The sequence below is a fragment of the Phyllobates terribilis genome, unplaced genomic scaffold (assembly GCF_046119375.1).
Source record: "Phyllobates terribilis strain yellow unplaced genomic scaffold, ASM4611937v1 Scaffold_4__5_contigs__length_816908805, whole genome shotgun sequence".
In the NCBI taxonomy this organism is placed as follows: domain Eukaryota; kingdom Metazoa; phylum Chordata; class Amphibia; order Anura; family Dendrobatidae; genus Phyllobates; species Phyllobates terribilis.
The window spans coordinates 448,100,542-448,244,720 of NW_027362764.1; positions in this window are offsets into that span (position 1 = coordinate 448,100,542).

Here is a 144,179-nt window from a genome sequence, read left to right on the forward strand (position 1 = left end):
GTATAGATGGACTAATACAACAAGTCCCACACACAGCTAGAAGCCCAATATTTTTTCAGAGGTAGATGCAGAAAAAAATATATTCAGTTTGCAACCTGATGGAGGTCTGTATAGATGGATTAATAGAACAAGTCCCACACACAGCTAGAAGCCCAATATTTTTTCAGAGGTAGATGCAGAAAAAAATATATTCAGTTTGCAACCTGATGGAGGTCAGTATAGATGGACTAATACAAGTCCCACACACAGCTAGAAGCCCAATATTTTTTCAGAGGTAGATGCAGAAAAAAATATATTCAGTTTGCAACCTGATGGAGGTCTGTATAGATGGATTAATAGAACAAGTCCCACACACAGCTAGAAGCCCAATATTTTTTCAGAGGTAGATGCAGAAAAAAATATATTCAGTTTGCAACCTGATGGAGGTCAGTATAGATGGACTAATACAACAAGTCCCACACACAGCTAGAAGCCCAATATTTTTTCAGAGGTAGATGCAGAAAAAAATATATTCAGTTTGCAACCTGATGGAGGTCTGTATAGATGGATTAATAGAACAAGTCCCACACACAGCTAGAAGCCCAATATTTCTTCAGAGGTAGATGCAGAAAAAAAATATATTCAGTTTGCAACCTGATGGAGGTCAGTATAGATGGACTAATACAACAAGTCCCACACACAGCTAGAAGCCCAATATTTTTTCAGAGGTAGATGCAGAAAAAAATATATTCAGTTTGCAACCTGATGGAGGTCTGTATAGATGGATTAATAGAACAAGTCCCACACACAGCTAGAAGCCCAATATTTTTTCAGAGGTAGATGCAGAAAAAAATATATTCAGTTTGCAACCTGATGGAGGTCAGTATAGATGGACTAATACAACAAGTCTCACACACAGCTAGAAGCCCAATATTTTTTCAGAGGTAGATGCAGAAAAAAATATATTCAGTTTGCAACCTGATGGAGGTCTGTATAGATGGATTAATAGAACAAGTCCCACACACAGCTAGAAGCCCAATATTTTTTCAGAGGTAGATGAAGAAAAAAATATATGCAGATTTCAACCTGATGGAGGTCAGTATAGATGGACTAATACAACAAGTCCCACACACAGCTAGAAGCCCAATATTTTTTCAGAGCTAGATGCAGAAAAAAATTATATTCAATTTGCAACCTGATGGAGGTCAGTATAGATGGACTAATAGAATGATGCTATGCCCAAAAGATTTTACTTCACTAGGTGCAGTAAAAAAATTGGTATTCTATACACAGGTGGTATATCTTGCAACACAGATAGGCTACTCCACTGACTAACACACTCTGCAATAGGCCAAAAAGGATTAGTTTTGCTAGATTCAGCCAAATGCTGTGAAAAAAACTTGCACAGCACTGGCACAGACCTGCCTGGCAAAAACTGATAGGAACTGATGTAACCTAGTCCTGAAAAGGACTCCAATTACAATTAGTCTTTACTCCCACAATCTATCTATTTAAGAGCACAGACCTGCCTGATAAAAGTCGTAGGAAATGCTGTAACCTAGTCCTTAAAAGGACTGAAATCACAACTATTCCCTACTCCCAAGCTATCTGTAGATTTGTGCGAAAATTGGCTTGAAATTAACAAGGTATAGCGCACACAGCAACAGCGGTGCCGTCTAACACGCAGCTGCAGCAGTGAGAAAATGGTGGCAACGGGGAAAATGGCTTGGTCTTATAGGGCAAGGACATGTGACATACACTGCCAATGACACATGCCCTTGCTTGTGTGAAAAAAAGCACTTCGCTCCGTGTGTGCGCTGCTGATAGGCTGACAGATTGCACCTCCCCACTGTAAATGCGGGAAAGAGAAAAAAAAAATGGAGATCTTCATTTTTCCTGCAGAGATCCATCCCCTGCCACTCCCCCCACCCCGCTGTACACTCAAACTGCGTATTAACATTAATTTTCATCATTACTGAGAAAAAATCCAGTTATGATTTTGGTGCACGAACAGTTATCGAACATAACCTCGAACAGCCGAATTTTTCTCAAATTGTTCGTGTTCACCGAACGGCTCGAACACCACCCAAAACAGCTCGAATTTGAGATTGGCGAACAGTTCGAGTAGAATAACGCTCATCTCTAGTGAGCACAACCACCATCTGTGGACGTCGGGCCCTCATACCACCCTCATGGAATTGGTTTCTAACCGTTTGTGCAGACACATGCACATTTGTGGCCTGCTGGAGGTCATTTTGCAGGGCTCTGGCAGTGCTACTCCTGTTCCTCCTTGCACAAAGGCGGAGGTAACGGTCCTGCTGCTGGGTTGTTGCCCTCCTATGGCTCCCTCCACATCTCCTGGTATCTGCTCCATGCTCTGGACACTGTGCTGGCAGACACAGCTAACCTTCTTGCCACAGTTCGCACTGATGTGCCATCCTGGATGAACTGCAGTACCTGAGCAACTTTTGTAGGTTGTACTGTAGAAACCGCCTCATGATACTGTACCTCTAGGAGTGAGAGCAATGGCAAAATGAAAATGTGACCAAAACAACAGCCAAAAAGCATGAGAACAGAGAAATGGTCTGTGGTCACCACCTGCTGAACCATTCCTTTATAGGGGGTAACTTGCTAATTGCCGATCATTTCTACCAGTTGTCTGTTCCATTTGCTCAACAGCAGAAGAAATTGATTCACAATCAGTGTTGCCTCATAACTGGACAGGTAGATTTCACAGAAGTGTTATTGACTTGGAGTTACATTGTGCTGTTTAATTGTTCCCTTTATTTTTTTGAGCAGTGTATATATATTTATATACTGTACATATATATATATATATATGTATATTTATATATAAATATATATAGATGACCGGAAATGAGTACCTCTGTCAGAAGCCTTTATATACTGCACAAGCGCAACACGCCTGCGCAGTCTGGCTCCAGACAGATGAGCGCATGGAGCAGTTACAGGTAAGAGCAGTGTGTATGGCGCCATAGATAGAAGTATGCGTAGACACTAAACTCATACCGCGATCTCCGGCGCCATACTTACATACTTACTTGACCGGGAAGAGCGTTACCTCGGTGCCTCTCTTCTCGCCATAGACCAGGGCAGGAGTGAGTCGTCGGATATTGGCGCATGCGCAGAGAGCTTTCCGGAGCCATTTTACTGAAGTCATATTTGCAGTGTGTCTTCAGCAAAATGGTGTCAGGAGTCAGTATAGGCATGCGCGTATTCCGACACAGCACTCCTCCCCCGGCCTCCAGTAGAACGGTACGCAGTGCTGGAGCACAGGGAACAAAGGTGAGTATAAGTGTTTATGTTTTTGTATGTGTGCAGCGTGATAGGGATGAGGGGTGCCATACATACCAGGATGGGGGGTGAGGGGACCATGCATAATTGGAATGGGGGATGAGGGGTGCCATCCATACCAGGATTGGGAGGTGAGGGGACCATGCATACCAGGATTAGGGAGTGAGAGGTGCCATATATACCAGGATTGTGGGGTGAGGGGTTCCATACATACCAGGATATTGATGAGGGTGTACCATGCATAACAGGATTGGGGGGTGAGGGGACCATGCATACCTGGATTGGGGGGTGTGGAGTGCCATTCATACCAGCATGGGGATGAGGGGTACCATACATACAAGGATTGATGAGTGAGGGGTGCCATGCATACCAGGATTAGGGGGTGAGGGGTGCCATGCATACCAGGAATGGGGGGTGAGGGGTGCCATGAATAAAGATTGGGTGGTGAGGGTTGCCATGCATACCAGAATTTGGGGGTGAGGGGTGCCATGTATAACAGGATTGGGATGAGGGGGTAGCTTGCATACCAGGAATGGGGGGTGAAGGGACCATGCATGCCAGGATTGAGGTGTGAGGGAACTATGCATACCAGGATTTGGGGGTGAGTGGTGCCATGCATATCAGGATTGGGGGATGAGGGTACCATACATACCAGGATTGGGGGGTGAGGGGACCATACACATCAGGATTGGGGGATGAGGTGTGCGATGAATACAAGTATAGGGGGGATGAGGGGGTACCATGCATTCCAGGATTAAGGGGTAAGAGGACCATGCATACCAGGATTCAGGGTGAGGGGTGCCATGTATATTAGTATTGGGGGGTGAGGGTAACATACATACCAGGATTGGGGGCTGAGAGGTACATTGCACACCAGGATTGGGGGTGAGGGGACCATGCATATCAGAATAGGGATGAGGGGGTACCATGCATATCAGTATTGAGGGAAGAGGGGACCATGTATACCAGGATTGGGGGGGTGAGGGGGCCATGCATACCAGGATTGGGGAGTGAGAGATGCCATGCATATCAGGATTGGGGGGTGAGAATACCATAGATACCAGGATTGGGGGTTGAGGGGACCATACATACCAGGATTGGGGGATGAGGGGTGCCATGAATACAATGATAGAGGGGTGAGGGGACCATGAACATCAGGAAAGGGATGAGGGGGTACCATGCATGCAAGGATTGAGGGGTAAGGGGACCATGCATGCCAGGATTGGGGGGTTAGGGGTGCCATGCACATCAGGATTGGGGGGTGAGGGTAACATACATACCAGGATTGGGGGGTGAGGGAACCATACATACCAGGATTGGGGGATGAGGGGTACCATGCATACTAGGATAGGGATGAGGGGGTACAATGCATGCCAGAATTGGAGGGTGAGGGGACCATGCATATCAGGATAAGGATAAAGGGATACCATTAGTGTTGAGCATTCTGATACTGAAATATCGGGTATCGGCCGTTATTCGCGGTATCGGAATTCCGATACTTAATTCTGATACTTTTGCAATATCGTATACCGGAATCGGAAGTTCCCATAATGCAATGAGCCAGTTTCATTTTATTGAGCCAATGAGGATCCTAAGAAGTGTGGGCACATCCTGTTAGGCATGTAGGCTTCTTAACTAATGGCATGGCTGTGATTGGCTGCTGAAATGATGTCATGATGCACTATAAAAGCCACCGCCGCCATTTTCAGCTCACTCTGCTGTAAATTCAGTTAGGGATAGGACGCTGCTGTTCTGAGGGACAGTTTTAGCTACCTATTTGGTCTATTCTGCTTTACCCAAGCTACTTTATAAATCGCTGTGCCTTGCAGCGCTAGTGCACAGTTCTCTGTGCTGTTCACCACTGTCTGCAAGGTCTCTGTGTGTGAGTGCAGCTCACCCTGTAGTGTGTGCTTCAACCACGTCTGGTTGTAGTGCACTCAGTGTGGGTCACTGCCTCATACATTGTCCTTTTTTGCCAATTCATAATTTTTCCTGATATCTCCTATTAGTGTGGTGGTTCCATCCGTATTCAGCTAAATTGGTTCAAACACACTATTTAGGAGTAGAAAGAGAATTTTTTTTTTGTCTTGCAGCGCTAGTGCACAGTGCTCTGCATCTGCACTGTTCACCGCTGTCTGCAAGGTCTGTGTGTGTGAGTTCAGCTCACCCTGTAGTGTGTGCTTCAGCCACGTCTGGTTGTAGTGCATTTACTGTGTGTCACTGCCTCATACATTGTCCTTTTTTGCCAATTCATAATTTTTCCTGATTTCTCCTATTAGTGTGGTGGTTCCATCCGTATTCAGCTACATTGGTTCCAAACACACTATATAGGAGTAGTTAGAGGAGCCTTTCTGCAGCATTGTGCCCTGCAGCCCCAGCCAGATTAGTATTAGCCTATTTTTTGTAGCCTCATCTATTGCATTGTAGGTTACCTTCCTACATTGTAATAGCTACAAAAAGTTTGTGATACTATCGGTATTACATCTTTGGGCACATCCAGTGTCTTTTTGTGACAAAAAAACCTAAATAAAGTTCACCAAACACTCCACTTTACAGTTGTGTAGGCCACATTAGCTCATATTAAAGTCTAGTCCACACTTTTTAAAATTAGTGTTTCTTATACCTGTTAGCAGCTGTTCAGGAATAAGCACACTAAGCCCTTAGTACTTTTCTGCCTATCTTTATCAGTCTACCAAGATGAAGAAGGCAGGGAGTAAGGCATGTGGTCATGGTCATGGGCGTGGGCGTGAACTTTCTGCAGGGAGAGGACGTGAGGATTCTGTGCCTGCAGGGAGAGGATGTGGGGATTCTGTGCCTGCTGCGGGCACCAGTGACTCAGCATCCCCCAGTTTTACCAGGGAACAGTCCTTTATGCGCAGCTTTGTAGGAGCTAGCCGTACCCCACTGCTGCAGGAGGACCAAATTGAAGCCGTTGTCGGATGGATGGCAGCTAACGCATCGACTTCAATTAGTTCCAGATCCTCTCAGGTCCTGAGCACTGAAGAGCACCCATCGGTCTCTTCACCACCTGCCAAATTGCCCAGGCAGTCAGAGAGCCCTGGACAGGAGCCATCTCTACTTCTGTTCTCTGAATCTCTTGGCTTGGAAAGGGGGCCAGCCAAGCAGAATTCGAGAATTTGAAGAAGAGGTAGTATGCAGTGATGCGCAACCGTTTTGTCTCTCTGAATCTGAAGAGGCGGGTGGGCCAGTGCCTTTGGTCAGCAGCACACCTCAGTACGCATCTGATGATAAGACTCAGGTGCCACTTTCGGGTGCGTACTGTGCTGTCGAGACTACCCAGTAGAAGCTGTTGTTTGAAGAGGGTGGTGTAGATGATGAGGTCCTTGACCCATCATGGCGTGAGGGACAGGAAGGTGATGGGAGCAGCTCTGAGGAAGAGATTCCCCGAACAGCCCAAAAAGGAGGGAGAGGAAGGGGGCAGACTTGGTTGCCTGTAGCCTCCACTTCGGCACCCATTAGGAGCATGGCTCTTCCAAAATCCAAACCAGGCGCTCCCAAGACTTGCAGTGCCTGGTCCCTTTTTTGACACAGTTGCAGATGACATTTGCTTTGTCAAATGCAAGCTGTGTAATCAGAATGTGAAAAGAGGGAAAAGTGTCAGCAACCTCAATACCACAAATATGTGGAAACATGTGCGGACAAAGCACGTGGTGGAGTTACAAAAACACACTGAAGACCTAGGCCAACCTACAGCGCCACCTACCACCTCTTCAGCTCGTGTTGTAGCCTCTTCCTCCAGCTCACACACAGCTGGTTCGACTTCCTCACAGGATCGCCATGGAATAATCTCTGGCACTGTTGTACAGAGACACAGTGTAATTCCACCCACAGCACCACTTTCCAAGTCATCCTCACACTCCCAGGCCAGTCTACAGCCATCGTTAGCACAGGCATGGGAGAAAAGGCGCCCATACTCGGCAAACCACCCCCGAGCACAGGCTCTGAATGCTGGCATTGCTAAACTACTGGCCCATGAAATGCTATCATTCAGGCTGGTGGAAACTGACACATTCCGTAACTTTATGGCATTGGCAGTCCCACAATACAACATGCCCAGCCGCTTTTATTTCAGCAGGCAAGCCGTCCCTGCCCTGCAACATCATGTCGAGGGAAAAATTAAACATGCGCTACAAAACGCCATCAGTAGCAAGGTCCACCTGACCACCGATGCGTGGACCAGTAAGCATGGACAGGGACGATACCTTTCCCTCACTGCCCATTGGGTAAATGTTGTGGAGCCGGGTACAGATCTTGAGAGTGACGCTGTACGTGTTCTGCCAACTACAAGGATTGTAGGAATCCAGTCTGTACACATTGACTCCTCCTCATACTCCAGTTCCTCTGAATCAGCGCTGCAGGAGCCGTCACGGTCTACCTCCACATCGACCCGTGAACGGTTACCTGTTATGATGACCGATATGAGCACAGCCGTGGCCAAACATCAACAGGCCGTATTAAAATTAATTTCTTTGGGGAATCGAAGCCACACAGTGCAGGAGCTCTGGAATGCCATCAAGCAGAAGAGCGACGTGTGGTTTGTGCCAGCGGATCTCCAGCCAGGCATGGTAGTGTGTGACAATGGCCGAAATCTGGTGGCAGCTCAGGGCCTAGATAACCTCACTCACATCCCATGTCTGGCACATGTGCTCAACTTGGTTGTGCAGAGTTTCTTGAGGGACTATCCGGATCTTGATGCACTGCTTCACAAGGTCCGCATAGAGTGCGCTCACTTGCAGCGTTCCAGCAGCGCAAGATCATGCATTGCAGCTCTGCAGTGCCGATTACGTCTTCCGGAACATCACATCATATGTGACCTACCCACCAAGTGGAATTCAACGTTACATATGTTGGAGAGGTTGTGTGAGCAGCAGGCAGCAATAATGGAGTACCAGCTGCATCAGGCGCAAACAAGTCGCAGTGCGCGCTGTTCACACTTCACCACCACTGAGTGGGCCTCTATGAAGGACATTTGCCACGTTTTGCGTGCCTTCGATTATTCCACGCGGATGGCGAGCGCAGATGATGCACTAGTCAGCATGACTATCCCCCTTATCTGCCTGCTTGAAAAAACACTGCAAGCACTAAGGGACGAGGTTTTGGAAGAGGTGGAGGATGAGGAGTCACAAATGCCATCTGCTTCTCTACAGTCAGCGCAATGTGGTTCCTCACAAAGGCCTAGGCAGGGGACACTTTGTGAGGAGGATGAGGAGGAGTCAATGGATGAGGAAGACATCTGTCCAGAGGAGGGAGATACACAATGCTCTAGTAGTCAGTATCTAGAGCGAGGGTGGGGTGATGCAGAGCAGGCAGAGATCACGCCTCAAGCAGGGGACCGCATTTCTTGGCCAGTTGGCAGTCTTCAGCACATGGTTGATTACATGCTGCAGTGCCAGAGAAACGACCGCCGCATCGCCCACATTCTCAACACGGCTGATTATTGGGTGTCCACCCTCCTAGGTCCTCGCTACCGGGACAACTTACAAAGCCTCATAACACCATTGAACCGGGAGCGTAAATTGCGGGCGTACCAAGCCGCACTGCTGCATTCCATCATGTTCTCCATTCCAACCGAGAGCAGTGCTGCTAGTGCTTTACAAAGCAGCTCAGTGCGTCGAGGCAGTGGAGGAAGCTCTGCACAAAGAAGCAGCAAAAGCAGCGCCTCAGCACAAGGCAAGACCAGTATGGCCGAAATGGGGCAAAGTTTTGTGTCCCCGCCGCCACAAATGTCTACACCATCACAGACGGCTCCAGTCAGCAGGAGGCAACTTTTCTGTCAGATGGTGACAGACTACATGTCTTGCCCTCTTAGTGTACTCCCAGACGGCTCTTCTCCATTCAAGTTTTCAGTCTGTAAGCTGGATACATGGCCAGAGCTTAGTCAGTATGCATTGGAGGTGCTAGCTTGCCCTGCTGCTAGTGTATTATCGGAACCCGTCTTTAGTGCCGCAGGTGGTGTACTAACAGACCGTCGCATGCGACTATCCTCCGATAACGTTGACCGGCTTACTTTTCTCAAAATGAACAAGGCCTGAATCTCTCATGAATTTGCAAGTCCTCTTCCAGAATAAATAATTGGTTGGCAACAGTATCCAGGTCTCCTGTTGTGTTCATGTTTCTACCACCTGAACTGTAATCCCTGAGCTCCAACACCGCCAGTTGGCACTCAGAAGTGCCGTCTGCACAGTCAACACTTGCTGCCGTGTTATTGGGGTTCAGTAACGTCAGCTGTTCCCCTGCTATGCGGTTGGCAATTTCTCCTGCTCTGTCCACATTCTCACTACTACAGATTTTAAAGTTGCTCCAATTACACCTCTGGCTCCTCTGTTTTCAGTATTATCCCTGAGCTCCAACACCGCCAGTTGGCGCTCGGAAGTGCCGTCTGCACAGTAAACACTTGCTGCCATGTTATTGGGGTTCAGTAACGTCAGCTGTTCCCCTGCTGTGCGGACGGCAATTTCTCCTGCTCTGTCCTCATTCACACTACTACAGATTTTAAAGTTGCTCCAATTACACCTCTGGCTCCTCTGTTTTCAGTATTATCCGTGAGCTCCAACACCGCCAGTTGGCGCTCAGAAGTGCCGTCTGCACAGTCAACACTTGCTGCCGTGTTATTGGGGTTCAGTAACGTCAGCTGTTTCCCTGCTGTGCGGACGGCAATTTCTCCTGCTCTGTCCACATTCTCACTACTACAGATTTTAAAGTTGCTTCAATTACACATCTGACTCCTCTGTTTTCAGTATTATCCCTGAGCTCCAACACCGCCAGTTGGCGCTCAGAAGTGCCGTCTGCACAGTCAACACTTGCTGCCATGTTATTGGGGTTCAGTATCGTCAGCTGTTGCCCTGCTGTGTGTCCGGCAAATTCTCCTGCTTTGTCCACATCCACTGTACTACTGATTTAAAACTTGCTCCAATTACACCTCTGGCTCCTCTGTTTTTAGTTTTTACCCTGGGCTCCAATACCGCTAGTTGCTGCTCAGAAGTGCCGTCTGCACAGTCAACGCTTGCTCCAGTGTTATTGGGGTTCAGTAACGTCAGCTGATCCCCAGCTGTGTGTCCGGCAATTTCTCCTGTTCTGTCCACATTCACACTACTACCGATTTTAAAGTTGCTCCAATTACGCCTCTGGCTCCACTCTGTTTTTAGTATTTACCCTGGGTTCCAGCAACTCCAGCTGTTTCCCAGCAGTGTCTTTGGCACGGGTACTCCCTCCTGCCCTGCCTGGTTCCAGCACGCCAGCTGTTTCTGGGTAGTGTCAACGTCACTTTGCCTCCAATGCGTTGTCCGGTCGTGCTGCGGTCGGGTTAGCCGACTCTATGGTGCCTGCAGTTTAGGTGACTCCTTTGTGGGCTGCGGGATCTGGCAATGAAGGCTGGTTCCATAGTGCCAATAGGACAAGCACCCCCTGTAGGACTGTGGGTTTTGGTAACTGCGGCCGGCTCCAGCCTTGAAACTTTTTTTTACATGGGTACCTTCTGCTACCCATCCGGGTTCCAGTACCGTCAGCTGGTTCTCGGTAGTGCCTCCTGCTTAGTAACCGAGTTCCAGTACCGTCAGCTGGTCCTCGGTAGTTCCATTGGCTCTTGTACCTTCTGCTACCCTTCCGGGTTCCAGTACCGTCAGCTGGTCCTTGGTAGTTCCTCAGCCTTCTTGTACCTTCTGCTACATTTCCAAGTTCAAGCTTTTTGAAATGGTTCTTGGTAATCACTCTGGATCTCCCTGATGAGGACCCTGAAGACGAGGACCCTGAAGACCACCCCGAAGAAGACGAGGACCCCGAAGACGAGGACCCTGAACACGAGGACCCTGAAGACCAACCCGAAGAAGACGAGGACCCCGAAGATGAGGACCCTGAACACGAGGACCCTGAAGACCAACCGGAAGAAGACGAGGACCCCGAAGACGAGGACCCTGAAGACGAGGACCCTGAAGATGAGGACCCTGAAGACAAACCCGAAGAAGACGAGGACCCCGAAGACGAGGACCCTGAAGATGAGGACCCTGACGACCACCCCGAAGAAGACGAGGACCCTGAAGATGATGACCCTGAACACGAGGACCCTGAAGACCACCCCGAAGAAGACGAGGACCCCGAAGACGACGACCCTGAAGACGAGGACCCCGAAGATGACGACCCTGAAGACAACACACCGAAGAAGACCAAGAAGATGACCCTGAAGAAGTTGACCAAGAGGACAAAGAAGAGAAGAAAAACACCAAGATACAGAAGAACAAGAGACAGAAAACCAAGAAGCAGAAGTACAAGAAGCTGCAGAACAAAAAGCGGAAGAACATTAAGCATAAGACTAAAAATCAGAGCAAAAGATAATATCTAAATTATAAGCAGAAGATAACTAATCAGTGTATGGGGGTGAGTCCGTTCCTCCTCGTGGTGCCCCTGGAAAAGACCTGCTGCTGCAGGCCAAACTGAACGCGGACAAATCCTGTTGCAAATCTTTTGTGACGGGCAGAACGAAAGGTGTAATGTTCAAACTTTTATAGATAACAACTACAGGAATGCCTGTCACAAATAAGAATATGATGAAGAAGAAGAATATGAAGAAGATGAAGAAGTAGAATATGAAGAAGAATAATAGTTGAATAAGAAGAATATGAAGAATGTTAAAAAAAAGAATAATACGAAGAAGGTGAAGAAGAAGTTGATGAAAAAGATGCTGATGCTGAGGATGATGAAGGAGAAAGTGTGGGAGAAGTAAAAAAGAAGGTGAAGAGCATGGAAGTAGTGAAACATAAATATCTGACAAAATATAAAAATACTTAACATAGTCAATATTTCCGTAACTCAGAACGTCTTAAAAAAAAATATTAATTCTTGCTATTCCATTTGATTGGGCTAAACCTCTATGCCTTTATTGTCTCCCCCACCTCCCCCAATACATTCTACGTTATTCTTAGTTGTTTTCCTTCATGTAGAATTAACCTACAAGGAAAGAAAGGGTTTATTTTCATTCCGATATTTCTGTTCCATTGACTTGCATTGGTTTCCGGTTTCGGAATCGGCGATATCCGATACTTTTGGGGTATCGGTCCAATCCAATCCGATCCGATATTTCCCGATATCGGAAGGTATCGCTCAACATTAGATACCATTAATACCAGGATTGGGGGGTGAGGGGACCATGCATATAAGAATAGGGATGAGGGCGGACCATGCATACCAGGATTAGCGGATGGAGGGACCATGTATACCAGGATAGGGATGAGGGGGTACCATGCATACAAGGATTAGGGGGTGAGGGAACCATGCATACCAGGATTGGGGGGTGAGGGGTGCCATGCATACCAGGATTGGGGGATGAGGGGTGTCATGCATTCCAGGACTAGGAGGTGAGAGGTGCCATGCTTACCAGGATAGGGATGAAGGGGTACCATGTATACCAGGATTGGGGGGTGAGGGGAACATGCATACCAGGATTTGGGGTTGAGGGGTGCCATGCATACCAGGATAGAGATGAGTGGGTACCATGCATACAAGGATTGGGGGGTGAGGGGACCATGCATACCAGTATAGGGATGAGGGGGTACCATGCAAACCAGGATTGGGGTGAGGGGTACCATACATACCAGGATTGGGTGGTGAGCGTTGCCATGCTTACCAGGATTGGGGGTGACAGCTGCCATGCTTTCCAGTATAGGGATGAGGGGGTACCATGCATACCAGGATTGGGGGGAGAGGGGACCATGCATAACAGTAAGGGTGAGATGAGGGGTGCCATGCATACCAGGGCTGGGGGGTGAGGGGTGCCATGCATACCAGGATTGGGGGGTGAGTGGACCATGCATACCAGGATTGGGGGGTGAGGGGTGCCATGCATATCAGGAGGGGGTGAGGGTAACATACGTACCATGATTGGGGGGTGAGGGGACCATGCACACCAGGATTGGGGGGTGAGGGGCAACATGCATAACAGGATTGGGGGGTGAGGGACAATGCATACCAGGATAGGGATGAAGGGGTACCATGTATACCAAGATTGGGGGCTGAGGGGACCATGCACACCAGGATTGGGATGAGGGCGTACCATGCATACCAGGATTAGGGGGTGAGGGGACCATGCATACCAGGATAGGGATGAGAGGGCACCATGCATACCAGTATTGGGGGGTGGAGGGTGCCATGCATAACAGCATCGGGGAGTGAGGGGTGCCATGCTTACCAAGATATGGATGAAGGGGTAACATGCATACCAGGATTGGGGGGTGAGGGGACCATGCAAAACAGGATTGGGGGGTGAGGGGTACCAAGCATGCCAGCATTGGGGGGTGAGGGGACCATGTATACCAGGATAGGGATGAGGGGGTACCATGCATACCAGGATTGGGGGGTGAGGGGACCATGCAAACCAGAATAGGGATGAGGAGGTACTATGCATACCAGGATTGGGGGGTAAGGGGACATAGCATATCAGAATAGGGATGAGGGTGTACCAAGCATACCAGGATTGGGGGATGAGGGGACCATGTATACCAGGAATGAGGGGTGAGGGGACCATGCATACCAAGATTGGGGTTGAGGGTGCCATGCATACCAGCATTGGAGATGAGTCGGTACCATGCATACCAGGATTGGGGGGTGAGGGGACCATGCATACCAGTATAGGGATGAGGGAGTACCATGCATACCTGGATTTGGGTGAAGGGACCATGAATACCAGAAGAGGGAAGAGGGGGTACCATGCATACCAGGATTGGGGGGTGAGGGGACCATGCATACCAGGATTGAGGGTGAGGGGTCTATACATACCAGGATTGGGGGATGAGGGGTACCATGCATACCAGGATTGGGTGTTGAGGGGTGCCATGCATACCAGGAATGGGGGGTGAGGGGTCCATACATATCAGGATTGGGGGATGAGGGGTGTCATGAATTCAAGGCTGGGGGGTGAGGAGGACCATGCATTCAAGGATAGGGATGAAGGGGTACCATGCATGACAGGATTAAAGGGTATGGTGACCATGCATACCAGGAATGGGGGTGAGGGGTGCCATGCATATCTGGATTGGGGGGTGAGGGTAACATGCATACCAGGATTGGGGGGTGAGGGGACCATACACACCAGGATTGGGGGGTGAGTGGTATCATGCATACCAGGGTTGGGGGGTGAGGAGACCATGCATACCAGGATAGGTATGAGGGGGTATCTTGCATACCAGGATTGGGGGGTGAGGGGACCATGCATCCCAGGATAGGGATGAGGGGGTACCATGCATACTAGGTTTGGGGAGTGAGGGGACCATGCATACCATGATTGCGGGGTGAGGGATAACGTGCATAACAGGAATGGGGGGTGTGGGGTGCCATGCATACCAAGATAGGGATGAAGGTGTACCATGCATACCAGGATTTTGGGGGTGAGGGGACCATGCAAACCAGAATAGGGATGAGGGGGTACCATGCATACCAGGATTGGGGAGTAAGGGGACCTAGCATATCAGAATAGAGATGAGGGATACCATGCATACCAGGATTGGGGGATGAGGGGGCCATTTATACCAGGATCGAGCTGAGTGGGTACCATGCATACCAGGATTGGAGGGAGAGGGGACAATGAATGCCAGATTAGGGAAGAGGGGGTGCCATGCATACCAGTATTAGGGGGTGAGGGGACCATGCATACCAAGATAGGGATGAGTGGGCATCATGCATACCAGGATTGGGGGTGAGCGGACCATGCGTACCAGGATTGGGGGGAGAGGAGTGTCATGCATACCAGGAATGGGGGGTGAGGGATGCCATTCATACCAGTATTGGGTATAAGGGGTACCATACATACCTGGATTGGGGGGTGAGTGGTGCCATGCATAACAGGATTGGGGGGTGAGGGGTCCATACATACCAGGATTGGGGTATGACTGGTGCCATCTATACAAGGATAGGGGGTGAGGGGACCATGCATACAAGGATAGGGATGAGGGGGTACCATGCATGACAGGATTAAAGGGTAAGGTGACCATGAGTACCAGGAATGGGGGTGAGGGGTGACATGCATATCAGGATTGGGGGGTGAGGGTAACATACATACCAGGATTGGGAGGTGAGGGGACCATACACACCAGGATTGCGGGGTGAGGGTTACCATGCATACCAGGATTGGGGGGTAAGGGGACCATGCATACCAGGATAGGGATGAGGGGGTACCATGCATACCAGGATTAGGTGGTTAGGGGACCATGCAAACCAGGATAGGGATGAGGGGGCACCATGCATACCAGGATTTGGGGGTGAGAGGACCATGCATTTCAGGATTGGGGTGTGAGTGGTGCCATGCGTTACAGGAATGGGGGGTGAGGGGTGCCATGCATACCAATATTGGCGATAATGGGTACCATACATACCAGGATTGGGGGGAGAGGGTTGCCATGCATAGAAGCATCAGGTGTTGAGGGGTGCCATGCATACCAAGATAGGGATGAAGGGGTACCATGCATAAAAGTGTTGGAGGGTGAGGGGAACATGCAAAACAGAATTGGGGGGTGAGGGTTTCCAAGCATGCCTGGATTTGGGGGGTGAGGGGACCATGTATACCAGGATAGGGATGAGGGGGTAAAATGCATACCAGGATTTTAGGGTGAGGGGACCATTCAAACCAGAATAGGTATGAGGGGGTACCATGCATACCAGGATTGGGGGGTAAGGGGACCTAGCATATCAGAACAGGGATGAGGGGGTACCATGCATACAAGGATTGGGGGATGGGGGGACCATGTATACCAGGATTTAGGGGTGAAGGGACCATGCATACCAAGATTGTGGGGTGAGGGTACCATACATACCAGGATTGAGATGTGACGGGACCAAACATACCAGGATTGGGGAATGAGCGGTGCCAGGAATACTAGAATGGGGGGGTGAAGGGACCATGCATACAAGGATAGGGTTGAGGGGGTAGGCTGCATGCCAGGATTAAGGGTTAAGGTGAACATGCACACTAGGATTGGGGGTGAGGGGTGCCATGTATATCAGGATTGTGGGTGAGGGTAACATACATACCAGGATTAGGGGGTGAGGGGACCATAAATACTAGGATAGGAATGAGGGGGTACCATGCATACCAGGATTGGGGGGTGAGGGGACCATGCATACTAGGAATGGGGTTGAGGGGTGCCATGCATATCAGGATTGGGGGGTGAGGGTAACATACATTCCAGGATTAGGGGGTGAGGGGACCATACACTCCAGAATTGGTGGGTGAGGGGAACCATGCATACCAGGATTGGGGGGTGAGGGAACCATGCATACCAGGAGAGGGATGAGGGGGTACCATGCATACCAGGATTGGGGGGTGAGGGGACCTTGCATACCAGGATAGGAATGAGGGGGTACCATGCATACCAGGATGGGGGGGTGAATGGACCATGCATTCCAGGATTGGGGGTGAGGGGTGCCATGCATAACAGGAATGGGGCGTGAGGGGTGCCATGCATACCAACATTGGTGATAATGGGTACCATACATACCAGGATTGGGGGGTGAGGGGTGACATGCATATCAGCATTGGGGTTTGAGGGGTGCCCTGTATACCAAGATAGGGATGAAGGGGTAACATGCATACCAGTATTGAGGGGTGAGGGGACCATGGAAAACAGAATTGGTGGGTGAGGGGTACCATGCATGCCAAGATTGGGGGGTGAGGGGACCATGTATACCAGGATAGGGATGAGGGGGTACCATACATATCAGGATAGGGGGGTGAGGGGGCCATGCAAACCAGAATAGGGATGAGGGAGTACCATGCATTCAAGGATTGGGCGGTAAGGGGACCTAGCATATCAAATTAGGGATGAGGGGGTACTACGCTTAACAGGATTGTGGGATGAGGGGACCATGTACACAAGGATTGAGGGGTGAGGTGACCATGCATACCAAGATTGGGGGTGAGGGTACCATCCATACTAGGATTGAGATGTGAGGGGACCATACATATCAGGATTGGGGGATGAGGGGTGCCATGAATACTAGGATAGGGGGTGTGAGGGGACCATGCATACCAGGATAGGGATGAGGGGATACCATGCATGCCAGGATTAAAGGATAAGGTGACCATGCACACTAGGATTGGGGGTGAGGGGTGCCATGCATATCAGGATTAGGATGTGAGGGGACCATACATACTAGGATAGGAATGAGGGGGTACCATGCATACCAGGATTGGGGGGTGAGCGGACCATGAATATCAGAATAGGGATGAGGGGGTAAGATGCATACCAGGATTGGGGGATGAGGGGACCATGTATTACGGGATAGGGATGAGGGGCTTCCATGCATACCAGGATTGGGGAGTGAGGGGACCATGCATACCAGAATAGGGATGAGTGGGTACCATGCATACCAGGATTGAAGGGGTAGTGGATAATGCATACCAGAATAGGGATGAGGGGGTACATAGTTACATATGCATAGTTAGTAAAGCCGAATAAAGACTTGCGTCCATCAAGTTCGACCTGTTAGTTCTGTAATTGCTAAAGTTGATCCAGAGGAGGGCAAAAACCCCAAATGATTTAGCCAATCTTCACCTGAGGAAAAATTCCCTCCCAACTCTGAAACCAGCAGTCAGAATAAATCCCTGTATCAACCTACTATTTTATTCTATTTTTAAGTATATGCAGAAATCTGCCTGGTATCTAGAAAAGCATCCAGTCCCCGCTTGAACTGGTTTAGTGAATCCGACATTACCGTCTCCTCACTCAGTGAATTCCATATTCTCACTGCTCTTACCGTAAAGAACCCCTTCCTATGCTGGTGCTGAAACCTTTTCTCTTCCAGTCTTAGTGAATGCCCTCATGTTACCGTAATATCCCGCCTTTTGAACAAATCCCGGGCAAGGTCTCTATACTGTCCCCTAACATATTTGTACACATTTATTATGTCCCCCCTCAACCTTCTCTTTTCCAGGCTGAATAGTCCTAGTTTTGCCAACCTCTCTGGGTATTGCAGTCCCTCCATTCCCCTTATTAATTTTGTTGCCCTCCTTTGTACCTTTTCAAGCTCATTTATATCCTTTCTATATATTGGGGCCCATAACTGAGCACAGTATTCCAAGTGTGGTCTGACCAGTGCTTTGTACAGTGGAAGAACAATGTTCTCATCCTATGCAGCTATACCTCTTCTGATACATCCCATTACCCTGTTTGCCCTTACAGCAGCGGCCTGACTTTGGGCACTCCAATTTAGTTTGCTATCAATCAAGATGCCCAAGTCCTTCTCCATCTCTGAATTCCCCAATGATTTCCCATTCAGTGAGTACTGGTGACTTCCATTTTTCCTTCCCATATGTATGACCTTACATTTCTCCTCGTTAAACCTCATTTGCCATTTAATGCTCCACCTATCCAGCTTATCCAAATCCCTCTGTAGGTCTTCACTATCCTCTTTTGTATTAATTGTTTTACATAACTTTGTGTCATCTGCAAATATTGATATTTTACTATTTATCCCGTTGACTATGTCGTTAATAAAAATATTAAATAACATTGGGCCTAGTACAGACCCCTGTGGTACCCCACTAGTGACGCTTACCCAATCTGAGTATATTCCATTTATAACCACCCTCTGCCTTCTATCCTTTAGCCAGTTAGCTACCCACTTGCAGACATTTTCCCCCAGCCCCATCATTCTCATTTTGCATACCAACCTATTATGTGGCACGCTATCGAACGCTTTTGAGAAATCGAGATACACGACATCCACTGGTTCCCCCTGATCTACTCGAGAGCTAACCTCCTCGTAGAAGTCAATCAGGTTTGTTTGGCAGGAGCGATTCCTCATGAATCCATGTTGGTTCGGGGTTAATAGATTATTAGCATCAAGATGCTCCATGATTGCCTCATTAATAAAGCCTTCAAAAATTTTGCCCACAACGGACGTCAGACTCACCATGCATATCAGGATTAGGGGGTGAGGGGACCATGTATACAGGGATAGGGATGAGGGGCTACCATGCATAGAAGGATTGGGGAGTAAGGGGTGCCATACATACCAGGATTGGGTGGTGAGGGGTGCCATGCACATCAGGACTGGGGGGTGAGTGGTGACAAGCATAATAGGACTGGGGCGTGAAGGGTGCCATGATTACCAGGATAGGGATGAAGAGATACCATGCATACTAGGATTGGGGGGTGAGGGAACCATACATACCCAGATTGGGAGGTGAGGTGTGCCATGCATACCAGAAAAGGGATGAGGGGGTACCATTAATACCAGGATTGGGGGGTGAGGGGACCATGCATTCCAGGATAGGGATGAGGGGATACCATGCATACCAGGATTAGGGTGTGAGGGGACCATGCGTACCAGGATAGGGATGAGGGGCACCATGCATAAAAGGATTGGGGGGTGAGGGGACGATGCATACCAGGATTGGGTGGTGAGGGGTGAAATGCATACCTGGAATGAGGGGTGAGGTATGCCATTCATACCAGCATTGGGGATTAGGGGTACCATACATACCAGGATTGGGGTGTAAGGGTGCCACGCATACCAGGATTGGGAGGTGAGGGGTGCCATGTGTATCATGATTAGGATGAGGGGGTACCATGCATAGCAGCATTGAGGGGTGAGGAGACCATGCATACCAGGATTGGGGGGTGATTGGTGCCGTGCATGACAGGAATGGAGGGTGAGGGGTGCCATGTATACCAACATTGGCGATAATGGGTACCATACATACCAGGATTGGGGGGTGAGTGGTGCCATGCATAGCAGCATCGAGGGTAGAGGGGAGCCATGCAAACCAAGATAGGGATGAAGGGGTACCATGCATACCAGGATCGGACTGTGAGGGGACCATGCAAAACAGAATTGGCGGGTGAGGGGTACCATGCATACCAGGATTTTGGGGTGAGGGGACCATGCAAACCAGAATAGGGATGAGGGGGTATCATGCATACCAGGATTGGGGGATGAGGGGACCATGCATACCAGGAATTAGGGGAGAAGGGACCATGAATACCAAAATTGGGTGGTGAGGGTACCATACATACCAGTATTGAGATGTGAGGGGACCATACATACCAGGATTGGGGAATGAGGGGTGCAATGAATACTAGGATAGGGGGGGTGAGGGGACCATGCATACCAGGATAGTGATGAGGGGGTACCATGCATGCCAGGATTAAGGGGTAAGGTGACCATGCATACTAGGATTGGGGGTGAGGTGTGCCATGCATATCAGGATTTGGGGGTGAGGGTAACATCCACACCAGGAATAAGGGGTGAGGGGACCATACACACCAGGATTGGGGGGTGAGGGGTACCATGCATACCAGGATTTGGGGGTGAGGGGACCATGCATACCAGGATAGGGATGAGGGGGTACCATGCATACCAGGATTTGGGGGTGAGGGGACCATGCATACCAGGATAGGGATGAGGGGGTAACTTGCATACAAGGATTAGGGGGTGAGGGGAGCATGCATACCAGGATAGGGATGAGGGGGTACCATGCATACCAGGATTAGGGGGTGAGTGGACCATGCATACTAGGATTGGGGGGTGAGGGGTGCCATGCATAACAGGAATGGGGCGTGAGGGGTGCCATGCATACCAACATTGGCGATAATAGGAACCATGCATACCAGGATTGGGTGGTGAGGGGTGACATGCATATCAGCATCGGGGGATGAGGGGTGCAATCCATACCAAGATAGGGATGAAGGGGTACCATGCATACCAGGATTGAGGGGTGAGGAGACCATGCAAAACAGAATTGGGGGGTGAGGGGTACCATGCATGCCAGGATTGGGGGGTGAGGCGACCATGTATACCAGTATAGGGATGAGGGGGTACCATGCATACTGGGATTGGGGGGTAAGGGGACCTAGCATATCAAAAGAGGGATGAGGGGGTACTATGCTTAACAGGACTTGGGGATGAGGGGACAATGTATACCACGATTAAGGGGTGAGGGGACCATGCATACCAAGATTGGGGGTGAGGGTACCATACATATCAGGTTTGTGATGTGAGGGGACCATACATATCAGGATTGGGGGATGAAGGGTGCCATGAATACTTGGATGGGGGGATGAGGGGACCATGCATACCAGGATAGAGATGAGGGGATACCGTGCATGCCAGGATAAAGGGTTAACCATGCATACTAGGAAAGGGATGAGGGGATACCGTGCATGCCAGGATAAGGTGACCATGAATACTAGGATTGGGGGTGAGGGGTGCCATGCATATCAGGATTTGGGGGTGAGGGTAACATACTTACCAGGATTAGGTGGTGAGGGGACCATACATACTAGGATAGAAATGAGTGGTTACAAGGCATACCAGGATTAGGGGGTGAGGGGACCATGCATATCAGAATAGGAATGGGGGGTACCATGCATACCAGGATTGGGGGATGAGGGGACCATGTATACAGGGATAGGGATGAGGGGCTACCATGCATACCAGGATTGGGGAGTGAGGGGTCCATGCATACCAGAATAGGGATAAATGGGTACCATGCATACCAGGATTGACGTGGTAGTGGACAATGCATACCAGAATAGGGATGGGGGGTACAATGCATACCAGGATTGGGGGATGAGGGGACCATGTATAGAGGGATAGGGATGAGGGGCTACCATGCATAGCAGGATTGGGAAGTGAGGGGTGCCATACATACCAGGATTGGGTGGTGAGGGGTGCCATGCATATCAGGTGGGGGGTAAGGTGTGACATGCATAATAGGACTGGGGCGCGAGGGCTGCCATGCATAACAGGATAGGGATGAAGAGAAACCATGCACACCAGGATTGGGGGGTGGGGGGACCATACATACCAGGATTGGGAGGTGAGTTGTGCCATGCATACCAGAAAAGGGATGAGGGGTTACCATGCATACCAGAATTGGGGGGGTGAGGAGACCATGCATACCAGAATAGGGATGAGTTGGTACCATGCATACCAGGATTGAGGCATTAGTGGACCATGCATACCAGAATAGAGATGAGGGGATACCATGCATACCAGTATTAGGGGGTGAGGGGACCATGCATATCAGGATAGGGATGAGGGGGCACCATGCATACCAGGATTGGGGGGTGAGGGGATCATGCATACCAGGATTGGGTGGTGTGGGGTGAAATGCATATCAGGAATGAGGGGTGAGTGGTGCCATTCATAACAGCAATGGGGATTAGGGGTACCATACATACCAGGATTGGGGTGTAAGGGTGCCATGCATACCAGGATTGGGGTGTGAGGGGTGCCATGCATATCATGATTGGGACGAGGGTATACCATGCATAGCAGCATTAAGGGGTGAGGAGAACATGCATACCAGGATAGCAATGAAGGGTTACCATCCATACCAGGACTGGGGGGTAAGGGAACCATGCAAACCAGGATTGGGAGGGTGAGGGGTGCCATGCATTCCACAACTGGGGGTGAGGAGTACCATGCATACCAGCATTGGGGATAAGGGGTACCATACATACCAGGATTGGGGAATGAGGGGAACATGCATACCAGAATAGGGATGAGTGGGTACCATGCATACCAGGATTGGGAGGTGAGGGGACCATGCATACTAGGATAGGAATGAAGGTGTACCATGCAAACCAGAAATTGGGGTGTGAGAGGACCATGCAAACCAGGATTGGGGGTTGAGGGGTGCCATGCATACCAGGATTGTGGGGTGAGGGGAGCCATGCATACCAGGACTGGGGGGTGAGGTGTGCCATGCATACCAGCATTGGAGATGAGGGGTACCATACATACCAGGATTTGAGGGTGAGGGAACCATGCAAACCAGAATAGGGATTAAGGGGTACCATGCATACCAGGATTGGAGGGTGAGGAAACCATGCACACCAGAATATGGATGATGGGGTACCATGCATACCAGGATTGGGGGGTGAAGAGTGCCATGCATACCACGACTGAGGGGTGAGGGGTACCATGCATACCAGCATTGGGGATGAGGGGTACCAGACATACCAGGATTGGGGGATGAGGGGACCATGCATACCAGAAGAGGGATGAGGGGGTACCATGCATACCAGGATTGGGGCATGAAGGAACCATGCATACCAGGATAGGGTGGTGAGGGGTGCATGCATATCAGGATTGGGGGGTGAGGGTACTATACATACCAGGATTGGGGGTTAAGGGGACCATACATAACAGGGTGAGGGAACCATGCATACCAGCATTGGGGATGATGGTATTTTACATACCAGGATGAGGGGTTGTTAGGTACCATGCATACTAGGATTGGGTGGTGAGTGGTACCATGCATACGAGGATAGAGATAAGAGGGTACCATGCTAACCAGGATTGGGAGGTGAGGGGCCATGCATACCAGGTTAGGGATGAGTGGGTACCATGCATACCAGGATTGGGGGGTGAGGGGACCATGCATACCAGGATTGGGGGGTGAGGGGACCATGCATACCATCATTGGGGATGAGGGGTACCATACATACCAGGATTGGGTGGTGAGCGTTGCCATGCTTACCAGGATTTGGGGGTGACAGCTGCCATGCTTTCCAGGATAGGGATGAGGGGGTACCATGCATACCAGGATTGGGGGGTGAGGGGACCATGCATACCAGTAAGGGTGGGATGAGGGGTGCCATGCATACCAGGGCTGGGGGGTGAGGGGTGCCATGCATACCAGGATTGGGGGGTGAGTGGACCATGCATACCAGGATTGGGGGGTGAGGGGTGCCATGCATATCAGGATTGGGGGGTGAGGGTACTATACATACCAGGATTGGGGGTTAAGGGGACCATACATAACAGGATTGGAGGGTGAGGGGACCATGCATACCAGCATTGGGGATGATGGTATTTTACATACCAGGATGAGGGGTTGTGAGGTACCATGCATACTAAGATTGGGTGGTGAGTGGTACCATGCATACCAGGATAGAGATAAGAGGGTACCATGCTAACCAGGATTGGGAGGTGAGGGGCCATGCATACCAGGTTAGGGATGAGTGGGTACCATGCATACCAGGATTGGGGGGTGAGGGGACCATGCATACCAAGATTGGGGAGAGAGGGGACCATGCATACCATCATTGGGGATGAGGGGTACCATACATACCAGGATTGGGTAGTGAGTGTTGCCATGCTTACCAGGATTTGGGGGTGACAGCTGCCATGCTTTCCAGGATAGGGATGAGGGGGTACCATGCATACCAGGATTGGGGGGTGAGGGGACCATGCATACCAGGATTGGGGGGTGAGGGGTGCCATGCATATCAGGGCTGGGGGGTGAGGGGTGCCATGCATACCAGGATTGGGGGATGAGGGGACCATGTATACCAGGATTGGTGGGTGAGTGTACCATGCATACCAGGATTGGGGGGTGAGGGTTGCCATGCGTATCAGGATTGGATGGTGAGGGTACCATATATACCAGGATAGGGGGTTCAGGGGACCCTACATACAAGGATTGGTGAAGAGGGGTGCCATGAATACAAGGATAGGGGGGTGAGGGAACCATGCATACCATGATAGGGATGAGGGGGTACCATGCATACCAGGATTGGGGGTGAGGAAACCATGCATACCAGGATACAGATGAAGGGGTACCAAGTAGTGATCAGCAAATGTGCTCGCCACTACTCGGTACTCACCCGAGCATCATGGTGCTCGACAAGCTCAGCGCTCAGCGAGTATTTCCAGGTTGCTCGGGCCGGAACTCGGGTCCCCTCCCTGCATGTTTGGCGCTCTTTAGAGAGCCAATGAACATGCAGGGACTGCCTGCCATGCACTGGAATGCCGTAGCCATGTTAGTTGTGGGCATTACAGTGATTGGCTGGCCGCACAGCGTCATCAGGTCTATTTCTGACCTGGCTCCGCCATGCTCGTCACAGTCACTCAGGATCAGACAGTGTAGGGAGTGCTGCTGCTGTGTCAGGGAGAGATTTGATCATGTATTAGGTAGTGTAGGGAGAAAAGCCGTACATTACACATATCCATCTTAACAAACAGTCCTTCTGAGGACTTATCCATCTGCAGAGATATCAGGCAGGCAGGGTGTATAGGCAGGATATATAGCAGACTGCAGTGCATATAGCACAAGAGTCTGCATTCCAGTTCTGTCGGCTTCTGCTGTTAGATATTTCTGGAAATAGGCCCAGGTCTCTGGGGCCAGGAATTATTTTTTTTGCATCTTAATCCTCATTATTTGCTTAAAAAACAATCCAAAGAACATGGTTTTTCTGCGCCATTTGCTTTTTGGCACTGCAAAATACAGCCAGGTTTTTTCCATATTACAGTGCTAAAAATCCATCTATTAAAAACTGTGTTTTCTCCGTCACACGGATCACATATACGTTTTCAGAAAATACTGCCATTTCTGGCCTCCTTTAATAAAAAAAATTCAGTGTGTCAGCAAAGTTTTTGACCCTTTTTTGCTGTTCAAAACAGTTACCTATTGGCCAGGTATTTAAAACTGTGTTTTCTCCGTCACTCGGATCCCATATACGTTTTCAGAAAATACTGCCATTTCTGGCCTCCATTAAAAAATGTTTTCAGTGTGTCAGCAAAGTTTTTGACACTGGTTTGCTGATCAAAACAGTTACCTACAGGACAGGTATTTAAAACTGTGTTTTTTCCGTCACACGGATTACATATACGTTTTCAGAAAATACTGCCACTTCTGGCCTCCATTGAAAAAAATTTTCAGTGTGTCAGTGAAGCAATTGACACCAGATTGCTGTTCAAATAGTTACCTACAGGCCAGGTATTTAAAACTCTGTTTTCTCCGTCACACGGATCACATATACGTTGTCAGAAAATACTGCCATTTCTGGTTTTCATTAAAAATTTCTTTCAGTGTGTCAGTGAAGCAATTCACAGCAGTTTGCTGGTCAAACTATTAACCTACAGGCCAGGTATTTAAAACTCTGTTTTCTCAGTCACACGGATCACATATAAATTCGCTCCAAACTCAGTCATTTGTAGTGAGCATGGAAGATACTCTCCTTCATTTAAAATGGGCAAGGCATGTGGCAAGGGACGGGGAACTGGGCATGATGGTAATGGTGCATGCAGAGGCTGAGGGCAAGGCTGTGGGCAAGCCAAAATTGTGCCACAACAAACACCCACATCTTCTCGCCTGACCTTCCTGTCCCAATTTCTAGGGGACCACAGAACACCGCTATTGAACCCAGAGCAGTGTCAAAAGGTTGTTGGTTGGATAGCGGATAATGCTTCCAGTCATTTAGCCACCACCACCACCACCCTTTCTTTCACACGGTCAAGTCTCAGTAGCTGTGAGTCTGGACCGCATATTCCTCACCCTGATCCTCCTTCCTCCCACCATGCCGAGTACTCAGAGATAACTGATCCCACACTAAGACACTCTGAAGAGCTGTTCACTTTTCCATTTATAGATTGGGGCCTCTCGCCCGGTCCACTTGAAGCGGGGCAAGAGGAGATCGCATGCAGCGATGCCCAAATATTTGAGCAGCCACGGTCACACGAAGGCGACAGTGGGAAAGGGTCACAAGAGGTGGACGATGATGAGACACAATTGCCAGAAAGTCAGGAGGAGGACCAGGGTGCGGAAGTGGAAGACGAGGTGGTGGATGATAAAGTAACTGACCCAACCTGGCAGGAGGACATGCAGAGCGAGGACAGCAGCACACAGGGGGAGGGAGGCAGAGCACCCCAACAGGCAGGAAGAAGCAGTGTGGTAGCCACAGATAGAAGGCAGGCAACCATTTCCCGTAACATCAACACAAAGGAAGTTGCCAGTACAACTGTTAGGTCTTCCCGAGTCTGGTTGTTTTTAACGATTCTGCCAATAACCCCAAAAAGGCCATTTGCACCACCTGCCAGGGCAGCATCAGCAGGGGTGGCAAAATGACCAGCCTGACCACCACCAGCATGATCAGGCACATGGCAGCAAAGCACCTGACTTTGTGGTCCGAACCCCAGTGTCCAGGAACAGTGTCTGCGGGTGGCACCATTGCTTCTTCTGCTGTTGTGCCTGCAAGCTAATCCCCTGTCCATGGTGCATGCGAAGATGCCTCCTGCCCTGCACCTGTTGTTGCACACTCTCAAGTAGCAGCATCAGGAAGCATGTCCTTGTCCTTGTCCCAGCGCAGCATTCAGTTGTCCATACCCCAGTCCTTAGAACGCAAGCGCAAATATGCAGCCAACACACCACAGGCCACACTACTAAATTCTCACATTTCACGACTGCTTGCACTCGTAATGTTGCCTTTTAGGCTCGTGGAGACGGAAGCATTCCACAACATGATGGCGGCGGCCGTCCCTTGGTACTCAGTCCCCAGCCACCACTATTTCTCCCGGTGTGCCGTCCCCGCATTACACAAGCACGTGTCCCAAAACATTAGCCGTGCTCTCAACAACGCAGGTACCGGTATAGTCCACCTAACCACAGACATGAGAACAAGTGGTGTGGGCAGGGACGGTATATCTCGCTGACGGCACCCTAGGTTAACATAGTGGAAGCCGGGACCCTGTCTGACCTTGGGACAGAACACGTCCTCCCGACGCCAAGGATTGCAGGCCCTAGCTCAATCAGGGTTGCCCCCAATGTCTACAGCTCCTGCACCTCATCCTCCTCAGCCTCCCCCTCCTCTTCAGCCTCCATCTCTGAAATGACCACATCAGACACAAGCTGGAAGCACTGCAGCACTGCCTCGGCCAAGCGGCAACAGGCTGTGCTGAAGCTAATATGCTTAAGTGAAAAACCGCACAATGCTGAAGAGTTGTGGACAGCTCTGAAAGAGCAGGCAGATCTGTGGCTCACACGGCTGAACCTACAGCTAGGCATGGTCGTGTATGATAATGGCCGGAACCTGGTGGCGGCTCTGAGGCGAGGCGAGCTCACACACCTACCATGCCTGGCCCATGTGCTTAACCTCGTGGTTCAATGGTTTCTCAAATCCTACCCGGAGCTGCTGGATCTACTTGTTAAAGTATGCCGGCTGTGTGCCCATTTTAGAAAGTCAGCTACAGCTTCCGCCGCCCTTGCAGTGTTTCAGCAGCCTTTGCAGCTTCCGGCTCACAGACTGGTGTGTGATGTCCACATGCATTGGAACTCTACACTGCTGATGTTGGGAAGGATTTGTGAGCAGAAGAGGGCAGTTGTTGAGTACCAGCATAAACATGGCCGTCGGTATTCAGTTCAGACTCCACACATAAGACCTCAGGAGTGGACTTGGATGTCAGACATATGTACCATCCTCCAAAACTTTGGGTGACAATGAGGAAGAGGAGGAGGTGGAAGGACAGGAGCTAGTTTCATGCACTATAGACGGTACTACCTGCACAGCTGTCATGCTGTCTGTTCAGCATGGATGGCCAGAGGACAGAGAGGAGGAGGAGGAGGAGGAGAGCATGGTCAGTCATCCTCTCGGTGAGGACACGGAAGTCTTGCCTGTTAGTAGTCTGGCATGCATGGCCGAGTTTATGTTACACTGCCTTTCCCATGACCATCGCATTCTCAAAATTTTGGGTGACAGTCATTACTGGTTGGTGACACTTCTAGAACCATGCTACAAGGAGAACTTTATATCTCTTATTCCTGAGGTGGACAGGTCTACAAAAATAGGGCAGTACCAGAAGGCCCTTTTTGCGCAGCTATTAAAAAAATGCCCATCTGAAAGCACTGATAGCAGAGGGCGCACTTCGTTGGACAACCAAGGAGTACAGGTGAGTGAGACACAACTTCAATCCAGCAGAGGCAGGGGAACACTGTCAAAGTTCTGGGAGAGTTTTCTCAGACCCTCCCATCGCACAGGCCCTGAGGCGTGGGGTACTCTCACAAGGAGTGCAAAGTTTGGAAAGATGCTAAGGGAGTACCTTGCTGACTGTACCAACGTCCTCCGTGATTCTGCTGTGCCTTAAAATTATTGGGTATCCAAGCTGGATATGTGGAATGAACTGGCTCTCTATGCCTTGGAAGTCCTGGCCTGCCTTGCCGCCAGCGTTTTATCAGAGCAGGTTTATAGTGCCGCTGGTGGAATTATAACTGATAAGCGCATCCGCCTGTCAACTGAAAATGCTGACTGGATGACTCTTATAAAGATGAACAAGGGCTGGATTGGGCCAGACTTCTCAACACGACCGAATGATAGCAGTGTAACATAAACTCCAATCCAGTGTTTTTTCTTGGGAGGTGTATTCCCATGCACCTTTTCACACCCACACCTGAGTATATGCTTCCTGATTTTGGCTATTTGCTCTTGTCCTCCTTCTTTTCCTCATTTTCCACCACCATATTACCAGGGTGACCGTGGTCCGTGATGCAAAACCCACCTAATTTTTTTAAAGGGTGTTTATGATGCCCGTAAAAAATTTTTTTTATATAGTATGTTCATGTATACACCCCAGGGGTAAATGCACTTAGTGCATGGGTATTACAAGTATAGGAGGCCCACTCCTTTCTAATGGGAAAAAAAATTTATGAAGCCCTCCTCCACGTCTCTTCCAAGGGGCATTGAAGTGCCTCCAAATTTTTGGCAGCCCTTGAATTCACTGCATAAGCCAACAATATGGGAGACTCTCTCCTTTCTAATGGGAACATGTCATTAGTGTGGCCCTGCTCTGTGTGTCTTTAAATTCTTAGTGGGGTTTTTTCTAAAATTGTCAGCCGTTGGACTCACTGCATACTCTATAACTGTGTAGCAGACCCTCTCCTTTCTAATGGGAACATGTCATATCTTGTTACTGTGGCCCTGCTCCATGTGTCTTTAAATTCTTATTGGGGTTTATCCTAAAATTGTCAGCCATTGGACTCACTGCATACCCTATAACTGTATAGCAGACTCTCTCCTTTCTAATGGGAACATGTTGTACCTTGTTACTGTGGCCCTGCTCTGTCTGTCTTTAAAATCTTATTGGGGTTTTTCCTATAATTGTCAGCTGTTGGACTCACTGTATACCCTATAACTGTATAGCAGACCCTCTCCTTTCTAATGGGAACATGTCGTACCTTGTTACTGTGGCCCTGCTCTATGTGTCTTTAAATTCTTAGTGGTGTTTTTACTAAAGTTGGTCAGCCATTGGACTCACTGCATACCCTATAACTGTATAGTAGACCCTCTCCTTTCTAATGGGAACATGTCGTACCTTGTTACTGTGGCCCTGCTCCATGTGTCTTTAAATTCTTGGTGGTATTTTTACTACAATTGTTCAGCCGTTGGACTCACTGCATACCCTATAACTAAAGACAAGCAAAATACCCAAATAACTGGAAGTAAATGGAAAAATCGCCAGTGCATAAAAATAATAAAGGGTATTTAGTTAACATATTTTGATCAAAATAATGTAAAAGCCATCCCGCCACCTCACGTCAACCCTTATGGAACAGCCCTAACTCTAATATTAAAACCTTACCATTTGTCAAGTGACATACATATGGAAGAGGACAGAGATACTGTACCCCTAGTAGAAGCATGGACCTGAGAGGCAGAATAAACCTTTCAGCTCAGACAAATGGCGGCCACACCCTTATATGCACTGAAGCACACTAAACTACAAAGAAAAAACCTGGGAGTCTGAACTGAAACGTAAATTGATGTGCATGCAAAATGTAAATGCATGTTCACACAAGGCCACTAGACAAAGAAAAACCAAAGACAAGCAAAATACTCAAATAACTGGAAGTAAATGGATAAATCACCAGTGCATAAAAATAATGATAAATAATAAAGGGTATTTAGTTAACATAATTTTGATCAAAATAATGTAAAAGCCATCCCACCACATCATGGCAACCCTTATGGGACAGTCCTAACTCTAATATTGACTAACTGAAAAGATGGTAGCAAATTGCAAGCTTTCGAGACTACTCAGGTCTCTTCATCAGGCATAGTATACCACAAAATCTGAAGAGTCACATATTTATACACAATAAGACACAGAAAAAATGCAATAGGTAAGACTGGTGATGAAAAGCAGAGTTATTATGGAAGAGATAAACAGTTCTGGCTATAAATATTTTAACAGTTTATAGATAAGGAGTGTGAAGGTTTTATTGTCCTGTCATTAGGTCCAGTGTTATGATGGTCTCATGTCTGAGGGGCACATTCCTTAGTTGATGTAGAATGACATAAATCCATGCAACACATTCATTCCTGCTCTGAAAGTGTTAAAGGCCATCATCGGTTTATATTCTGAGATTCTTCTTTCTCTTTGAGATTTGAAGTTACTTTTTAATACAAGTAATTTCATGTCTTTTATGCTGTGATCAGGGGAACAAAAATGCTTGGCCACAGGTAGATCTATTCTTTTTTCTTTTATTGTGTGGCGATGATGATTCATCCTTGTTCTACGTTTTTGCCCTGTCTCCCCTACATAAAGACCCCCAGCTGGACATTTGGTGCATATAATTAAGTACACCACATTAGTTGAGGTGCAGCTGAAAGTACCTGGGATCTTATAGTCCTGATGTGAATTGGGAATCTTTATATTGTATGTGGTCGTTATAAACGGACAGGTTTTACATTTTTTCTGGTTGCAAGGAAAGGTACCTGTAGCTGGTGGAGATGACAGGGAGCTTCTGACAATGATGCTTCTTAGATTTGGGGGCTGCCTGAAACACAGAAGTGGGGGGTCTGGAAATATGGATTGTAATCGGGCATCTTTTTGTAGTAAGGGTTGTAGTTTCGGTGCAGCTCTCCTTAGTGCCTCCAGATTTGGATTGTAGGTTACTACTAGAGGCACCCGGTTGTTTTCTTGTTTGGTTTTGTAATGTGGGAGATGATTCCTTGATATTCTGGTGGCTCTTATAATCTGGTTCTCAATTGATCTTGGATGGTAGCCCTGTTTCAAAAAGGTCTTTCTGAGTCCATCAAGGTGTTTGTCTCTATCCATCTGGTTGGAACATATCCGATTGTATCTGATGGCTTGGCTGTAAACAATAGAGTTTTTTATGTGTTTTGGATGGAAACTGTCCCATTTAAGGTATGTAGGATGGTCGATTGGTTTCCATTACAAGGATGTCTCTGTTTCATTGTTCTGTAGCTTGATGATGGTGTACAAAAAGTTAATTTCAGTACAGGAGTAGTTGAGTGTTAGGTTGATGGTGGGATGAAATCAATTAAAGTGTTCATGGAACATCTTCAGCTGTTGCTCAGACCACATCCTGATGATTAAAATATTGTCATTAAAAGGTATCAACCACTGAGGACTTTCAAATCTTAATATTTTTCTATCTACTGGCTAACACGGTACAAGAATATATATATTTTCGAGCATCTCGAGCAGTTAGATGCTTGGGCGAGCACTGAGCAGTAGCGAGCGTGCTCGCTCATCATTAATTTTGATCAAAATAATGTAAAAGCCATCCTTCCACATCAGGGCAACCTTTATGGGACAGTCCCTAACTCTAACATTAAAACCTTACCATTTGTCAAGAGACATACATATGTATAAGAGCAGAGAGACTGAACCCCTAGTAGAAGCCTGGACCTGAGAGGCAGAATGAACCTTTCAGCTCAGACAAAGGGCGGCCACACCATTATATGCACTGAAGCACACTAATCGACAAAAAAAAACCTTGGAGTCTGAACTGAAATGTAAATTGATGTGCATGCAAAATGTAAATGCATGTTCACACAAGGCCACTAGACAGAGAAAACCAAAGACAAGCAAAATACCAAAATAACTGGAAGTAAATGGATAAATTGCCAGTGCATAAAAATAATGATAAATAATAAAGGGTATTTAGTTAACATAATTTTGATCAAAATAATGTAAAAGCATCCCGCCTATTTTTATGCACTGGCAATTTATCCATTTACTTTCAGTTATATGGGTATTTTGCTTGTCTTTGGTTTTTCCCTGTCTAGTGGTAATGTGTGAACATGCATTAACATTTTGCATGCATATCAATTTACGTTTCAGCTCAGACTCCCAGTTTTTTCTGTATACCCTATAACTGTATAGCAGACCCTTTCCTTTCTAATGGGAACATGTCGTACCTTGTTACTGTGGCCCTGCTCCATGTGTCTCTAAATTCTTAGTCGGGTTTTTCCTAAAACTGTCAGTCGTTGGACTCCCTGCATACCCTATAACTGTATAGAAGAATCTCTCCTTTCTAATGGGATCATGTTGTACCTTGTTACTGTGGCCCTGCTCTGTGTGTCTTTAAATTCTTAGTGGGGGTTTTCCTAAATTTGTTCAGCCCTTGCATTCACTGCATACCCTATAACTGTATAGCAGACCCTCTCCTTTCTAATGGGAACATGTCGTACTTCTTACTGTGACCCTGCTCCATGTGTTTTTAAATTCTCATTGGGGTTTTTCCTAAAATTGGTAAGCCGATGGACTAACTGCCTACCCAATAACTGTATAGCAGACTCTCTCCTTTCTAATGGAAACATGTCGTACCTTGTTACCGTGGCCCTGCTCCATGTGTCTTTAAATTCTTAGTGGTGTTTTTCCTAAAATTGGTCAGCCATTGGACTCACTGCATACCCTATAACTGTATAGCAGACCCTCTCCTTTCTAATGGGAACATGTCGTACTTGTTACTGTGGCCCTACTCTATGTGTCTTTAAATTCTTAGTGGGGTTTTTCCTAAAATTGGTAGGCCGTTGGACTAACTGCATACCCTATAAGTGTATAGCAGACTCTCTTCTTTCTAATGGGAACATGTCGTACCTTGTTACTGTGGCCCTGCTCCCTGTGTCTTTAAATTCTTAGTGGTGTTTTTCCTAAAATCGGTCAGCCGTTGGACTCACTGCATACCCTATAACTGTATAGCAGACCCTCTCCTTTCTAATGGGAACATGTCATATTTGTTACTGTGACCCTACTCTATGTGTCTTTAATTCTTAGTGGTGTTTTTACTACAAATTGTCAGCTGTTGGACTCACTGCATACCCTATAACTGTATAGCAGACGCTCTCCTTTCTAATGGGAACATGTCGTACCTTGTTACTGTGGCCCTGCTCTGTGTGTCTTTAAATTCTTAGTGGGGTTTTTCCTAAAATTGTTCAGCCATTGGACTCACTGCATACCCCATAACTGGATAGCAGACTCTCTCCTTTATAATGGGAACATGTCGTATCTTGTTACTGTGGCCCTGCTCTGTGTGTCTTTAAATTCTTAGTGGGGTTTTTCCTAAAATTGTCAGCTGTTGGACTCACTGCATACCCTATACCTCTATAGCAGACTCTCCTTTCTAATGGGAACATGTCGTATCTTGTTCCTGTGGCCCTACTCTATGTGTCTTTAAATTCTTAGTGGGGTTTTTCCTAAAATTGTCAGCCGTTGGACTCACTGCATACCCCATAACTGGATAGCAGACTCTATCCTTTCTAATGGGAACATGTCGTATCTTGTTACTGTGGCCCTGCTCTGTGTGTCTTTAAATTCTTAGTGGGGTTTTTCCTAAAACTGTCAGCTGTTGGACTCACTGCATACCCTATAACTGTATAGCAGACGCTCTCCTTTCTAATGGGAACATGTCGTACCTTGTTACTGTGGCCCTACTCTATGTGTCTTTAAATTCTTAGTGGGGTTTTTCCTAAAACTGTCAGCTGTTGGACTCACTGCATACCCTATACCTCTATAGCAGACTCTCCTTTCTAATGGGAACATGTCGTACCTTGTTACTCTGGCCCTGCTCTGTGTGTCTTTAAATTCTTAGTGGGGTTTTTCCTAAAATTGTCAGCCGTTGGACTCACTGCATACCCCATAACTGGATAGCAGACTCTATCCTTTCTAATGGGAACATGTCGTATCTTGTTACTGTGGCCCTGCTCTGTGTGTCTTTAAATTCTTAGTGGGGTTTTTCCTAAAACTGTTAGCTGTTGGACTCACTGCATACCCTATACCTCTATAGCAGACTCTACTTTCCAATGGGAACATGTCGTACTTGTTACTGTGGCCCTGCTCCATGTGTCTTTAAAATTCTTAGTGGAGTTTTTCCTAAAATTGTCAGCCGTTGGACTCACTGCATACCCTATAACTGTATAGCAGACTCCCTCCTTTCTTATGGGAACATGTCGTACTTGTTACTGTGGCCCTGCTGTGTGTGTCTTTTAGTTCTTATTGGGGTTTTTCCTAAAATTGTCAGCCGTTGGACTCACTGCATACCCCATAACTGTGTAACAGACTCTCTCCTTTCTAATGGGAACATGTCATACTTGTTACTGTGGCCCTGCTCCATGTGTCTTTTACTTCTTATTGGGGTTTTTCCTAAAATTGGTAAGCCGTTGGACGCACTGCATACCCTATAACTGTATAACAGACTCTCTCCTTTCTAATTGGAACATGTCACAACTTGTTACTGTGGCCCTGCTCCATGTGTCTTTAAATTCTTAGTGGGTTTTTTCCTAAAATTGGTCAGCCGTTAGACACACTGCATACCCTATGACTGTACAGCAGACCCTCTCTTTTCTAATGGGAACATGTCGTACTTGTTACTGTGGCCCTGCTCGTTTTTTCTTTAAATTCTTACTGACGTTTTTCCTAAAATTATCAGCCGTTGGACTCACTGCATACCCTAAAACTGTATAGCAGACCCTCTCCTTTCTAATTGGAACATGTCGTACCTTGTTACTGTGGCCCTGCTCTGCGTGTCTTTAAATTCTTAGTGCGGTTTTTCCTAAAACTGTCAGCTGTTGGACTCACTGTATACCGTATAACTGTATAGCAGACTCTCTCCTTTCTAATGGGAACATGTGATACCTTGTTACTGTGGCCCTTCTCCATGTGTCTTTAAATTCTTAGTGGAGTTTTTCCTTAAATTGTCAGCCGTTGGACTCAATGCATACCCTATAACTGTATAGAAGACTCTCTCCTTTCTAATGGGAACATGTCGTACTTATTACTGTGGCCCTGCTCCATGTGTCTTTTAGTTCTTATTGGGGTTTTTCCTAAAATTGGTAAGCCTTTGGACCCACTTCATACCCTATAACTGTATAGCAGACTCTCTCCTTTCTAATGGTAACATGTCGTAACTTGTTACTGTGGCCCTGCTCCATTTGTCTTTAATTTCTTAGTGGGGTTTTTCCTAAAATTGTTCAGCCATTGGACACACTGCATACCCTATGACTGTATAGCAGACCCTCTCCTTTCTAATGGGAACATGTCGTACTTGTTACTGTGGTCCTGCTCTATGTGTCTTTAAATTCTTAGTGGGGTTTTTCCTAAAATTGTCAGCTGTTGGACTCACTGCATACCCTATACCTCTATAGCAGACTCTCCTTTCCAATGGGAACATGTCGTACTTGTTACTGTGGCCCTGCTCCATTTGTCTTTAAATTCTTATTGGGGATTTTCCTAAAATTGTCAGCCGCTGGACTCACTGTATACCCAATAACTGTATGGCAGTCCCTCTCCTTTCTAATGGGAACATGTCGCACCTTGTTACTGTGGCTCTGCTCCATGTGTCTTTAAATTCTTAGTGGGTTGTTTCCTAACAATGTCAGCTGTTGGACTCACTGCATACCCTATACCTCTATAGCAGACTCTCCTTTCCAATGGGAACATGTCGCACTTGTTACTGTGGCCCTGCTCAATGTGTTTTTAATTTCTTATTGGGGTTTTTCCTAAAATTGTCAGCCGTTGGACTCACTGCATACCCAATAACTGTATAGCAGACTCTCTCCTTTCTAAGGGGAACATGTCGAACCTTGTTACTGTGGCCCTGCTCTGTGTGTCTTTAAATTCTTATTGGGGTTTTTCCTAAAACTGTCAGTCATTGGACTCACTGCATACACTATAACTGTATAGCAGACCCTCTCCTTTCTAATGGTATCATGTCATACCTTGCTACTGTGGCCCTGCTCTATGTGTCTTTAAATTCTTAGTGGGGTTTTTCCATCATTTTGGCATCCCTTGCAGTCACAGCATGGGCATTACCACTATAGGAGACCCGCTCCTTTATAATGTGAACATTTTTTTTTACTGAGACCCTCCTCTATGTTCCTTCAAAAGGGTATTGGGTTGTGTCCAAATTTTTGGCAGCCCTTGCAGTCACTGGATACGCAATAACAGTATAGGAGACCCACTTGTTAATAAATGGAACAACAAATCATAGCTGGCTGATTGCTCTCTAACAATAGCTAGGGCCGACTACTGGCCTTTTAAGAATAGTAAGGGCTGTCTGATGTCCCTATAAAAATAGGCTTTATGACTTTCAGAGTCCCTCCATCATAAATAAAACAGGATGTGTCTGATGATGTGTCACACACCACATTGCCAGATAAGGTTGTAAAATGTTAAAATGACATTTCCCGGTGAATGCATTTGTCTTGAAAAAAACGTAAAAAAATAACAAACAAAACGATCTTCCTTTAGTATAAAAAACAGCATCACCAATTTAGCAACAATGTAATCACATTGTTCAGCTCATGCACCTCCTCCTACATCTCCGAAATGACCACATCAGTCACAAGCTGACATCACTGCAGCACTGCCTTTGCCAAACGGCAACAGTCTGTGCTCAAGAAAACATGCTTAATGCTTAATTGACAAACCGTCCAGCGTTGCAGAGTTGTTGAAAGCTCTAACACAGCAGCCTGATCTGTGGCTCTCACCGCTGAACATACAGACAGGCATGGTCGTGTGTGACAATTGGCGGAACCTGGTGACGGAGGAATGACAGCTGGGGTAGATACGGTTTCCCTCTATGCCAGTCCTTTCACCGAGGTAAAGAATATGGCTGTGGTGAAATACAACTCCCACTGAGAAGCTGTTTCAGATTGGAAAACATTGTGCCCACTAGAGGATTTGATTCTGAGGGCTAACCTTTCTCCCCCGCTCAAGAGCCCCATAGCAGCTGCAAAGTTAGCGCTATCATGAACTCTCCTGAGCTAGAAGCCAAAGCACACCAGAGGATTCTCTGTTGGGACCATCCAACCCTGCCAAGAATCAGTCCTGGCTAAGAAAAGACACTCTATGGCTGCGGAGGAGGAAACACATGCAAACACAGGGAGAACATACAAAGTCCTTGCAGATGTTGTCCTTGCTGGGATTTGAACCCAGGATCCCAGTGCTGCAAGTCTTCTGTGCTAGCCACTGATCTAACAGGCTGGAGAAACTTGTAACTACTGCTTCTCTATCTTCAGCTCCTTTGTGAGAAAATGTATTTTGGCAGCCACTCAGTCTACCAAATAAAATTCATGAGAAGGAAATTGGGGATGGCTTCGCTACTGGTACTGGGGGCAGTGCTAATACCATGGCAACGTACCATAATTTGCTGGAAATATTCCAGGGTGGTAGGAGGCAAGCAAATTCCCACAGAAAAGTACCAGCAGTAATATTCAGGGACCAGCACTTGTAGAAGACGGAGACAGCACCGGGAGAAATAGTGACGACTGGGGACAGAGTATGGACATGAATCATGAGGCATGTGATTGTGAAAAGCTTCCGCCTCCACAAGCCTAAAAGGCCACAATTCAAGTGAAAGCTGATTTACAGGACTTCCTGTGAGAAAAGACACACAGGGTAGATAGGGTTTCCCTCTATGCCAGTCCTTTCACCGAGCTAAATACAACTCTCAGCCAAAAAAGTTGTGGACTGGCTCCATACCGTCCCAGGCCACATTCACCTGTCCATGTGTTTGTGGTTAGGTAGTTCTTCCCAGTAAGTGCATTGGGGGGGGCACGGGTAATGTTGTGGGACCTGTGCTTGTAGAAAGCGGAGGCGATACCGGGAAATATAGTGGCGGCTGGGGACCGAGTATGGACACCCGGCCACCACTGGTATGTGGTTGTGAAGAGGTTCCGCCTCCACAAGCTTAAAAGGCCACATTTCAAGTGCAATCAGCTGCCCAGAAATCTGTCAGTTTAGTGTTGCGGCCTGTGGGTGGGTGGGTGGCTGGCTGCATACTTGCGCTTGTATTCCAAGTAACAGAAAACTAAGCAGATTGTGGCCTCTATCATCATCATGGCCTCACCTCGGCTCTATGAACTCTCCTGAAGGAGAAGCCAGGGCCCGCTACAGAGGAATCTCTGGTTCTCTGGTGGGCCCATCCAACCCTCCCGAAATGCAGCCCTGACTAAGAAAAGTGTTGGCGAAGGTTCACGGACACTCTATGGCTGCTTTTTTAATGTGGATTGGCCATGCTTATGCATGTTATTTCTCAAATGGCATTAGAGATCAGGCCATTGCCCAACTCTGTATTCACGAAATTAAATGTGCAAAGAAAGATGTGTGTCTGTCAAAGCACCACCGACAAGGGCGAATGGATGTTGGACGGGCTGCCATTGCTTCTGCAACAAGCTGCATTACAGCACTTCCTGTGAGAAATGACATGCAGGGTAGATAGGGTTTCCCTCTATGCCAGTCCTTTCACTGAGCTAAATACAACTGTCAGCAAAAAAAGTTGTGGACTGGCTCCGAACCGTCCCTGGCCACATTCAACTGTCCACGTGTTTGTGGTTAGGCGGTCCTTTCCAGGAAGTGCACTTGGGAGGGCACGGGTAATGTTGTGGGACCTGTGATTGTGGAAGATGGAGGCGATACCGGGAAATATAGTGGCGGCTGGGGACCGATTATGGACACCCGGCTGCCACCGGCATGAGGTTGTGAAAAGCTTCCGCCTCCACGAGCCTAAAAGGCCACATTTCAAGTGCAAGCAGTTGTCAAAAATTTGGCAGTATAGTATTGCAGCCTGTGGGTGGGTGGCTGGCTGCCTGCATACTTGCGCTTGCATTCCAAGTAATGGGTTAAGGACAACTGAACGCTGCAGTGGGACAAGGACGTGGACGGTCATTGTTGTAAGTCTGCAACGACAGGTTCATGGCGGGAGGCATCTTCACATGCGCCAAGGATCACTTATGATGGGCACACTTTTAGGCAGTGACCTTGGAGACAGAGATGCTTCCTGGGGTCTTCCCCATGCTGTTCCCATGACTTTTCAGCACTGTATGCATGTGTCTGATGATGTGTCACACACCACACGGCTAGATAAGGTTGTAAAATGTTACATTTTCTGGTTTCCTGGTGAATGCATTTGTCTTGGTTGAAAGCAATGCATAAGTGCAAAAACGCATCAGAAACACTACGTGTGAACATAGCCCACGGTGTGGAGGAGTATTTTTTTGGGGGGTTATTTATTTTGCCTTATATACAAGTCATTACCCTGGAAAGGATGTTCCAGGAAAATCCATTTTGGTTTCATTTTTGTATGTTTTATTGTGAGTCCGTAAAAGTGGTGTAAAACTCTGACAACGTTGTTAACAGCAGTGATCTGGGAGTAAGAGATGCTACCAGGGGTCTTCCCCAGCTGTCCCCATGTCATTTGAGCACTGTTCCCATCGGTTTGGGCAATTTTTAGGGACTCTGCAGACCTCCAGGGGGGAGCCGCCTGAAAAATGCTCGAGTTTCCCATAGACTTACATTGGGCTCGTTGCTCGGGTCGAGCACCCGAGTATTCCAATTTGGTCGACCCGAGCAACGAGTACCCGAGCATTTTATTGCTCGCTCATCACTACTCTTCTGCAATATTTTAGATTCCCACATCCTTGATAATGGCAACAGCTGTGAGATAGAGGGATTGATCATATATGAGTTGGAGGCAACATTAAGAAGAAATTATCCCAAACTGAATGTAAGTGGATCCCTACATTGCAGACGTCTCCACATGGCCTAATTGAACAACTTAGTTTTGCTTGTTTCCTGTAATTATATTCCTGGATCATGTTTGTCTGCTATTTATCTTTCAATATATGGTTTAATTCTGAGTGCTCACCACTGAGCAGCACCGTGGCTCAATCGTTAGCATTGCAGCACTGGTACCCTTGGTTCAAATCCCACCAAGGACAGCATCTGCAAGGAGTTTGTATGTTCTCCCCATGTTGTTGTGGGTTTCCTCTGGATTCTCTAGTTTCTTCCCACACGCCAAAGACATACTGATAGGGAATTTAGATTGTGAGCCCCGATGGGGACAGTGCCAATAATGTCTGTAAAGCGCTGTGGAACTAATGGAGCTATATAAGTGAGTAAAATAAATTAATTCTTTCAATTTGTTTACTGAGTCTATTATATTGTATACATCTTTAGGGATTCACTCTTTCGGGTAGGTGTTAGGTAGCGTTACATAGTTACTTAGTTACATACTTACATAGGTTAAAAAAAGACCTAGGTTCATCAAATTCCACCTTCGTCTACCAATTGTACATTTTTTCACTAATTTAGCTATAACCCACAATGTTATGTGTATCAAGGAAATCATCCAGTCCCTTTTTAAAAGTTGTTATAGTTTCTGCCATTAATACTGTGGCACCCCAGGAGTCTGGCTGCCACAGTGGCATTGCCTGTCTCACAAGAGGTGATGCCATGCCTGGAAGCAAGCAGGGGTCCCCTAGTCAGGTATACTAACATGCAACACGTTCCTGGCTCCAGACCAGCAAGGGGAGCTCCTCCCCTTAGCAACTGGGATCTGGAGGTGGGTTTAGTTAGACATAGTAAGAGGAGTTGAAGTCAGGACGTTGAAGAGGAAAGACCTAGGGAGTGGAGCTGTGCGGCAGTTCACCCCTGAGGATAGGAGCATGGAAGGACTGGACACCGGAGTCCAAGGTTGTGGGGCACCGAAGGCCCAGCAACAGAAACCGGAGGGCAGGAGACTGCAGGTCTCCTGGCCCCACCAGACACCCGGAGGCTCAACAGCACCGCAGGGCCCAGCACTGCCACGTGGGAGCGAACCATCAGCGAGGCCCGAGCTGCCTGCCATACGGGTGAGCACAAAGACGTTGTACTCAGGGCCAGAGAGATTAGTGCAAAATGGAAGGCCTACAACTCCACCTGGTGAGGTCGATTCCTTACTTGCTTCCAGGCTGCCCGAACTTCCACTTCCAGCCAGCACCCGTGTCCCGGTCTGCCTAATCACCGCAAGTAAACATAAAAGGAAACTGCCATTGAGTTGTGGACTGATTATTAACTGCGCCATCACACCTGCACTACAACGCCCAGCATCACCTATAACATCTACAACATATCTACACTGCCCTGGAGCTAAGCTCTGCCTGTGGGGAGCTGAACCAACTCTGCTGCATCCACATCGGCTCCAGAGGAATTGCTCTGCAGCGGCAGCTACCTATAGCTGCATACCACAGGTGGCATCACAAATTGCATACATTAAAACTATCAAATACCCCTTTTTACTGACCGCCCTGGGTCACGGACCGGGTCACCGCCACTGTGACATCTCCCCTAGCAATGACCGGCCCGGCACCGAGTACCCCACGGCCCAGGGGGCACGTCAACTTGGCGTCATGAACAGGATTCACGAAACCCGGTATAACCGGGTCCTGTGTGCCATAGACTTTACTAAACATTTTTATCACGTGGTTTGCCGCCCGCCGAGGGGAAGAAAGAGGACCCGATCTGGAACCGCCGGGTAAGAGATCCTTCCGCCTGCAGAGCAGCATACTGGTACGTCAGCAGACGCCCAGACCCTGGCTGAGGTTCACTAGGGGGGAGGAAGATGCCCAGCATCAGAGAGGATTCAGCCGCGGGTACTCAGGGGAGTCGCACACCCTGAACGACTTTGAGGAGAGACTGCGCAGTTTGTTTAAAGTATACCCCCTGTCTGAGGAGCAAAACGTCAGCATCCTCATAAGCCACCTAATCGGTGCAGCCCAGAGAGAGGTGAAGTCCTGGCCTGGCAGGGACAAAAGCACTGTCAAGGAAATACTGGCCCAGTTGAAGGATACCTTTGCCACCCGCACCGCAGCAGAAATAAAGATGAAGTTCTACGGGTGCAAATGTAGCACCCTGAGGATTCGGCTGCTACAGGGGTATTGCACCTCGACCCAGAGGTGTGATATTCCACTCCCGGGTAAGGATGGAGTGTGGAACTGAGCTCGGTAGGCTGCATGCACTACATACATCCCATTTCCGAGGAGCAGACCGACGGTACTCCCACTTAGAAATGTGCAGGTACGACCGAGTCTGTTCCTGGCTGGAGTGGGAGGGGGGTGGTACATCCCAAGTAGTGTAGGGGCAGATAGGGGGAGCAGCCTGGGTAAAGATATGAGCTCATTGGGTGCTGGTCACCTGAGCTCACACATAGAGGGTGTATATAAGGTGGGCACCATTAAAGAACAGGGTCAGTCAGCCACAGTCAGTCAGTCTGTGAGTCTTTGCAGAGAAGTCAGAGGAAGAGGAGCAGAGAAGCCCCAGAGAGAGAGAGGAGAAAGCCAGAAAGACCCAGAGGGGGAAACAGAAAAGGAACTCTGAGAACCCAAAGTCCATCAGCGGGTGAAGAGTTGGCATCAGGGTACCGGAACCCAAGCTGGTGGGGGCAAAAACACACCCCAGCCAGAGACCGGAGGCCGTGGGCAGCGTCTGCCACGGCCACCCACCACATCCACGCCGAAGGCATACCACGTGGAGGGTCAGGGAACCCAAGGCCAAGGGTCTCCCAACAGAAGGCCCGAGGGAGCTGGACCTGGGTGGATCACTAGTGGGGACGGCCAGAGAAAGGACAGAAGGAGAGCTCAGGGTCACGCTCCGGACTCGCTTGGGGGTTGGCTGGATCCAGGACCTGGTGGATGCAGCACGGCTCGGGAGGTCACTTGAAGCTGGAGTGACCGGAACATCAGCAGTGAGTAAATACCCTTAACTGCATAACCCGACTCTGTCTTCCTTTAACATCTATGCTGCACCACCACAACCCCCATCCTCTGCACCTGACCCCCTGAGGCTATACCCCACCCGTTGGGGGTTATACCATCAAAAGCTGCACCTACACCATCAGCCTCAGCGGACCCTGCTGCAGCGGCGGCCATAGTGACCGCAATACAACGGGTGGCGTAGTCGACATTAAGAACTTATTAACATCTGTAGGACTGCCACATACAACTGAGTTTGACACCCTGGGCACGGACCGGGTCACAGCCACTCGGAAGACTACAACTCCCATCTGATCCGGCTCCGGATATTCCCCCTAAAGAATATGGCCCAGGGGGCGCGTCAACTTTGGCGTAGTCGGCAGGATTACGTGCCCGCAACAACCGGGTACTGCGTGCCTGAAGAAAAGAATGAGTTTACCTCAAAAAGAAGTCTCCTGCCGGTTCCGGAGGGTCCCCGCCATCGGACCCCATCACCAGTCGATTCCAGCCGGTTGTCCGCCATTAACCGCGTTTTCCCGCCATCTGCAGAGTTTCCCGCCACTGGGAAGCGATTCCCGCCATTTCCAAAGGTTTCCCGCCTTGGAAGAGCGGACGCCATTATGGGCGTGCCAGAGGGTGGCGAGAGGCCACCTCCCATCGTGGGCCAGGACCGAAAATGGCGCCAAAAGTGGAAACCGCCCCCACCAACAGAGACTGTGATGCTAGAGGTGTCTGTCAGCGTGAAAGAACCGCCCCTGGAGCTGACAGTCACCAAGTGGCCCCGGGACCGCCCTCGAAGTGGGAGGAGACGAAAGGAGAGAGAAAAGATGGGTGCCGCCTGGAGCGGTCTAGAGCGAGCGCACCCGGAGGCAAGAAGCCTGGAGAAGAGTATCGGAGGAGCTTACCCGGAGATGGTGAGAAAGCAGAGCAGCACCGGCCCGTTGGCCAGGAGCCTGCTAGAAACCGAGGAGGGAGAGCAGAGCAGCACCGGCCCGCTGGCCAGGAGCCTGCTGGAGACGACTGTAGGAGAGCAGAGCCCCACCGACCCGTTGGTCAGGAGCCTGCTGGAAACAACGACCCCACTAGGACTAGTGGAGGTCCTAGCACAGCTCCCCCGAGACCGGGAGTGTGCACAGACCGCTCTGGAGGGCCTCGCAAGGAGGATGGCCCGGGTGCAGCGAGAGACGTTGGCGGAGTGGAGCCGTGAGATGGCCCAGCAGACCGAGACCTGTCAGCGGAGCACGCCACCCGAGACGAGGAGACAGACCGCCTCTGAGGATGGCGCGGGAGGATTGAAGGCCGGAGACGGCGCCGAGAAGGGAGCCGAACGAGTGGAGGCAGGTAAAGGGGACGTCTATACCCCAAACCGGGAAACCGCGTACCTGCCCCAGCTCCCCGTCGTAGAGCCCGAAGTCTATCCTGCCGTGCCCGTCGCTGCAACGTCACCGCCGCAGACTAGGCCTCAAACGGGAGCCGCGACCCCTGTGACGTCACACGCCTCGACCCCGAGCGTGACCAAGCAGGAAGTACCACCAGCCTGGTCGCAAGGCCTAGTACCCCCGGGCGCCGCAATACCAACAGCGCCCCCTACCTCCGCGGAGCCCCCGGCCTGGTCACAGGGCCAAGTAGCCCAGGGCGCCGCCGTCCTTACGGTGCCCTTTACCTTCCAGATACCCCAGGCCTGGCCGCAAGGCCCGGGCAACCCGGGCGCTAACACCACCGCGCCCATAAGACCAAGAGTGCCGCATCTGGGAGAGGACCTGTACGCCCAACATACGTGCCCGGATGGGCAGCCATTTATATGGCCACCGGAGTTCCACCATCCCCGACTCCGGAGAGAGAGACCCCTGGATGAACCCCTGATCCCGGCTCCAAAGCCCGTAAAGAGGATCTCGCCCCCGCTAGCGGAAGCACAGTTTGAGTGGGACCCCACCGGAGAAGATCTTATGGGGTTCACTCAAGAGACTCGGGCAGCTGCAGCGGAGCGTGCTGAGTGCTGCCGCCAACAGCTCGAGGACTTCGAGAGGGAGCGGAGAGAGAGGCGGGTCCGGGAACAGCTAGCTCAAGTAAAGAGCGCGGAGCAGAAGAGTCGGGCCAGGAGAGACCCCCGTGCAGCGCATAGTCCCCGCACCACCGGGACTGTGATAAAGTTTAACCTGCAGCATGGGTGGGGCTTCATCCGAGACCACCACACCCTAGGCGACGTCTTCGTAACCAGGAGAGACGTTGAGTCCCACCTACCGGAGGGACACAGAGGTCGTGACCTTTACATCGGGGACGAGGTCACCTTCACCCGGCACAAGTGTGCCAAAGGTCCTTACGCCCTCCATGTGCATCGCCTGACGGAGGAAGAGCTGCGGTGTGAGGAGGAAGAACAAGAGGACCCGGACGGGTCTGAAACTAGAGCCAAAGGTAACCATAAAGCAAGAGCAGGAGGACGCCGTCGCTAAGGACAGCGAAGCAGAAGCTGTATATAGTTGCCCGTCGGGGCACAGTAAACTGAAACCGTGAAACTGAAACTGAAACTGAAACTGTTGCTGTTGCTAATATAGTCCCCGTTGGACCAGCATGTGTGAACTGTTACCCGTATTTCCCTTAATTCCACTGACCGAGGACTGAGAGCGGTCATTCCTCCCTAATACCTGGCCGAGGACTGAGAGCGGCCATATCCTTGTATATAGTTGCGCGTCCTAAAGCGCCCCCTACCGGTTTTATAGGAAAACCAGTTTTCTAGAGAGACTGTCGCACTTTACCCGGTCACACGTTGCACAGTGACCGGAGGAGGAGCCAGAGGCGACGAGAATGTTTTAAATTGAAATATATATATATAATGTTTTATATGTTTTATATGTTTATGCAAAAATTTGTATGTTTTGGTGTTTTGTCTTACAGCCCGAGGACGTGCTGTGATTTACCAGGGGGGAATGTAGCACCCTGAGGATTCGGCTGCTACAGGGGTATTGCACCTCGACCCAGAGGTGTGATATTCCACTCCCGGGTAAGGATGGAGTGTGTAACTGAGCTCGGTAGGCTGCATGCACTACATACATCCCATTTCCGAGGAGCAGACCGACGGTACTCCCACTTAGAAATGTGCAGGTACGACCGAGTCTGTTCCTGGCTGGAGTGGGAGGGGGGTGGTACATCCCAAGTAGTGTAGGGGCAGATAGGGGGAGCAGCCTGGGTAAAGATAGGAGCTCATTGGGTGCTGGTCACCTGAGCTCACACATAGAGGGTGTATATAAGGTGGGCACCATCAAAGAACAGGGTCAGTCAGCCACAGTCAGTCAGTCTGTGAGTCTTTGCAGAGAAGTCAGAGGAAGAGGAGCAGAGAAGCCCCAGAGAGAGAGAGGAGAAAGCCAGAAAGACCCAGAGGGGGAAACAGAAAAGGAACTCTGAGAACCCAAAGTCCATCAGCGGGTGAAGAGTTGGCATCAGGGTACCGGAACCCAAGCTGGTGGGGGCAAAAACACACCCCAGCCAGAGACCGGAGGCCGTGGGCAGCGTCTGCCACGGCCACCCACCACATCCACGCCGAAGGCATACCACGTGGAGGGTCAGGGAACAAAAGGCCAAGGGTCTCCCAACAGAAGGCCCGAGGGAGCTGGACCTGGGTGGATCACTAGTGGGGACGGCCAGAGAAAGGACAGAAGGAGAGCTCAGGGTCACGCTCCGGACTCGCTTGGGGGTTGGCTGGATCCAGGACCTGGTGGATGCAGCACGGCTCAGGAGGTCACTTGAAGCTGGAGTGACCGGAACATCAGCAGTGAGTAAATACCCTTAACTGCATAACCCGACTCTGTCTTCCTTTAACATCTATGCTGCACCACCACAACCCCCATCCTCTGCACCTGACCCCCTGAGGCTATACCCCACCCGTTGGGGGTTATACCATCAAAAGCTGCACCTACACCATCAGCCTCAGCGGACCCTGCTGCAGCGGCGGCCATAGTGACCGCAATACAACGGGTGGCGTAGTCGACATTAAGAACTTATTAACATCTGTAGGACTGCCACATACAACTGAGTTTGACACCCTGGGCACGGACCGGGTCACAGCCACTCGGAAGACTACAACTCCCATCTGATCCGGCTCCGGATATTCCCCCTAAAGAATATGGCCCAGGGGGCGCGTCACAAACAAAGGATGCAGGACAGTGTATGGGACTATGCTCTAATCCTGCAGGAGGTGCTGTGCGCCATCAAACAGGTAGACCCTGACAGTGTGCGAAATGAGGACAGATTGCTGACTGAGCAGTTTATTGAGGGGCTCCTGTCTGGCGCTCACAGGACACAGCTGAGCATTATGGATCTGCAAATCCCTGATCTGGACTTTGCACAATTTAAAGACCGAGCCATTCGGGTGCTGCGAGAATCAATCCCAAGTGGCACTGCATCCCTCCGGCATTCAGCTATCACATACCACCAGGAGGTGGCGTCATTTCCCCCAGTACCTGTGGAGGCTGACGCACAGACCCTACATAATGACCCCTCTACAGACCTAAGCCTTCAGGTCCAGGAGCTGACCAAATGTGTGGCTACACTAACCAAAACGGTGCAGACCATGCAAGTGTCTCCAAAGGAAAAGATCCAGCTGGCTACCAGTCCAGATGACATCCTGTGGCGACGACAAAGAAGAATTCCACTGACCAGAGGGAGGAACAGCGAACGCTATGATCAGGATGGACAACCCATCTGCCACCGCTGTCAAAAGGTGGGGCACTATGCAAGATTCTGTCATTTAAACGAGCAAACCCTGGGGCAGAGGGCCAACCCTTAGGAGTAGGGCGACCAGGCCCACAAAGCTGGCGAGACAAGTACGTGGGAGGTCGACCGGTCCTGCCTGTCGTGCTTTATGGCATCCCGTTGAACGCACTGCTAGACACTGGGTGACAACGATGCCATATATCCTTTATAAACAATACTGGACTGATTCAGACATTACCCGCCATCCAGATGAACATCTTAGTATCTATGCCAGCAACGGGCAGCCTTGCCTCAGGTGGGGTATAAAGAGGTGACCATAAAAGTTGGCAAAGTAGAATTGCCATCACAAGGAATGATTATTGTTGATATTGATCACCGAGAAAGTCACCCTATGATAACCTTAGGCACCAATGTGATAGAAAATTGTCTTGGAGAAATTATTCTTTTGTTGCAACAGTTCGCAGAGACTGCCAGTTCCGGTCAGCAGCGAGGTCTGCAGAAGGAAATCAGAACCCTGATGAAAAGACAACAGGTAGAGTTGTCTGGTGGAGAAGTTGGCAGTGTCAGGATGAGTGATCCATTCCCCATTGCAATGCCCCCTGTCGGGCAGCAATAGGTCACAGGGGTCAAGATTATCAGGCCCTGGTGGAACCCGTGTATTCTGACAGTAGGCCCACCATCTTGACAACCAGGGGGGTAGTTTATATCTGCAAGGGGAGAGTACAGATGCGCATCCTGAATTGTGGGGAGAAAGATGTCCATTTACACCGGTGTGCTACCCTTGCTAAGCTATTCACTGTCAGTAACAATGCAATAAAGGCCGTGGAACTCTTGCCTCCATTCAAACCGGCGGAGGATAACGGCACCAAGGGGCAGATGGAGGATTGGTGTTTGAAGCTACAAGTAGGCACTGACTCCACCCCTTTGCACCAAAAGCATGAAGTATACCGGGTGGTCCAAGAATATGAGCGAGTCTTCAGCAAACACCCACTAGACTTTGGGCAGGTAAAAGGGGTCCAACATCATATCCCCACGGGAGATCATCCGCCAATCAAAGAGAGGTACCGGCCTGTACTCCCAGCTCACTATCAATGTGCCAAAGGAATGTTACGGGAGATGAAGGAGGCTGGGATGATCAGAGATAGTTGTAGCCCCTGGGCCGCTCCATTAGTTCTCGTTAGAAAGAAGGATGGTACAATGAGGATGTGTGTTGATTACAGGCAGATTAACCGCATTACACATAAGGATGCCTACCCATTACCCAGAATTGAGGAATCATTAGTAGCATTGAGATCAGCTAACTATTTCTCCACTTTGGATCTCACCAGTGGGTATTGGCATGTTCCTGTGGCAGTGGCGGACCGAGAAAAGACTGCGTTTACAACACAAATTGGCCTCAGCAAGTTCAACTGCATGCCATTCGGGCTCTGCAATGCCCCAGGAACCTTCTAGTGGTTAATGGAGTGTTACCAGGGACAAAAAAGGGGCAAAACCGTCCTGCTGTACCTAGACGATGTAATTGTCTACTCGAAGACATATGAAGACCACCTGGAGCACCTGGCTGAGGTGTTCAAAGCCCTATCTGGTTATGGCCTGAAGGTAAAGCTGTCCAAGTGCCACCTGTTTAAACCCAAGGTGCAGTACATAGGTCAAGTGGTAAGCGCTGAAGGTGTAGCACCAGACCCTGAAAATGTCACCGTGATCAAGGACTGGCCAAGACCCTCCACTATTGAGGAAGTGCGGCAGTTCCACGGGCTGGTAGGCTACTACAGGAGATTCATCAAAGGTTTCACCAAGATAGCGGCACCCATGCAGGACCTCCTAGTGGGTCAGTCCAAGAAGGCCAAGAACCCGAAACCTCCGTTCAAATGGGGTAAACCAGAAGATGAATCTTTCACTCGACTGAAAATGGCTCTTACTGGAGACAAAGTCCTGGCCTACCCCGACTATGGCAAACCCTTTATACTTCATACGGATGCAAGCAACGTGGGATTGGGAGCGGTGCTGTCCCAGGTACAGCAGGGCAGAGAGAGAGTGATTGCCTATGCCAGCAGGAAGCTCCATCCTACGGAAAGGAACCCCGACAACTATAGTTCCTTCAAGTTGGAGTTTTTAGCCATAGTCTGGGCTGTAACAGAGAGCTTCAAACACTACCTCGCCTCCTTCAGATTTACAGTCTTCACAGACAGCAACCCGCTGACGCACCTGGGGACAGCGAAGCTTGGTGCCCTAGAACAACGATGGATGGCCCGACTGTCTAACTATGAGTTTACCATCAAGTATTGGGCAGGGCATAAAAATACAAATTCTGATGCGCTGTCCAGGATGCCCAACTTGTCAGATGGGGGGGAAGAGCCGGAAGAGCTGGAGGAGATAGAGCTACCCGCTTTGCATCGTCACGGGGTGACCCAGTGCTCCCACTTTGTGAGGGACAAGAGCTCCACCAACAGAGAGACCACGTTCAACCCATTGCCCCATCATAGATGGGCAGAAACGCAGGATAGTGACCCAGCTGTCCGCCTGGTAAAGTAGTTGCTGACACAAGCTGACTCACACCCTGATCCAGATGCTCCACAGGAGACCCAACAGTTGTGGAAGGAGAAGGGCAAACTGTTCATCTATGAGGGAAAGCTGTGTTGAAGAAGTATCAACTCCCGAACACACGAACTGGTCTGGCAGGTGGTAGTCCCAAGGCGGGATGTGCCAATGGTCTTAGAAGCATACCACGATGGAGCAGGACACTTCGGGTGGAAGAAGTTGGAAGTCCTGCTACGTGATCAATTCCACTGGGTTGGCATGAGGAAAGAAATCGAGAGATTGTGTCGAGAATGTGGTCCATGCAACCTGAGACTAAAAGACCGTGATAGCCAGAGGGCTCCCTTGCAGCCCATAATCACCAAACAACCACTTGAACTGGCAGCCTTGGACCACGTGAAGCTAGCCCCAAGCCGGTCAGGCTATGTCTACGCTCTCACCATAGTAGAGCATTATTCCAGGTTCTTGGTAGTAGTGCCAGTGAAAGACCAGACGGCTCAGACGGCAGCCAAAGCGTTCCAACAGCACTTTTGTCGCCCGCACGGTTACCCTGAACGAGTGCTTGCCAACCAAGGTCCAGCCTTTGAAGCAGAGGTGTTCCAGGAATTCTGTAACTTGTACGGCTGCAAGAAAATAAGGAAGACGCCACATCATCCCAAGACCAATGGGTTGTGCGAGAAAATGAACAGGGTGGTAATAGACCTGTTGAAGATGTTGCCCCTTGAAGAACGTAGCCTGTGGCCAGAGAAGTTAGCAGATTTGGTGGACCTTTATAACCACATCCCGGTGAACTCCACCAACTGTACACCCGCTTACCTGATGAGAGCAAGACCTGGTAAGTAGAGATGAGCGGTGTTCGCCAATCTCAAATTCGAGCTGTTTTGGTTGGTGTTCGAGCCGTTCGGCGAACACGAACAATTTGAAAAAAATTCGGCTGTTCGAGGACATGTTCGATAACTGTTCGTGCACCAAAATCATAACTGGATTTTTTCTCAGTAATGCTGAAAATTAATGTTAATACACAGTTTGAGTGTACAGCGGGGCGGGGGGAGGGGCAGGGGATGGATCTCTGCAGAAATAATGAAGATCTCCATTTTTTTTCTCTTTCCCGCATTTACAGTGGGGAGGTGCAATCTGTCAGCCTATCAGCAGCGCACACACAGAGCGAATTGCTTTTTTTCACACAAGCAAGGGCATGTGTCATTGGCAGTGTATGTCACATGTCCTTGCCCTATAAGACCCAGCCATTTTCCTCGTCGCCAACATTTTTTCACTGCTGCAGCTGCGTGTTAAACGGCACCACTGTTGCTGTGTGCGCTATACTTTCAGTGTTAATTTCAAGCCAATTTTCGCACAAATCTACAGATAGCTTGGGAGTAGGGAATAGTTGTGATTGCAGTCCTTTTAAGGACTAGGTTACATCATTTCCTATCACTTTTATCAGGCAGGTCTGTGCTCTTAAATAGATAGGTTGGGAGTAAAGACTAATTGTAATTGCAGTCCTTTTCAGGGCTAGGTTACATCAGTTCCTATCACTTTTATCAGGCAGGTCTGTGCTCTTAAACAGATAGGTTGGGAGTAAAGACTAATTGTAATTGCAGTCATTTTGAGGGCTAGGTTACATCAGTTCCTATCACTTTTCTCCAGGCAGGTCTGTGCCAGTGCTGTGCAAGTTTTTTTTCACAGCATTTGGCTAAATCTAGCAAAGCAAATCCATATTGGCCTCTTGCAGTGTGTGTTAGTCAGTGGACTAGCCTATCTGTGTTGCAAGCTACACCACCTGTGTATAGAATACAAATTTTTTTACTGCACCTAGTGAAGTAAAACCTTTGGGGCATAGCATCATTCTATTAGTCCATCTATACTAACCTCCACCAGGTTGCAAATTCAAAATAATTTTTATCTGCATCTAGCTCTGAAAAAATATTTGGGCTTGGGCTTGTAGCAGCGTGTGGGACTTGTTCTATTAGTCCATCAATACTAACCTCCACCAGGTTGCAAATTCAAAATAATTTTTATCTGCATCTAGCTCTGAAAAAATATTTTGGCTTGGGCTTGTAGCGGTGTGTGGGACTTGTTCTATTAGTCCATCTATACTAACCTCCACCAGGTTGCAAATTAAAAATAATTTTTATCTGCATCTAGCTCTGAAAAAATATTTGGGCTTCGGCTTGTAGCAGTGTGTGGGACTTGTTCTATTAGTCCATCTATACTAACCTCCACCAGGTTGCAAATTCAAAATAATTTTTATCTGCATCTAGCTCTGAAAAAAATATTTGGGCTTGGGCTTGCAGCAGTGTGTGCAAATTCAATATATCTATTTTCTGCATCTAGCTCTGAAAAAATATTTTGGCTCGTAGCAGTGTGTGGGACTTGTTCTATTAGTCCATCTATGCTAACCTCCACCAGGTTGCAATTTCAAAATAATTTTTATCAGCATCTAGCTCTGAAAAAATATTTCGGCGTGTAGCAGTGTGTGGGACTTGTTCTATTAGTCCATCTATACTAACCTCCACCAGGTTGCAAATTCAATATATTTTTTTTCTGCATCTAGCTCTGAAAAAAAATTTCGGCTTGTAGCAGTGTGTGGGACTTGTTCTATTAGTCCATCTATACTAACCTCCACCAGGTTGCAAATTCAAAATAATTTTTATCTGCATCTAGCTCTGAAAAAATATTTTGGCTTGTAGCAGTGTGTGGGACTTGTTCTATAAGTCCATATATACTAACCTCCAACAGGTTGCAAATTCAATTTAATTTTTTTCTGCATCTAGCTCTGAAAAAATATTTGTCCTTCTAACAGTGTGTGGGACTTGTTCTATTAGTCCATCTATACTAACCTCCACCAGGTTGCAAATTCAAAATAAATTTTATCTGCATCTAACCCAGCCAATACTTTTGGGCTAATACCACAGTTTGGCCACTCAGCTCTGCTCTGTTCCCATCCATTGTTTTTTTCGCAAACAACTCCAGAGTTGTGAATTAGTTAACCACCAAAATGAGTGGAAAGAGGCCTGCTGCTGGTGGAAAGGGGAATAGGCGTGTTGGGAAGGGAAAAAAAGGTTGTGTTCGTGGGGTAGGTGTTAAAGCACCAGTAACATCTGCAGAAGAAAGACCATCTTCCAGCCAAACTAAGATGTCTACATCTTTTAGCGGACAATGTGATAAGATCCCTTTCATACGGCCACGCCAATCGCTACAAATTCCAGATGAGGCACAAAAACAGCAGGTGCTTCAACGGATATCAAGTGCTCCTTTAAATGGGCTCTCCTCCACCTCAACTTCAAAATCACAAATACTCCAGTCCTCAGAGGTGTCACCCCAATCGCACTTGCTTCCTCACAGCTCCCAAGTCTCCAGCTGCCCGTCTGAGTATGGGGAAGAACAGATGGTTGAGTCTGCAGAGCTGTTTACTCATACTATAGCCTGGGAATCAGAGGTCAGCTCCAGAGCTTCTGTGAATCCAGACGAGGAAATGATCTGCACTGATGCCCAGAATCTTTGTGTGTCGGATCCAGGACCAGACGCAGAAGGTTCTGACCATAATGTAGACCCTCAGTCCCAAACTGTAACTCCTGTTGGTGGAGACAATGAGGAAGACGATGATGAGACTCAAATACCTGATTGGAGCGACAACTTTAGTTTTTTGTCAGGGCAGGAAGAGGTTGGCTCTGAGGACGATGGGTGTGATAACACACAGGGTGATGATGACGAGGTTGGAGATCCCACTTACTGTCAACCCACAGTCAGCCAGTCGATGAGGTCAGCAGAGGAGGTGGAGGAGGATGCTCGTGACGACGAGGTCAGGTTGCGCCTTCCTGGACAGAGACGTAGTACTGGAAGCTCGTCAACAACTGCATCCTCAAACACAACTCTGCCTCTGACCACAAGTCGTGGTGGCTCTTCAGGTCGCATGGATGCTAAGCTTTGCATAGCCTGGGCATTTTTTCAGATAGATAAAGATGACCCAACTCGTGGTATCTGTAACATTTGTCAGCAAAAGCTAAGTAGAGGCCAAAAAATACATAGTTTGAGTACTTCATGCATGAACCGTCACATGGATATGAAGCATAAGTTGCAGTGGGAAGCTCACTGTGCTACAATGCGGCCTAGTCGGCCAGGTCAACCACCATCTGCCACATCTTGTGCATCCATGGCCTCTTCATCCTCTGTGACTGGGGGGACAGCAGTCACACCTATTTTTTAACGCAGACCTGCCATTTTTACCCTCAACAGCCAGCGTGATTGGCAGGTCATCATTTTCTTTGGAGGTGGAAACACCAGCTGGTGTTCAGCGCTGTCCAACATCAATAACACCACCTTTGGATCAAAGTAACCTAACATGTCCACCTGCATCTTCCTCACAGACCGGCAGTTTGCCAGGGAAACCCTTCTCAACCCCGTCTAAGCACAACAGCCAGCCCTCGGTCCCTCAGATGTGGACAAGTAAAAGACCATTTCCTCCTAGCCATGAGAAAGCTAAGAGGTTGAATTTCACCATCTGCAAGCTCTTGGCTACAGAAATGCTGCCTTTCCGCCTGGTGGACACAGAGGATTTTTGAGACCTTATGTCCGTCGCAGTGCCCCAGTACCAGATGCCCAGTCGGTACTACTTCTCAAAGAAAGGTGTGAATGCGCTCCACCAGCATGTTGCACACAACATCACCGCTTCTTTGAGAAACTCTGTGTGTGACAGGGTGTATTTCACAACAGACACTTGGACGAGTAGGCATGGACAGGGGCGTTACATGTCGCTGACTGGGCACTGGGTAACTATGGTGACAGCAGGACAAGGGGCTGCTGTCCAAGTCTTGCCGTCCCCACGAGTTGTGCGTCAATCCTCTTTATCTCAAAGTTCCTCCACTGCTTCTGCCTCCTCAACCCCCTCTCAGCCCTCCACCTGCACCCAAAGCCTGTCAGGTCATGCCACAAGCGTTCTAACTGCGCAGAAGGGATCCTGCACACCTCCTTACTATGCTGGCAGCAGGGCTCAAAGTCATCAGGCTGTTTTTACTTTGAAATGTCTGGGAAATGTGAGTCACACAGGTGAGGAGTTGTGGTCAGCTCTGGAGAACCAATTTCATGAATGGTTGTCTCCACTGGACCTGAAACCAGGGAAGGCCGTGTTCGACAATGCTGCAAACCTGGGTGCGGCCTTTCGCCAGGGCTATGTCACACATGTGCCTTGTATGGCTCACGTGTTGAACCTGGTTGTCCAGCAATTTTTAGCCCACTATCCCAGACTAGATGGCCTTCTGCAGAGGGCTCGGTCGCTGTGTGCTCACTTCCACCATTCGCATCCCGCAGCTCAGCGACTTACATCTCTACTGAAGTCGCTGGGCCTGCCACTTCACCAGCTAAAATGCGATTTGCCTACCCGTGGAATTCAACTCTGCACATGTTGTAGCGACTGTGGCAGCACCGACAAGCCCTGATGCAATACGTTCTGACGTATAGCCTGGGCCAACGAGATACAGAGGTGGGGCAAATCACGCTGGAGGAGTAGTCTCAGATAAGGGACCTATTCACCCTTCTGCATAGTTTTGAAATGGCGACGAAGATGTTTAGTGCTGACGATGCCATTATCAGCATGACTATTCCGGTGATTTACATGCTAAACAGAATTGGGAGTCAGGTGGTGGCACAAGAGGAAGTGGAGGAAGGAGAGGAGGAGGAGTTGTATGCGGAAGGGCTAACATCAGCAAGGTCCAGACGGTCGGCAGCACCAAGGCGGCAGGCATGTGACCGTGGGGGAGATGGTTTTAACAGGGCGAATGGTAGCAGCCAAACTAGTGAGGAAGGTGCAGGAGCCCAGTAAGAAGTGGAGGACGAACTGATGGAAGACTCATCAGATGAGGGAGACCTTGATCACATTTCTGTTGTGCGAGGTTGGGGGGAGAGGGCAGAGGAAGGAAGCATGATTGTTACCTCGCCACCAACACAACAGGGACTTGGTGCTCCTGGATGCTCAAGACACATGAGTGCCTCCATGCTGCACTACCTGCAACATGACCCTCGAATTTTGAGAATTAGAAATAATCCTGACTACTGGGTTGCCACACTGTTAGATCACCGGTACAAAAGTAAATTTGCAGAAATTATTCCTGCCATAGAAAGAGATGCACGCATGCAGGAGTATCAGCAGAGACTGTTGCAGAATCTTACATGTGCTTTTCCACAAAACACTAGTGGTTCACGTAGTGAATCTCACAGTTCCAACTTGCCAACCGTGGGACCGTCAAGAGTTCAGCACTCAAAACGTAACAGAAACACAGTATCTGCTGGTAACATCAATTTTGCGGAATCATTTCACCACTTTTTTAGCCCAGCCTTTGCAATGCCACAGGAGACAAGAAGTCTGACACATAGTCAACGCCTAGAGACGATGGTACAGGAGTATCTCCAAGTAAACATTAAAGTAATTGCCGTGTCACTGGACCCTTGCTCTTTTTGGGCTTCCAATCTGGATAAATGGCCGGAGTTCGCCACTTACGCCTTGTAGATCATGTCATGCCCGGCAGCCAGTGTTCTGTCTGAACGTGTGTTCAGCGCTGCTGGTGGTGTGCTGACAGATAAACGCATGCGGCTTTCTACTGATAATGTAGATATACTCACGTTTATGAAGATGAACAAATCATGGATCCGAAATGACTTTTCTACCCCTGTGTCATCCTGGAGAGAGTAAAAGCTTGATGATTTGTTAAAATCACCTAACCAACCATTTTAAGGAAAATAATTTGGGCCTTGTAGCATTGTGCAGTACTGATTCTATTAGGCCATCTATACTAAACTCCACCAGATTTAAAATTACTAATAATGTTTATCTGTATCTTGGCTGGAAAATAATTTGGGCCTTGTAGCAGTTTGCAGTACTGATTCTATTAGGCCAAATATACTAAGCTCCACAAGCTTTCAAATTATTAATAATTTTTAGCTGCATCTAGCCCGGAAAATAATTTTGGGGCTCCTAGATGCGCAAGACACATGAGTGCCTTCTTGCTGCACTACCTGCAACATGACCCTCAGATTGTCAGAATTTGAAATAATCCTGACTACTGGGTTGCCACACTCTTAGATCCCCCACACTCTTCGATCAACCTTTTCATTTTAATAAAGAACCCAAAAATGGTCATTTTTTAAATGATAAGCATTAGCAGGTTATTAGAAACTGAAATGAAACACTTTTCAACTCAAAACTTTATTCTAGGTGATGTTACATTTGCACATAAGACCCCTTGTTTGAAAGGAGCTTCTGAACTCTCTCGTCCATTGAATTTGTCAGGTTTTGGATGGTTTCTGCTTCAATTGTTTTGCTTGAGGACAGAATACCCTCCCAGAGCTGTTGCTTAGACGTGAACTGCCTCCTGCCATCATAGACACTACTTTTGATGATGCTCCAGAGGTACTCAATGGGGTTGAGGTCAGGGGAGCATGGGGGTCACACCATAAGTTTGTCCCCTTTTATGCCCATATCAGCCAGAGATGCAGATGTGTTACGTGCAGCATGAGACAGTGCATTATCATGCATGAAAATGATCTTGCTGCGGAATACACTGTTCTTGTTCTTGAACCATGGCAGGAAGTGCTGTTTGAGAAACTCCACATACATTATGGAGTTCATCTATACCCCTTCAGTGATCCTAAAGGGGCCGACAATCTCTCTCCCCATGATTCCAGCCCAAAACATTACTCCACCTCTTCCTTGTTGGCGCCATAGCCGTGTTTGCATGGGGTGTCCATCAACCAGCCATCCTCCACTCCATCCATCTGGACCATCGAGCATTGCACGGCACTCATCGGTGAACAAAACAGTTTTGAAGTCAGTCTTCATGTACTGTTTGGCCCACTGGAGCCGTTTCTGCTTGTGAACAGTGGATATAGGAGGTCGACAGGATGGCTTACGCACAGCTGAGAAACTCTGAAGGACCCTGCATCTTGTTGATCGGTGGACGTTGGAGGCACCAGCAGCTGCAAAAACTTGTCTGCTGCTATGACAAGGCTTTTTTGACGCTGCTCTTTTAACCTGACGTAATTGCTTGTAGGAAAGAGTCCTCAATTTTCCCTTATCAGCACGCACACGTGTGTACTGTGAATCAGCTTCATACTTCTTGATTGTGCGATGATCAGGATGAAGTGTATTGGCAATGTTGATTGTAGTCATGAATTGACCTAAACACTCCACAATTTTTTGCTTCTCAGCAGCCGACACATCCTTTTTCTTTCCCATTTTGGCAGAAAATGTAGGCTGCTTTATAGTGTTGAGCCACCGCCGTAGTGTTCGAGTTCGGTTCGTCGACCACCCGTGTGTTCGCCGAAATGTTCGTCGAACTGTTCGTCGAACACCTTCGAACACCGTTAAAACCAATGGCAGGCAAACAAAAATACATAGAAACACATAGAAAACACCTTCAAAGGTGTCCAAAAGCTGACAAACTGCTCAGAAGACATAGCTAACACATGGAAAAGTGACAAGTACATATAGTCATGCGAAAAGAAAAGAGGTGGAGGAGTAAATGGAGGGGGAGACACAGATATAGGCATGTCATGCCCTTCTAAAACCCAAAAAGTGAGAATCCGACACGGCCAGTCCGTTCCTGCCCGTGCGACCTCCGTGTCGCCGGGTTTGTGCCAGAGCCACGGTGGACCCTGACAGCCAGCCCCCCACTCCCAATACTGGTGCCTGTCCGCTGGTGGGTCGAGCGAGTCCCCCTGTGGTGGAGGCAGGTCTAAGCTTTTTAATTTAAATTGTCTCTCAAGTTTGAATGAATACACTTTAAATCCTTTTACAAGGATCTATTGGAGGGAAAGTCTCATGCCAGCAGCCGCGTAATTCCAGCTCCAGTAGCGTCCACTAAAGCTGCTGCAGTTAAAAATCTTTTATAAGGATCGAGCTCGGCGGTCCACCGCAAGGCGTCCTACCGCCATTCCCAGCCCCTACGCCTTGAGGTGCCTCCTGATGCTCTTCACTGGGTATCCCGGGGTCCCGAAGCATTTCCTTTGAAAAAATTAAGTGTCCAAGCTACAGGTGGTGTAGCTTGCTTAACAGCTGGGATAATCCGCTGACTAGCAGACACTGCTACTAGGCACAAAGTATTTCCTGGGCTAGATGCAGTTAAAAAATTGTAATTAGATACTCTTGTTGGATGCTGAGAAAGCATTCCATAGAGTCTCCTGGCACGCCATATATTATTCTCTTAAAAAGCTTGGGGTAGGGGTCTAGGGGACCCTTTTATAGCCAAAATCACGGCCCTGTATTGCAATACGTCACCTAGGCTGAAGATAAATGGAACTGTAGCACCCCGAGGGCTCGGTTGCTACAGAGGTATTGCACCTCACCCAGAGGTGTGATATCTCACTCTCAGGTAAGGATGGAGTGTGGATCAGGACTAGAGATGAGCGTTGTTCTACTCGAACTGTTCGCCAATCTCAAATTCGAGCTGTTTTGGGCGGTGTTCGAGCCGTTCGGCGAACACGAACAATTTGGTAAAAATTTGGCTGTTCGAGGTTATGTTCGATAACTGTTCGTGCACCAAAATCATAACTGGATTTTTTCTCAGTAATGATGAAAATTAATGTTAATACGCAGTTTGAGTGTACAGCGGGGTGGGTGGAGGGGCAGGGGATGGATCTCTGCAGGAACAATGAAGATCTCCATTTTTTTTTCTCTTTCCCGCATTTGCAGTGGGGAGGTGCAATCTGTCAGCCTATCAGCAGCGCACACACGGAGCGAAGTGCTTTTTTTCACACAAGCAAGGGCATGTGTCATTGGCAGTGTATGTCACATGTCCTTGCCCTATAAGACCAAGCCATTTTCCCCGTCGCCACCATTTTCTCACTGCTGCAGCTGCGTGTTAGACGGCACCGCTGTTGCTGTGTGCGCTATACCTTGTTAATTTCAAGCCAATTTTCGCACAAATATACAGATAGCTTGGGAGTAGGGAATAGTTGTGATTGCAGTCCTTTTAAGGACTAGGTTACAGCATTTCCTACGACTTTTATCAGGGAGGTCTGTGCTCTTAAATAGATAGGTTGTGGGAGTAAAGACTAATTGTAATTGGAGTCCTTTTCAGGACTAGGTTACATCAGTTCCTATCAGTTTTTGCCAGGCAGGTCTGTGCCAGTGCTGTGCAAGTTTTTTTCACAGCATTTGGCTGAATCTAGCAAAGCTAATCCTTTTTGGCCTATTGCAGAGTGTGTTAGTCAGTGGAGTAGCCTATCTGTGCTGCAAGATATACCACCTGTGTATAGAATACCAATTTTTTTACTGCACCTAGTGAAGTAAAATCTTTTGGGCATAGCATCATTCTATTAGTCCATCTATACTGACCTCCATCAGGTTGCAAATTAAAACTAATTTTTATCTGCATCTACAGTACCTCTGAAAAAATATTTGGGCTTCTAGCTGTGTGTGGGACTTGTTGTATTAGTCCATCTATACTGACCTCCATCAGGTTGCAAATTAAAAATAATTTTTATCTGCATCTACAGTACCTCTGAAAAAATATTTGGGCTTCTAGCTGTGTGTGGGACTTGTTGTATTAGTCCATCTATACTGACCTCCATCAGGTTGCAAACTGAATATATTTTTTTCTGCATCTACCTCTGAAAAAATATTTGGGCTTCTAGCTGTGTGTGGGACTTGTTGTATTAGTCCATCTATACTGACCTCCATCAGGTTGCAAATTGAAAATAATTTTTATCTGCATCTACAGTACCTCTGAAAAAATATTTGGGCTTCTAGCTGTGTGTGGGACTTGTTGTATTAGTCCATCTATACTGACCTCCATCAGGTTGCAAACTGAATATCTTTTTTTCTGCATCTACCTCTGAAAAAATATTGGGCTTCTAGCTGTGTGTGGGTCTTGTTCTATTAATCCATCTATACTGACCTCCATCAGGTTGCAAAATGACTATAATTTTTTTCTGCATCTAGCTCTGAAAAAATATATGGCCTTCTAGCAGTGTGTCGGACTTTCTCTATTAGTCCATCTATACTGACCTCCATCAGGTTGCAAATTAAAAATAATTTTTATCTGCATCTACAGTACCTCTGAAAAAATATTTGGGCTTCTAGCTGTGTGTGGGACTTGTTGTATTAGTCCATCTATTCTGACCTCCATCAGGTTGCAAATTAAAAATAATTTGTATCTGCATCTACAGTACCTCTGAAAAAATATTTGGGCTTCTAGCTGTGTGTGGGACTTGTTGTATTAGTCCATCTATACTGACCTCCATCAGGTTGCAAACTGAATATATTTTTTTCTGCATCTACCTCTGAAAAAATATTTGGGCTTCTAGCTGTGTGTGGGTCTTGTTCTATTAATCCATCTATACTGACCTCCATCAGGTTGCAAACTGAATATAATTTTTTTCTGCATCTAGCTCTGAAAAAATATTTGGCCTTCTAGCAGTGTGTCGGACTTTCTCTATTAGTCCATCTATACTGACCTCCATCAGGTTGCAAATTAAAAATAATTTGTATCTGCATCTACAGTACCTCTGAAAAAATATTTGGGCTTCTAGCTGTGTGTGGGACTTGTTGTATTAGTCCATCTATACTGACCTCCATCAGGTTGCAAATTAAAAATAATTTTTATCTGCATCTACAGTACCTCTGAAAAAATATTTGGCCTTCTAGCAGTGTGTCGGACTTTCTCTATTAGTCCATCTATACTGACCTCCATCAGGTTGCAAATTAAAAATAATTTTTATCTGCATCTACAGTACCTCTGAAAAAATATTTGGGCTTCTAGCTGTGTGTGGGACTTGTTGTATTAGTCCATCTATACTGACCTCCATCAGGTTGCAAATTAAAAATAATTTGTATCTGCATCTACAGTACCTCTGAAAAAATATTTGGGCTTCTAGCTGTGTGTGGGACTTGTTGTATTAGTCCATCTATACTGACCTCCATCAGGTTGCAAACTGAATATATTTTTTTCTGCATCTACCTCTGAAAAAATATTTGGGCTTCTAGCTGTGTGTGGGTCTTGTTCTATTAATCCATCTATACTGACCTCCATCAGGTTGCAAACTGAATATAATTTTTTTCTGCATCTAGCTCTGAAAAAATATTTGGCCTTCTAGCAGTGTGTTGGACTTTCTCTATTAGTCCATCTATACTGACCTCCATCAGGTTGCAAATTAAAAATAATTTGTATCTGCATCTACAGTACCTCTGAAAAAATATTTTGGCTTCTAGCTGTGTGTGGGACTTGTTGTATTAGTCCATCTATACTGACCTCCATCAGGTTGCAAATTAAAAATAATTTTTATCTGCATCTACAGTACCTCTGAAAAAATATTTGGGCTTCTAGCTGTGTGTGGGACTTGTTGTATTAGTCCATCTATACTGACCTCCATCAGGTTGCAAATTAAAAATAATTTGTATCTGCATCTACAGTACCTCTGAAAAAATATTTGGGCTTCTAGCTGTGTGTGGGACTTGTTGTATTAGTCCATCTATACTGACCTCCATCAGGTTGCAAACTGAATATATTTTTTTCTGCATCTACCTCTGAAAAAATATTGGGCTTCTAGCTGTGTGTGGGTCTTGTTCTATTAATCCATCTATACTGACCTCCATCAGGTTGCAAACTGAATATAATTTTTTTCTGCATCTAGCTCTGAAAAAATATTTGGCCTTCTAGCAGTGTGTCGGACTTTCTCTATTAGTCCATCTATACTGACCTCCATCAGGTTGCAAACTGAATATATTTTTTTCTGCATCTAACCCAGCCAATAGTTTTGGCCTAATACCACAGTTTGGCCACTCAGCTCTGCTCGGTTACCATCCATTGTTATTTTGTGCAAACAACTCCAGAGTTGTGAATTAGTTAACCACCAAAATGAGTGGAAAAAGGCCTGCTGCTGGTGGAAAGGGGAATAGGCGTGTTGGGAAGGGGAAAAAAGGTTGTGTCCGTGGGGTAGGTGTTAAAGCAACAGTAACATCTGCAGAAGAAAGACCATCTTCCAGCCAAACTAAAATGTCTACTTCTTTTAGCGGACAATGTGATAAGATCCCTTTCTTACGGCCACGCCAATCGCTACAAATTCCAGATGAGGCACAAAAACAGCAGGTGCTTCAACGGATATCAAGTGCTCCTTTAAGTGGGCTCTCCTCCACATCAACTTCAACATCACAAATACTTCAGTCCTTCAAGGTGTCACCCAAATCGCACTTGCTTCCTCACAGCTCCCAAATCTCCAGCTGCCCGTCTAAGTATGAGGTAGAACAGATGGTTGAGTCTGCAGAGCTGTTTACTCATACTATAGCCTGGGAATCAGAGGTCGACTCCAGCGCTTCTGTGAATCCAGATGAGGAAATGATCTGCACTGATGCCCAGAATCTTTATGAGTCGGATCCAGGACCAGACGCAGAAGGTTCTGACCATAATGTAGACCCTCATTCCCAAACTGTAACTCCTGTTGGTGGAGACAATGAGGAAGACGATGATAAGACTCAAATACCTGATTGGAGCGACAACTTTAGTTTTTTGTCAGGGCAGGAACAGGTTGGCTCTGAGGACGACGGGTGTGATAACGCACAGGGTGATGATGATGAGGTTGGAGATCCCACTTACTGTCAACCCACAGTCAGCCAAGAGATGAGGTCAGCAGAGGAGGTGGAGGAAGATGCTAGTGACGACGAGGTCAGGTTGCGCCTTCCTGGACAGAGACGTAGTACTGGAAGCACGTCAACAACTGCATCCTCAAACACAACTCTGCCTCTCACCACAAGTCGTGGTGGCTCTTCAGGTCGCATGGGTGCTAAGCCTTGCATAGCCTGGGCATTTTTTCAGATCGATAAAGATGACCCAACTCGTGTTATCTGTAACATTTGTCAGCAAAAGCTAAGTAGAGGCCAAAAAATACATAGTTTGAGTACTTCATGCATGAACCGGCACATGGACATGAAGCATAAGTTGCAGTGGGAAGCTCAGTGTGCTACAATGCGGCCTAGCCGGCCGGGCCAACCACCGTCTGCCATATCTTGTGCATCCGCGGCCTCTTCATCCTCTGTGACTGGGGGGACAGCAGTCACACCTGTTTTGGGGCGCAGACCTGCCACCTCTTTACCCGCAACAGCCAGCGTGATTGGCAGGTCATCATTTTCTTTGGAGGTGGTAACAGCAGCTGGTGTTGAGCGCTGTCCGACATCGATAGCACCACCTTTGGATCAAGGCAACCTAACATGTCGGCCTGCATCTTCCTCACAGACCGGCAGTTTGCCGGGGTCACCCTTATCAACCCCGTCTAAGCACAATAGCCAGCCCTCGGTCCCTCAGATGTGGACAAGTAAAAGACCATTTCCTCCTAGCCATGAGAAAGCTAAGAGGATGAATTTCACCATCTGCAAGCTCTTGGCTACAGAAATGCTGCCTTTCCGCCTGGTGGACACAGAGGATTTTCGAGACCTTATGTCCGTCGCAGTGCCCCAGTACCAGATGCCCAGTCGGCACTACTTCTCAAAGAAAGGTGTGCCTGCGCTCCACCAGCATGTCGCACACAACATCACCGCTACTTTGAGAAATTCTGTGTGTGACAGGGTGCATTTCACCACAGACACTTGGACGAGTAGGCATGGACAGGGGCGTTACATGTCGCTGACTGGGCACTGGGTAACTATGGTGACAGCAGGACAAGGGGCTGCTGTCCAAGTCTTGCCATCCCCACGAGTTGTGCGTCAATCCTCTTTATGTCAAAGTTCCTCCACTGCTTCTGCCTCCTCAACCTCCTCTCGGTCTTCCACCTGCACCCAAAGCCTGTCTGGTCATGCCACAAGCTTTCTAACTGCGCGGAAGGGATCCTGCACACCTCCTTACTATGCTGGCAGTAGGGCTCAACGTCATCAGGTGGTTTTTACATTGAAATGTCTGGGAAATGTGAGTCACACAGCTGAGGAGTTGTGGTCAGCTCTGGAGAACCAATTTCATGAATGGTTGTCTCCACTGGACCTGAAACCAGGGAAGGCCGTGTGCGACAATGCTGCAAACCTGGGTGCGGCCCTTCGCCGGGGCAATGTCACACACGTGCCTTGTATGGCTCACGTGTTGAACCTGGTTGTCCAGCAATTTTTAGCCCACTATCCCAGACTAGATGGCCTTCTGCAGAGGGCACGGTCGCTGTGTGCTCATTTCCGCCGTTCGCATCCCGCAGCTCAGTGACTTACATCTCTACAGAAGTCGTTGGGCCTGCCACTTCACCGGCTAAAATGCGATGTGCCTACCCGGTGGAATTCAACTCTGCACATGTTGCAGCGACTGTGGCAGCACCGACAAGCCCTGGTGCAATACGTTCTGACGTATAGCCTGGGCCAACGAGATTCAGAGGTGGGGCAAATCACGCTGGAGGAGTCGTCTCAGATCAGGGACCTATGCACCCTTCTGCACAGTTTTGAAATGGCGACAAAGATGTTTAGTGCTGACGATGCCATTATCAGCATGACTATTCCGGTGATTTACATGCTGGAGCACATGTTAAACAGAATTCGGAGTCAGGTGGTGGCACAAGAGGAGATGGAGGAAGTAGAGGAGGAGGAGTTGTATGCGGAAGGGCTAACATCTGCAAGGTCCAGACGGTCGGCAGCACCAAGGCGGCAGGCATGTGAGGGTGGGGGAGATGGTTTTACCAGGTCGCATGGTAGCAGCCAAACTAGTGAGGAAGGTGCAGGAGCCCAGGAAGAAGTGGAGGACGAACTGATGGAAGACTCATCAGATGAGGGAGACCTTGATCACATTTCTGTTGTGCGAGGTTGGGGGGAGAGGTCAGAGGAAGGAAGCATGATTATTACCTCGCCACCAACACAACAGGGACTTGGTGCTCCTGGATGCGCAACACACATGAGTGCCTTCTTGCTGCACTACCTGCAACATGACCCTCGAATTGTGAGAATTAGAAATAATCCTGACTACTGGGTTGCCACACTGTTAGATCCCCAGTACAAAAGTAAATTTGCAGAAATTATTCCTGCCATAGAAAGGGATGCACGCATGCAGGAGTATCAGCAGAGACTGTTGCAGAATCTTACATGTGCTTTTCCACAAAATACCAGTGGTGCACGTAGTGAATCTCACAGTTCCAACTTGCCAACCGTGGGACCGTCAAGTGTTCAGCACTCAAACCGTAACAGAACCACAGTATCTGGTGGTAACATCAATTTTGCGAAATCATTTCACCACTTTTTTAGCCCATCCTTTGCAAGGCCACAGGAGACAAGAAGTCTGACACATAGTCAACGCCTAGAGACGATGGTATAGGAGTATCTCCAAGTAAACATTGAAGCCATGACTGTGTCACTGGACCCTTGCTCTTTTTGGGCTTCCAATCTGGATAAATGGCCGGAGCTAGCCACTTACGCCTTGGAGATCTTGTCATGCCCCGCAGCCAGCGTTCTGTCTGAACGTGTGTTCAGCGCTGCTGGTGGTGTGTTGACTGATAAGCGCACGCGGCTCTCCACTGATAATGTAGACAGACTCACGTTCATAAAGATGAACAAATCATGGATCCGAAACGACTTTTCTACCCCTGTGTCATCCTGGGGAGAGTAAAAGCTTGATGATTGTTTAAAATCACCCTACCAACCGTTTTAAGCTTTCAAATTACTAATCATGTTTATCTGTATCTTGACTGGAAAATAATTTGGGCTTTGTAGCATTGTGCAGCACTGATCCTATTAGGCCATCTATAATAAGCTCCACCAGATTTAAAATTAAAAATAATTTTTAGCTGCATCTAGCCCGGAAAATAATTTTGGGGCTCCGAGATGCGCAAGACACATAAGTGCCTTCTTGCTGCACTACCTGCAGCATGACCCTCATATTGTCAGAATTCGAAGTAATCATGACTACTGGGTTGCCACACTCTTAGATCCCCCAAACTTTTCGATCAACCTTTTCATTTTAATAAAGACCAAAAAAATCGTCATTTTTGAAATTATAAGCATTAGCAGGTTGTTAGAAACTGAAATCAAACAGTTTTCAACTCAAAACTTTATTCTAGGTGATGTTACATTTTCACATAGGACCCCTTGTTCGAAAGGAGCTTCTGAACTCTCTCGTCCATTGAATTTGTCAGGTTTTGGATGGTTTCTGCTTCAATTGTTTTGCATGAGGACAGAATACCCTCCCAGAGCTGTTGCTTAGATGTGAACTGCCTCCCGCCATCATGGACACTCCTTTTAATGATGCTCCAAAGGTTCTGAATGGGGTAGAGGTCAGGGGAGCATGGGGGTCACACCATAAGTTTGTCCCCTTTTATGCCCATATCAGCCAGAGATGCAGATGTTTTATGTGCAGCATGAGATGGTGCATTATCATGCAGAAAAATGATCTTGCTGTGAAATACACGGTTCTTCTTCTTGAACCATGGCAGGAAGTGCTGTTTGAGAAAATCCACATACATTATGGAGTTCATCTTTAGCGCCTTCAGGGATCCTAAAGGGGCCGACAATCTCTCTCCCCATGATTCCAGCCCAAAACATTACTCCACCTCCTCCTTGTTGGCGCTGTAGCCGTGTTTGCGTGGGGTGTCCATCAACCAGCCATCCTCCACTCCATCCATCTGGACCATCGAGCGCTGCACGGCACTCATCCGTGAACAAAACAGTTTTGAAATCAGTCTTCATGTAATGTTTGGCCCACTGGAGCCGTTTCTGCTTGTGTGAAGTGGATAGAGGAGGTCGACAGGATGGCGTATGCACAGCTGCAAACCTCTGAAGGACCCTGCATCTTGTTGTTCGGGGGACGTTGGAGGCACAAGCAGCTTCAAAAACTTGTCTGCTGCTATGACAAGGCATTTTTGCCGCTGCTCTTTCAACCTGATGTAATTGCCTGTAGGAAAGAGTCCTCAATTTGCCCTTATCAGCACGCACACGTGTGTACTGTGAATCAGCTACATACTTCTTGATTGCCAAGACACTTCATCCTGATCATCGCACAATGTTGATTGTAGTCATGCCTTGACCTAAACACTCCACAATTTGTTGCTTCTCAGCAGCCGACACATCCTTTTTCTTTCCCATTTTGGCAGAAAATGTAGGCTGCTGAATAATGTGAGAGAGCCTTCTTAAGTAGTCTTGCCTTTCATTGGACACACCTGACAAACTAATTAGCACTGGTGTCTGCAATTGCTTACAGTGATATAAAGAGCCCTGACACACATCACCATCAATGAGTTTAACTGACAAACAAACAAATTCTTCCCTTATCACTCCTAAACACTTTTTGCATAATAATTTGGAACACAGTGTACATGTGCTTTTCCACAAAACACCAGTGGTTCATGTAGTGAATCTTACAGTTCTAACTTGCCAACCGTGGTCTGTATGGAGTTGTTCAATAAAGGGCCCAAAATTAAGATAACATAGATGGGAGAGGTCTCTATGAATAGGAATTCCTAAGTATTTGATACCCTGTGAGGGCCAGGCAAAGGGAAAGTTGGACTGGATGGAATCCTATATGGATTTGGGGAGGGAGACATCGAGGGCCTCAGACTTCGCTGCATTGATTTTAAAATTTGACCATGTAACAAAGTGATCTATTTCAGCCATAACAGCATGGATGGATATATGTGATTGAGTGATATATACTAGGACATCATCAGCAAATAGAGAGCACTTGTACTCGGTGCCTCCCACCTCAATCCACCTAATATTGGGGTTATGGCGAATTGATGAGAGCAGGTGCTCCGTCACTAGGATGTATAAGAGAGGGGACAGAGAACATCCCTGCCTTGTCCCATTGGTGATTGTGAAAGGTGATGAAAATGTTCTGACGCGCCCCCTGGGCCTTGGGACACCCGGAGCCGGACCCTTTTTGGTGGATGCTGGTGGTTGTAGTCTCCGTGGCGGCAACCCGGTTCCGTGGCTCAGGGCGGTCAAGCCAGTGGCGGAACTATTTATGTGGTTTTGATGTTTAAATGTCCGACTACGCCACCCGTGGATTGCGGTCAGAGTGAACCGCCGCTCCAGGGCAGACCGCTGAGGCTGGTGTTGTGGGTGCAGCAGAGCGTAGCATAACTCCCCACGGGAGGAGTATAGCCTCAGGGCAGTGTATGCGGAGGATGGGGGTGATGGTGCAGGGCAGCAGCAGTAATGACACGGAGTCAGTGATGCAGTCCAGGGCCTTTACTCACAGTTCTTATTATCCAGACCACGTCTGCAGGTAACGGCTGCCCACGTCTTACTGTACTCACCAGGTGAGGGGCTCAGACAACTCCCAGATAACTTTGGAGCGCTTCACAGGACCCCCTTTGTGTGTCCTTTGTCTGGCCTTTCTTTCCAACCCTTCTGTCCGGCTGCCTCGGGCCTCCTCTTGGTAAACTTGGCGCCAGTTTCCCTGACCCTATGTGGTGCCTTCCTAACGGGTGTAGCGAGGGGCTGCGCCACATAAAATGTCACAGCCTCCTGTTTCTAGCTGAGGGTCGTTTCCTGCCTCCACTAGTTTCGGGGACCGGTCTCCCCCTTTGGCCTGACCCCTCCACGCAGGTGGATTCTGGCGTGCGGTGGCGACTCGCCCGTCCGCACCCCTGAGATCCCTTCGTTCCTCGTTCCTGGAGCCTTCTCCGCTCCTCTTCCTTCCTTCTCCCTCTTCCAGGCCTGGGCCTCTGTTACTAGGCCCGCCTCCGGAGCAGAGCTCATGCAGAGCCCCTGCTCCCTGCCACTTCTGCTCAGACTTCTCTGCACTGAACTAAGATGGTGCCCACCATTTATACTCCCTTCTCAATGCACCCAGGAACTGCTTCCTCCCTGCTCCTGCACTACAGGGTTCCCCTTCCTCAGTGTTCCCTCCCCCCACTCCAGCCAGGGACAGGGACTGTCGTGCCCATCTCAGGGGCATATTGGTCGCCCTGCCCCACGGCAATGTGGTGTAATGCATGCAGGTGTCGGGTCCTGATCCACACTACATCCTTACCTGAGAGTGAGATATCACACCTCTGGGTGAGGTGCAATACCTCTGTAGCAACCGAGCACTCAGGGTGCTACAGTTCCATTTATCTTCAGCCTAGGTGACGTATTGCGATACAGGGCCGTGATTTTGGCTATAAAAGGGTCCCCTAGACCCCTACCCCAAGCTTTTTAAGAGAATCATATATGGCGTGCCAGGAGACTCTATGGAATGCTTTCTCAGCATCCAACGAGAGTATCTAATTACAAATTTTTAACTGCATCTAGCCCAGGAAATACTTTGTGCCTAGTAGCAGGGTCTGCTAGTCAGCGGATTATCCCGGCTGTTAAGCAAGCTACACCACCTGTAGTTTGGACACTTCATTTTTTCAAAGGAAATGCTTCGGGACCACGGGATACTCAGTGAAGAGCATCAGGAGGCACCCCAAGGCATAGGGGCTGGGACTGGCAGTAGGATGCCTTGCGGTGGACAGCCGAGCTCGATCCTTATAAAAGCTTTTTAACTGCAGCAGCTTTAGTGGACGCTACTGGAGCTGGAATTACGTGGCTGCTGGCATGAGACTTGCCCTCCAATAGATCCTTGCAAATGGATTTAAAGTGTATTCATTCAAATTAGAGAGACAATTTAAATTAAAAAGCTTAGAGCTGCCTCCACCACAGGGGGGCTCGCTCGACCCACCAGCGGACAGGCACCAGTATTGGGAGAGGGGGGCTGGCCATCAGGGTTCACCGCGGCTCTGGCACAAACCCGGCGACACGGAGGTGGCACGGGCAGGAGCAGACTGGCCGTGTCGGCTTCTCACTTTTTGGATTTTAGAAGGGCATGACATGCCTATATCTGTGTCTCCCCCTCCTTTTACTCCTCCACCTCTTTTATTTTCGCATGACTATATGTACTTGTCACTTTTCCATGTGTTAGTTATGTCTTCTGAGCAGTTTGTCAGCTTTTGGACACCTTTGAAGGTGTTTTCTATGTGTTTCTATGTGTTTTTGTTTGCCTGCCATTGGTTTTAACGGTGTTCGAAGGTGTTCGACGAACAGTTCGACGAACAGTTCGGCGAACACACGGGTGTTCGACGAACCGAACCGAACTCGAACACTACGGGGGTGGCTCAACACTAATCAGGACCCCGACACCAGCATGCATTACACCACATTGCCTTGGGGCAGGGCGACCAATATGCCCCTGAGATGGGCACGGCTGTCCCTGTCCCTGGCTGGAGTGGGGGGAGGGAACACTGAGGAAGGTGAACCCTGTAGTGCAGGAGCAGGGAGGAGGCAGTTCCTGGGTGCATTGAGAAGGGAGTGTAAAAGGTGGGCACCATCTTAGTTCAGTGCAGAGAAGTCTGAGCAGAAGTGACAGGGAGCAGGGGCTCTGCATGAGCTCTGCTCCGGAAGCGGGCCTAGTAACAGAGGCCCAGGCCTGGAAGAGGGAGAAGGAAGGAAGAGGAGCGGAGAAGGTTCCAGGAATGAGGAATGAAGGGATCCCAGGGGTGCAGACGGGCGAGTCGCCACCGCACGCCCGAATCCACCTGCGTGGAGGGGTCAGGACAAAGGGGAGACCGGTCCCCGAAACTAGTGGAGGCGGGAAACGACCCTCAGCTACAAACCGGAGACTGTGACATTTTATGTGGCGCAGCCCCTCGCAACACCCGCTAGGAAGGCACCACAGAGGGTCAGGGAAACTGGCGCCAAGTTTACCAAGAGGAGACCCGAGGCAGCCGGACAGAAGCGTTGGTAAGAAAGGCCAGACAAAGGACACACAAAGGGGTCCTGTGTAGCGCTCCAAAGTTATCTGGGAGTTGTCTGAGCCCCTCACCTGGTGAGCACAGTACGACGCGGGCAGCCGTTACCTGCAGAAGTGGTCTGGATAATAAGAACTGTGAGTAAAAGCCCTGGACTGCATCACTGACTCCGTGTCATTAGTGCTGCTGCCCTGCACCATCACCCCCATCCTCCGCATACACTGCCCTGACGCTATACTCCTCCCGTGGGGAGTTATACTACGCTCTGCTGCACCCACAACACCAGCCTCAGCGGTCTGCCGTGCAGCGGTGGTTCACTCTGACGGCAATCCACGGGTGGCGTAGTCGGACATTTAAACATCAAAACCATATAAATAGTTCCGCCACTGGTTTGACCGCCCTGAGCCACGGAACCGGGTCGCCGCCACGGAGACTACAACAACCAGCATCCACCAAAAAGTGTCCGGCTCCGGGTGTCCCAAGGCCCAGGGGGCGCGTCAGAACATTTTCATCACCTTTCATAATCACCAATGGGACAAGGCAGGGATGTCCTCTATCCCCTCTCTTATACATCCTAGTGACGGAGCACCTGCTCTCATCAATTCGCCATAACCCCAATATTAGGTGGATTGAGGTGGGAGGCACCGAGTACAAGTGCTCTCTATTTGCTGATGATGTCCTAGTATATATCACTCATTCACATATATCCATCCCTGCTGTTATGGCTGAAATAGATCAGTTTGTTACATGGTCAAATTTTAAAATCAATGCAGCTTAGTCTGATGCCCTCGATGTCTCCCTCCCCAAATCCATACAGGATTCAGTCCAGTCCAACTTTCCCTTTGCCTGGCCCTCACAGGGTATCAAATACTTAGGAATTCCTATTCATAGAGACCTCTCCCGTCTGTGTTATCTTAATTTTGGACCCTTTATTGAACAACTAAATACAGACCATGGTTGGCAAGTTCGAACTCTAAGATTCACTATGTGAACCACTGGTGTTTTGTGGAAAAGCACATGTACACTGTGTTCCATATTATTATGCAAAAAGTGTTTAGGAGTGATAAGGTAAGAATTTTTTTGTTTGTCAGTTAAACTCATTGATGGTGATGTGTGTCAGGGCTCTTTATATCACTGTAAGCAATTGCAGACACCTGTGCTAATTAGTTTGGCAGGTGTGTCCAATGAAAGGCAAGTTCACATCTAAGCAACAGCTCTGGGAGGGTATTCTGTCCTCATGCAAAACAATTGAAGCAGAAACCATCCAAAACCTGACAAATTCAATGGACGAGACAGTTCAGAAGCTCCTTTCGAACAAGGGGTCCTATGTGCAAATGTAACATCACCTAGAATAAAGTTTTGAGTTGAAAACTGTTTGATTTCAGTTTCTAATAACCTGCTAATGCTTATAATTTTAAAAATGACCATTTTTTTGTTCTTTATTAAAATGAAAAGGTTGATCAAAGAGTGAGGGGGATCTAAGAGTGTGGCAACCCAATAGTCAGGATTACTTCGAATTCTGAGAATCTGAGGGTCATGTTGCAGGTAGTGCAGCAAGAAGCCACTCATGTGTCTTGCGCATCTAGGAGCCCCAAAATTATTTTCCAGGCTAGATGCAGCTAAAAATTATTATTAATTTTAAATCTGATGGAGCTTAGTATAGATGGCCTAATAGAATCAGTACTGCACACTGCTACAAAGCCCAAATTATTTTCCTGCCAAGATACAGATAAACATGATTAGTAATTTTAAATCTGGTGGAGCTTAGGATAGATGGCCTAATAGAATCAGTACAGCACACTGCTACAAAGACCAAATTATTTTCCAGCCAAGATACAGATAAACATGATTAGTAATTTGAAAGCTTAAAACGGTTGGTGAGGTGATTTTAACAAATCATCAAGCTTTTACTCTCCCCAGGATGACACAGGGGTAGAAAAGTCATTTCAGATCCATGATTTGTTCATCTTTATGAACGTGAGCCTGTCTACATTATCAATGGAGAGCCGCGTGCGCTTATCTGTCAGCACACCACCAGCAGCGCTGAACACACGTTCAGACAGAACGCTGGCTGCAGGGCATGACAAGATCTCCAAGGCGTAAGTGGCGGGCTCCGGCCATTTATCCAGATTGGAAGCCCAAAAAGAGCAAGGGTCCAGTGACACAGTCATGGCTTCAATGTTTATTTGGAGATACTCCTGTACCATCGTCTCTAGGGGTTGATTATGTGTCAGACTTCTTGTCTCCTGTGGCCTTGCTAAGGATGGGCTAAAAAAGTGGTGAAATGATTCCGCAAAATTTATGTTACCAGCACATTCTGTGTTTCTGTTACGGTTTGAGTGCTGAACACTCGACGGTCCCACGGTTGGCAAGTTGGAACTGTGAGATTCACTACGTGTACCACTGGTGTTTTGTGGAAAAGCACATGTAAGATTCTGCAACAGTCTCTGCTGATACTCCTGCATGCGTGCATCCCTTTCTAGGGCAGGAATATTTTCTGCAAATTTACTTTTGTACCGGGGATCTAACAGTGTGGCAACCCAGTAGTCAGGAATATTTCTAATTCTCACAATTCGAGGGTCATGTTGCAGGTAGTGCAGAAAGAAGGCACTCATGTGTCTTGCGCATCCAGGAGCACCAAGTCCCTGTTGTGTTGGTGGCAAGGTAACAATCATGCTTCCTTCCTCTGTCCTCTCCCCCCAATCTCGCACAACAGAAATATGATCAAGGTCTTCCTCATCTGATGAGTCTTCCATCAGTTCGTCCTCCACTTCTTCCTGGGCGCCTGCACCTTCCTCACTAGTTTGGCTGCTACCATTCGCCCTGGTAAAACCATCTCCTCCACCCTCACATGCCTGCCACCTTGGTGCTGCCGACTGTCTGTACCTTGCAGATGTTAGCCCTTCTGCATACAACTCCTCCTCCTCTACTTCCTCCACCTCCTCTTGTGCCACCACCTGACTCCGAATTCTGTTTAACATGTGCTCCAGCATGTAAATCACCAGAATAGTCATGCTGATAATGGCATCGTCAGCACTAAACATCTTTGTCGCCATTTCAAAACTGTGCAGAAGGGTGCATAGGTCGCTGATCTGAGACCACTCCTCCAGCGTGATTTGCCCCACCTCTGGATCTCATTGGCCCAGGCTAAATGTCAGAACGTATTGACCAGGGCTTGTCGGTGCTGCCACAGTCGCTGCAACATGTGCAGAGTTGAATTCCACCGGGTAGGCACATCGCATTTTAGCCGGTGAAGTGGCAGGCCCAATGACTTCTGTAGAGATGTAAGATGCTGAGCTGCGGGATGCGAACGGAGGAAGTGAGCACACAGCGACCGTGCCCTCGGCAGAAGGCCATCTAGTCCGGGATAGTGTGCTAAAAATTGCTAGACAACCACGTTCAACACGTGAGCCATACAATGCACGTGTATGACATTGCCCCGGCGAAGGGCCGCACCCAGGTTTGCAGCATTGTCGCACACGGCCTTCCCTGGTTTCAGGTCCAGTGGAGACAACCATTCATGAAATTGGTTCTCCAGAGCTGACCACAACTCCTCAGCTGTGTGACTCACATTTCCCATACATTTCAAAGTAAAAACCGCCTGATGACGTTGAGCCCTGCAGCCAGCATAGTAAGGAGGTGTGCAGGATCCCTTCTGCGCAGTTAGAAAGCTTGTGGCATGACCAGACAGGCTTTAGGTGCAGGTGGAGGACCGAGAGGAGGTTGTGGAGGCAGAAGCAGTGGATGAACTTTGAGATAAAGAGGATTGACGCACAACTCGTGGAGACGGCATGACTTGGACAGCAGCCCATTATCCTGCTGTCACCATAATTACCCAGTGCCCAGTCAGCGACATGTAACGCCCCTGTCCATGCCTACTCATCCAAGTGTCTGTGGTGAAATGCACCCTGTCACACACAGAGTTTCTCAAAGAAGTGGTGATTTTGTGTGCGACATGCTGGTGGAGCGCAGGCACACCTTTCTTTGAGAAGTAGTCCAGACTGGGCATCTGCTACTGGGGCACTGCGACGGACATAAGGTCTTGAAAATCCTCTGTGTCCACCAGGCGGAAAGGAAGCATTTCTGTAGACAAGAGCTTGCAGATGGTGAAATTCAACCTCTTAGCTTTCTCATGGCTAGGAGGAAATGGTCTTTTACTTGTCCACATCTGAGGGACCGAGAGCTGGCTGTTGTGCTTTGACGGGGTTGAGAAGGGTGTCCCCGGTCTGTGAGGAAGATGCAGGTGGACATGCTAGGTTGCCTTGATCCAAAGGTGGTGCTATCGATGTCGGACAGCGCTCAACACCAGCTGGTGTTTCCACCTCCAAAAAAAATGATGACCTGCCAATCACGCTAGCTGTTGCACGTAAAGAGGTGGCAGGTCTGCGCCCCAAAACAGGTGTGACTGCTGTCCCCCAGTCACAGAGGATGAAGAGGCCGAGGATGAACAAGATGTGGCAGACGGTGGTTGGCCCGGCCGGCTAGGCCTAATTGTAGCACAGTGAGCTTCCCTCTGCAACTTATGCTTCATGTCCATGTGCCGGGTTCATGCATGAAGTACTCAAACTATGTATTTTTTGGCCTCTACTTAGCTTTTGCTGACAAATGTAACAGATAACACGAGTTGGGTCATCTTTATCGATCTGAAAAAATGCCCAGGCTATGCAAGGCTTAGCACCCATGCGACCTGAAGAGCCACCACGACTTGTGGTCAGAGGCAGAGTTGTGCTTGAGAATGCCGTTGTAGACATGCTTCCAGTACTACGTCTCTATCCAGGAAGGTGCAACCTGACCTCATTGTCACTAGCATCCTCCTACACCTCCTCTGCTGACCTCATCTCTTGGCTGACTGTGGGTTGACAGTAAGTGGGATCTCCAACCTCATCATCATCACCCTGTGTGTTATCACACCCGTCGTCCTCAGAGCCAACCTCTTCCTACCCTGACAAAAAACTAAAGATGACGCTCCAATCAGGTATTTGAGTCTCATCATCGTATTCCTCATTGTCTCCACAAACAGGAGTTACAGTTTGGGAATCAGGGTTTACATTATGGTCAGAACCTTCTGCATCTGGTCCTGGATAAGACTCAAAGATTTTGGGCATAAGTGCAGATCATTTCCTCGTCTGGATTCACAGAAGCTCTGGAGCTGACCTCTGATTCCCAGGCTATAGTATGAGTAAACAGCTCTGCAGACTCAACCATCTGTTCTACCCCATACTCAGACGGGCAGCTTGAGATTTGGAAGCAGTGAGGAAGCAAGTGCGATTGGGGTGAAACCTCTGAGGACTGGAGTATTTGTGATGTTGAAGTTGAGGTGGAGGAGAGCGCACTTAAAGGATCACTTGATATCCGTTGAAGCACCTGTTGCTTTTGTGCCTCATCTGGAATTTGTAGCGATTGGCGTGGCCGTAAGAAAGGGATCTTATCACATTGTCCACTAAAAGAAGTAGACATTTTAGTTTGGCTGGAAGATGGTCTTTCTTCTGCAGATGTTACTGTTGCTTTAACACCTACCCCATGAACACAACCTTTTTTCCCCTTCCCAACACGCCTATTCACCTTTCCACCAGCAGCAGGCCTTTTTCCACTCATTTTGGTGGTTAACTAATTCACAACTCTGGAGTTGTTTGCACAAAAAAACAATGGATGGGAACCGAGCAGAGCTGAGTGGCCAAACTGTGGTATTAGGCCAAAAGTATTGGCTGGGTTAGATGCAGATAAAAATGATATTGAATTTGCAACCTGGTGGAGGTTAGTATAGATGGACTAATAGAACAAGTCCCGCACACTGCTAGAAGCCCAAATATTTTTTCAGTGCTAGATGCAGAAAAAAATTATATTGAATTTGCAACCTGATGGAGGTCAGTATAGATGGACTAATAGACCAAGTCTCACACACTGCTAGAAGCCCAAATATTTTTTCAGAGCTAGATGCAGATAAAAATTATTTTTAATTTGCATCCTGGTGGAGGTTAGTATAGATGGACTAATAGACCTAGTCCCACACACTGCTAGGAGCCCAAATATTTTTTCAGAGCTAGATGCAGAAAAAAATTATATTGAATTTGCAACCTGATGGCGGTCAGTATAGATGGACTAATAGACCAAGTCCCACACACTGCTAGAAGCCCAAATATATTTTCACAGCTAGATGCAGAAAAAAATTATATTGAATTTGCAAACTGATGGAGGTCAGTATAGATGGACTAATAGACCAAGTCCCACACACTGCAAGAAGCCCAAATATTTTTTCAGAGCTAGATGCAGATAAAAATTATTTTTAATTTGCAACCTGGTGGAGGTTAGTATAGATGGACTAATAGACCGAGTCCCACACACTGCTAGAAGCCCAAATATTTTTTCAGAGCTAGATGCAGAAAAAAATTATATTGAATTTGCAACCTGATGGAGGTTAGTATAGATGGACTAATAGAACAATTCCTACACACTGCTAGAAGCCCAAATATTTTTTCAGAGATAGATGCAGATAAAAATTATTTTTAATTTGCAACCTCGTGGAGGTTAGTATAGATGGACTAACAGACCAAGTCCCACACACTGCTAGAAGCCCAAATATTTTTTCAGAGCTAGATGCAGATAAAAAATTATATTGAATTTGCAACCTGATGGAGGTCAGTATAGATGGACTAATAGACCAAGTCCCTCACACTGCTAGAAGCCCAAATATTTTTTCAGAGCTAGATGCAGAAAAAAATTATATTGAATTTGCCACCTGATGGAGGTCAGTATAGATGGACTTATAGACCAAGTCCCACACACTGCTAGAAGCCCAAATATTTTTTCAGAGCTAGATACAGATAAAAATTATTTTGAATTTGCAACCTGGTGAAGGTTAGTATAGATGGACTAATAGACCAAGTCCCACACACTGCTAGAAGCCCAAATATTTTTTCAGAGCTAGATGCAGAAAAAAATTATATTGAATTTGCAACCTGATGGAGGTCAGTATAGATGGAATAATAGAACAAGTCCCACACACTGCTAGAAGCCGAAATATTTTTTCAGAGCTCGATGCAGAAAAATATTATATTGAATTTGCAACCTGGTGGAGGTTATTATAGATGGACTAATAGAATGATGCTATGCCCGGAAGATTTTACTTTACTAGGTGAAGTAAAAAAATTGGTATTCTATATACAGGTGGTGTAGCTTGCAACACAGATAGGCTGCTCCACTGACTAACACACTCTGCAATAGTCCAAAAAGGATTTGCTTTGCTAGATTTAGCCAAATGCTGTGAAAAAAACTTGCACAGTACTGGCACAGACCAGCCTGGCAAAAACTGATAGGAACTGATGTAACTTAGTCCTAAAAAGGACTGCAATTACAATTAGTCTTTACTCCCAACCTACCTATTTAAGAGCACAGGCCTGCCTGATAAAAGTCGTAGGAAATGATGTAACCTAGTCCTTTAAAGGACTGCAATCACAACTCTTCCCTACTCCCAAGCTATCTGTAGATTTGTGCGAAAATTGGCTTGAAATTAACAAGATATAGCGCACACAGCAACAGCGGTGCCGTCTAACACGCAGCTGCAGCAGTGAGAAAATGGTGGCGACGGGGAAAATGGCTGGGTCTTATAGGGCAAGGACATGTGACATACACTGCCAATGACACATGCCCTTGCTTGTGTGAAAAAAAGCACTTCACTCCGTTTGTGCGCTGCTGATAGGCTGACAGATTGCACCTCCCCACTGTAAATGCGGGAAAGAGAAAAAAAAATGGAGATCTTCATTATTCCTGCAGAGATCCATCCCCTGCCCCTCCCCCCACCCCGCTGTACACTCAAACTGCGTAGTAACATTAATTTTCAGCATTACTGAGTAAAAATCCAGTTATGATTTTGGTGCACAAACAGTTATGTATATTACATAACCTCGAACAGCCAAATTTTTTTCAAAATCGTTCGTGTTCGCCGAACGGCTCAAACGCCGCCCAAAACAGCTCGAATTTGAGATTGGCGAACAGTTCAAATCGAACACCGCTCATCTCTACTGCTTAGTAATGTGGGACAGCCTTCTTAAGTAGTCTTGCCTTTCATTGGACACACCTGCCAAACTAATTAGCACAGGTGTCTGCAATTGCTTACAGTGATATAAATACCCCTGACACACGTCACCATCAATGAGTTTAACTGACAAGCAAAAAAAATCTTACCTTATCACTCCTAAACACTTTTGCATAATAATTTGGAACACAGTGTACATGTGCTTTTCCACAAAACACTAGTGTTTCACGTAGTGAATCTTACAGTTCTAACTTGCCAACCGTGGTCTGTATGGAGTTGTTCAATAAAGGGACCAAAATTAAGATAACATAGACGGGAGAGGTCTCTATGAATAGGAATTCCTAAGTATTTGATTCCCTGTGAGGGCCAGGCAAAGGGAAAGTTGGACTGGAAGGAATCCTGTATGGATTTGGGGAGGGAGACATCGAGGGCCTCAGACTTCACTGCATTAATTTTAAAATTTGACCATGTAACAAAGTGATCTATTTCAGCCATAACAGCAGGGATGGATATATGTGATTGAGTGATATATACTAGGACATCATCAGCAAATGCAGAGCACTTGTACTCGGTGCCTCCCACCTCAATCCACCTAATATTGGGGTTATGGCGAATTGATGAGAGCAGGTGCTCCATCACTAGGATGTATAAGAGAGGGGACAGAGGATATCCCTACCTTGTCCCATTGGTGATTATGAAAGGTGATGAAAATGTTCCATTTATCTTCAGCCTAGGTGACGTATTGCGATACAGGGCCGTGATTTTGCCTATAAAAAGGTCCCCTAGACCCCTACCCCAAGCTTTTTAAGAGAATAATATATGACGTCCCAGGAGACTCTATGGAATGCTTTCTCAGCATCCAACAAGAGTATCTAATTACAAATTTTTAACTGCATCTAGCCCAGGAAATACTTTGTGCCTAGTAGCAGTGTCTGCTAGTCAGCGGATTATCCCAGCTGTTAAGCTAGCTACACCACCTGTAGTTTTGACTCTTAATTTTTTCAAAGGAAAAGGTTCGGGCCCCTGGGACACTCAGTGAAGAGCATCGAGGAGGCACCCCAAGGCACAGGGGCTGGGACCGGCAGTAGGACGCTTTGCGGTGGACCACCAAGCTCGATCCTTATAAAAGCTTTTTAACTGCAGCAGCTTTAGTGGACGCTACTGGAGCTGGATTTACCGTGGCTGCTGGCATGAGACTTGCCCTTCAATAGATCCTTGTAAAAGGATTTAAAGTGTACTCATTCAAATTAGAGAGACAATTTAAATTAAAAAGATTAGACCTGCCTCCACTGCAGGGGGGCTCGCTCGACCCACCAGCGAACAGGCATCAGTATTGGGAGAGGGGGGCTGGCAGTCAGGGTCCACCGCGGCTCTGGCACAAACCCTGCGACACGGATATCGCACAGGCAGGAACGGATTGGCCGTGTCGGCTTCGCACTTTTTTGGTTTTAGAAGGGCATGACATGCCTATATCTGTGTCTCCCCCTCCTTTTACTCCTCCACCTCTTTTCTTTTCGCATGACTATATGTACTTGTCACTTTTCCATGTGTTAGTTGTGTCAGCTTTTGGACACCTTTGAAGGTGTTTTCTATGTGTTTCTATGTGTTTTTGTTTGCCTGCCATTGGTTTTAACGGTGTTCGAAGGTGTTTGACGAACAGTTCGGCGAGCAGTTCGGCCAACATGCGTGTGTTCGACGAACCGAAATCGAACACTACGGGGGTGGCTCAACACTACTGGTAAGCTGCCCATCGACTTAGACATGGGAGTCTTAAAACCAGAGCAACAATACCATAAGGTGCAAGAATGTGTGGAGAGAAGTTTGTCCCAGGCGAGACAGAAGCACGAGATAACTTACAATCAACAAGCACCTGCAGTTCCCTTGTCACCTGGAGAACAAGTACCCAAGAGGAAGAGACAAGTCCTTAAATTATATGACCAGTGGGAGGTTGAGCCATGCACTGTCCTACCTTCGAATTACGATAACACCAAAGTGTGCCTCATCAGTAAGGATGGAGGAGAAACTTCAGCGGCAGTCTCAAGAGATCATTTGAAGATATGTCCTGAACAGTTGAAACACACAGAAGAAGATCAAGGAAGCCCTCGGCCCACAGAAAAAGTGGCGGAGACGGTCCAGACAGTCCTCGGAGAATTTCCTCGGTCTTGGACGCAGGTGAACAGAGCAATTGTGGTACCTGTCCTAACCTTTCTCCAAGCGGCCTCACTGGAAGCATCAGAGGCTCCAGAACATCTGGAAAACCAGTCGGCCCCAGAAACAGATGCTTCATCAGCAGCAGATCAGTAGAATCTACCCTCTGCTAGCAGTGAACCTGTCGTACCCAGGGTGAGTCAAAGAATTCGTAGGAGATTACCCAGCTTACCAGTGTTACCTCAGACTACCTGTAGTGTAGTTGACACTGAACACACCACACCAGCGGTAGACAGTATAGACCAGGGTAGGCCAGTGACAACAAATGTACTACGTAGATCGACCCAGAGTACTAAAGGTCAGCTCCCTGCCCGCTGGAGGAACTAAAGTGTAAGATACTAAAGGGTATGTTATAAATAATTGTAACCATTAAATAATGCTAGAAATATATATTTTTGTTACATTTATGGACAATTGGACCACAAGACTAGGTGTGGTCAGGACAATATTGAAAATATTGAATTTAGGAGAAACCATATGGAGTTAGATAGACTAAAAAATCCAAATTTTATTCAAATCCATTAAAAAATGTACAAAAATGTAAGACATAGATGGAACAAACACTGATACATAAAAAATGGGTGTGCAGTGCTGCACAGAACCTTACACTTAGACCAATACATCAATCAGATAGAATGTCTGTATATCAACTACATAAATATTCACAAAAGATCATCAGTAAAGGAGGGCAATGCTGGTGCATATAAAATCACTCTGTCAAAAAGTGTGTATCAAGTATAAAGAGATGCAGCCATAGGGGATCACATACATTAAAAACATATATCATTAAGTCATTAGGCACATGCAAAGCCCTAGCTTACCCAATTAAATAAGTGATGGAGAGTGCAGGAAACTGCCACACACAGGGACCCCCAACCAAGACCCCTACGCGCGTTTCGCTATTTGTCAGTATTGATTCATCATGGGGGATGAAAATTGAAAATAGTTACTAATTGGCCTAGAAAATAAACCGCAGGCGTGGCTGAAGACCAGGACCACCAAAAGAGTGCCCTGAAGCCACGCCCAGGGATGATACACAAAGTGGGTTGATGCGGTTCCCACCAACCAAATTTTGGTTACCCGGATTGTTGTGTAGAGACTAAGCGCCGCAATGACTGTTTTCAATTCAAGTTTGGTTTTTGTAATTTTTGACTTTGTACACTGTTTGTAATGTGAATTGTTATTGTTAATTTTACAAGGTATCCTCAGTCCAGGAGTACTGAAGTTAACTAGGGGGGGATGTGGCACCCCAGAAGTCCGGTTGCCTCAGTGGCATTGCCTGTCTCACAAGAGGTGATGCCATGCCTGGAAGCAAGCAGGGGTCCCCTAGTCAGGTATACTAACATGCAACACGTTCCTGGCTCCAGATCAGCAAGGGGAGTTCCTCCCCTTTGCAACTGGGATCTGGAGGTGGGGTTAGTTAGACTTAGTGAAAGGAATTGAAGTCAGGATGCTGAAGAGGAAAGACCTAGGGAGTGGAGCTGTGTGGCAGTTCACCCCTGAGGATAGGAGCACTGAAGGACCAGACACCGGAGTCCGAGGTTGTGGGGCACCGATGGCCCAGCAGCAGAAACTGCCCGGAGGGCAGGAGAATGCAGGTCTCCTGGCCCCACCAGATGCCCAGAGGCTCAGCAACACCGCAGGGCCCAGCACCGCCACGTGGGAGCGAAGCATCAGCAAGGCCCGAGCTGCCTGCCATACAGGTGAGCACAAAGACGGTGTACTCAGGGACGAGGGCCACAGCACAGCTACAAGAAGCAGGGCCAAAGAGATTAGTGCAAAAGGGAAGGCCTTCAACTCCACCTGGCCAGGTGGATTCCTTACTTGCTTTCAGGCTGCCCGAACTTCCACTTCCAGCCAGCACCCGTGTCCCGGTCTGCCTAATCACTGCAAGTAAGCATAAAAGGAAACTGCCATTGACTTGTGGACTGATTATTAACTGCGCCATCACCCCTGCACTACAACGTCCAGAATCACCTATAACATCTACAACATATCTACACTGCCCTGGAGCTAAGCTCTGCCTGTGGGGAGCTGAACCAACTCTGCTGCATCCACATCGGCTGCAGAGGACCTGCTCTACAGGGGCGGCTACCTATAGCCACATACCACAGGTGGCGTCACAAATTGCATACATAAAAACTATAAAATCCACCTTTTTACTGACCACACTGGGTCACGGACCGGGTCATCGCCACTGTGACATCTCCCCTAGCATTGACCGGCCCGGCACCAAGTACCCCATTGCCGAGGGGGCACATCACTACCTCTTGTGGTAGGGAATTCCACAGTCTGACTGCCCTGACTGTAAAGGGCCCTTATCTGTTTCGGTGTCGGAATTAACTTTCTTCGCCCCAAAATGAGTGCCCCCTGGTCCTTAGTATGGTCTTTGGAAGGAGTAAGTCATGTGCCAGTCCTTTGTACTGACAATATATATTTATACATGTAAATGAGATCTCCTCTGAGGCGTCTTTTTTTCTAAGCTACTCAAGCCCAACATTTCCAACCTCTCATCATATGAGACGCCTTCCATTCCTTGTAATAATCTAGTTGCCCGCCTTTGAACTGACTCTAACTTCTGAATATCCTTTTTAAAATTTGGAGCCCAAAACTGAATCCCATATTCGAGATTTGGCATCACAAGTGATTTATAAAGGGGTAACAATACATTGGGATCACGGGATTTAATGTCTCCTTTCATACACCCTAAAATCTTGTTTGCTTTTGCGGCTGCTATTTGACATTGAGTACTACTGCTCAGCTTACTTGTAACCAAAATACCCAAGTCCTTCTCCTGTTCTGTAGTCCCTAGTATACTCCAATTTAATGTATACAGTACAGACCAAAAGTTTGGACACACCTTCTCATTTAAAGTTTTTTCTGTATTTTCTTGACTATGAAAATTGTACATTCACACTGAAGGCATCAAAGCTTTGAATTAACACATGTGGAATTATATACTTAGCAAAAAAGTGGGAAACAACTGAAAATATGTCTTATATTCTAGGTTCTTCAAAGTAGCCACCTTTTGCTTTGATGACTGCTTTGCACACTCTTGGCATTCTCTTGATGAGCTTCAAGAGGTAGTCACCATAAATGGTCTTCCAACAATCTTGAAGGAGTTCCCAGAGATGCTTAGCACTTGTTGGCCCTTTTGCCTTCACTCTTCGGTCCAGCTCACCCCAAACCATCTCGATTGGGTTCAGGTCTGGTGACTGTGGAGGCCAGGTCATCTGGCGTAGCACCCCATCACTCTCCTTCTTAGTCAAATAGCCCTTACACAGCCTGGAGGTGTGTTTGGGGTCATTGTCCTGTTGAAAAATAAATGATGGTCCAACTAAACGCCAACCGGATGGAATAGCATGCCGCTGGAAGATGCTGTGGTAGCCATGCTGGTTCATTGTGCCTTCAATTTTGAATAAATGCCCAACAGTGTCACCAGCAAAGCACCCCCACACCATCATACCTCCTCCTCCATGATTCACGATGGGAACCAGGCATGTAGAGTCCATCCGTTCACCTTTTCTGCGACGCACAAAGACACGGTGGTTGGAACCAAAGATCTCAAAGTTGGACTCATCAGACCAAAGCACAGATTTCCACTGGTCTAATGTCCATTCCTTGTGTTCTTTAGCCCAAACAAGTCTCTTCTGCTTGTTGCCTGTCCTTAGCAGTGGTTTCCTAGCAGCTATTTTACCATGAAGGCCTGCTGCACAAAGTCTCCTCTTAACACTTGTTGAAGAGATGTGTCTGCTGCTAGAACTCTGTGTGGCATTGACCTGGTCTCTAATCTGAGCTGCTGTTAACCTGCGATTTCTGAGGCTGGTGACTCGGATAAACTTATCCTCAGAAGCAGAGGTGACTCTTGGTCTTCCTTCCTCTGGCAGTCCTCATGTGAGCCAGTTTCTTTGTAGCGCTTGATGGTTTTTGCAACTGCACTTGGGGACACTTTCAAAGTTTTCCCAATTTTTCAATTTTTCACACTGACTGACCTTCATTTCTTAAAGTAATGATGGCCACTCGTTTTTCTTTACTTAGCTGCTTTTTTCTTGCCATAATACAAATTCTAGCAGTCTATTCAGTAGGACTATCAGCTGTGTATCCACCTGACTTCTGCACAACACAACTGATGGTCCCAACCCCATTTATAAGGCAAGAAATCCCACTTATTAAACTTGACAGGGCACACCTGTGAAGTGAAAACCATTTCCGGTGACTACCTCTTGAAGCTCATCAAGAGAATGACAAGCAGTCACTGAAGCAAGAGGTGGCTACTTTGAAGAATGTAGAATATAAGACATATTTTCAGTTGTTTCACACTTTTTTGTTAAGTATATAATTCCACATGTGTTAATTCATAGTTTTGATGCCTTCAGTGTGAATGTGCAATTTTTATAGTCATGAAAATACAGAAAAATCTTTAAAGGAGATGGTGTGTCCAAACTTTTGGTCTGTACTGTATGTAGCTTAGGATTACTCCATCCTAGGTGCGTCAATTTACATTAAACCTCATATGCCAAGTGTTTTCCCATCCAGTCATCTTATCTATATTGTTTTGCAATATTGTAATGTCAAGGTCATATTTTAATATCCTACATAGTTTGGTGGTGTCAGCAAAGACTGACACTTTACTCTCAATCCCATCCACTAGGACATTAATGAAGAGGCTAAAAAGAATTGGTCCTAGCAGAGATCGTGCAGTACCCCACTGCTGACTATATCCTACTTAGAAAATGTACTATTTACAAATACTGTTTGTTTCCTGTCATTTAGCCAATTCCTTACCCATCTGCACAGTAGCATAGCTACCGTGGACACAGAGGGAGCTGTGGCCCCGGACCCAACGTTCTGAGGTGACCCACCCTGGGCTACGCTACTGCAACTGTATCGGTGTGCTGCTCATGCCGATACAGTTGCACTCCGGGGCAGAGCAGGGAGACTCGATGTCCCTGCCCTACCTGACGACTGCTATGGGGCCCTTGAGCAGGAGGGGGGCCCCCAGTGCCAGCATTGGGCCCGCCTGCCCGTCAACACAGCAAGTTAACTGATGAGAGAGGGAGCGCGACGTCATCAGTTGGCACCCAGCCCGCTGTTCTGAAGATGTGTGCAGGCCGGGCGCACATAGCAGTGAGGGAATGAGGAGGAGAGGTGAGTATTGTGCTTATTCATTTTTTGCGTGGGGGAGGGGGGTATTATACTACGGACCCTGCCTATGGGGGTGTATTACTCTATGGACCCTGCCTATAGGGGGGTGGACATTATATTACAGACCCTGTCTATGGGGGGGAGCATTATACTACAGACTCTGCCTATGGAGGGGAACATTATACTACAGACTCTGCCTATGGGGGGGAACATTATAATACAGACTCTGCCTATGGGGGGACAACATTATATTACAGACTCTGCCTATGGGGGGAGCATTATACTACAGACTCTGTCTATGGGGGGAGCATTATAGTACAGACTCTGCCTATGAGAGGGTGCGTTATACTACAGACTCTGCCTATGGGGGGGCATTATACTGCAGACTCTGCCTATGGAGGGTGCAATATACTACAGACTCTGCCTATGTGGGGGCGCATTATACTATATGAAGGCCTATGGGGAGTGCATTATACTATATTGAAGACTATCTGGTGCATTATACTATATTGAGGCTATTTATACAGTGTGGAGATTACAGTTAGGGACATACAGTGTGGGAGATAATGTCAGGTCTTTGTATAGTGTGGAGGCCATCATACAGTGTGGGAGATAATTTGGGGTATTTGTATAGTGTGGGGTCATCATACAGTGTGGGAAATAATTTAGGGTCTTTGTACAGTGTGGGGGTCATTATATAATGTGGGAGTCATCAGTTTGGAGGCTACTAAGGGGTCAGTATACTGTGTGGGGGGTACTATACATTGAGGGGGGCATTGCACTATGCATAGGAGAGCATCATACTGTGTATAGAGGAGCTGTACATGGGAAGAGACTCAGACTCATTATTAAATCTTAAGTGGGCACTTATCATTATAGGGGAACTTAGGTTATTGTGACTGTCAAAGGGGCACACAGAGGGCACTATTACTTTCTAGGGGGCATAATGTGGTCACTGTTTTCTAGCACACTTGCACACGACATTAGTATATTCTACAGGTTTGTTATACCATCTGTATGGCACACAGTGCCACATAGTAGGTGCAGTATTAGGGACACATACAGCAACAGAGGCTCAGTATTGGATTATCAGCAGGATAAGGCGTTTGTGCAGGTTGGAAATAGATGGGGACAGTGTCTGAAATGTAAGGAGTCAAATGTGTCTTTGTTGTGATCTCTGCAGACCTGCGACTCTGAGTCCTGGAAGGAGACGTTGTCGTGTCGGTCTGGGCCATATGGAAAAGATGGGACAATTTAATCTGAAACAACGTCAGTTGTAAGTCATCATATATAACTGTGATGTGATCACTGATATGTTCTGCAGGACTGACATCTATCAATATATGATCACCATATACCAGTAATATCAGTGCTGGTCTTTGTATAGAGATTATTTACAGTAACGGCACAGTCATCTGCTGAGGTTCTCCTACATCCACTATCTGGGTGCACCACCATAGTTGTAATCAGGGTTACCTGGTTAGAGGCCCACTCAGAAGTTTCACCCCCACTTGAACCAAAACCCTAGCTATGCCTCTGCATCTGCATAGTTCCCCCAAGTTCTTGCTTCTGGAGCTTCAGTATAAGGCTTTTACTTGCTACAGTATCAAACGTCTTTGCAAAGTCGAGATTAATCACATCAGCCACTTTACCAACATCTAGATTTGCACTTACCTACTAGAACCCCAGCATGTTGATTAGACATGACTTATATTTCATGAATCCGTGCTGGTTGTCACTTATTATATTATTCTGTGCAAAATAACTCTGCAGGTCATCTCTTATGATGCCCTCAAAAACTTTGCACACTACTTTCTTACCTTTCTAAAATTTTGGTACCACATCAGCCATTCTCCAATCCTGTGGCACTACCCCTGTTACAAGAGAGTCTAAGAATATGAGATACATCGGTTTGTCAATTACTGAGCTCAATTCCCTGCATCTGTGTTTCAATGCCATCTGGGCCAGAGGATTTGTCAATGATTAATTTGCTCAGATGCAGGCGTACTTCTTATTTTGTTATACTAGTTATATCAAGTGGTGAACTTTGACTTTTGCCTTGTTGAAAGATCCCTGGAACAGACAGTTCATTGGTGAACACGGATGAAAATTGCCTGTTTAATATCTCAGCATTGTCTTTGTCCTCTATAACAGTCTTTTTATTATTGTCTTTTAAGTGGCTGATACCATCTGCTTTTTTCTTTTGGGCATTATTATATTCATAAAAAAATAGGGATTTATTTTAATGTCGCTGGCGATTTGTTTCTCTGTAAATAACTTTGCTGGCTTGATTTATTTTTTACATTTCTTATTTATATTTTTGTATACTCCTGAAAAGCTATTTCCGTATTCTCGGCCTTCAAGATTTTGAATGCCCTTTGTTTTTGTCTTATTAAACTTTGTACTGTCTTATTTATCCATAATGGTTTATTTTTATTTATGGACATTTTATTACCAGAGGGTATTAGTTTTCTACAGGATTCTTGTAGTATATCCTTAAACATGCCTCATTAATGTTCAGTATTCCCAGTTACCATTACGTGGTCCCAGCCTACATGATTAAGCTCTTCCCTTAATTTGTTGAAATCAGCTTTCCTAAAATTCCAGATTTTTGCATTTACGCCTTTGAATGTTTGATTGAAAATTACATTGAAACTTGTACGAGTACATTAATAGGAAAGCAGAATGTGCTGAAAGCCACTGGGTAAAATTCTGAGTTCCAGCTGGTCTGTCTATACAGCTTGCGGATTGTCAACTACACATAAGCGGAGACATCCTTTACAACTTGTCCTTGGACTATCGGATCAAGTATCAGCATTCGGAACAGGATCATTTCTTCAGCTACATCTGCATGAGGGAGGCTTCAGAATTTTACCCAATGACTTTCAACATGTACTGCTTTCTATTACCATATTCATATCAGTTTATCACTCACGTCGGCAACAAGTGTGCTGGTATGCAGCTTTTAATCGCTGGACATAGAGGTAGCGCTAGTGCTCATTTTTTATCTTTTTACATTGAAACTTACCATATTTTGGTCACTGCATCCCAAATGCTCCCTGACCTGTAGATCTGAAATTGTATCTGGTCTATTTGACAGAACCAGATCCAGCAGATTCTCTCCCCTGGTTGGTTCATCTACCTGCTGAGAGAGGTAATTGTCTTGAATTTCAGATAAGAACTTGCAGCTTTTAGCACAACCGGAAGATTCTATGTCCTATTGAATTTCTGGATAGTTAAAAAGATCCCCTATAATAAGGACCCTATTATTATTTTGCTGCCTTTTTAATTTGTTGCAGCATTTTATCCTCTACCTGTTCACCTGTGTTATGTGCAGCATGAGACGGGCCATTATCATGCATGAAAATGAATTTGCTGCGGAATGCACAGTTCTTCTTCTTGAACCATGGAAGGAAGTGCTGTTTGAGAAACTCAACATACATCATGGAGTTCATCTTTACCCCTTCAGGGATCCTAAAAGGGCCGACAATCTCTCTCCCCATGATTCCAGCCCAAAACATTACTACACCTCCTCCTTGTTAGCGCTGTAGCCGTGTTTGCATGGGGTGTCCATCAACCAGCCATCCTCCACTCCATCCTTCTGGACCATCGAGATCATTTCATGCATGATAATGCCCCGTCTCATGCTGCACATAACACATCTGCATCTCTGGCTGCTATGGGTATAAAAGGGGACAAACTTATGGTGCGGCACCCATGCTCCCCTGACCTCAACCCCATTGAGAACCTCTGGAGCATCATCAAAAGGAGTGTCTGTGATGGCGGGAGGCAGTTCACATCTAAGCAACAGCTCTGGGAGGGTATTCTGTCCTCATGCAAAACAATTAAAGCAGAAACCATCCAAAACCTGACAAATTCAATGGATGAGAGTGTTCAGAAGCTCTTTTCGAACAATGGGTCCTATGTGCAAATGTAACATCACCTGGAATAAAGTTTTTAGTTGAAAACTGTTTGATTTCAGTTTCTAATAACCTGCTAATGCTTATAATTTCAAAAATGACCATTTTTTTGTTCTTTATTAAAATGAAAAGGTTGAAAACTCTGCTGTGCATAATAATTTGGAACATGCATTTTGAGTGCAGTTTGAGTTTTTATTTTTTTAAAAATATACTGCTATCATAGGCAGTTTGTACAAAAACCTTTCAATTGTACTCTAATAGCTATTTGACTGGAATATTACAATGACTGCAATTCACATAGTTAATTTGGGAAAATCTGAAAAAATATTATTTGCATAATAATTTGGAACACAGTGTATAGATGGCTACGTGCGGCCTCCTGCTGTGTATAGATGGCTACGTGCGGCCTTCCGCTGTGTATAGATGGCTACGTGCGGCTTTCCGCTGTGTATAGATGGCTACGTGCGGCCTCCTGCTGTGTATAGATGGCTACGTGTGCTCAATATTAAGTCATACAATTAATGTAAGGCTATGTGCCCATGATGCAGAAATGCTCTGGATTTTTTTTTTGAGCGTTTCAGCTCAAAAAAACGCATGCGGATTGTACATTAGTTTTTCCTGCCAGGGACAAGCAGATGTGAAGTGTCCTTCACATGCATTTCAGCATGCGGGTTGTCAAGCGCTTTCATAGCGTTTTTAGCATCACTTGGAAAGTGCTTGACAACTTGGTCACACAGTATAAATCTATGCAACCGGCATGGATTTATATAGTGTGACCGTAAAAGAATGGTAAAAATAAAAAATAAATATATATTTACCTTCTGATGGCCTGCCGACGTCAGCGGTCTTGTGACCCGTCACATGACTAAATGACATCACCACAGGTCCTTTAGTCTACCGCGAGCTGCCGGCAAGCCAGGACGCATCAGATAAAGACACCGGGGGCCATCAGAAGGTAAGTATAATATTTATTTTTTTATTTTATTCTTTTTTTTACAGGTTCTATGGTACCCAAGTCCGGAGGAGAGTCTCCTCTTCTCCTGACCCTGTACCATGTACAGATGCAGTGATGCAGATTCCATGCGTTTTAATGCAAGTCAATGGCGGCGAAAATGCCACGCTTCCGCAAAATAATTGGTAGTGCTGCGGATTTTTCTGCAATGATAATCCGCAGCCGAAATTTCCACAGCATGTGCACAGCACATGCAGATTATCATTGGGGAACATGGCAGACTTTCTACCTAGCGTTTTTTAAGCGTTTATGCAGCGGAATTGCCGCTGCGGAAACACTTAAAAAATGCATAGTGGGCACACAGCCTAAAAAAATTATTCTAATTAATATATTAATATTGTGCCAAATTAATTTCACGTGAACTATCACATGATCAATCACAGGGGATCAGGTGTGTGTGTATGTGGGGTAGGGGGGCCCGTGCCTTCTAAACTGCCCGGGGTCCTGGCTAATCTTAATCCACCCCTGAGTGTGTGTGTGTGTGTGTGTGGTGCATACGGCATATACAGGGTGTGTGTGTGTATGTGGTGCGTACAGCGTATACAGTGTGTGTGTGTGGTGCGCACAGTGTATACAGTGTGTGTGTGGTGCGAATGGCATATACAGTGTGTGTGTGTGGTGCGTATGGCGTATAAAGTGTGTGTGTGTGTGTGTGTGGTGCGTACGGCGTATACAGTGTGTGTGTGTGTGGTACATACGGCGTGTACACTGTGTGTGTGTAGTGTGGTGCGTACGGCGCATACAGTGTGTGTGTGGTGCGTTCGGTGTATACAGAGTATGTGTGTGTGTGGTGCATACGGCGTATACAGTGTGTGTGTGTGTGGTGCATACAGTGTATACAGATTGTGTTTGTGTGTGTGTGTGGTGCAAATGATGTACACAGTGTGTGTGTGTGTGCGTTTGTGTGTATGTGTGTGTGGTACGACGGAGTTCCACTGGTAGTACCACGCAAGAGAATGGTACCACCAGCGGTTTCCATATTGAGACACCCATCACTTGGCGAACTTCCGCCGCTTGGAATTCTGGGATCCGGACACATCTGGACGGAACAGGATGTGAAGACATTACAAGGTAAGTATATATATATATATATATATATATATATATATATATATATATATATATATACAGAATAACACAAATGTGAGTACACATTTTTGTAAATATTTTGTTACATTTTTTCATGGAATGGAAGAATAGTGAAGATATGACACTTTGATAAATTGTAAAGTAGTCAGTACACCGATTGTATAACAATGTAAATTTGATGTGCCCACTAAATAACTCAACAGACAGCCATTTTAATGTCAAAACCGCTGGCAACAAAAGTGAGTACACCCCTAAGTGAAAATGTCTAAATTGTGCCCAATTAGCCATTTTCCCTCCCTGGTGTCATGTGACTCACTACTGTTACCAGGTATCAGGTGTGAATGGGGAGAAGGTGTGTTAAATTTGGTGTTATTGCTTTCAAACTCTCTCATACTGGTCACTGGAAAATCAACATGGCACCTCATAGCAAAAACTCTCTGAGGATCTGAAATAAAGAATTGTTGCTCTACATAAAGATGACCTAGGCTATAAGAAGATTGACAACACCCTGAAACTGAGCTGAAGCACTGTGGCCAAGACCATATAGCGATTTGACAAGATAGGTTCCACTCAGAATAGGCCTTGCCATGGTTGACCAAAGGAGCTGAGTGCATGTGCTCAGCGTCATATCCAGAGGCTGTCTTTTCAAAATAGAAATATGAGTGCTGCCAGCAGTGCTGCAAAGGTTAAAGGGGTAAGGTTCTAGCCTGTCAGTGCTCAGACCATACGTCGCACACTGCAGCAAATTGGTCTGCATGGCTATCATCCCAGAAAAAAGCCTCTTCTAAAGGTGATGCACAAAAAAGCCCACAGTTTGCTGAAGGCAAGTAGACTAAGGACAAGGATTACTGGAACCATGTCCTGTGGTATGATAAGACCAAGATAAACTGCTTTATTGATTCAGATGGTGTCAAGCGTGTGTGGCGGCAGTCAGGCGAGGAGTACAAAGGTAAGTGTTTCTTGACTACAGTCAAGCATGGTGGTGGGTGTGTCATGGTTTGAGGCTGCGTGAATGCTGCCGGCTGTGGGGAGCTACATTCATTGAGCAAACTATGCATGACAATATGTATTGAGACATACTAAAGCAGTGCATTATCCCCTTCATTCAGAAACTGAGCCGCAGGACAGTATTCCAACATGATAATGACCTCAAACTTACCTCCAAGACGACCACTGTCTTGCTAAAGAAGCTGAAGGTAAAAGTGCTGGACGGGCCAGGCATGTCTCCAGACTTAAATCCTATTAAGCATCTGTGGGGCATCCTTAGACGGAAAGTAAAGGAGCGCAAGGTCTCTAACATCCACCACCTCCGTGATGTCATCATAAAGGGGTGGCAGAGGATTCAAGTGGCAACCTATGAAGCTTTAGTGAACTTCATACCAAAGAGAGTTAAGGCAGTGCTTGAAAATAATGGTGGCCACACAAAATATTGACACTTTGGGCACAGTTTGACCATTTGCACTTAGGGATGTTCTCACTTTTGTTGCCCGCAGTTTAGACATTAATGGCTGTGTGTTGAGTTACTTAGAGGGTACATCAAATTTACACTGTTATATAAGCTGTACACTGACTATGATACATTGTATCAAAGTTTCATATCTTCAGTGTATTCCCATGAAAATATATAATAAAATATTTATAAAAATGTGAGGGGTGTAGTCACTTTTGTGATATACTGTATGTTAAAGATCATACTGTTCACAAACTGTCCCCTGACGAAACGCGCGTCGGGGTTGGCCGTGGGGTGCTACTCTTTCACACTGCCCAGTGTACAGGTATTTTTTATCACCTATTTTCTACCACTTGTTTCTTTGTGTCTCTTTGTGGTTAATTGTGATATGTAACATTAGCTGTCCGTATGCATTTAACTCGTGAATGGCCAGAATTATTTAACACATGGTATTATCCCTCTATATTTGTATTTGCATTGTCTGGTCACTCAGTTGTCATCTACACCGGACTGCTAGGTGATTTTCACCATATGTGATATTTATCCATTATTATTGTTTTTGAGGCATGTACCTGTTTTCTTATTCTAGTACTGTTCACTGTGCAGCATAATATATATTCATTGTGATACTATATGCTAATGTGTTTGGTCACTTCAGTGCGGCTTCCCTCCTGCATGTAGTGCCACTTTTTGTACCATAACACCAATAAAAGCTATTTATTTAATTTCTTTGTTTCATTGGACCTATCATTCGGTGGTTCTCCAGATTTGTATGTGATTTACCAAATGGTCTGCCATTCTTCGGTCCATATAGTAAGCACTCGGTCCTGTGCAACTTGACATTTGGGCGGGTTCTACTATGGTCTCTGACCTGTGCTACTATTTTCAGTTTTCTTTGTTTCACATACAATAGGGTAGAATAATGCCATGAATAAATATATACTGTATACTGTACAAATATATTATCAGGAACTGTAGTGTTAGGATTTAACCGGGTAGGTAGGTACCAGGCCAAGTACGCTAGAGTTAAATCCTAGCACTACAGTTCCTGATTAGGTGCAACTGGAGAGCTATGGCTAGAACCACGCCATGTGTTCACTGGTCACTCAGCTGGGGAAGCTGAGCAAAGTGTATTGTGTTTGACAAAGACAAGCCAGAATTTCTCTGAGAAGAGACTGCATAAGCCGTGTGTACCAAACTGCAAGAATCACCAGTTGCTATGGATGACAGCTGATTTGTGTGTCTGAAATGAAAATAGGTCAGCCGTCTCTGAGTAGCCAGAGTCTGTATTGATTAATTAATACCTGGACAATGCTACATATTTTATGTTTATCATTTTGTTTCTGGTACTTTGCAACCAGTCAAAATAAACATTATTCCATTTTGGAGATAAAAATTATGTAGCTTAGTGTTCCAAGCAGCTACTCAACAGCGAGAATCCCTACAATTAATGTTTGAATACAGGTATTGAAGACCGAAAGGGCACAGATGATTACAGTTTAAAGACTGAATGTCCCAGGTAAAGGCAGCTACAGCATTGCAAACACAGTCTGAAAGAATGGAGGAGCTTGTCAAGCAACTAGTCCAGGCCAATCGGCAGTTGCATCATCAGCAAGTGCACCAGCAGCAGCAGCAGGCCCAACAGGAAACCAGAAAATTCCTAATCTAGGAGTTGCAACAGAAGCGGCAGCATCAGAATCAGTAGCTGATGGCTCTCTTTTCAGATCTGTCTGGGCCAGGGAGAAGTCATTTTCCATCAGCCAAAAGGATGGAATTCGTGTAAAGCGAACAGTACATGAGGCCTTGCAGAAAATCACTATGGAGGACGATGTTGAGGCGTTCCTGACTGTTTTTGAAATGGTGTGAGGCAGGAAAAAACGGACCCCAGAGAAATGAGCAGATGGAGTCCAGCCTCCAGGCTTTCTGCAGATGGGTGGGGGTATATAGGAAAGCAAAGTAGGCTGGGTTTAAATCCCAGCTCTACAGGTTCGGATTAGGTTCACCTGGCTAGCTCTGCATATAACCAGGCTGGGTGTTAACTTTAGTCAGTCAGCTGGGGATGCTTGCCAGAGTGGATTGTATTGAAGTTGGAGAGAGAGACAAGCCGGAATCTCTCTGAGAAGAGACTGCACAGGCCGTGTGCACCAAACTGCTAATGTGATCGTTGCTATGGATGATAATTGTTTTGTGAGACCAAACTAAGACTTGCTCAGCCATGTCTGAGTAGCCAGGGTCTGCAGAGTTTAGATAGCATCTGGACAAGGCTAGGTATTTTATGTTTATGGTTTTGTTTTCGGTACTGTGTAACTAGTGAAAACAAGCATTATTCAGTTTTTAAGATTAAAATCCTGTGGCTTTGTGTTCCATGCAGTTACCCAAGAGCGTGAATTTCTACTATATATACAGGGTGGTCCAAAAGTAGGTGGACAGAAAATAAAAACATTTATTTTGATTTATATATAAAATTATATTTACTGACACAAGCATAACATTGACAATTAAATTTTATTCTGAACAATAATACAAAAGCCCTTCAATTTTATCAACGCAGGTGCTCAAACTGTTTTCCATTACAATTTGCACAGCTTTGAAGTCTGCCTCTTATGCTTCGACAAACTTTTTTGCACAAGTCTGTTTGGGTATTAATTTCTTGAAATGCATCTTTATGTAATACTTATGTATGCATCTCTTATGTAATATTGGATGAGTGTGAGAGGAATGAAAAGTGGAATCTGATTGGTTGCTAAGGGCAACTGAGCCAGTTTCCCTTTACACCATGTTTGATAAATCTCCCCCTTCATAACCTCATTAAACTTTCTGTCCACCTACTTTTGGACCACCCTGTATATATATATATATATATATATATATATATATATATATATATATATATATAAAAAGGAGGTCTCACAAAGACACGGAGGTTGGAACCAAAGATCTCAAATTTGGACTCAACAGATCGAAGCACAGATTTCCACGGGTCTAATGTCCATTCCTTATGTAGCTTAGTGTTCCAAGCAGCTACCCAAGAGCGAGAATCCCTACAATTAATGTTTGAATACAGGTATTGAAGACCGAAAGGGCACAGATGATTACAGTTTAAAGACTGAATGTCCCAGGTAAAGTCAGCTACAGCATTGCAAACACAGTCTGAAAGAATGGAGGAGCTTGTCAAGCAACTAGTCCAGGCCAATCGGCAGTTGCATCATCAGCAAGTGCACCAGCAGCAGCAGCAGGCCCAACAGGAAACCAGAAAATTCCTAATCTAGGAGTTGCAACAGAAGCGGCAGCATCAGAATCAGTAGCTGATGGCTCTCTTTTCAGATCTGTCTGGGCCAGGGAGAAGTCATTTTCCATCAGCCAAAAGGATGGAATTCGTGTAAAGCGAACAGTACATGAGGCCTTGCAGAAAATCACTATGGAGGACGATGTTGAGGCGTTCCTGACTGTTTTTGAAATGGTGTTAGGCAGGAAAAAACTGACCCCAGAGAAATGAGCAGATGGAGTCCAGCCTCCAGGCTTTCTACAGATGGGTGGGGGTATATAGGAAAGCAAGGTAGGCTGGGTTTAAATCCTAGCTCTACAGGTTCGGACTAGGTTCACCTGGCTAGCTCTGCATATAACCAGGCTGGGTGTTAACTTTAGTCAGTCAGCTGGGGATGCTTGCCAGAGTGGATTGTATTGAAGCTGGAGAGAGAGACAAGCCAGAATCTCTCTGAGAAGAGACTGCACAGGCCGTGTGCACCAAACTGCTAATGTGATCGGTTGCTATGGATGATAATTGTTTTGTGAGACCAAACTAAGACTTGCTCAGCCATGTCTGAGTAGCCAGGGTCTGCAGAGTTTAGTTAGCATCTGGACAAGGCTAGGTATTTTATGTTTATGGTTTTGTTTTCGGTACTGTGTAACTAGTGAAAACAAGCATTATTCAGTTTTTAAGATTAAAATCCTGTGGCTTTTTGTTCCATGCAGTTACTCAAGAGCGTGAATTTCTACTATATATACAGGGTGGTCCAAAAGTAGGTGGACAGAAAATAAAAACATTTATTTTGATTTATATATAAAATTATATTTACTGACACAAGCATAACATTGACAATTAAATTCTATTCTGAACAATAATACAAAAGCCCTTCAATTTTATCAACACAGGTGCTCAAACTGTTTTCCATTACAATTTGCTCAGCTTTGAAGTCTGCCTCTTATGCTTTGACAAACTTTTTTGCACAAGTCTGTTTGGGTATTAATTTCTTGAAATGCATCTTTATGTAATACTTATGTATGCATCTCTTATGTAATATTGGATGAGTGTCAGAGGAATGAAAAGTGGAATCTGATTGGTTGCTAAGGGCAACTGAGCCAGTTTACCTTTACACCATGTTTGATAAATCTCCCCCTTCATAACCTCATTAAACTTTCTGTCCACCTACTTTTGGACCACCCTGTATATATATATATATATATATATATATATATATATATATAAAGGAGGTCTCACAAAGACACGGAGGTTGGAACCAAAGATCTCAAATTTGGACTCATCATTCCTTGTGTTCTTTAGCCCAAACAATTCTCTTCTGCTTGTTGCCAGTCCTTAGCAGTGGTTTCCTAGCAGCTATTTTATCATGAAGGCCTACTGCACAAAGTCTCCTCGTAACCAAAAGTTTGGACACACCATCTTATTTAAAGATTTTTCTGTATTTTCATGACTATGAAAATTGTACATTCACACTGAAGGCATCAGAACTATGAATTAACACATGTGGAATTATATACTTAACAAAAAAGTGTGAATCAAGTGAAAATATGTCTTATATTCTAGGTTCTTCAAAGTAGACACCTTTTGCTTTGGTGATTGCTTTGCACACTCTTGGCATTCTCTTGATGAGCTTCAAGAGGTTGTCACTGGAAATGGTTTTCACTTCACAGGTGTGCCCTGTCAGGTTTAATAAGTGGGATTTCTTGTCTTATAAATGTGGTTGGGACCATCAATTGTGTTGTGCAAAAGTTTGGTGGATACGCAGCTGATAGTCCTACTGAATAGACTGTTAGAATTTGTATTATGGCAAGAAAAAAGCAGCTAAGTAAAGAAAAATGAGTGTCCATCATCACTTTAAGAAATGAAGGTCAGTCAGTCTGAAAAATTGGGCAAACTGTTGCAAAAACCATCAAGCGCTACAAAGAAACTGGCTCAAATGAGGACCGCCCCAGGAAAGGAAGACCAAGAGTCACCTTTGCTTCTGAGGATAAGTTTATCCAAGTCACCAGCCTCAGAAATCGCAGGTTAACACCAGCTCAGATTAGAGACCAGGTCAATGCCACACAGAGTTCTTGCAGCAGACACATCTCTTCAACAACTGTTAAGAAGAGACTTTGTGTAGCAGGCCTTCATGGTAAAATAGCTGCAAGGAAACCACTGCTAAGGACTGGCAACAAGCAGAAGAGACTTGTTTGGGCTAAAGAGCACAAGGAATGGACATTAGACCAGTGGAAATCTGTGCTTTGGTCTGATGAGTCCAAATTTGAGATCTTTGGTTCCAACCTCCGTGTCTTTGTGCGACGCACAAAAGGTGAACGGATGGACTCTACATGCCTTATTCCCACTGTGAAGCATGGAGGAGGAGGTGTGATGGTTTGGGGTGCTTTGCTGGTGACATTGTTGGGGATTTATTCAAAATTGAAGGCATACTGAACCAGCATGGCTACCACAGCATCTTGCAGCGGCATGCTATTCCATCCAGCTTGCGTTTAGTTGGACCATCATTTATTTTTCAACAGGACAATGACCCCAAACACACCTCTAGGCTGTGTAAGGGCTATTTGAACAAGAGATAGAGTGATGGGGTGCTACGCCAGATAACCTGGCCTCCACAGTCACCAGACCTGAACCCAATCGAGATGCTTTGGGGTGAGCTGGACCTCAGAGTGAAGGCAAAAGGGCCAACAAGTGCTAAGCATCTCTGGGAACTCCTTCAAGATTGTTGGAAGACCATTTCTGGTGACTACCTCTTGAATCTCATCAAGAGAATGCCAAGAGTGTGCAAAGTAGTCATCAAAGCAAAAGCTGGCTACTTTGAAGAATCTAGAATATAAGAAATATTTTCAGTTGTTTCACAGTTTTTTGTTAAGTCTAATTCAGCCTGTTTGTCTGTAACAGAAATACCACGTCACTGATTGGTCGTGCCAGCCGCCTGTGACCAATCAGCAACAGGCGCAGTCCGGCCGCGAATTGGCGTGGGATTTGATCCACGCTTCGCTGATTGGTCAGCGATATTGGCGCGGATACTTTAAATTAACCCCCGAATGTATCCCCCCGGGGCCCCTAATGAATTTCGTAAATACCTCATGTTGCCAATACTGCCTGTGAGTGGCACTATCGCTGACCGACTGGTTGTGGGCGGGGTTATCCCCCATCGCGTCACACCCTTCATCCACTGCGCGCTCTCTTAATGAATGTGGATGCCGGGTGTGACGCGATGGGGGATAACCCCGCCCACAACCTGTCACTCTCCATGGAACATGGAACAAGAGACCCCTGGCTTCAGCCGCAAATAGTCGTGACGTAAGCGGAAGCAAGAGCTGTCTGCAGCCGGGGGTCACGTGCTGCCTGTGTGCGGTCAGCGATATCGAAGTGCACAGGCAGTATTGGCAACATGAGGTATTTACGAAATTCATTAGGAGCCCCGGTGGGGATACATTGGGGGGTTAATTTAAAGTAGTGGACAACCCCTTTAAACCACGCTTCGCTGATTGGTCGCGCTCAGCCGGGCGCGACCAATCCACGAAGCGGGGTTTAAATTGCGCACCAATATCGCTGATTTGTCATGCCAGGCCGGCTGCGACCAATCAGAGATATTGGTGCGGAATTTAACCCCCAGTCACAACGTGACGTAGTTCAGTCACGTTTACTCGACAAGTTCTGTCAGTCACAGTGCCACGTAGTTCAGTCATGTTTACTTAACAAGTTCTGTCAGTCACAGTGCCACTTAGTTCACTCACTTTTACTGAACACATTCTGTCAGTCACAGTGCGCTGAACAGATACTTCTTTACTGTACGCTATCACGATTTACGCTTCCTGTCTTCCTATAGGCCATAAGCAAAAATACGCCAAAGAGGATGACAGAAAAGCAGCAGCAGCAATGCAACGACAATGTCGAGAGCAAGAGACACTTCAACAGACTGCCGAAATACAAGCCCAGGATGCGGAATCTCACAGACAACGTCGCCAACAGGAAACACCACAACAAACTGCCACACGACAGGTTAAAGTAGCTGATTCACAGAGACAACATCGTGAACAGGAGACACCACAACGCACTGCCGCTTGGCAGGAACACGATGTGGAATCCCAAAGACAACGTCGGGTGAATGAATCTCCACAATCCAGGGCAAACAGACAACAACACGATCGCCAAATTCATAAAAAACTAATGCTCTACCAACTAAGGCAAGCCCCGCGGAATATTCAACAACTTGCATGTTACATAACAGACAACAAAACTACAATTATTGAACACTACTGAGGGAATATGAATGCAGTTTGCTCTAAATGCGACTCTCTGAATTTTATTGATGAAAAATCATCTATCAGTTTACTCAATGCTGCCAAAAAGGAAAAGTTATTCTACCGAGACCTCACTACTCCGATCTGTTTGAGCAGTTGATGAAAGGAACGCATCAACACAGTAGAAATTTTATGGAAAATATCAGAAGCATCAACAGTTCTCATGCGTTTGCTTCATTTGATGCCAACATTGCACCGCCGCCTGGATTCGGACCGTATTGTTTTAAAATTCACAGCCCGATCTACCACCGCACTGGAACACTTCACCTAGAAATAGGACAACCACCAAAATTTGCACAATTATACATCCTTGATACAAATGAGGCTACAGAACAAAGGATGAACCTGAAAGAAAATGAAAAGTGTGCTGCTGATCTGATGAACCAAATTGCCGTACATTTACAAAAAATCAGCCCATTTGCTGCCGCATATCGCATGCTAAAAGACGTTGAAGCTGAGGAGGAACAGCGGGATATACAAAATGGGACTGAAATGCCTTCTATTGTCATGGCCGTTAAACAAGAACGTAAACAGGATCCCCGACTTTACAACAAACCACGCGTAAGTGAGGTTGCAGTAGTTTTTCAAAACGATGACGGAGAGCCTTCTTTTCGAGGGAATATATTAGTCCATCTTAAGCCAGACCAAAACAACCCTTTGGTTCCTAAGACACAACGAATTAGCACTTTGCACAGCAACCTTGATGCCCCGTGTGATGGATAGAATACCTGGAGAGTATAAGTTGTACAAAAGTGATGATTCAGTGGATGTAGACAATGAAGATGAAAGAGAGCATTATCCATTTGAATTTATAAATAGTCTTACACCATCAGGAATGCCATCCCACAGACTACAACTCAAAGTTGGAACAATTGTAATGATGCTGCGGAATCTAAATACAAAAAATGGTCTAAGTAATGGAACTCGCCTTATTGTTACTGGACTCCATTCCTACGTAATTCAAGCAAGAGTGATCACTGGATAAGCAAAAGGAGACAAAGTGTTCATTCCACGCATTGATTTATGTCCTTCGGACACCGGTCTTCCATTTAGGCTTCAGCGTCGACAGTTTCCAGTAAAACCAGCTTTTGCCATGACAATAAACAAGTCACAAGGTCTAACTCTAGACCGTGTTGGCATATATCTACCAGAGCCCGTTTTTGGTCACGGACAACTCTACATTGCATTTTCAAGAGTTAAATGAGATTCAACGTCAAGGTGCAAGTTCTTCATACCCCTTTACAAGGAAAATTGCTTATAGATAGTCAAAACGTATTCACAAGAAATGTGGTGTACAAAAATATTTTGGGTTGATATTGTTAACAAATATATTATAGTGTCGATGTACTTCTTTCGTACGATGATTTATTTAAATACAGTTAGATATTCATGTAATGGTTTATATATTTTGATGATCTGTTTAATAATTTCATTCAGTTGAATTAAGTTCTTTGAGCAATAAAATTTGGTGATAATATATATATTTTACCCTGAAAATCCTGTGTATTCATTGCATTATTCTAAAAACTTCATAAATAAACTAATTACATATTCTAGAATACCCGATGCGTTATAATCGGGCCACCATCTAGTATATATACTGTATATATACCCAAGGCTGAACTATTATCTTTTAAATATGCTGTGTCCCTCCTCCTCACTTATGTTTTAAATGTCCAATTATTTATTTTAGGTTTAAAACCTCTTTGTATGTGATAATGGTATTTATCTAAAAAAGGAATTGACTTTTTACTTATTTTTAATTGCATTAGTTTGATCCTTACTGGGTTGTTGTGGGCTATTATTTATTTGAATTATAGTCCTGTGGTCTCACATGATTATATATATTTATTTTTTGAATATTTAGCAATATCTTTCCCATTGTTTGTGTTCATTTGTTCTTTATTTTTGGGAACTTGTCACTAAGTTTTTCCCATTTTACCTACGGTCACCACCTTTCAGGCCCATGTGAAAGCATTCTAAAATGCTGCACATATGACTCCAATTCGCTCTGCAAAGCCAAAAAAGGACCTTTTATTATACTCACCTTTGGGGTGGACCGGTCAGATGAGCATTGAAGGTATTGGTCCGGTGCCCCCCTTCTTCTTGCAGTGCTGTCCTCCTTTCCTGTGATTTGTGTGGATGATGCACCCTATGTCATCCACACAGTGTTCCTCTTCGCGATTCTGTGCAGGCGCATTCCTCTCTGCCCTATCTAGGATGAAGCAAAGTACTGCAGTGTGCATGCGTCGGGAGAGATCAAAAGAATGCTGGTGCATGCGCACTGCAGTCTAATGTGTATGAGGGTCTTAACTGTCAGGGTAGGTGTACACAATTTCTTTCAGACGTCTGCAAATCCCTTGAGTTTTTCATATGAAAGACGCTTCAGGACACAGTTATTATTTTGTCCTCAAACAATTATTTTTGATTCCTTATGGTCATCTTTTCCGACATCTTGAAGCCATCAGTTTTTGTTTATTTTTTTTAAATGACCGATTACTTCTTTTAGCCCCGTCATGTCTTAAAAAACCTGAAGCAGTTAAAAAAGCTCAAAAGACGGAATATATGAACCGCAAGTCATCTTTACATTACATTGTATGAGTTCAATGTTTTTAGCATATATTTAGCACTTTTTCAGGCGGGTTACAGAGCGGATCTGTCTGAAAAACACGCTGTGTGCACATACCCTTAGTCTGACTGATCAGTAGGGGTCGTGACCACATAAAGTGCCCAGGACACTGGTGTTTGTAGGATGATTTGAGAAACCCCGGTGAGTAGTGAATATCTGTTTAGGTAGAAAGCCTAAGGTAATGAACCATAATATTGTTGAGTGAAAATGGAAGCAAGTAAAGATACCTGTAGGAAACATGATCTTCAGTCATTTCACCCACACTACTCATATCAGTTTTCCAGGGTATCTCTACGTGTTTTGAATGAATACAGTTGTTTACAGCAGTCTTACAAAATAAATGACATAGTAGTGAGTAGTGATGAGCGAGCATGCTCGCTACTGCTCGGTGCTCGCCCGAGCATCTCACTGCTCGTGATGCTCGGCGCTCGCCGAGTATTTCCGGGGTTGCTCGGCGGGAGCTCGGGTTCCCTCCCTGCAGGTTTGGTTCTCTTTACAGAGCCAATGAACATGCAGGGATTGTCTGACACTCTCTGTAATGCCGCAGCCATGTTGGTTGTGGCATTACAGTGATTGGCTGGCCGCACAGAGTCATCAGGTCTATATCAGACCTGGCGCCTCTGTGCTCGTCACAGTCACTCTGGAATCTGACAGTGTAGGGAGAGGTGCTGCTGAGCTAGGGAGAGATTTGCTTGTTTCTATTTGGAGTAGGTAAACCAAATTATATTAGAGACACATATCCATCTCAACAAACAGTCCTTCTGAGGACTAATCCATCTGCAGAGATATATCAGGCAGGCAGTGTATATAGGCAGGCGGTGTACATAGCAGACTGCAGTGCATATACCACAAAAGGCTCCATTCAAGTTTTGTCTGCTGCTGTTGTAAGATATTTCTAGACATAGGCCCAGATCTCAGGGTCCAGAAATATTTTTTTTTGGATCTTAATCCTCATTATTGGCTTAAAAATCAATGGAGAGAACACCGTTTTTCTGCTCTATTTGCTTGTTGGCATTGCAGAATACAGCCAGGTCCTTTCCATATTACATCGCTAAAAATCCAGCTATTTAAAACTGTGACTTGTCTGTCACATGGATCACATATAATTGTGCTGAAAATATTGCCATTTCTGGCCTCCATTCAAATTTTGTTTCAGTGTGTCAGTGAAGCTATTGACACCAGTTTGCTTTTCAAAATCGTTACCTACAGACCAGGTATTTAAAACTGTGTTTTCTCCATCACACGGATCACATATACATTTTCAGAAAATACTGCCATTTCTGGCCTCCATTAAAAATTTGTTTCAGTGTGTCAGTGAAGCTATTGACTCCAGTTTGCTGTTCAAAATAGTTACCTACAGGCCAGCTATTCAAAACTGTGTTTTCTCCGTCACATGGATCACATATACGTTTGCAGAAAATACTGCCATTTCTGGCCTCCATTAAAAATTTGTTTCAGTGTGTCAGCGAAGTTATTGACACCAGTTTGCTGTTCAAAATAGTTACCTAGAGGCCAGGTATTTAAAACTATGTTTTCTCTGTCACACGGATCACATATACGATTTCAGAAAATACTGCCATTTCTGGCCTCCATTAAAAATTTGTTTCAGTTTGTCAGCGAAGCTATTGACACCAGTTTGCTGTTCAAAATAGTTACCTACAGGCCAGGTATTTAAAAGTGTGTTTTCGCCGTCACACGGATCACATATACGTTTTCAGAAAATACTGCCATTTCTGACCTCCATTAAAAATTTGTTTCAGTGTGTCAGCGAAGCTATTGACTCCAGTTTGCTGTTCAAAATAGTTACCTACAGGCCTGCTATTAAAAACTGTGGTTTGTTCATCACACGGATCACATATAAGTTTGCTCCAAATTCTGCCATTTGTAGTGAGCGTGGAAGATATTGTCCTCCATTTAAAATGGGCAAGACTTGTGGCAAGGGACGGGAAACAGGAAGTGATGGTGATGGTGCATGCAGAGGCCAAGGCCATGGTAAAGCTTAAATTGTGCCACAACAAATACCCACATCTTCTCGCTCGACCTTCCTATCCCAATTAATAGGGGACCGCATGACACAACTATTAAACACAGAGCAGTGTGAAAAGGTTATTGGTTGGATAGCAGATAATGCTTCCAGTCACTTAGCCACCACTACCACCCTGTCTTCCACATGGTCAAGTCTCAGTAGCCATGAGTCTGGACCGCATATTCCTCAACCTGAACCTCCTTCCTCCAACCATTCCAAGTGCCCAGAGACAACTGATCCCACACTTGGACACTCCGAAGAGCTATTCACTTTTCCATTTATAGGTTCGGGCCTCTTGTCCGGTTCATTTGAAGAGGGGCAAGAGGAGATCCCATTGAGCGATTCCCAAATAATTGAGCAGCCACGGTCACATGAAGGCGACGGTGGGAAAGTGACACAAGAGGTGGACGATGATGAGACACAATTGCCAGAAAGTCACGGAGGAAGACCAGGGTGGCAGATGAGGTGGTGGATGAAATAGTAACTGACCCAACCTGGCAGGAGGGCATGCAGAGTGAGGACATCAGCACACAGGGGGAGGGATGCAGAGCACCCCAACAGGCAGGAAGAAGCAGTGTGGTGACAGCAGACAGAAGGCAGGCAACCATTCTCTATAACACCAACACGAAGGAAGTTGCCAGTACATCTGTTAGGTCTTCCCAAGTTTGGTTGGATATTAAAGACTCTGCCGATAACCTCAAAAAGGCCATCTGCACGATCTGCCAGGCCAGCATCTGCAGGGGTGGCAAAACTACCAGCCTGACCACCACCAGCATGATCAGGCACATGACAGCAAAGCACCCGACTTTGTGGGCCGAACCCCAGGGTCTAGGAAAAGTGTCTGTGGGTGGCACCACTGCTTCTTCCATTGTTGTGCGTGCTGCAAGCAAATCCCCTGTCCATGGTGCATGTGAAGATGCCTCCTGCCCTGCACCTGTTGTTGCACACTCTCAACTATCAGCATCAAGAAGCACGTCCACGTCCTTGTCCCAGTGCAACGTTCAGTTGTCCATACCCCAGTCCTTGGAATGCAAGCACAAATACGCAGCCAACGTCCCACAGGCCATACTACAAAAATTCCCACATTTTGCGACTGTTTGCGCTCAAAATGTTGCCTTTTAGACTCAAGGAGAAGGAAGCATTCCGCAACTTGATGGCGTCGGCCGTCCCTCGGAACTTGGACCACAGCCGACACTATTTCTCCCAGTGTGCTGTCCCTGCATTACACGTGTCCCAAAACATTAGCCTTGCCCTCAACAATGCAGTTACCAGGAAAGTCCACCTAACCACGGACACGTGGACAAGTGCTTGTGGACAGGGAAGGTATATCTCGCTGATGGCACACTGGGTTAACATAGTGGAAGCCAGGACCCAGTCGGAACTTGGGACGGAACACGCCCCCCTGACTCCATGGATTGCAGGCCATGGGTCTATCAGGGTTGCCCCCACAGCTCCTGCACTTTATCCTCCTCAGCCTCCTCCTCCTCTTCAGCCTCCATCTTTGAAATGACCACATCAGTCACAAGCTGGAAGCACTGCAGCACTGCTTTGGCCAAGCGGCAACAGGCTGTGCTGAAGCCAATATGCTTAGGTGACAAACCTCACAATGCTGAAGAGTTGTGGACAGCTCTGAAAAAGCAGGCAGATTTGTGGCTCACGCCGCTGAACTTATAGCCAGGCATGGTCGTGTGTGACAATGGCCGGAACCTGGTGGCAGCTCTGAGGCGAGGCGAGCTCACACACCTACCATGCCTAGCCATGTGCTTAACCTCGTGGTTCAGCAGTTTCTCAAATTATACCCGGAGCTGTTGGATCTGCTTGTTAAAGTACACCGCCTATGTGCCAATTTTAGAATGTCACTTATAGCTTCCACCGCCCTTGCTGTGTTTCAGCAGCATTTGCAGCTTCCGGCTCACAGACTGGTGTGTGATGTCCCCAAGAGTTGGAACTCTACACTGCAGATGTTGGGATGGATTTGTGAGCATTAAAGGGCAGTTGTTGAGTACCAGCATCAACAAGCCCGTCGGTATTCAATTCAGACTCCACACATAAGACCTCAGGAGTGAACATGGATGTCAGACATATGTACCATCCTCCAAAAGTTTGAGGACTCCACCAAGATGATGAGCGGTGATGACGCCATAATTAGTGTCACCATCTTGCTTCTCTGTCTTCGGAAAACCTCTCTGCTCACAATCAAAGAGGATGCATTGCAGGCAGAGTATGATAAGATGGAGCAAAGAACCATACAGGGTGATTACACACAGCCAAGCCTCATCTCATCCCAACGTGGATTGGGTGACATTGAGGAAGTTGAGGAAGAACAGGAGCTAGTTTCCTGCGCTATAGATGGTACTACCTGCACAACTGTCATACCGTCTGTTCAGTGTGGATGGCCTGAGGACAGAGAGGAGGAAGAGAGCATGGTCGGTCGTCCTCTTGGTGAGGACACGGACATCTTGCCTGTTATCAGTCTGGCACGCATGGCTGAGTTTATGTTACACTGCCTTTCCCATGACCCTCGCGTTCTCAAAATTTTTGGTGACAGTCATTACTGGTTGGTGACACTTCTAGACCCATGTTACAAAGAGAACTTTATATCTCTTATTCCTGAGGCGAACAGGTCTACAAAAATGGGGCAGTACCAGAAGACCCTTGTTGCGGAAATATTAAAAAAATTCCCATCTGAAAACGCTGGCGGCAGAGGTCACAGGTGGGTTGACAACAAAGCACTACAGGCGAGAGAGACACAACTTTAATCCAGCAGAGGAAGGGGAACACTGTCAAAGCTGTGGGAGAATTTTCTCAGTCCCTTCCATCACACAGGCCCTGAGGCATGGGGTACTCTTACAAAGAATGCAAAGTTTGAGAAGATGCTGAAGGAGTACCTTGCCGATTGTAGCAAAGTCCTCCATTATTCCTCTATGCCTTATAATTATTCGGTATCCAAGCTGGATATGTGGAATGAACTGGATCTCTACGCCTTGGTGGTCCTGCCCTGCCACTAGCGTTTTATCACAGCGGGTTTTTAGTGCCGCTGGTGGAATTATAACTGATCAGCGCGTCCGCCTGTCAACTGAAAATGCTGACAGGCTAACTCTTATAAAAATGAACAAGGGCTGGATTGGGCCAGACTTCTCAAAACCACCAAATGATAGCAGCGTATCATAAGCTCAAATCCAGTGTCTTTTTTTGGGAGGTGTATTCCAATGCACCTTTTCACACCCACACATGGGTATACGCTTCCTGGTTTTGGCTATTTGCTCTTGTCCTACTCCTTCTCTTCATTCTCATCCTCCACCACCATAACACCAGGGAGACCGTGGTCCATGAAGAAACACCCACATCATTTTTTTAAAGGGTGTTTATGATGCCCGTAAAAAAATAAAAAATTAAACAGTATCTTCATGTATACTCCCCATGGGTAAATGTTTGTCAGCCTATACACTTAGTGCATGGGCAATTCAAGTATAGGATACCCGCTCCTTTCTAATGGGAACATTTTTTTCTGAGGCCCTCCTCCACGTCTCTTCCAAGGGGCATTGGAGTGCCTCCCAATTTTTGGCAGCCCTTGCATTCATTGCATAGGCCAACACTATGGGAAACCCACTTCCTAATAATGGGAACATTTTTTCATGAGGCCCTCTATGTCTCTTCCAAGGGGTATTGGAGTGCCTCCCAATTTTTGGCAGCCCTGGCATTCAATGCGTAGGCCAACACTATGGGAGACCCACTCCCTAATAATGGGAATATTTTTTTTCAGGAGGCCCTCCTCTATCTCTCTTCCAAGGGGCATTGGAATAGGTCAATTTTTTTGGCAGCCCTTGCATTCACTGCATAGGCAAACAGTATGGAAGACCCACTTCCTAATAATGGGAACATTGTTTTCAGGAGGCCCTCCTCTAAGTCTCTTCAAAGGGGTATTGGGGTGCGTCCAAATTTTCAAAGGAGTATTGGGGTGTGTCTAAATTTTGGGCAGCCTTGCCACTCACTGCATATGCAATAACAGTATAGGAGACCCACTCTTTAGTAATGGGAACAACAAAGCATAGCTGGCTGATGGCTCTTTTAGAATAGTGAGGGCCGTCAGCCAGCCCTTTAAGAGTAGTAAAGGCTGCCTGTTGGCCGTATAAAAATAGGCCTTGTGACTTTTAGAGTCCATCCTTCATAAGTGAAACAGGACGTGTCTGATCATGTCTCACACACCACATGGCCAAATAAGGTTGTAAAATGTTATAATGACATTTCCCGGTGAATGCATTTGTCACGGTTGAAAGCAATGCAAAAGTGCAAAAACGCATCAAAAACACTACGTATGAACATAGCCCAAGGTATGGAGGATTATTTTTGTTTTTGGTTATTTATTTTGCCTTATATACAAGTCATTACCATGGAAAGGATGTTCCTTAACATATTTCCCATGAAAATCCATTTTGGTTTTGTTTTAGTATGTTTTATTGTGAGTCCGTAAAAGTGGTGCAATACCTCTGACAACATTGTTGACAGCACTGACCTGGGTGTTAGACTGTGTGCACATGATGCTTTTTTAATGCGTTTCCACGGCGTTTTTGCAGCTGCGGAAACGCATTAAAAACGCATTGTAGAAGGGCAGCAATTTTCCCCAATGGAAATCCGCATGTGCTGTGCCCATGCTGTGGATTTTTCAGCAGCGTTTATGCTGCGCTCAAAAATCCATAGCATGTCCATTAATTTTGCGGAAATGCGGCGTTTTCGCCACCATTGACATGCATTAGAATGCGCCAATACCGCAAGACTGCATTTGTACTTGCGTTATTGGCGCGTTCTAATGTGCGGATGGTACCCGAGTGTGGAGAAGATGAGACTCTCCTCCACACCCAGGTACCATAAAAAAGGTGTAAAAACAAGAATAAAATAAAAAATAAATGTATACTTACTTTCTGTCGGCCCGCGCACCGCTCCTGCTTGGTTCCCGGCACTTTGCAGTGAGTTGAAGGACCTGCGCTGACGTCAGAGTCATGTGACGGGTCACGTGCCGCTGACGTCGGCAGGTCTTTCAATTCACTGTTGCCGGCAAGGGAGAACGGAGTGAGCGGGACACTGGGGGCCATCGGAGGGTAAGTATACATTTATTTTTTTATTTTTACCACTCTCTCGGGTCACACTATATAAATCCATGCTGTTTGCATGGATTTATATAGTGTGACCTAGTTGTCACAAGCACTTTCCAAGTGATGCTAATCGCTTGGGAAGCGCTTGTCAATCCGCATGCGGAAATGTCAGTGGGTAACCGCTCCATTTCCACATGTCCCTGGCAGGAAAACGCATGTACAATCCGCATGCGTTTTTTTCTGCCAGGGAGATGCAGAAACGCTCAGGAAAAAATCCTGAGCATTTCTGCATCGTGTGCACATAGCCTTACTTCGTCTCTCAAGTTAGTAGCTTTAGCTGTCAAAAAAACACATAATAAAGAAAATTGCTGAACTGTTTGACAATGTAATTTATTATGTGTTTGATGCTTTAATTGCAACCTCTACACTAGTTAGTTGGAAGTTTATTCTAGTAGATGACAAGCTCTATCTTACCACTTTACAATGAGGAATGTGTCAAATAATAGACAGAGCCTTCAGTCACTTTTATAAATATATCTATTAGTTAATAGTTAATCGAGCTAATCATTATGTAGAGCAGGTAAGGAAACTGAAAGAAAGGTTTCCAAATTCTAACTTACAAGAAGATTGAAATGTTGAACTGCCCAGTTGGTTATTTGTTTTATTTAATGGTTTTCGGCTTGATTTCGAGCCATAGCAACTTGGATGAACGATCTGCAGGAAGATTGATCTTGCGCATGCCTTGATATGTCCACCAGGGTTTTCTCCACTGTTATCTTGATAGTATCAAGCCATTGGGTTGCTAGTCTTCCTCTTTGCCTTTCTCCTTCTATTCTTCCAAACATGATGTCCTTCTCCAATGATTGCTCTTTTTGTATGGTATGTCCAAAGTATGCAAGTCATAGCTTGATGATCCTTGCTTCGAGAGACATGTCTGACTTAATTTGTTACAAAATGGATTTATTTTTCTTGCCATCCATGGTATTGATAACATCTTTGTCCAGCACCACAAGACTTTGATTATTCTTCTGTCTTGCTACTTTATCATCCAGGTTTCACATCCTTATGTTAGCACAGAAAAGTCGAAACTACAGTACAGACCAAATCTTTGGACACACCTTCTTATTTAAAGATTTTTCTGTATTTTCATGACTTTAAAAATTGTACATTCTCACTGAAGGCATCAAAACTATGAATAAACACATGTGGAATTATATACTTAACAAAAAAGGGTGAAACAAATGAAAATATGTCTTATATTCTAGGTTCTTCAAAGTAGCCACCTTTTGCTTTGATGACTGCTTTGCACACTCTTGGCATTCTCTTGATGAGCTTCAGGAGGTAGTCACCGGAAATGGTTTTCACTTCACAGGTGTGCCCTGTCAGGTTTAATAAGTAAGATTTCTTGCCTTATAAATGGGGTTGGGACCATAAGTTGTGTTGTGCAGAAGTCTGGTGGATACACAGCTGATAGTCCTACTGAATAGACTGTTAGAATTTGTATTATGGCGATAAAAAAGCACTTAAGCAAAGAAAAACAAGTGGTCATCATTACTTTAAGAAATGAAGGTTAGTCAGTCCGAAAAATTGGGCAAACTTTGAATGAGTCCCCAAGTGCAGTTGCAAAAACCATCAAGCGCTACAATAAAACTGGCTGACACGAGGACCGCCCCAGGAAAGGAAGACCAAGAGTCACCTCTGCTTCTGAGGATAAGTTTTTCCGAGTCACCAGCCTCAGAAATCGCAGGTTAACAGCAGCTCAGATTAGAGACCAGGTCAATGCCACACAGAGTTCTAGCAGCAGACTCATCTCTACAACAACTGTTAAGAGGAGACTTTGTGTAGCAGGCCTTCATGGTAAAATAGCTGCTAGGAAACCACTGCCAAGGACAGGCAACAAGCAGAAGATACTTGCTTGGGCTAAAGAACACATGGAATGGACATTAGACCAGTGGAAATCTGTGCTTTGGTCTGATGAGTACAAATTTGAGATCTTTGGTTCCAACCACCGTGTCTTTGTGTGACGCAGAAAAGGTGAAAGGATGGACTCTACATGCCTGGTTCCCACCGTGAAGCATGGAGTAGAAGGTGTGATGGTGTGGGGGTGCTTTGCTGGTGACAATGTTGGGGATTTATTCAAAATTGAAGGCATACTGAACCAGCATGGCTACAACAGCATCTTGCAGCGGCATGCTATTCTAATCCGGTTTGCGTTTAGTTGGACCATCATTTATTTTTCAACAGGAAAATGACCACAAACACACCTCCAGACTGTGTAAGGGCTATTTGACCGAGAAGGAGAGTGATGGGGTGCTACGCCAGATGACCTAGCCTCCACAGTCACCCGACCTGAACCCAATCTAGATGGTTTGGGGTGAGCTGGACCGCAGAGTGAAGGCAAAAGGGCCAACAAGTGCTAAGCATCTCCTTCAAGATTGTTGGAAGACCATTTCCGTTGACTACCTCTTGAAGCTCATCAAGAGAATGCTCTCATTTAGGGCTTTAAGAAATACTAAAAAAAATCAAGATAAAAAATGTGCTACTCAGTAAGGGTAATTTCTTTCAGACCAAGCAAAGGTAAGAATTATGGAATCACTCAATTCTGAGGAAAAAAATATGGAATCATGAAAAACAAACACACAAAAGAACACCCCAATACATGACTAGTTTTTTGTTGCACCACCTCTGGTTTTAATAACAGCTTGCAGTCTCTGAGGCCTGGACTTAATGAGTGACAAACAGTACTCTTCATCAATATGGCTAAAACTTTCTCTGATTGCTGTTGCCAGATCAGCTTTGCAAGTTGGAGCCTTGTCATGGACCATTTTCTTCAACTCCCACCAAAATTTTCAATTGGATTGAGATCCGGACTATTTGCATTAACCTTATGTGTCTTCTTTCATGGAATGTTTTCACAGTTTTTGCTCTATGGCAGGATGCATTATCATCATGAAAAATTATGTCATCATCTCCAAACATCCTTTCAATTGATGGGATAAGAAAATTGTCCAAAATATCAATGTAAACTTGGGCATTTATTGAAGATGTAATGACAGCCATCTACCCTGTGCCTTTACCTGACATGCAGCCCCATATCATCAATGACTGTGGAAATTTGCATGTTCTCTTCATGCAGTCATCTTCATAAATCTCATTGGAACGGCACCAAACAAAAGTTGCAGCATAATCCCCTTTCCCAATGCAGATTCGCGATTCATCACTGAATATGACTTTCATCCAGTCATCCACAGTCCAAGATTGCTTTTCTTTAGCCCATTGTAACCTTGTTTTTTTCTGTTTAGGTGTTAATGATGGCTTAAGTTTAGCTTTTTTTTATGTAAATCCCATTTCTTTTAGGCAGTTTCTTACAGTACGGTCACAGACATTGACTCCAGTTTCCTCCCATTCGTTCTTAATTTGTTTTGTTGTGCATTTCTTGTTTTGGAGACATATTGCTTTAAGTTTCCGGTCTTGATGCTTTGGTGTCTTCCTGGGTCTACCAGTATGTTTGCCTTTAACAACCTTCCCATGTTGTTTGTATTTGGTCCAGATTTTAGACACAGCTGACTGTGAACAACCAACATCTTTTGCAACATTGCGTGATGATTTACCTTCTTTAAAGAGTTTGATAATCCTTTCCTTTATTTCAATTGACATCTCTCATGTTGGAGCCATGATTCATGTCAGTCCACTTGGTGCAACAGCTCTCCAAGGTGTGATCACTCCTTTTTAGATGCAGACTAACGAGCAGATCTAATTTGATGCAGGTGTTTTGGAAATGAATATTTACAGGGTGATTCCATAATTTTTTCCTCAAAATTGAGTGAGTCCATAATTTTTCCCTCTGCTTGGTCTGAAAAAAATTTCACTTACTGAATACAACATTTCTAATCTTGATTTCTTTTAGCGTTTCTTAAAGCCCTAAAGTTGCCATTTGAAATGACTTTAGTTTTGTGCCATTTCTATTATCTGCTTTTTTTCAACAACATTAAACAACTGAATGAACATCCTCCGAGCCCAGTGATTCCATAATTTTTGCCAGGGGTTTTAGTAGTATGCATAATAATTACCTGTTCCAGCAAAAAAAGAACACTTCCAGTCTATCTAATGTATCAAGACCAGTTGATCAACACCGTAGCAGAATTACAACCATATTTGACAAATTAAAGTCACAGCTGTGGTCAAACCAGTCCTTTGAATGTCATCTACTACATATATACTGTGTAATCTGTAGTTAGAACAAGGAAATGGATGTGTAGTGATGTGAAAACTGAATGGGCTAACCAGGAGGTGTCTTTTACTTATCAAGCAGATATAAGTTCTTCTACTTACTATCACGTAAAAAACAACTGCATTTATGTACAGAACACCAACATTTATGATGCCTCTGAATACACAGTATGTAAACTACAATACTCATTGGAGATTGTTGGAAAGCATATGGCTGTTCATTTCTTCATATTATCCATAAATATTCTTATCATCTGTAAAATAAATTCCATAAGCTTCTAGATGTCATTTTTTATGTACAAACACTATCTATGTTTTTCTCAGATCCATTATAGTCTATAGGGCTATTCACATATTTGTGTATTTTTTCAATCCAAATGACCAACTGAAAACACAAACATAGGTCCAATTTTGATCCAAAAATTCATCAAACTCGCCAATGCAAGTCTATGGCTCCTTTAAATAAACGGACAGCACTAGGGTGCCTTCCTTGTGCTTGTTTAACTGACTGATAAGAAAAGCTTGTGAAACTAGTTGTTTTTTGATTTTGAGAAAAACTAATGAAATTCTAATGGTAAAATAAGACACATTTCCCAAAGAGTGATGAGTGAGAACTAAAATGGTTGGGTACTCATTGTTCAAGTTGAGGAAATTGGAATGCTCGAGTGCTCGGACCAAGTAACGAGCCCAATGTAAGTTTGGGAAACTCGAGCATTTTTCTGGCGGCTCCCTCCGGCGGTCTGCAGAGGGCATAAAAATTGCCCAAATCGATGGGAACAGTGCTCAAATGACATGGAATCAGCATGGAGAAGCCTCCTGGAAACATTTCTGACACCCAGTTCACCACTGTCAACAATGTTGTCAGAGGTATTACGCCACTTTTACGGACTCACAAAAAAACGTGCAAAAACTAAGCCAAAATTGATTTTTCTGAGAAATATGTTAAGGAACATCCATTACAGGGTAATGACTTGTATATAAGGCAAAATAAATAAACAAAAGCAAAAATGCTCCTCCACACCTTGGGATATGTTCACATGTTGCATTTTTGATGAGTTCTTGCACTTTTGCATTGCTTTCAACAGTGACAAATGCATTCACTGGGAAATGTCATTTTAACATTTTACAACCTTATCTGGCCATGTGGTGTGTGACACATCATCAGACACTTACATACAGTGCTGAAAAGACATGGGAACAGCATGGGGAAGACTCGTGGAAGCATCTCTGACTCCCAGGTCACTGCCTAAAAGTGTGCACATCATAAGTGATCCTGGGCACATGCGAAGATGTCTCGCGCCATGCCCTTGTCGTTGCAGACTTGCACAATCACCGTCCACATCCTTGCCCCAGTGCAGCATTCAGTTTACCCTACTCCATTCCTTGGAATGCAAGCGCAAGTATGCAGCCAGAAACCCACCCACAGGACGCAATAGTAATAGCCAGATATATCTCATTAGACCGAAGTCCGCAATAAAAAAGCAGCCATAAAGTATCCGGGAATCTTCCCACACACTTTTCTTAGCCAGGGCTGCTACTCAGGCCCACCAGAGAACCGGTGGGCCTTGGCTTCTCCTTCAGAATAGTTCATAATGTCGAGGTGTGGCAATGATGATGATAGAGGCCACCACTTGCTTAGTTTTCTGTTACTTGGAATGCAAGCACAAGTATGCAGCAAGCCACCCAACAACCCACAGGCCACAATAGTAAACTGCCAAATTTCTGTGCGGTTGCTTGCACTTGAAATGTGGCCTTTTAGGCTCATGGAGGTGGAAGCTGTCCACAACCTCATGGTGGCAGTGGCCGGGTGTCCATACTCAGTCCACAGCCGCCACTATTTCTCCCGGTGTCGTCTCCGCCTTCCACAAGCGTGGGTCCCTGAACAATACCCGTGCCCTCACTAGTGGACTTAAGTGGGAAGGACGCCTAACCATAAACACATGGACAGGTGAATATGGTCAAGAACGGTACGGAGCCAGTCCACATTAAAAATGCAGCCATAGAGTGTCCAGGAACCTTCCCACACAGTTTTCTTAGCCCGGGATGCTTCTCAGCAAGGTTGGACGGACCCACCCAAGTTGGTGGTGTATTTCACCACAGCCATATACTTTAGCTTGGTGAAAGGACTAGCATAGAGGGAAACCGTATCTACTCCAGCTGTCATTTCTTGGTCACCAGGTTCCGCTCATTGTCACACATGAGCATGCCTGGCTGTATGTTCGGCGGTGAGAGCCACAGATCAGGCTGCTGTGTTACAGCTTTCAACAACTCTACAGCAGTGGGCAGTTTGTCGCCTAAGCATTAAGCATGTTATCTTCAGCACAGCCTGTTGCCAATTGGCCAAGGCAGTGCTGCAGTGCTTTCAGCTTGTGACTGATGTTTTCATTTCAGAGTTGGAGGCCAAACTGGAGGAGGAGATGCAGGAGCTGAACAATGTGATTACATTGCAGTTACATTGGCGAGTCTGTTTTTTATACTAAAGAAAGATCTTACTGTGTTTTTATTTATTTATTTATTTTTTATTTTTTTACAATATTTTTTAAGACAAATGCATTCACCTCGAAATGTCATTTTAACATTTTACAACCTTATCTAGCCATGTGGTGTGTGACACATCATTAGACACATCCTATTTCATTTATGATGGAGGGACTCTGAAAGTCAGAAAGCCTATTTTTATAGGGCCATCAGGCGGCCCTTCCTTTTCTTAAAGGGACAGCAGTCGGCCCTTGCTATTTTTAGAGAACTATCAGCCAGCTATGCTTTGTTGTTCCCATTATTAACGAGTGGGTCTCCTATACTGTTATTGCGTATGCAGTGACTGCAAGGGCGGCCAAAAATTTGGACGCAAACCAATACCCCTTGAAAAGACATAGAGTAGGGTCTCAGTAAAAAAAATGTTCCCATTATAAAGGAGCGGGTCTCCTATAGTGGTAATGCCCATGCTGTGACTGCAAGGGCTGCAACAATTTGGGAAAAACGCCACTTATAATTTAAAGACTCATAGAGCTTGGCTACAGTAACGAGTATGACGTGTTCCCATTAGAAAAGTAGAGTGTCTGCTATTCAGTTATAGGGTATGCAGTGAGTGCAACAGCTGCCAAAATTTAGGAAAAACCCTACTAACAATTTTAAGACACACATTGCTGGGCCACAGTAACGACATGTGCTCATTAGAAAGGGGAGGGTCTGGTATACTGTTAATAGGCATGTAGTGAATGCAACAGCTGCCAAAGATTTGGAGGTTCTCCAATGTCCCTTGGAAGAGATGCAGAGGTCGGAGGGCCTCTTGCAAAAAATGCTTACATTATTAGGAAGTGTGACTCCCATACTCTATGCATATGCAGTGAAGCAGCGGCTGCCAAAAATGTGAAGGAACTCCAATGTCCCTTGCAAGAGAGTAGATATGTTGATATGATACATATGGTGGTGATATGGTGGTGGAGGATGAGGATGCGAAGAAGTAGGAGGACAAGAGCAAATAGAAAAAATCAGGAAGCGTATACCCCTGTCTGGGAGTGAAAACAGAGGTTCATGTTAATAGAGTTAGACCTCCCAAAAAAAAAGACTGTATTTGAGTTTATGTTACTCTGCTGTCATTCGGTGGTGTTGAGAAGACTGGCCCAATCCAGCCCTTGTTCATTTTTATAAGAGTCAGCCTGTCAGCATTTTCAGTTGACAGGTGGATGCCCCTGTTGGTTATAATTCCACCGGCGGCAATAAAAAACCCACTCTGACAAAACGCTAGCGGCAGGGAAGGCCAGTACCTCCAAGGCATAGAGAGACAGTTCATGCCACGTGTCCAGCTTGGATATCCAATAATGATAAGGTACAGAGGAATCACGGAGGATGTTGGTACAGTCGGCAAGGTACTCCCTCACCATCTTCCAAAACTTTTCATTCCTTGAGAGAGTACCCCACGCATCAGGGCTTGTGTGATGGGAGGGTCTGAGAAAACTGTCACAGAACTTTGAAAGTGTTCCTCTGCCTCTGCTGGATTGCATTTGTGTCTCTCTAGCCTGTACTCCTTGGTTGTCCAACAAACTGTGACCTCTTCTGACATCGTTTTTAGATGGGATTTTTTTAAATTATTCCGCAACAAGGGCTTTCTCGTACTGCATCATTTTAATAGGCCTGTCCTGCGCAGGAGTAAGAGACAGAAAGTTCTTCTAATAGCAAGGGGCTAAAAGTGTCACCAACCAATATTGACTGTCACCCAAAATTTGGACAATGCGAGTGTCAAGGGAAAGGCAGCGTAACAAACTCAGTCATGTGTGCCAGACTGAAAAGAGGAAAGCCTTCCATGTCCTCACCAAGAGGACGACTGACCATGCTCTCCTCCTCATCCTCTTCCTCCTCCTCCTCTTCCTCATTGTCACCCAATCCACATTGGGATGAGATGAGGCTGGGCCGTGTGTAATCACCCTGTATTGTTCCATGCTCCATATCATTGTGCTCCACCTGCAATGCAATCCTGCAATGTGCACCATGACCGCTGGGCCCTCACCAGCCCCTCGCAGTTATCTGTCAACCCGATCAGCGATGTGCTGGACTCGAGTGCCAGGTAGACAGCACATTGTTCGATGATCCCTGTTTTTGTGACAGATTGCCCTATCTGTTCTCCTAATAATTGAGTCCCCCACTACCAGCACCTGCCTGGCCTGCCCTTCTCTCCTCTTTCCCCCCTTACTGGAGCTGACACTCCTCCGGCTTTCAGACGACATGCCTTGGTTCAGCAGTGCTACCCCTGTACTGACACCCCCCTCATCTGCCAACTTTTTAAACTTATTGGAGAGTGCCAGAACAGGACTAGTCTCTATGGCACTCTTCCCTCTACCCTCCCCTTCTAGCTGTCACCCTGCTAGCTGCCTCACTGTCCTGCAGCTCCCTACTACCACCCTCCCCCACATCTACCCCAGTGAGCAGCTGCTCAGTGAGCAGCAGACTCCTTTCAATATTGTCAATGGATCTCAGTGTTGTAGTTCTTGACCAAGTTTGCACACACTGAAGCAGGTATTTTGGCTCACTCTTCCATACAGATCTTCTCCAGATCTTTCAGGTTTTGGGGATGTCGCTTGTCAACATCGAGTTTCAGCTTCCCCCAAAGATTTTCTATTGGGTTCAAGTTTTGAGACTTGCTAGGCCACTCCAGGACATTGAAATGCTTCTTACAGAGCCACTCCTTAGTTGCCCTGGCTGTGTGTTTTAGGTCATTGTCATGCTGGAAGACCTAGCCAGGACCCATCTTCAAAGCTTTTACTTAAGGAAGGAGGTTGTTGGCCAAAATCTTGTGATATGTGTCCCCATCCATCCTCCCTTCAGTACGGTGCAGTCACCCTGTCCCCTTTGCAGTAAAGCACCCTCAAAGTATGATGTTTCCCTCACCATGCTTCACGGTTGGAATGATGTGTAAGAATCTATTTTGATTTACTATCGGCCATCTTGTTGTGGTTTTCTGGCTTCTAGTCTTTTCCTCTGGTGCTGGGTTCTTGGTCACGTGATATCTGCACCTAGCTCCCATTCCCCGCTGGACATCAGTGTTGTTTATGCTTGTGCTCTGGCTAAGTAGCCTAGTTTAGTTCTTTGTGCTTTGGACAATTGATTTCATGGGACTTCTTGTTCCACCAGTTTGTTCCCTTTTATCTTTATTTCTGCACTAACTTTTCTGTTAGGAAGTCTCCTGCTTTTGCTCCCAGTCACTAGATCTTTTAGGGATCCCTTTCCCCTTCCTTCAGGTCTTCATTTGAGTTCAGTGCAGGAGTTCTGGTGGAGCTATTCTCAAGGAATAGGGCACCCACCTCAGCGTAGGGTCTAGCTGAGTATCAGTGCAGGGACAGCTTTTCCCCCTTCTTCCTTAATTCTCAGTTGCATAACATAACAGTATGTCTAGCCCCGTTTAAAAAGAAAAAAAAAAGTTTTTCATGTTTTTTTTTTTTTTCTCCTCTCCTCTTCCTGGATTTTCTTCAGTATGTGTACCATCCAGGAGCTTGTTCAACGCTTGAAAGGATTGACTCTGGAGGTTGCCGGTCTTCAGCAGTATGTGAGTAAATACTCTGCAGAACGCTATGAAGAACCTAAGGTAGGATTTCCTAAGTGATTCTCGGGGAAACGACAGGATTTTTTTCTTGGTGCTGAGAGTTATTGCACCCTGTTCAGACGATGGTCTGCAGAGGTTAGGTGGAACGACTGTGCACTCAAGTTTCAGTTTCTGTCAGGCTTGATTGAAAGGGTTAAAGATTTGCTCATTGCTTTCCCTGCACTGATACTTTGTAAGTTGCCATGCAGTTAGCTATCCGTGTGGATAGAAGGTTTATGGCAAACAGAATGAGGAGAGGTTTCCTGTATTGCTGGATTCTGTTTCTCACAATATTCCTGCAGACACTGAGGGATTTATGCTGGTGGGGGCAATATCATCCCGTTCCAAGGAGAGGCACAGGAGGTTCTCTGAGGGACTTTGCTTGTATTGTGGTAAGGCTGATTATTTTTTTAAACAATGCAAGGTTCGCTTAAGGAAAGAAAAAAAATGGTCAGTAGAAATAGCACTTCCATTCGCATTGTGTTTTTACGTTGTGCTAGGATCTTTTTTTCTGGTAATACCACCTGTCAGGGTCGTTCGATTGAGTTTCAGATTATGGTGGATTGTGGTTCTGCACTAAATTTGATTGATCAACAATATCTTGAAAAGTATGTTTGATTCTGACCCTTTGTCGTCTCCTTTTCCTGTGGTGGCGATTGATAATACTCCCCTGGAGCATGGGAGCATTCTTCGAAAGGTCACTTGGTTTCCGCTTACTTTGAATATGGAACATCAGGAGCAGATTGACTTATTTGTACTTGCTAAGTTGCCTTCCCCAGTCATCCTGGAGTTGCCCTGGTTAAAAGTGCATAATCCTTTGCTGGACTGGTCATCTGATTCCATAAGATCCTGGGTTCAGGGGTGTTATGGTAAATGTTGTAATTTTCGCATTACGGCTGTTGTGAAGGGGGAGTTACCTGAACCCATTCAGGATTTTTGGAGGGTTTTTTCAGAGATGGAGTCGAAAGCTTTACCACCTAATAGAGATTACGATTGCGCTATTGACTTCGTCCCTGATGCTAAGCTCCCTAAGAGTCGGTTGTATAATCTGACAATTCCCAAGAGGGAGGCTTTGAAGGAGTGCCTTCAGACGAGTTTAGCTGCAGGTCACATAAGATCCTCTAAGTCTCCTGTGGCAGTTGGGTTCTTTTTTGTCAAAAAGAAGGATGGGGGTCTTAGGCCATGTCTGGATTTTCGAGAGATTAATAACATCACTGTGCGCAACCCTTACCCGTTACCACTTATACCGGATTTGTTTAACCAATTGACTGGAGCTAAATGGTTTTCTAAGATTGACCTTCGTGGGACATATAATTTGCTGCGGGTGAAGGACGGAGATGAATGGAAGACAGCTTTTAACACCCCGGAAGGTCATTTTGAGTGTTTGGTGATGCCTTTTTGGCTTACTAACGCCCTGCATTTTTTAAAAATTTCATCAATGACATTCTGAGACCCTTGATCGGTAGGAGTGTTATTGTTTATCTGGATGACATTTTGATTTATTCATCGGATCTTGAGTCTCATTGGTAGTGTTGAGCCACCCCCGTAGTGTTCGAGTTCGGTTCGGTTCGTCGAACACCCATGTGTTCGCCGAACTGTTCATCGAACTGTTCGTCGAACACCTTCGAACACCATTAAAACCAATGGCAGGCAAACAAAAACACATAGAAACACATAGAAAACACCTTCAAAGGTGTCCAAAAGCTGACAAACTGCTCAGAAGACATAACTAACACATGGAAAAGTGACAAGTACAAATAGTCATGCGAAAAGAAAAGAGGTGGAGGAGTAAAAGGAGGGGGAGACATAGATATAGGCATGTCATGCCCTTCTAAAATCCAAAAAGTGAGAAGCCGACACGGCCAGTCCGTTCCTGCCCATGCCAACTCCGTGTCACCGGGTTTGTGCCAGAGCCGCGGTGGACCCTGACGGCCAGCCCCCCTCTCCCAATACTGGTGCCTGTCCGCTGGTGGGTCGAGCGAGCCCCCCTGTAGTGGAGGCAGCTCTAAGCTTTTTAATTTAAATTGTCTCTCTAATTTGAATGAATACACTTTAAATCCTTTTACAAGGATCTATTGGAGGGCAAGTCTCATGCCAGCAGCCGCGTAATTCCAGCTCCAGTAGCGTCCACTAAAGCTGATGCAGTTAAAAAGCTGTTATAAGGATCGAGCTCGGCTGTCCACCGCAAGGCATCCTACCGCCAGTCCCAGACCCTATGCCTTGGGTTGTTTTCTGATGCTCTTCACTGAGTATCCCGTGGTCCCGAAGCATTTCCTTTGAAAAAATTAAGTGTCCAAACTACAGGTGGTGTAGCTTGCTTAGCAGCCGGGATAATCCGCTGACTAGCAGACACTGCTACAAGGCACAAAGTATTTCCTGGGCTAGATGCAGTTAAAAATTTGTAATTAGATACTCTCGTTGGATGCTGAGAAAGAATTCCATAGAGTCTCCTGGCACACCATATATTATTCTCTTAAAAAGCTTGGGGTAGGGGTCTAGGGGACCCTTTTATAGCCAAAATCACGGCCCTGTATCGCAATACGTCACCTAGGCTGAAGATAAATGGAACTGTAGCACCCTGAGGGCTCGGTTGCTACAGAGGTATTGCACCTCACCCAGAGGTGTGATATCTCACTTTCAGGTAAGGATGGAGTGTGGATCAGGACCGGACACCTGCATGCATTACACCACATTGCCGTGGGGCAGGGCGACCAATATGCCCCTGAGATGGGCTTGACAGTCCCTGTCCCTGGCTGGAGTAGGGGGAGGGAACACTGAGGAAGGGGAACCCTGTAGTGCAGGAGCAGGGAGGAAGCAGTACCTGGGTGCATTGAGATGGGAGTATAAAAGGTCGGCACCATCTTAGTTCAGTGCAGAGAAGTCTGAGCAGAAGTGACAGGGAGCAGGGGCTCTGCATGAGCTCTGCTCCGGAGGCAGGCCTAGTAACAGGGGCCCAGGCCTGGAAGAGGGAGAAGGAAGGAAGAGAAAAGGAGAAGGCTCCAGGAAAGAGGAACGAAGGGATCCCAGGGGTGCGGAGGAGCGAGTCGCCACCACACGCCCGAATCCACCTGCGTGGAGGGGTCAGGCCAAAGGGGGAGACCGGTCCCCGAAACTAGTGGAGGCGGGAAATGACCCTCAGCTAGAAACCGAAGCCTGTGACATTTTATGTGGCGCAGCCCCTCGCTACACCCGCTAGGAAGGCACCACATAGGGTCAGGGAAACTGGCGCCAAGTTTACCAAGAGGAAGCCCAAGGCTGCCGGACAGAAGGGTTGGTAAGAAAGGCCAGACAAAGGACACACAAAGGGGGTCTTGTGAAGCGCTCCAAAGTTATCTGGGAGTTGTCTGAGCCCCTCACCTGGTGAGCACAGTACGACGTGGGCAGCCGTTACCTACAGAAGTGGTCTGGATAATAAGAACTGTGAGTAAAGGCCCGGAACTGCATCACTGACTCCGTGTCATTACTGCTGCTGCCTTGCACCATCACCCCCATCCTCCGCATACACTGCCCTGAGGCTATACTCCTCCCGTGGGGAGTAATGCTACTCTCTGCTGCACCCACAACACCAGCCTCAGCGGTCTGCCCTGCAGCGGCTGTTCACTCTGACCGCAATCCACGGGTGGCGTAGTCGGACATTTAAACATCAAAACCACATAAATAGTTCCGCCACTGGTTTGACCGCCCTGAGCCACGGAACCGGGTAGCCGCCCCGGAGACTACAACCACCAGCATCCACCAAAAAGGGTCCGGCTTCGGGTGTCCCAAGGCCCAGGGGGCGCGTCAGAACATTTTCATCACCTTTCATAATCACCAATGAGACAAGGCAGGGATGTCCTCTGTACCCTCTCTTATACATCCTAGTGACGGAGCACCTGCTCTCATCAATTCGCCATAACCCCAATATTAGGTGGATTGAGGTGGGAGGCAACGAGTACAGCTGCTCTCTATTTGCTGATGATGTCCTAGTATATATCACTCAATCACATATATCCATCCTTGCTGTTATGGCTGAAATAGATCAATTTGTTATATGGTCAAATTTTAAAATCAATGCAGCGAAGTCTGAGGCCCTCGATGTCTCCCTCTCCAAATCCATACAGGATTCCATCCAGTCCAACTTTCCCTTTGCCTGGCCCTCACAAGGTATCAAATACTTAGGAATTCCTATTCATAGAGACCTCTCCCATCTATGTTATCTTAATTTTGGGCCCTTTATTGAACAACTCCATACAGACCACGGTTGGCAAATTAGAACTGTAAGATTCACTACGTGAACCACTGGTGTTTTGTGGAAAAGCACATGTACACTGTGTTCCAAATTATTATGCACAAAGTGTTTAAGAGTGATAAGGGAAGAATATTTTTGTTTGTCAGTTAAACTCATTGATGGTAATGTGTGTCAGGGCTCTTTATATCACTGTAAGCAATTGCAGACACCTGTGCTAATTAGTTTGGCAGGTATGTCCAATGAAAGGCAAGACTACTTAAGAAGGCTGTCCCACATTATTAAGCAGCCTACATTTTCTGCCAAAATGGGAAAGAAAAAGGATGTGTCGGCTGCAGAGAAGCAACAAATTGCGGAGTGTTTAGGTCAAGGCATGACTACAATCAACATTGTGCGATGATCAGGATGAAGTGTCTTGGCAATCAAAAAGTATGTAGCTGATGCACAGTACACACGTGTGCGTGCTGATAAGGGAAAATTGAGGACTCTTTCCTACAGGCAATTACGTCAGGTTGAAAGAGCAGCGGCAAAAAAGCCTTGTCATAGCAGCAGACAAGTTTTTGAAGCTGCTGGTGCCTCCAACGTCCATAAGAGGTTTGCAGCTGTGGGTACGCCATCCTGTCGACCTCCTCTATCCACTGCAACCAAGCAGAAAGGGCTCCAGTGGGTCAAACATTATATGAAGACTGATTTCAAAACTGTTTTGTTCACGGATGAGTGCCGTGCAACGCTCGATGGTCCAGATGGATGGAGTGGAGGATGGCTGGTTGAAAGACACCCAATGCAAACACGGCTAAAGCACCAACAAGGAGGAGGTGGAGTAATGTTTTGGGCTGGAATCATAGGAAGAGAGATTGTCGGCCCCTTTAGGATCCCTGAAGGGGTAAAGGTGAACTCCATAATGTATGTGGAGTTTCTCAAACAGCACTTCCTGCCATGGTTCAAGAAGAAGAACCGTGTATTCCACAGCAAGATCATTTTCATGCATGATAATGCACCGTCTCATGCTGCACATAACACATCTGCATCTCTGGCTGATATGGGCATAAAAGGGGACAAACCCGTGTGACCCCCATGCTCCCCTGACCTCTACCCCATTCAAAACCTCTGGAGCATCATCAAAAGGAGTGTCTATGATGGTGGGAGGCAGTTCACATCTAAGCAACAGCTCTGGGAGGGTATTCTGTCCTCATGCAAAACAATTGGAAACAGAAACCATCCAAAACCTGACAAATTCAATGGACGAGAGAGTTCAGAAGCTCCTTTCGAACAAGGGGTCCTATGTGCAAATGTAACATCACCTAGAATAAAGTTTTGAGTTGAAAACTGTTTGATTTCAGTTTCTAATAACTTGCTAATGCTTATAATTTCAAAAATGACCATTTTTTTGTTCTTTATTTAATTAAAAGGTTGATCGAAGAGTGTGGGGGATCTAAGTGTGTGGCAACCCAATAGTCAGGATTACTTCGAATTCTGACAATCTGAGGGTCATGTTGCAGGTAGTGCAGCAAGAAGGCACTTATGTGTCTTGCGCATCTCGGAGCCCCAAAATTATTTTCCGGGCTAGATGCAGCTAAAAATTATTATTAATTTTAAATCTGGTGGAGCTTAGTATAGATGGCCTAATAGAATCAGTACTGCACACTGTTACAAAGCCCAAATTATTTTCCAGCCAAGATACAGATAAACATGATTAGTAATTTTAAATCTGGTGAAACTTAGTATAGATGGCCTAATAGAATCAGTACTGCACACTGCTACAAAGCCCAAATTATTTTCCAGCCAAGATACAGATAAACATGATTAGTAATTTGAAAGCTTAAAACGGTTGGTGAGGTGATTTTAACCAATCATCAAGCTTTTACTCTCCCCAGGATGACACAGGGGTAGAAAAGTCTTTTCGGATCCATGATTTGTTCATCTTTATGAACGTGAGTCTGTCTACATTATCAGTGGAGAGCCGCGTGCGCTTATCTGTCAGCACACCACCAGCAGCGCTGAACACACGTTCAGACAGAACGCTGGCTGCGGGGCATGACAAGATCTCCAAGGCGTAAGTGGCTAGCTCTGGCCATTTATCCAGATTGGAAGCCCAAAAAGAGCAAGGGTCCAGTGACACAGTCATGGCTTCAATGTTTACTTGGAGATACTCCTGTACCATCGTCTCTAGGCGTTGACTATGTGTCAGACTTCTTGTCTCCTGTGGCCTTCCAAAGGGTGGACTAAAAAAGTGGTGAAATGATTCCGCAAAATTGATGTTACCAGCAGATAGTGTGTTTCTGTTATGGTTTGAGTGTTGAACTCTTGACGGTCCCACGGTTGGCAAGTTGGAACTGTGAGATTCACTACGTGCACCACTGGTGTTTTGTGGAAAAGCACATGTAAGATTCTGCAACAGTCTCTGTTGATACTCCTGCATGCGTGCATCCCTTTCTATGGCAGGAATAATTTCTGCAAATTTACTTTTGTACTGGGGATCTAACAGTGTGGCAACCCAGTAGTCAGGATTATTTCTAATTCTCACAATTTGAGGGTCATGTTGCAGGTATAGCGCCGGCGTCCCTGCCCTCTGCTAGGCAGGGACGCTGTTCCCCTCACCCCTCTGCTCCGAGCCCGGCGTCCTCCTCCCGCTCTGCTGGCAGCGCGCGCTCCTTCCCGGCCACTGTGCTTAGGGCGCGCTCCCTCCCTCGTAAAGGTGCCGCGCGCGCCGTCCTAAGGAGTCCCCGGCCAATGGCCGGAGGACTTCACCATATATAAGGCACCTCCTCCAAAATGGAGGTGCCCGAGCAATGTTGTTGCACTGTTCACTACTCTGCTTCAGCCCTCAGGTCCCGTTGCCAGTTACCTGCCAGTTACCTGCCAGAAACCTGCCAGTTTGCTGTCTGTTTCCTGCCTGACATTCCTCCTACCTGCTCGCTAGCCTGAGAACCGATGGTCTGCCTTCCTATTCCTGTCAGTCTGTCTATGGACCAGCTTGCCCGCTCACCTGGGAGCGCACATCTGCTACCTGTCTGCTAGCCTACCTGGAGGCTCCGCCGTCACATGCTGTGACCACCTGCCATTCCAGAGACTCCTGCCCGCTCACCTGGGAGCGCTCATCTGCTGCCTGTCTGTTGGCCTACCTGGAGGCTCCGCCGTCACATGCTGTGACCACCCGTTTATCCAGAGACTCTCGCTTGCTCACCTGGGAGCACACATCTACCATCTGCCTGCTAGCCTACCTGGAGGCTCAGCCATCACAGGTCGTACCTACCCTTTACCCAGAGACTGCCCCGGTCACATGCTGTGACCTCCTGCCCGTTCATCCAGAGACTGCCCCGGTCACTTGCCGTGACCTCCTGCCCGTTCATCCAGAGACTACCCCGGTCACTTGCCGTGACCTCCAGCCCGTTCACCCGGAGACTGTCCCGGTCACCTGCTGTGACTGCCTGCCCGTCTTCCCTGGTCGCCACCCGCTCCCTTACAAGGACCGCCCCCTTGTATAGTAGCTCAGACGTTCCGCCTCCCAGACCCGTTACAATTTGCTTGGGCCATGGAACCCGGTGGCACCCAAGCTCCCTCACTCTCGGACCTGTGTCATGAACTGTCCCGTCAGAGGTCCCAACAGGTGTCCATCCTGGGTCACCTGCGGAATGTCAATTCTCGCCTGGACACTCTGACTGCTCCACCAGCAACCACCGCCAGTGCCATGACTCGCAATCCGGCAGCTCCGCTGCCCACCAATACTATGGTATCCTACCCCGGACCCGGCTTTCTGCACCTCCTCGCTTCGGAGGTGACTCCGCTCAGGCTCGGGGCTTTATAAATCAGTGCACCCTGCACTTTGAACTCCTGTCCCACCAGTTTAACTCCGACCGGGCCAAAATTGCCTTCATCATGTCCCATCTCACCGGGGAGGCCCTGGCCTGGCTAAATCCTCTATGGGAGAGAGGAGACCCCCTGGTGTCCGACTTGCCTGCCTTTCTCACGGCTTTCCGGAAAGTCTTCGATGAACCCGGACGGAAGACCTCATCCGCATCATCTCTGCTACGCCTCCGTCAGGCAAGTCTCACCGTGGGCCAATATGCCATACGGTTCCGTACCCTTGCCTCGGAGCTGGCCTGGGATAACGACGCTCTGGTATCTGTCTTCTGGGAGGGTCTGTCCGGCCGTATTAAAGATGAACTCGCCGGTCGAGACATTCCTACCACTCTCGATGACCTAATAACTCTTGCCACCCGGATTGACCTACGGTTCCAGGAGCGTGCCAAAGAAGTCACCTGTGAGAGGAGGTTTCCACGTCTAGCTCCTACTTTTCAGAAACCCGTCACTCCCTCCGTTTCTCCCCAGGTACACTCTCATGAGCCTATTCAGGTCGACCAGACCAAGATGGTCAAAACCCGTCAGGACTTACGCCGTGCCGAGGGGAGCTGCTTCTACTGTGGCAGTAAGGAGCACCGGATCCGTACCTGCCCGGAGAGGTCGGGAAACGCCTGTGTCTAGGTTCGCTCAGAGAGGTCGACCTAGACAAGAATAAATCCTCTCCATCTCTGCTGCTGTCAGTCTCAATTATCTGCGGGGAGAATCGTTATTTCGAACTAGCCCAACTTGACTCTGGAGCGGCCGGGAATCTTATTTCACAGGCCCTGGTAGAAAAATACCGCATTCCCACCAAACCTCTGGCTATACCATTATCTGTCGCTGCTGTGGATGGGGGCCTCTTACCACGTCCCATCCAACTCATCACCGAATCCATAACTCTGCAGGTGGGAATGCTGCATTCTGAGAGCATCTCTTTTCATGTTCTGCCTGGACTCTCTCACGCCCTCTTACTAGGTCTACCTTGGCACCAGAGACATGCACCCGTGCTTGACTGGCAGACCGGAGAAGTCCTTCGCTGGGGACAGGACTGTCATAAGACTTGTTTGGTTCCTGTTCATCCCGCCCGTCCTTCTCCTACCCCAACTAATCTACCTGGACTTCCGATTCCCTATTGGTCATTTGCTGATGTCTTTAATAAAAAGGAGGCAGAGACATTACCCCCTCATAGACCATACGACTGTCCTATCGACCTGTTACCCGGTACTACGCCTCCCCGTGGGCGTATTTACCCATTGTCCGCTGCTGAGACCCGGTCGATGTCCGAATATATTGAGGAGAATTTGGCCAGGGGATTCATCCGGAAATCTACCTCCCCGGCGGGAGCAGGCTTCTTTTTCGTAAAAAAGAAGGACGGCTCTCTCCGTCCCTGTATAGACTATAGAGGCCTTAACCAGATCACGGTGAAGAATAAGTACCCCCTTCCGCTCATTCCAGAATTATTTGATCGTCTGAGGGGGGCTAGAATCTTCACCAAACTGGACCTCCGTGGGGCGTACAACCTGGTCCGTATCCGTCAAGGGGATGAATGGAAGACTGCATTCAACACCCGGGACGGCCACTATGAATATCTGGTAATGCCCTTTGGTCTCTGTAACGCTCCTGCCGTCTTTCAAGAGTTGGTCAATGACATCTTCCGGGTCCTTCTCTACTCCTGCGTAGTGGTGTACCTGGACTACATCTTGGTCTTCTCTCCGGATCTCCAGACTCACCGGAGAGACGTTCGTCAGGTCCTGCTCAGGCTCAGGCAGAATCACCTCTTCGCTAAATATGAGAAGTGCCTCTTTGAGCAGACCTCGCTTCCGTTTTTGGGCTACATTATTTCTCAGACCGGCCTACGAATGGATCCAGAGAAACTGTCTGCCATCGAGAAATGGCCCCGACCGGAGGGGTTGAAGGCCATTCAGCGGTTCCTGGGCTTCGCCAACTACTACCGCCTCTTCATACCGCACTTCTCTTCCCGGACTGCCCCAATTTCCGCGCTCACCTGTAAGGGCACTAATCCCAGAGAGTGGCCGCCCGAAGCAGAGGAGGCCTTTCTTTCCTTAAAACAGGCCTTCTCTTCCGCCCCGGTGCTGCATCGCCCAGATGGCAACAAGCAGTTCTTCCTGGAGGTTGACGCCTCCTCCTCTGGAGCCGGAGCGGTACTTACCCAAAAATCATCTTCCGGGAGAATGGTAACTTGTGGCTTCTTCTCCAAACTCTTCTCCTCTTCTGAGCGCAACTATTCCATAGGAGATCGAGAGTTATTGGCCATCAAGCTGGCATTGGAGGAGTGGCGTTACCTGCTCGAAGGGGCTCTTCACCCGGTAATAATTTACACTGACCACAAGAACTTGGCTTACCTCCAGCATGCCCAGAGACTTAACCCGCGCCAAGCTCGGTGGTCCTTGTTTTTTGCTCGCTTTGATTTTATTCTTCATTTTCACCCGGCTGACAAAAACATCAAGGCGGACGCCTTGTCCCGATCCTTTCTGGTGTCTGATCTCGAGGAAGAACCGAAACACATCATCGATCCCGCCAGAGTAATGCAGGTGGCTCCCGTGAGTCTAAATCGTCTCCCTCCCGGTAAGACGTTCGTATCAGTACCTGATCGGGAGAAGATCCTACACTGGGGTCACTCGTCTAAACTAGCTGGCCACGCCGGTCAGAAAAAGACCATCCAGCTTATTACCCGGCACTACTGGTGGCCTACCCTGCACAAGGACGTAATAGACTTTGTTTCTGCCTGTGTGTCCTGCGCCCGCAACAAGGTTCCGAGACATCTGCCAGCCGGTCGCCTCCTTCCGCTCCCAGTCCCTGCTGCCCCCTGGCAGCATATAGCAATGGACTTTATAACTGATCTCCCCGTCTCTGCCGTTTGTACGGTCATTTGGGTGGTCGCTGACCGCTTTTCCAAGAGGGCTCATTTCGTTCCCCTGCCAGGCCTCACGTCTGCACCCGAGCTGGCTAAAGACTTTATCCGCCACATCTTCTGTCTTCATGGACTGCCCCTCCACATAGTGTCGGATCGTGGGGTACAGTTCACCTCACGCTTCTGGAGAGCCACTTGTAAACTTCTAGACGTCACCCTGGACTTCTCCTCCGCTTACCACCCTCAGTCTAATGGTCAAGTGGAGCGGATCAATCAGAACCTGACCAGTTACCTCCGGCACTTGGTTAATGCCCACCATTCAGACTGGGTGGATCTCCTGCCATGGGCCGAATTTTCTTACAACAATCACGAGAGCGAATCTTCCTCCAAATCCCCGTTTTTTGTTGTCTTCGGTCAGCATCCTCGGATCCCATTTCCTGTCTCCACCTCGGTGGACAATCCGGCTGCGGAATCTCTTGTTAACAAATTTTCCTCCATATGGGAGAGTACCCGGTCCGCACTCCTTCTGTCATCCGAGCGTATGAAAAGACATGCTGACAAAAAACGTCTGGATCCTCCTCAATTCCGTCCAGGGGATAAGGTCTGGCTCTCATCCAAGTATGTCCGGCTCAAGATTCCTTCCTATAAATTAGGGCCTCGGTTCATCGGTCCTCTGGAGGTCATCAGTCAGATCAACCCCTCTCATCCTAGCTAAATTTCTCTTTCCGCCTAAAAAAGGGGGGGCCTAAAGGGGGGGGTACTGTAACGCCGGCATCCCTGCCCTCTGCTAGGCAGAGGGCAGGGACGCTGTTCCCCTCACCCCTCTGCTCCGAGCCCGGCGTCCTCCTCCCGCTCTGCTGGCAGCGCGCGCTCCTTCCTGGCCACTGTGCTTAGGGCGCGCGCGCGCTCCCTCCCTCTTAAAGGGGCCGCGCGCGCCGTCCTAAGGAGTCCCCGGCCAATGGCCGGAGGACTTCACCATATATAAGGCACCTCCTCCAAAATGGAGGTGCCCGAGCAATATTGTTGCACTGTTCACTACTCTGCTTCAGCCCTCAGGTCCCGTTGCCAGTTACCTGCCAGAAACCTGCCAGTTTGCTGTCTGTTTCCTGCCTGACATTCCTCCTACCTGCTCGCTAGCCTGAGGTCCGACGGTCTGCCTTCCTACTCCTGTCAGTCTGTCTATGGAACAGCTTGCCCGCTCACCTGGGAGCGCACATCTGCTACCTGTCTGCTAGCCTACCTGGAGGCTCCGCCGTCACGTGCTGTGACCACCTGCCATTCCAGAGACTCCTGCCCGCTCACCTGGGAGCGCTCATCTGCTGCCTGTCTGTTGGCCTACCTGGAGGCTCCGCCATCATGTGCTGTGACCACCTGCCATTCCAGAGACTCCTGCCCGCTCACCTGGGAGCGCTCATCTGCTGCCTGTCTGTTGGCCTACCTGGAGGCTCCGCCGTCACATGCTGTGACCACCCGTTTATCCAGAGACTCTCGCTTGCTCACCTGGGAGCACACATCTACCATCTGCCTGCTAGCCTACCTGGAGGCTCAGCCATCACAGGTCGTACCTACCCTTTACCCAGAGACTGCCCCGGTCACTTGCCGTGACCTCCTGCCCGTTCATCCAGAGACTGCCCCGGTCACTTGCCGTGACCTCCTGCCCGTTCATCCAGAGACTACCCCGGTCACTTGCCGTGACCTCCAGCCCGTTCACCCAGAGACTGTCCCGGTCACCTGCTGTGACTGCCTGCCCGTCTTCCCTGGTCGCCACCCGCTCCCTTACAAGGACCGCCCCCTTGTATAGTAGCTCAGAGGTTCCGCCTCCCAGACCCGTTACAGCAGGTAGTGCAGCAAGAAGGCACTCATGTGTCTTGCGCATCCAGGAGCACCAAGTCCCTGTTGTTTTGGTGGCAAGGTAACAATCATGCTTCCTTCCTCTGTCCTCTCCCCCCAACCTCGCACAACAGAAATGTGATCAAGGTCTCCCTCATCTGATGAGTCTTCCATCAGTTCATCCTCCACTTCTTCCTGGGCTCCTGCACCTTCCTCACTAGTTTGGCTGCTACCATGCGCCCTTGTAAAACCATCTCCCCCACCCTCACATGCCTGCCGCCTTAGTGCTGCCGACCGTCTGGACCTTGCAGATGTTAGCCCTTCCGCATACAACTCCTCCTCCTCTACTTCCTCCACCTCCTCTTGTGCCACCACCTGACTCCGAATTCTGTTTAACATGTGCTCCAGCATGTAAATCACCGGAATAGTCATGCTGATAATGGCATCGTCAGCACTAAGCATCTTCGTCGCCATTTCAAAACTGTGCAGAATGGTGCATAGGTCCCTGATCTGAGACCACTCCTCCAGCGTGATTTGCCCCACCTCTGGATCTCGTTGGCTGAGGCTAAACATCAGAACGTATTGCACCAGGGCTTGTCGGTGCTGCCACAGTCGCTGCAACATGTGCAGTGTTGAATTCCACCGGGTAGGCACATCGCATTTTAGCCGGTGAAGTGGCAGGCCCAACGACTTCTGTAGAGATGTAAGTCACTGAGCTGCGGGATGCGAACGGCAGAAGTGAGCACACAGCAACCGTGACCTCTGCAGAAGGCCATCTAGTCCGGGATAGTTGGCTAAAAATTGCTGGACAACCAAGTTCAACACGTGAGCCATACAAGGCACGTGTGTGACATTGCCCCGGGGAAGGGTCGCACCCAGGTTTGCAGCATTGTCGCACACGGCCTTCCCTGGTTTCAGGTCCAGTGGAGACAACCATTCATGAAATTGGTTCTCCAGAGCTGACCACAACTTCTCAGCTGTGTGACTCACATTTCCCAGACATTTCAAAGTAAAAACCGCCTGATGACGTTGAGCCCTACTGCCAGCATAGTAAGGAGGTGTGCAGGATCCCTTCTGCGCAGTTAAAAAGCTTGTGGCATGACCAGATAGGCTTTGGGTGCCGGTGGAGGACCGAGAAGAGGTTGAGGAGGCAGAAGCAGTGGAGGAACTTTGAGATAAAGAGGATTGATGCACAACTCGTGGGGACAGCAAGACTTGGACAGCAGCCCCTTGTCCTGCTGTCACCATAGTTAACCAGTGCCCAGTCAGCGACATGTAACGCCCCTGTCCATGCCTACTCGTCCAAGTGTCTGTGGTGAAATGCACCCTGTCACACACAGAGTTTCTCAAAGAAGCAGTGATGTTGTGTGCAACATGCTGGTGGAGCGCAGGCACACCTTTCTTTGAGAAGTAGTGCCGACTGGGCATCTGGTACTGGGGCACTGCGACGGACATAAGGTCTCGAAAATCCTCTGTGTCCACCAGGTGGAATGGCAGCATTTCTGTAGCCAAGAGCTTGCAGATGGTGAAATTCAACGTCTTAGCTTTCTCATGGCTAGGAGAAAATGGTCTTTTACTTGTCCACATCTGAGGGACCGAGGGCTGGCTGTTGTGCTTAGACGGGGTTGATAAGGGTGTCCCCGGCAAACTGCCGGTCTGTGAGGAAGATGCAGGCGGACATGTTAGGTTGCCTTGATCCAAAGGTGGTGCTATTGATGTCGGACAGCGCTCAACACCAGCTGGTGTTACCACCTCCAAAGAAAATGATGACCTGCCAATCACGCTCGCTGTTGCGGGTAAATAGCGGGCAGGTCTGCGTCCCAAAACAGGTGTGACTGCTCTCCCCCCAGTCACAGAGGATGAAGAAACAAAGAGAATGACGGCACTTCCACTACAAAAACTAGGTGTGAACAGGTGCTTACTAAGAGCAGCTACCTCCATATATAATGAACAAATAAAGTAGCACACTGTAACACTGAGTATATAGATGTGAAATATGAAATATGAATAGCATAACTGCTGTAAAAAATGAAAAAAAATTTTCATATTTCACATCTATATACTCAGTGTTACAGTGTGCTACTTTATTTGTTCATTATATATGGAGGTAGCTGCTCTTAGTAAGCACCTGTTCACACCTAGTTTTTGTAGTGGAAATGCCGTTGACTGAGCACTCCACCCCCACTGACATGCCGCAGGTGGTTTTAAATGCATCAGGATCTGTCTTTCCCACACATAAGCAGACGGAGGTCTCTTAGAGAGGTATTCACATTGGTAGGTCCTGACATCGAGAAACGCCTTACCGTGGCTGTCAGGTACACATGAATTGGTCAATTTATGCGCTAAGATTTCTCATTTATTTACAGCAGTAATGCTATTCATTTTCCATACTTCATATTTTCTGCGCTAAAAAATTTTTTTCTAAATTTTTTTTTCATTTTTTACAGCAGTTATGCTATTCATATTTCATATTTCACATCTATATACTCAGTGTTACAGTGTGCTACTTTATTTGTTCATTATATATGGAGGTAGCTGCTCTTAGTAAGCACCTGTTCACACCTAGTTTTTGTAGTGGAAGTGCCGTCATTCTCTTTGTTACTAGATTTAGCGTTGACTGAGCACTCCACCCCCACCCCCATGCCGCAGGTGGTTTTAAATGCATCAGGATCTGTCTTTCCCACACATAAGCAGACGGAGGTCTCTTAGAGAGGTATTCACATTGGTAGGTCCTGACATCGAGAAACGCCTTACCGTGGCTGTCAGGTACACATGAATTGGCCAATTTATGCGCTAAGATTTCTCATTTATTTACAGCAGTAATGCTATTCATTTTCCATACTTCATATTTTCTGCGCTAAAAAATTTTTTTCTAAATTTTTTTTTCATTTTTTACAGCAGTTATGCTATTCATATTTCATATTTCACATCTATATACTCAGTGTTACAGTGTGCTACTTTATTTGTTCATTATATATGGAGGTAGCTGCTCTTAGTAAGCACCTGTTCACACCTAGTTTTTGTAGTGGAAGTGCCGTCATTCTCTTTGTTACTAGATTTAGCGTTGACTGAGCACTCCACCCCCACCCCCATGCCGCAGGTGGTTTTAAATGCATCAGGATCTGTCTTTCCCACACATAAGCAGACGGAGGTCTCTTAGAGAAGTATTCACATTGGTAGGTCCTGACATCGAGAAACGCCTTACCGTGGCTGTCAGGTACACATGAATTGGCCAATTTATGCGCTAAGATTTCTCATTTATTTACAGCAGTAATGCTATTCATTTTCCATACTTCATATTTTCTGCGCTAAAAATTTTTTTTCGAAAATTTTTTTTCATTTTTTACAGCAGTTATGCTATTCATATTTCATATTTCACATCTATATACTCAGTGTTACAGTGTGCTACTTTATTTGTTCATTATATATGGAGGTAGCTGCTCTTAGTAAGCACCTGTTCACACCTAGTTTTTGTAGTGGAAGTGCCGTCATTCTCTTTGTTACTAGATTTAGCCTTGACTGAGCACTCCACCCCCACCCCCATGCCGCAGGTGGTTTTAAATGCATCAGGATCTGTCTTTCCCACACATAAGCAGACGGAGGTCTCTTAGAGAGGTATTCACATTGGTAGGTCCTGACATCGAGAAACGCCTTACCGTGGCTGTCAGGTACACATGAATTGGCCAATTTATGCGCTAAGATTTCTCATTTATTTACAGCAGTAATGCTATTCATTTTCCATACTTCATATTTTCTGCGCTAAAAAATTTTTTTCGAAAATTTTTTTTTCATTTTTTACAGCAGTTATGCTATTCATATTTCATATTTCACATCTATATACTCAGTGTTACAGTGTGCTACTTTATTTGTTCATTATATATGGAGGTAGCTGCTCTTAGTAAGCACCTGTTCACACCTAGTTTTTGTAGTGGAAGTGCCGTCATTCTCTTTGTTACTAGATTTAGCGTTGACTGAGCACTCCACCCCCACCCCCATGCCGCAGGTGGTTTTAAATGCATCAGGATCTGTCTTTCCCACACATAAGCAGACGGAGGTCTCTTAGAGAGGTATTCACATTGGTAGGTCCTGACATCGAGAAACGCCTTACCGTGGCTGTCAGGTACACATGTATTGGCCAATTTATGCGCTAAGATTTCTCATTTATTTACAGCAGTAATGCTATTCATTTTCCATACTTCATATTTTCTGCGCTAAAAAAAATTTTTCGAAAATTTTTTTTCATTTTTTACAGCAGTTATGCTATTCATATTTCATATTTCACATCTATATACTCAGTGTTACAGTGTGCTACTTTATTTGTTCACAGAGGATGAAGAGTCCGCGGATGCACAAGATGTGGCAGACGGTGGTTGGCCCGGCCGGTTAGGCCGCATTGTAGCACAGTGAACTTCCCACTGCAACTTATGCTTCATGTCCATGTGCCAGTTCATGCATGAAGTACTCCAACTATGTATTTTTTGGCCTCTACTTAGCTTTTGCTGACAAATGTTACAGATAACATGAGTTGGGTCATCTTTATCGATCTGAAAAAATGCCCAGGCTATGCAAGGCTTAGCACCCATGCAACCTGAAGAGCCACCACGACTTGTGGTGAGAGGCAGAGTTGTGTTTGAGGATGCATTATTTGACGTGCTTCCAGTACTACGTCTCTGTCCAGGAAGGCGCAACCTGACCTCGTCGTCACTTGCATTCTCCTCCACCTCCTCTGCTGACCTCATCTCTTGTCTGACTGTGGGTTGACAGTAAATGGGATCTGCAACCTCATCATCATCACTCTGTGTGTTATCACAGCCGTCGTCCTCAGAGCCAACCTGTTCCTGCCCTGATAAAAAACTAAAGTTGTCGCTCCAATCAGGTATTTGAGTCTCATCATCGTCTTCCTCATTGTCTCCACCAACAGGAGTTACAGTTTGGGAATGAGGGTCTACATTATGGTCAGAACCTTCTGCGTCTGGTCCTGGTTCCGACTCATAAAGATTCTGGGCATCAGTGCATATCATTTCCTCGTCTGGATTCATAGCAGTGCTGGAGCCGACCTCTGATTCCCAGGCTATAGTATGAGTAAACAGCTCTGCAGACTCAACCATCTGTTCTACCTCATACTCAGACGGGCAGCTGGAGATTTGGGAGCTGTGAGGAAGCAAGTGCGATTGGGGTGAATCCTCTGAGGACTGGAGTATTTGTGATGTTGAAGTTGATGTGGAGGAGAGCCCACTTAAAGGAGCACTTGATATCCGTTGAAGCACCTGCTGTTTTTGTGCCTCATCTGGAATTTGTAGCGATTGGCGTGGCCGTAAGAAAGGGATCAAATTGTCCGCTAAAAGAAGTAGACATTTTAGTTTGGCTGGAAGATGATCTTTCTTCTGCAGATGATACTGTTGCTTTAACACCTACCCCACGGACACAACCTTTTTTCCCCTTCCCAACACGCCTATTCCCCTTTCCACCAGCAGCAGGCCTTTTTCCACTCATTTTGGTGGTTAACTAATTCACAACTCTGGAGTTGTTTGCACAAAAAAACAATGGATGGGAACCGAGCAGAGCTGAGTGGCCAAATTGTGGTATTAGGCCAAAACTATTGGCTGGGTTAGATTCAGAAAAAAAATTATATTCAATTTGCAACCTGATGAAGCTCAGTATAGATGGACTAATAGACCAAGTCCCACACACTGCTAGAAGCCCAAATATTTTTTCAGAGCTAGAAGCAGAAAAAAATTATATTCAATTTGCAACCTGATGGAGGTCAGTATAGATGGACCAATAGACCAAGTCCCACACACTGCTACAAGCCCAAATATTTTTTCAGAGCTAGATGCAGATAAAAATTATTTTTAATTTGCAACCTGATGGAGGTCAGTATAGATGGACTAATAGAACAAGTCCCACACACTGCTAGAAGCCCAAATATTTTTTCAGAGCTAGATGCAGAAAAAAATTATATTCAATTTGCAACCTGATGGAGGTCAGTATAGATGGACTAATAGAACAAGTCCCACACACTGCTAGAAGCCCAAATATTTTTTCAGAGCTAGATGCAGATAAGAATTATTTTTAATTTGCAACCTGATGGAGGTCAGTATAGATGGACTAATAGAATGATGCTATGCCCAAAAGGTTTTACTTCATTAGGTGCATTAAAAAAATTGGTATTCTATACACAGGTGGTGTAGCTTGCAACACAGATTGTTAGTCAGTGGAGTAGCCTCACTCTGCAATAGGCCAAAAAGGATTAGCTTTGCTAGATTTAGCCAAATGCTGTGAAAAAAACTTGCACAGCACTGGCACAAACCTGCCTGGCAAAAACTGATAGGAACTGATGTAACTTAGTCCTGAAAAGAACTGCAATTACAATTAGTCTTTACTCCCAACCTATCTATTTAAGAGCACAGACCTGCCTGATAAAAGTCGTAGGAAATGCTGTAACCTATTCCTTAAAAGGACTGCAATCACAACTATTCCCTACTCCCAAGCTATCTGTAGATTTGTGCGAAAATTGGCTTGAAATTAACAAGGTATAGCGCACACAGCAACAGCGGTGCCGTCTAACACGCAGCTGCAGCAGTGAGAAAATGGTGGCGACGGGTAAAATGGCTGGGTCTTATAGGGCAAGGACATGTGACTTACACTGCCAATGGCACATGCCCTTGCTTCTGTGAAAAAAAGCACTTCGCTCCGTGTGTGTGCTGCTGATAGGCTGACAGATTGCACCTCCCCACTGTAAATGCGGGAAAGAGAAAAAAAAATGGAGATCTTCATTATTCCTGCAGAGATCCATCCCCTGCCCCTCCCCCCGCCCCGCTGTACACTCAAACTGCGTATTAACATTAATTTTCATCATTACTGAGAAAAAATCCAGTTATGATTTTGGTGCATGAACAGTTATCGAGCATAACCTCGAACAGCCGAATTTTTTTCAAATTGTTCGTGTTCGCCGAACGGCTCGAACACCGCCCTAAACAGCTCGAATTTGAGATTGGCGAACAGTTCGAGTCAAACAACACTCATCTCTACTCATTGGCAGAGAGTTCTTCAGATACTGAAAGATAACATACTCTTTGCTAAATTGGAGAAGTGTCAGTTTGCTGTCCAGAAAATTAGTTTTTTGGGTTACTTTGTCTCTTGTGATGGCTTTGAGATGGACCCAGTGAAAGTTCAGGCTGTGCTTGAGTGGCCAAGGCCTGACGGTTTGAAGTCCATACAGAGGTTTTTGGGGTTTGCCAATTATTACAAGAAATTGATAAAGAACTTCTCTGTCATTGCTAAACCCATTACTGATCTCACCAAGAAGGGTACTAATACAGTCCAATTGTCAACTGAGGCTATTGAAGCTTTTGAGTATCTCAAGGAGAGGTTCAGCTCTGCTCCTGTTCTTATCCAGACGGATGAGACCAAGCCATTTTGGATTGAGGTGGATGCCTCATCTATAGGCGTAGGGGCAGTTCTGTTCCAGGAAGGTGAGGATGGGGTGCATCCCTGTGCTTTCTTTTAAAAAAAAATTTCTGAGACAGAGCTCAACTATGATGTTGGGAATCGTGAGTTGTTGGCTATTAAACTTGCATTCGAGCATTGGCGACATTTTTTGAAGGGGGCTCGACATCCTAAACAGGTTTTCACTGATCATAAGAATTTGATTTATCTGGACGCAGCTAAACGTTTGAATGCCCGTCAGGCTAGGTGGGCACTGTTTTTTGCTTGGTTCAATTTTTCCGTAACCTTTGTCCCGGGGACAAAGATTGTTAAGGCTGACTCTTTGTCTCGTAGTTTCTCTCCAGCGGTGAATGCTAAGAGGGAGGAGTGTATTTTGCAGAGAGAGGGATGGTGGTGGCCGCATTGGATTCTGAGTTGGAGAATAGTATCCTAGGAGCTCAGAGTGCGGGAACAACTAACACTCCGTGTGGTAAATTGTTTGTGCCTAGAGCCTTGAGTGTCATCTGGTTCCGTTCAACAAGTTACCTTGCGCCAAGACTCTTGCTAAGGCTTTTGTGAAGGAGATTGTCAGGCTCCATGGTGTTCCCACGGACATTGATTCCGATAGAGGACCACAGTTTGTGGCTCGCTTTTGGCTTGCTTTTTATGACAGATTGAAAATTCATTTGTCATTCTTGTCGGGGTATCATCCAGAGTCCAATGGACAGACTGAAAGGAAGAACCAGGATGTCGAGCAGTTTTTGAGATGTTTTGTGGCAG